The 115,611-nt window shown below is 45.2% G+C and overlaps 4 protein-coding genes, 1 long non-coding RNA gene and 7 other non-coding genes across 27 annotated transcripts; 6 read left to right on the forward strand and 6 right to left on the reverse strand.

Moving 5' to 3' along the window:
* Window positions 1-6,965: 6,965 nt before the first annotated feature.
* Window positions 6,966-7,099, reverse strand: LOC117309963 (U11 spliceosomal RNA). Its single transcript, XR_004524235.1, has one exon. It is a non-coding gene; the product is annotated as a U11 spliceosomal RNA (small nuclear RNA).
* A 3,520-nt stretch (window positions 7,100-10,619) lies between these two features.
* TAF12 (TATA-box binding protein associated factor 12) lies at window positions 10,620-33,507 on the forward strand. 3 transcript variants are annotated; one of them, XM_019938300.3, is made up of 6 exons: window positions 10,620-10,735; window positions 22,082-22,333; window positions 24,015-24,092; window positions 27,406-27,520; window positions 31,477-31,565; window positions 33,029-33,507. In XM_019938300.3, the coding sequence occupies exons 2-6, from the start codon at window positions 22,166-22,168 to the stop codon at window positions 33,062-33,064; spliced, it is 486 nt and encodes a 161-aa protein (XP_019793859.1). In that variant the 5' UTR covers window positions 10,620-10,735; window positions 22,082-22,165; the 3' UTR covers window positions 33,065-33,507. The 3 variants fall into 3 exon arrangements, with proteins under 3 accessions (XP_019793859.1, XP_019793860.1, XP_033695383.2); XM_019938301.3 differs by lacking the exon at window positions 10,620-10,735 and adding an exon at window positions 10,799-11,062; XM_033839492.2 differs by lacking the exon at window positions 10,620-10,735 and adding an exon at window positions 21,271-21,355.
* A 9,139-nt stretch (window positions 33,508-42,646) lies between these two features.
* RAB42 (RAB42, member RAS oncogene family) lies at window positions 42,647-44,267 on the reverse strand. Its single transcript, XM_004321261.4, has 2 exons — window positions 43,995-44,267; window positions 42,647-43,200 (listed from the first exon to the last, which is right to left on the reverse strand). Exons 1-2 carry the CDS (start codon window positions 44,231-44,233, stop codon window positions 42,777-42,779), a joined length of 663 nt encoding a protein of 220 aa, XP_004321309.2. The 5' UTR covers window positions 44,234-44,267; the 3' UTR covers window positions 42,647-42,776.
* A 5,627-nt stretch (window positions 44,268-49,894) lies between these two features.
* On the forward strand, window positions 49,895-52,679 carry LOC101332628 (uncharacterized). Of its 2 annotated transcripts, none has more exons than XR_012326524.1 (6): window positions 49,895-50,051; window positions 50,320-50,546; window positions 51,101-51,200; window positions 51,494-51,578; window positions 51,919-51,971; window positions 52,556-52,679. It is a non-coding gene; the product is annotated as an uncharacterized lncRNA (long non-coding RNA). The 2 variants fall into 2 exon arrangements; XR_002176953.3 differs by having other exon boundaries at window positions 50,491-50,546.
* Window positions 50,599-50,733, forward strand: LOC117309806 (small nucleolar RNA SNORA16B/SNORA16A family). Its single transcript, XR_004524104.1, has one exon. It is a non-coding gene; the product is annotated as a small nucleolar RNA SNORA16B/SNORA16A family (small nucleolar RNA).
* On the forward strand, window positions 51,250-51,377 carry LOC117309937 (small nucleolar RNA SNORA44). The gene has a single exon (XR_004524219.1). It is a non-coding gene; the product is annotated as a small nucleolar RNA SNORA44 (small nucleolar RNA).
* On the forward strand, window positions 51,606-51,732 carry LOC117309954 (small nucleolar RNA SNORA61). Its single transcript, XR_004524223.1, has one exon. It is a non-coding gene; the product is annotated as a small nucleolar RNA SNORA61 (small nucleolar RNA).
* On the forward strand, window positions 52,412-52,485 carry LOC117309985 (small nucleolar RNA SNORD99). The gene has a single exon (XR_004524264.1). It is a non-coding gene; the product is annotated as a small nucleolar RNA SNORD99 (small nucleolar RNA).
* A 903-nt stretch (window positions 52,680-53,582) lies between the features above and the next one.
* On the reverse strand, window positions 53,583-76,077 carry TRNAU1AP (tRNA selenocysteine 1 associated protein 1). 2 transcript variants are annotated; one of them, XM_004321260.4, is made up of 9 exons: window positions 75,925-76,077; window positions 75,296-75,393; window positions 70,473-70,572; window positions 69,816-69,868; window positions 67,615-67,746; window positions 66,168-66,287; window positions 61,960-62,122; window positions 61,706-61,739; window positions 53,583-53,870 (listed from the first exon to the last, which is right to left on the reverse strand). In XM_004321260.4, exons 1-9 carry the CDS (start codon window positions 75,949-75,951, stop codon window positions 53,734-53,736), a joined length of 864 nt encoding a protein of 287 aa, XP_004321308.1. In that variant the 5' UTR covers window positions 75,952-76,077; the 3' UTR covers window positions 53,583-53,733. The 2 variants fall into 2 exon arrangements, with proteins under 2 accessions (XP_004321308.1, XP_019793861.1); XM_019938302.3 differs by lacking the exon at window positions 67,615-67,746.
* A 3,074-nt stretch (window positions 76,078-79,151) lies between these two features.
* RCC1 (regulator of chromosome condensation 1) lies at window positions 79,152-110,622 on the reverse strand. 12 transcript variants are annotated; one of them, XM_073793320.1, is made up of 14 exons: window positions 110,501-110,608; window positions 109,464-109,497; window positions 108,271-108,334; window positions 107,709-107,785; window positions 86,872-86,953; window positions 86,213-86,320; window positions 85,213-85,400; window positions 84,852-85,031; window positions 83,930-84,026; window positions 83,693-83,815; window positions 83,032-83,187; window positions 82,667-82,786; window positions 82,168-82,320; window positions 79,152-81,220 (listed from the first exon to the last, which is right to left on the reverse strand). In XM_073793320.1, the coding sequence occupies exons 4-14, from the start codon at window positions 107,745-107,747 to the stop codon at window positions 81,045-81,047; spliced, it is 1,422 nt and encodes a 473-aa protein (XP_073649421.1). In that variant the 5' UTR covers window positions 107,748-107,785; window positions 108,271-108,334; window positions 109,464-109,497; window positions 110,501-110,608; the 3' UTR covers window positions 79,152-81,044. The 12 variants fall into 12 exon arrangements, with proteins under 12 accessions (XP_073649421.1, XP_019793867.2, XP_019793862.2 ...); XM_019938308.3 differs by lacking the exon at window positions 108,271-108,334 and having other exon boundaries at window positions 86,255-86,320; window positions 110,501-110,622; XM_019938303.3 differs by lacking the exon at window positions 108,271-108,334 and having other exon boundaries at window positions 110,501-110,622.
* Window positions 107,859-108,063, reverse strand: LOC117309775 (small nucleolar RNA SNORA73 family). The gene has a single exon (XR_004524072.1). It is a non-coding gene; the product is annotated as a small nucleolar RNA SNORA73 family (small nucleolar RNA).
* Window positions 109,608-109,811, reverse strand: LOC117309774 (small nucleolar RNA SNORA73 family). The gene has a single exon (XR_004524071.1). It is a non-coding gene; the product is annotated as a small nucleolar RNA SNORA73 family (small nucleolar RNA).
* Window positions 110,623-115,611: the final 4,989 nt, after the last annotated feature.

The raw sequence follows: 115,611 nt of genomic DNA on the forward strand, positions 1-115,611 counted from the left end.
TGGGGAGGAGGTGATTCACTTAACTGTATCTGGATTCATCCCCAATATATTTTTTTTGCACCCACGGGCGGAACTTCCTCCCTTCCAGATTCAGTCCCCATCTATTAGTGGCTTCTGGCTTCCGAGAATGTGATACAGAGGGTGGGGTGAGCTGCGAGGGGTGGGGAGGTAGACACAAAAGTGCAGGCAGTCTTTAGTAAACACAGATTTTTGAGTGCTCTCTATGTACCAGGCAATGTTCCAGGGGCTGGGAGTCCCGTGTGAATAAAATAGATTTTGTCTCTGTTCTCATAGACATTCTATTGCAGAGTGTATACATTGTGGGGGGTAGAAAAAGAGGGGAAGTGGGGGAGAGAGGAGGGAAGTGGATATAGACAAGGGACAGGATATGCCAGGTGTCAGTAAGGGCTATAAAGGAGACGTGAGAGAGACAGTGACTGGGGAGGGGATATAACTAGACACAGTGAGAACAGGAAAGGCCTGGCTCAGGAGCTAAGGCATGGAGGATGAGAAGGAGCCAGCTGAAGATCTGGAAGCAGAACATTCCAGGATTCTATGGGGAAACAGCACAGGCAAAGGCTGTGAAATCCATGTGTTGGAGGAACTTGGAGAAGCCCAGTCAGGCTGGAGCAGAGTGACAGAAAAAAAAGGAGTAAAAAGAAGATCCCACTGCCAGCTCATGCAGGGTCTTGTAGACCACGATGAGAAGCACAAGGTTAATTCTAAGGGAAAGGAAGGCCATTGGAGGAGTTAAGAATGAAGATGAGGGCTTCCCTGGTGGTGCAGTGGTTAAGAATCTGCCTGCCAATGAAGGGGACATGGGTTCGAACCCTGGTTCAGGAAGATTCCCACATGCCTCAGAGCAACTAAGCCCGTGCACCACAACTACTGAGCCTGAGCTCTAGACCCTGAGAGCCACAACTACTGAGCCCACGTGCCACAACTACTGAAGCCTGCTCGTCTAGAGCCCATGCTCCACAACAAGAGAAGCCACCTCAGTGAGAAGCCCGCGCACCGCAATGAAGAGTAACCCCGCTCGCCGCAACTAGAGAAAGCCCGCGCGCAGCAACGAAGACCCAACGTAGACAAAAATAAAAATAAATTTAAAAAAAAGAATGAAGACGAGAAGGCAGCATGACAGGGGACTTTCCCGGTGGTCCAGTGGGTAAGACTCTGCGCTCCCAACGCAGGGGGCCAGGGTTCGATCCCTGGTCAGGGAACTAGATCCCGCATGCATGCTGCAACTAGGAGTCTGAATGCCACAACTAAGAAAGCCCACATGCTGCAACTAAAAGACCCCACATGCTGCAACGAAGATCTCGCATGCCGCAACTAAGACCTGGCGCAGCCAAAATAAATAAATACTAAAAAAAAAAAAAAAGAAGAAGAAGGCAGCATGACAGGAAGTCAAAAGACCAATTAGGAGGTTCTGGCTGTAATATAACAGAACAGGTGATGACGGTGGGGATTCAGGAGGTGGTCTTAGAGTGGTCTTTTGGAGGTGACTAAGTGATGGAGGTGCCATTCACTGAGGTGGAGGAAACAAGAGGAGAAGCAGGTTTGATGGGGGGATGGGAATCTAAAGGGAAGTAGGGATAAAAATTATGAATTGAGTTGTGGACATGTTGAAATTGCAGAATTAGTAGCTGGCCAGGCAGCTGGAGACAGTGTCCCCAGCTGGAAGTAGATACCTGGGAATAGAGACCAGAGGCTGCCCACTCTGGGGACCCATAGGGCATAACTCTTCACAGATGGATAATGTAGAGTCCAGAGGATGCCTGAAGTTTTTTTTGTTTGTTTGTTTTTGTTTTTAATTGGTTATCAACATTTACAACTCCAGAGATATCAAACAAAAGGATTTCCTCCTCCTCTTCCAAATTCGCTGTTCTGGTCACACTGGGCCCTGGGCCCGCGTACTGGGAAGGCCACAGCAGGGTGGTAGGGGAGCCCACTGCTCCTCCAGCTCAGGCATGAATTCTTCAGCTGGTCCCACCACAGCAGGCCTGCTGCAGATTCCACTCAAGGCCTGGTCCTGACAGCCCTAGAGTTTCATCCTCTGGCACGGGCAGGAGGTGACACCATAGAAGAGGAAAAAGTTGGTCTGGGACAGAGAAAATAATTTCTCCCATTCTGTAGTGGTTATTGTTAGCGGTTATTGATACACAAAAGTTGTAAATTCTGATGAAGTCCAATTTACTTATGTTTTCTTTTGTTTCCTGTGCTTTTGGTGTCATATTTAAGAAATCATTACGAAACACAATGTCATAAAATTTTTCTCCTGTTTTCTTCTAAGCACCTTATAGTTTTAGCTCTTAAGTTTAGATCTTTGATCTGAGTTATTTTTTGTATGTGGTTTAAGGTAAAATTTCAACTTCATTCTTTTGCATGTGGATATCCAGTTTTCCTAACACTATTTGCTGAAAAAACTGTCCTTTCTCCATTGAATGGTCTTGGCACTTTTATCAAAAATCATTTGATGCCACAATTTATTTCTGGACTCTCTATTGTATTCCATTGGTCTATATGTCTGTTTTTATACCAATACCACAAAATTTTTACTTAGTTTTCTTTGTAGTAAGTTTTGAAATCGGGAAGTTTAGTCCTCCAACTTTGTTCTTTTTCAAGAGTGTTTTGGGTATTCAGGGTCCCTTGAGAATCCAAATGAATTTTAGGATGGGTTTTTCTAAATATTTCTGTAAAAAATGTCATTGGGATTTTTATAGGGATTGCATTGAATCCACAGTTTGTTTTGGCTAGTACTGGCATCTTAACAAGATTAAGTCTTTCAACCTGTGAACATGGAATGTCTTTCCATTTGTTTCTGCCTTCTTTAATTTCTTTCAGCAATGTTTTGTAGTTGTAATGTACAAGTTACACTCCTCCTTGGCTACATTTCACCTCCTTGGTTAAATTTATTCCTAAGTATTTTATTCTTTTTGATATTATTGTAAATGAAATTATTTTCTTAATTTCCTTTTCAGTTAGTGTATAGACTACAATTTTTGTGTGACCTTCATTTCTTATCAGTGGTCACTGATCCCAACATCCGAGATAGGGGATCTCAGGAACCAGATTTGGTTGGTTTCAAGAGAGGAGCTATGCTGGCATCTGCCCATCTGAAGGATGGAAACTTCCTCTTCTCTTCTGACAAATTGACACCCTCTTCTCTTCCATCCTTCAAAATACCAAAGCTTCCTAGCCTCTCAAAATCCATCTCCCTGAACCATCTCCTCTTCCCCCACCCGCCTGCAGTAAACCCATCCAGTTGGGAGTCTCTGATATTATTTGAAGTAATTCTATTTTAATTTCAGAAGGGTCTGCTACTTTCTTGAAAGTGGTGTAATCTTCATTACCTGTAAAATGAGAAGACTGTTTTGTCATACATAGGAGAGTACAGTCAACTCTCTAGAATGGACAGAAACATGCTATCTTGTTTACTCCTATATCCTAGGACATAGTAGGTGCTTAGTAAATAGTGGCCAATGTAATTGTATATACACAAGAACTTCATGGATTGTGAAATGCTCTACAAATGTATTGAATGTCTATTATGTGCCAGGTACTACACCAGAAACCATGGACACAAGTGGTCTATAAGACATAAATAAGTTCCCTGCCCTCACGTACGTGACATCTGGCTGGGGAATATAGATATTGAACAATTAACTTTGCAACTAATACATTAATAACAATCATGATAATGTTCTGCAGAGAAGTATATGGTGCCATGAAAGAGTGTAATAGAGTGTAGGGGAGCTAACCTAGTGAGGATTGGAGGGATCAAGGAAGCCCTCTCTGAGGAAGTGACATTTGAACTGACATATGAAGAACGAGGAGGAGTTAGCCACTTTGGGAGAAGGGGAGAGGAAGACAGGCCGTTGAGAAAGAGTATTTCCAGGTGGAGGAGAGAAATTTCTGGAGGTCCTAAGTTGAGGAGAGTAGTGGCTTCGGAGAAACCGAAAGAAGACCAGTGTGGCTTGAGCCCTGAGAACAAAGAAGGTGGTGGGTCACTCAAAATTTACAGGATGTTAACCCAAGCTAGTTAGGTGCCATTAAAGGGTTTTAATGAGTGAGTGAAAAGTTTTCAGCTAACACACAGAAGCTCAAAATACAAGAAATCTACTTAAGTCAAGTTTCTTAGGGACTTCCCTCATGGTGCAATGGTTAAGAATCCGCCTGCCAACACAGGGGACACTGGTTCGATCCCTGGTCTGGGAAGATCCCACATGCCACGGAGCAACTAAGCCCATGTGCCACAACTACTGAGCCCATGTACCCCAACTACTGAAGTTCGCACACCCTAGAGTCCGTGCTCCGCAACGAGAAGTCACCACAATAAGCCCGATCACTGCAAGGAAGAGTAGCCCCTGCTCGCCGCAACTAGAGAAAGCCCGCGCGCAGCAACGAAGACCAAACGCAGCCAAAAATAAATAAATTTATTTTTTTTAAAGTTTCTAAAGTAGGGAACTTATTCCATAAACTGATTATATATTCTCAGGCTCCTAGCTGAGTGAACTTTTCTCCTTTTAGCCCTTGATTTTTTTTACAGCTTTATTAAAATATAATTTACATATCATAAAACTTATCCATTTTAAGTGTACAATTCAATGATTTTAGTAAATTTATAAAGTTGTGCAACATAATTTACTTTTAGAACATTTCCTTCACCCCAAAAAGATCCCTCATGCCCATTTGTAGTCAGTCCCTGCTCTCAACTCCAGTCCCAGGCAATCTCTAACCTACTTTCTGTCTCTATAGATTTGCCTCTTCTGAACATCTTGTGTAAAAGGAATCATATAATATATGGTCTTCTGTGACTGGCTTCTTTGTGAGTCTGATTTTGTTTTTCATCATTTGTATTCCAGTGACTATGTGTCCTCATTATTTCTCTAATCTTTTCGTGTACTCCATATTTTCTTAGAAAACTGGAAAATACGGATAAGTAAAAAGAAAAAAGCTTCACTTTCCTAATAAATTTTCCTTCTCTAACAGATGTCACTCTAGTTGACATCCTCCTTGGGTATTCTGTGCTGTGAGAGCAAAGGATTCCTCTCAGAAGACCTGAGCTCACCTCTTGACTGCTACTTTCTAGCTCTGTGATCTGGGCCTCTCAGAGCTTCTGTTTTCTCATTTGTTAAGTGAGCAAAATAATACAGCCAGCCCTCTGTATCCCCAGGTTTTGCATCCACAGATTCAACCAACCATGGATTAAAAAAAAAAAAAAAAAAAAAAAAAATCCAGAAAGTTCCAAAATTCCAAAAAGCAAAACTTGAATCTGCCACCTCCCTGCAACTATTTTACATAGCATTTACATTGTATTAGGTATTATAAGTAATCTAGAGATGATTTAAAATATAACTGGAGGGTGTGCATAGGTTACATGCAAACACTAGGCCGTTTTTTGTTTTGTTTTGCTTTTGGCTGCATTGGGTCTTTCTTACTGTGTGCGGGCTTTTCTCTAGTTGCGGCGAGCAGTGGCTACTCTTTGTTGTGGCGTGCGGGATTCTCATTGCGGTGGCTTCTCTTGTTGCTGAGTACAGGCTGGGCGTGCAGGCTCAGTAGTTGTAGCACACGGGCTTACTTGCTCTGCGGCAATGTAGGATCTTCCTGGCCCAGGGCTTGAACCCGTGTCCTCAGCAGTGGCAGGCAAATTCTTAACCACTGCGCCATGAGGGAAGTCCGTAGGCCGCTTTATATAAAGCATTTGTATATGTACGGATTTTGGTATCCAACGGCAGATCCTGGAACCACCTTTCCCATCCTGCACGGATATGGAGGGACCACTACATATGAGTACACGATACATTTGTTAGAATTAATGAATCCTTGTAGCTAAATCTTTCTCTTTTCTTTTCGTCCCCATTGGGCGGCAGAATCTTAGTTTCCCGGCCAGGGATCTAACCTGCGCCAGCTGCAGTGGCAGCGAACCGTCGTAACCCTTGAACTGTGAGGGAATTCCCTAAATCTCATGGGAGAACGTATTCTTGAGACACGAATTTTTTTGAAGGTTTTAGATTTTTATGTCTCTTGCCCAATTGCTCTCCAGAAAGGTGGTTGCTATCAGCAGTAAGAAAGCGCTACTTCACTGGTGTTTTAAGGTATTGCCTCTACGTTTTTAAACGACAAAAGCTATATGAACATCAACACAGCTTTACAAAGCGATACGTACATCTGGTAAAAAAAAGGAGGGGATTTTTTTTTTTTGTACAGCAGGTTCTTATTAGTTACCTGTTCCATACATACTACTGTTTATGCATACATGTCAATCCCAATTTCTCAACGGGATAAATTTTTACAAAATACTTTTTGCATGATAATTCCATCGCTTTTGCAGACAAACAACTGCAAAGGGTACGAAAAGTCTTTTTCTCGGCTTAGAGCAGTGCACTCACGGACAAATATATCATCTTCGTTGCTTACGTTCCTAAGTTGTGAAAGGAGAAAAGTACCTGCTTCTGCTATTTAGAAAAAAAAAAAACAATTGTTTACTTGTGAAAGCAGTCTTCACAAACAGTTCACAACCCCGACACCTCCCCTAGATTTCTGAAAACTAAACATCGTACACCATAAAGAGAATTTATCACCAGATTTTTTTTTTTTTTTTTTTTTTTTTAAAAATTATTTATTTATTTTTGCCTGCTTGGGGTCTCTGTTACTGCGCTCGGGCTTGCGCTGCTGTGAAAAGCCAGGGCTACCTTTTGTTGCGGTGCGCGGACTTGGCGCTGCGCTGGTTTTAGCTGTTGCAAAACACAGGCTCTAGATGCATGGGCTTCAATAGTTTCGGCACGTGGGCTCACCAATCGCGGCGCACGGGATTCCTACTCCAGGACATACGGGACTTTCTCGGACCAGGGCTCCAGCCCGGCTCGGCTGAAAAAACAGTGGACCCCCACGCTCACGAAAAATACTTTCATATTACTTTAACTATTGAAAACAAAGTACTCTGTATTTTTATACTGGAAAAGTAGGGCGCCAGGACCAACGATCACTAGCTGCCCAGTTTTCAAAAAATTATGCTTCCGAAATCTCTTGATGTCGATTCCGCACGAAGAACAAACGAGCTGCCCCACGTGTGTCACTCACGACAGAAGCCCTTTTTACCGCATTAGCGATAGCAGCAGGGTGGCAGTGTCGGCAAATCCCTTTTATGATAAAGGTGAAAACAAAGTCGATGCAATTTTCTACTCAGAGTTCCCGAAATTGAGGGTGTAACTGCAGGAACTTCTGAGCCGGAGAGAAGGCTTCATAAAGAGATTCTATCGTTTATTTTTGGATTTTCATTTAAAAGTAAATCTAACACTTGAGTTATATGCAAATATGCGCAGTGCTTGCTGGGAAGATGCCGGCGGGTGCAGAGGGAGGGGCGGGGAGGAGGGGTTTGTGGGAGGGAACCGTGACGGCTTACAGCTGGTCTGGGGCTCTGCAAGACCTACTTCCCCGCAGCTGTGGGTGCCTATCTGGGGAAGGCACAAATCCCATCCTGTTAAAATTGAAAATGCACAAACTTGTGCCACTCCTAGCCGTCCACCCTGAAGCTGCCCCAGCACGTGAGCACTGGAGGCACCGGATCCCTGGAAGAGCAAAAAACTGGGAGCTAATTAATCTTCACCTACACAACAATGAAAGAGCAGAATGTGGTGGGTTCATAAAGTGGAATGCCATCTGCTGTACTTCTAAAGAGTGAATTAGACATCAAAAAAATTGACTGATAAAAGTTGCAGAATAAGTTACAGCACGACACCATTAACGGAAACAAAGTAATACTGCGCTTTATCAACAGGTATAAAAAAATTGAATGAAGAAGGTGTTGAATACGGTACTGCATGATACCGTAATAAAGAGCATACGTGTGCACACAAAACCTAGTGCTTTATTTTCAATGGCTACATGTTTCTATTATTAACACATATCAATTACCTCTGGAAAGGAGGGAGAGAGGGAATCTGGATGAGGGCAGAGACACACAAAACTTTAGATTTACCTGTAATGTTCTCATTTTTTAAAAGTATAGATTATTTTATTATTGTGCATTTTATTACTTGTGCAATTAAAATTATTTTAAAAATATAGTCCGTGCTTTCTATATTTTCTCTATTTCATTTCTTAAAGTCAGGTTTCTTGAGGTATAATTTGTATACAGTAAATTCACCTTTTTTTTTTTTTTTTGGCTGCGTTGAGTCTTCGTTGCTGCACGCGGGGTTTCTCCAGTTGCAGTGAGCAGGGGCTACTCTTCCTTGCGGTGTGCAGGCTTCTCATTGCGGTGGCTTCTCTTCTTGCGGAGCACAGGCTCTAGGCGCGTGGGCTTCAGTAGTTGTGGCACGTGGGCTCAGTAGTTGTGGCTCACGGGCTCTAGAGTGCAGGCTCAGTAGTTGTGGCGCATGGGCTTAGCTGCTCCGCGGCATGTGGGATCTTCCCAGACCAGGGCTGGAACCCGTGTCCCCTGCATTGGCAGGTGGATTCTTAACCACTGAGCCACCAGGGAAGCCCATAAGTTCACATTTTTTTATCATACAGTTCTGTGAGTTTTAACAAACTTGAACAGACATGTATCTGTTACCACAATCAATCAAAACATTTCTATCATCCCAAAAAATTCCTTTGTCCCCTTTTCTAGTCAACTCCTCCCCCCATTCCCAATCCTGGCAACCTCTTTTCTGGCCCTGTAGTTTTGCCTTTTCCAGAAAGGCATAAAAATGGAATCATTCATTTATACTTCATTTTTAATATAAAAACTTTGTGTTAATTGTAAAGAAATTGATACAGTACAGAAATGTGAGAATGCTTTTCCCAAACTACTATTAACAGTTTTGTGTTTATCTTGCCTCCCACCTGTAGTGGTGCACTGTGGAAAACGCTATGGAGGTTTCTCAAAAAACTAAAAACAGAACTATCATACGACCCAGCAATTCCATCCCTCGGTATACATCTGAAAAAAATAAGAATAATGTGAAAATATACATGCGCCACAATGTTCATAGCAGCATTATTTACAATTGCCAACATATGGAAGCAACTTAAGTGTCCATCAACAGATGAATGGATAAAAAAGAAATATATTTATATTTATATATAAAAGAATGAAATTTTGCCATTTGCAGCAACATGAATGAACTTGGAGGGCATTATGCTAAGTGAAATAAGTCAGACAAAGACAAATACTGTATGATGTCACTTATATGGGGAATCTAAAAAATACAACAAACTAGTGAATATAATGAAAAAGCAGATTCACAGATTTAGAGAACTAGTGGTTACCAGTGGGGAGTGGGGAGGGGCAATTTAGGGGTGGGGAAGTGGGACATACAAACTGTTGGGTGTAAGAGATAGGCTACAAGGATGTATTGTACAACATGGGAAATACATAGCCAATATTTTGTAATAACTGTAAATGGAGTGTAACTTTTAAAAATTGTATAAAAAATAAAAGCAAAAAAAGTAAACTGGGTCTTAAAAAGATGGAGTGCAAAAACAAAAATGGTATGCCAGACCCTTAGGATAATGAAGAGAGCAGTGGCAGAGAAATAAGACTAGGAAGATAACTTAGAGCTTAGTGGTGAAGGGGCCTGGAATCTGTGAATTTGGATCTGTGGCAGGGTTAAGAGTGGATTGGTAATTTGGTGGGATGAGGATGGCAAGATATAAAGACAGGGAGAGCAAGTTGCTACACCAATCCAGGTAGGAGGCAGCTTTTCCTGCTGACACTGCTGCTCACTCTTTGCTGTCCCAGCCCTTTGTACATTCCTTTATGTCTGTGGGTTCTTGGGTTCTTGTCCATCTTAGTGTGAGGACCCGGGCTCCAGAAGGGACTCAGGCTGGAATCGGGTCTTCTTTACAACCCTAGCATCTAGCACAGTTAGTAAACAGCAGTTCTCACCATTGACAGTCAAGCGAAAGCATCAGTTTAATGGTCAGAGTGAGAATTCTGAGTTCAAGTTGAGAGTTTTCACTTATTAGTTAGAACTTGCCTAATCTCTCACAGGTTTCATTTATTTATTTATTTATTTATTTACTGACTGCGCCGCGCGGCATGCAGGATCTTAATTCCCCGACCAGGGATTGAACCCGCGCCCCCCGCAGTGGAAGCGCGGGGTCTTAACCACTGGACGACCAGGGAAGTCCCTCTCACAGGTTTCCTTTAAATCATTAAATGACTGACTTATCGGAGGTAAGGTGTATAGGAAATTTCCTGGTAGACAGCAATTGCTCAATTATTATTAACTGCCAAATCACAACCACAACCGGGCTCTCTTGTCCCCAGGTTTTTCCTGTTGGGGTCCAATAGGATATCTATGGAATGTTGGTCCCAGGAGATATTACCGTCCTCATATCACGACAAAGACACTAACCAAAAATGGCTACCTCTAGGCCATCCGAGGGCGTGTTACCGGTCACGCTAGCAATATATACAACAGGCTATTTTGGGGAGAAATAGCTACCGCTGGGTTCGTAACGCCGGGTAGAAGGCGCAGAGCTTGCTCACACTACCAAACAGGAAAAAGCCCAACTGCCAGAGCTGACCGACAGCGATGAATACCGACCACGTGTCGGAGGGCGGTCCGCGCCTGTGCAAGCCAGGCGCGCGCCCGCCGGCCGGAAGAGCCGCGCGTTTCCGGGTTGGAGGCGGGGAGCGGTGCCGGAAGTACTCGGGGAGGGCCGAGCAGTCGGACCGGCTGCTGAGACGAGCGCTTCACTGGGGCAGTCTCCGCATATCATGGGGAGATAGACGCTGCTGCCTGTGAGTCTTGGGCCCTGGCAGTTAAGGAAGAAGAGTGGGAGGAGGGAGTCAGGACCCAGACCCACAGTGGTCAGTGTTTCAAGAGCCAGATTGTGGAGGAGACGGGGCTGTTAGGAATCGGGCTCTTGGGACGGGACTGAGGGGCTCGGGGCTCGGAGAAGACGCGGCTGTGGGGACCTGGGCTCCAGGCGGGACTTAGGGAAAGGGGACGGAGTTAGCCGGCACCCGAGGGAAAGTGGGCTGAGAGGGACAGGATTGTGAGGACCAGTGCTCCGAAGAGGAGAGGGTCGGAAGAGAACGGGGCGTGAAGCCACGGGCTCCTGAGAGGTAAAAGCGGAGCCGTGAGGACTTGGGCTGCTAAGCGGTAGGAGCGGGACAGTGAAGACCCAGGTTTCTAAGGATTCAGAAACAGGGCGGCGAAGACTTAGGTTCCTGAGAGGCAGGAGCAGTAAGAGAACACTTGGGTTTGGGAAGAACAGGAGCGGGCAGTGAAGACGGGCTTCTGTGGGGACGGGATCGGGGCTTGGAGACTCCGAAGTACCTGAGGGAACAGGGCTGTGAGGACACTGGCTCCTAAAAGCGGAGACTATAAGGGGCAATGGATGTGAGGAGATCAGCCTCCAAGGGAAAGGGAGAGAGTTCGGAAAAAATATAGTGATCCTTTTTTTTTTTTTTTTTCTCATATTGGGTGAACCGAGGGTGGTAAAGGATGTGTTCAGGGAAAGACGACTCCTTTGCGCTGCCTACTTGGCTTTTGGCAGGCTTATCTTGTGTCGGATACAATCTAGGAAGCCCACTTGGAAGCATCTTCGTTTTCTGCTTCGTTCTGGCGAAGCACTGCTGTAAAGTTGAAGCAGTTTGAACTCAGCTATATACTTGATAAGTGCTTTAAATCCCATTCCACCCAACTCCGAGCACAGATCTCTGCATCTCAAAAAACGAGGATGGCAGAGATGGAAGGACCCGGAAAGATAATCTTTTTTAAACTCGTATTTTACATATAAGGAGGCTAAAGTCCAAAGAAGGTTTAGGATTACAGTGAGGCAATGATTGATTAGATCATGATTTTGATACAGTACCCTGCTCTGCATAGTAGATAGGAGATGCTTGGTTAATATTCCTTGAAAACATGCTTCTAGAATCTTTGCTCTAACTTCAAACTCAAGAGGGAAGTTTTTACAAATTCTAGTATTTTATTTTGGGTCTTGTTAACTGTATTGACATTGATACAATGAATGTCACTTACGAGTTAGGAAACTTTTAAATGAAGCTCCTTCCCCCTTAACAATATAGTAAGTCATTTAGAAAGTCACAAATAAGTAAAATGTACCCTTTATTTTTAGCATAAGCATTTAGGGAAGATGGCTGCTTTTAGATAAGGATGGTGGAGAAACTTGGACCAGTCACTTTCATTCTTCAGTAATATCTTTTACTGAAACTTACTCAGACTATGGGGGGAGAGGGGAGAGGGAGGTCCAAGAGGGAGGGGATATAGGTATACAAATACTGATTCACTTCATTATACAGCAGAAACTAACACAACATTGTAAAGCAATTTTATTCCAATAAAAAAAAAAGACTAACCAGATATCATCATAAGCACTTTTCAAATATTAAATCATTTAATTATCACTTACAGCCGCACAAGTTAGATATTGTTAGTCCCATTGTACAGGTAAGGAAATCAGTGCAGAAGGGTTAAGTTCCTTGCCTGAAAGCCCATGCTACTAAGTGGCCCAGCCACAGTCAAACCCAGTTATGTGTTTGACTAAAACTTTTTTCTGTTTTTCTAAGTGGATTCCTCGCCATGTCTCAGCTTGCTCATCAGCAAAATAGAGGTAATAGTTATACAAAGCATGGCATTGAATGAAAGCACTCCCTCCTCCTAAAGACTCCTCTTACTATCAAGTACTATAACTTATTAGGGTATTTATGTAGTGTAGTATTTGAAGAGAACTGAATTCCTGTGTTTTAAAGAAGCATAGATATTCAAGATAGAAAAATGGGACCTGAATAGAACTTTCCCTCACATTGGAGTAAGACATATTTAATTTTAAATTTAGGAGGCCAAGAAAGACCAATTTGAAGAACAGGGGCTTAAATTGGATTAACTTTACAATTATTGTAACATGAACTAGATGATTGGGGAAACTGCAATAACTTTGTTCCCAGTGGGTTTGCCTAAACTGTTTGCAAGTGCCTATACTAAATGCAAGTGGTCAAAACTTACACCAAATTATGAGGTAAAGCATGGCCGTACCACCATTTCAAAATACTTGATGGTTTAATTAATAATAGTTTATTCCTGAGTTATCCTCATCTACATTTGCAAATTGTACTACTTATTTCACTCATTTGTGGCTCTAGCATCAATTGAATTATTAGAATAGGATTTCTAAGTAAGTACCTGATCAGAAGATCATTGTGTTAAAGTTGATGTGAACATAGAACATACTACTTTTGACCAAAGGTGTTTGTGGAAAGCCCCAAAGTGCTTTGGAGGTAGTACATCAGCAGTGTTTATAGCCTGCACTGTGACACAGGTGTTTTGGAGGCAGAAGACAAACTTTGAAATCTGTATATATGGACTTAATTTTATTTTATTTATTTATTTATTTATTTATTTTGCGGTACGCGGGCCTCTTACTGTTGTGGCCTCTCCCGTTGCGGAGCACAAGGCTCCGGACACGCAGGCTCAGCGGCCATGGCTCACGGGCCCAGCTGCTCCGCGGCATGTGGGATCTTCCCGGACCAGGGCGCGAACCCGTGTCCCCTGCATCGGCAGGTGGACTCTGAACTACTGCGCCACCAGGGAAGCCCTATATTATTTTTAATTTTAGTTATTTTAATAGGTACTTAGTGGTATCTCATTGTGGTTTTATTTTGCATTTCCCTAATGAATAATGATATTGGGCATCTTTTCATGTGTTTATTTTCCATCTGTAAATCTTTGCTGAAGGATCAGTTCAGATCTTTTACCCATTTTTTTAATTGAGTTGTTTTCTTATTGAATTTTGAGAGTCTTTTATATATATATCCTGGATACAAGTTGTCAGATGCGTGATTTGTAAATATTCTCTCTTAGTCTCAGACTTGTCTTTTGTTTTCATTTGCAGGGCAGAAGTTTTATTTTGTGATTAAGTCCACTTTATCAATTTCTTTCTTTTGTGGATTGTGCTTTTGGTGTTGTATCTAAAAACTCTGTCTGACCCAAAGTCAGGGAGATTTTCTCGTACGTTTTCTAAAAGTTTTATAGTTTTACATTTTCACATTTAAGTCTGTGATCAGTTTTTAATTTATTGATATTTTGTATAAGGTGTGAAATAAAGGTCAAGGTTTATTTTTGTTGCTACTGCTATATTTTTTGTTATATTTTAAAAACAGGGGTCAGTATTACCTATTTCTTCAGTGGAAACAAACCAGATAGTAGTTTATTTTAATTTTTTTCATAGGTTACATATGCACATATTACAGAATTTGGGGTATACAATGAAAGATAAGTCTCGCACCTTGGTCCCATGGACCACCCCAGGTACTACCATTCTCCTGTCCCCCTCAAGACAACCATTGTTTTCAGCTTCTTATGTATCTTTCCAGGAATAATTTATACATTTGTAATTATGTGTCTTTTTTTTTTTTTTTGCGGTACGTGGGCCTCTCACTGTTGTGGCCTCTCCCGTTGCGGAGCACAGGCTCCGGACGCACAGGCTCAGCGGTCATGGCTCATGGGCCCAGTGGCTCCGTGGCATGTGGGATCCTACCGGACCGGGGCACGAACCCGTGTCCCCTGCATCGGCAGGTGGACTCTCAACCACTGCGCCACCAGAGAAGCCCCAGGCAGATTCTTAACCACTGCGCCACCAGGGAAGTCCCTAGCCTCACTATTCTGAACCTTGCATTTTAAATGAACAGGGTATCTTGAAGGTCATTTCATGAGCTTCCTCATTTTTTAGAAACAGGTTTATTGAGACATTCACATACTATACAATTCATCATTTTAAAGTATACAGTTCAGTGGTTTTTTGCTACAAACAGGATTGTGCAACCATCACCACAATCTATTCTAGATTATTTTTGTCACTCCTAAAAGAAACTCCATAAACATTAGAAGTCAGTCCCTATTCCTCTCCCCCACTCCTCAGCCCTAGCAACCACTAATCTACTTTTTGTCTCTATAGATTTGTCTATTCTGGACATTTCATATAAATGGAATCCTACAATATGTAGTCTTTTGTGACTGGTTTCTTTCACTTAGCATAATATTTTCATGAGTCTCATTCTTTTTCAGTCTATTACATTATATAGTTATATTGTAGTTTATTTAACTATATCACTTTTGATGGACATTTAGGTTGAAATTCCTTGTATGTATAGTATTCTGTTCACATACAAGTTCAATTATAATATAAATTGCTAAAAATAGAACTATGGGATTAAAACAATATATGCTTTTCTTATTTTGGTAGATACAGCCAAGTAGCTCTTTATAGAGACCTGTAACTAATTTATATTCCCCCACTCCAGCAACTTATGAAATGATTATTGCTCCATAAAATTTTCAAACACAGTATGTATAAAACTATTTATTTTATTTTATTTTTTATTTTTTTATTTGGCTGTGCCAGGTCTTAGTTGCGGCATGCGGCATCTTTGTCGCAGCATGCAAACTCTTAGTTGCAACCACCATTGTAAAGCAATTATACTCCAACAAAGATAAAAAAAAAGAAAAAAAGAAAAAGAAAAACTTAAAAAAAAAGAAAAACTCTTAGTTGCAGCATGTGGGAGCTAGTTCCCTGACCAGGGATCGAACCCAGGCCCCCTGCATTGGGAGTGTGGAGGCTTAGCCACTGGACCACCAGGGAAGTCCCTATAAAACTTTTTCATCATTGCCAAATGGGGAATAAATAGTAGGTTGTAGTTTTAATTTGCATTTTTATTATGAATGAGAATAAGGATCACTTCATTATTTTAAGAACCATTTGAATTTCTTTTCTTTTTTTTTTTTTTTTTGCGGTACACGGGCCTCTCATTGTTGCGGCCTCTCCCGTTGCGGAGCACAGGCTCCAGACGCGCAGGCTCAGCGGCCATGGCTCACGGGCCCAGCCGCTCCGTGGCATGTGGGATCTTCCCAGACCGGGGCACGAACCCGTGTCCCCTGCATCGGCAGGCACACTCTCAACCACTGCGCCACCAGGGAAGCCCTTCACAATATTTCTATTGGGTAGTTGGTACTTAATGATTTGTAGTTATTTTTTATATATAAAAGAAATTAGTCCTTTGATATATCTTGCATATATTTTTGCTGGTTTGTCTTTTGTCCTTTAACTTTGTTTGTTATGTTTGTTGCCATGCAGACATTTTTATGTTTGTGTAATTAAACATATTAGTCTTTTCTTTTATGGCTCCTGAGCTTTGTAAAGTCATCCTTAGAAGGGTATTATTTATTCTTGAGAATATTGTTTTTCCAATTTTTAAAAATTGAGATAACTGTAGATTTATATGAATCTGTAAGAAATAATACAGGGCTTCCCTGGTGACGCAGTGGTTGAGAGTCCACCTGCCGATGCAGGGGACACGGGTTCGTGCCTCGTTCCAGGAAGATCCCACATGCTGCGGAGCGGCTAGTCCCGTGAGCCATTGCCGCTGAGGCTGTGCGTCTGGAGCCTGTGCTCTGCAACGGGAGAGGCCACAGCAGTGAGAGGCCCGCGTACCGCAAAAAAAAAAAGAAATAATACAGAGATCCCTTGCACTTTGCACCACCAGTTTCCCCCAACGGTAACATTTTGCAAAACTGTTGTATAATTTGAGAAGCAGGATATCAACATTGATACAACCCAACAATCTTATTCAGATTTCCCGTTTTACTTGCACTTGTTTGCTTATGTGTATGAGTACTAAGTCCTATACAATTTCATCACTTTTTATAGGTTCATTTATCCATCATCACTATCAAGATATTGAACAATTCCATCACAAGCGCCCCTCATATTGCCTTTTATAACCACACCTCCTTCCCTCCCACCCAGTCCCTGACAACCTCACTAATCTGTCTTCTGTTTGTAAAATTTGCCATTTTAAAAATGTTATATAGGGGACTTCCCTGGTGGTGCAGTGGATAAGACTTCACACTCCCAAAGCAGGGGGCCCGGGTTCGATCCCTGGTTAGGGAATTAGATCCCACATGCATGTTGCAACTAAGAGTTCGCATGCCACAACTAAGGAGCCTGCCTGCCACAACTATGGAGCCTACGTGCTGCAACTAAGGAGCCTGCCTGCCACAACTAAGACCTGGTGCAACCTAATTAATTAGTTAATTAATTTTTAAAAAAAGGAAAACAAAAATGTTACATAACTGGAGTCATACAATATGGACTCTTTTATTTATTTATTATTTTTGGCTGCGTTGGGTCTTCGTTGCTGCGCATGGGTTTTCTCTAGTTGCAGCGAGCGGGGGCTACTCTTTGTTGCAGTGCACGGGCTTCTAATTGCAGTGGCTTCTCTTGTTGCGGAGCACCAGCTCTAGACACGTGGGCTTCAGTAGTTGTGTCTTGCAGGCTCTAGAGCGCAGGCTCAGTAGTTGTGGCACACAGGCTTAGTTGCTCTGCGGCATGTGGGATCTTCCTGGACCAGGGCTCGAACCCCTGTCCCCTGCATTGGCAGGCGGATTCTTAACCACTGCACCACCAGGGAGGCCCCAATATGGACTCTTTTTGAATTGGCTTTTGCTCAGCATAATTCTCTGGAAGTTCATCCAAGTTGTGCATATCAGTAGTTCATTTCTTTTTCTTGCTGAGTAGTATTCCATGGTGTGGATATACCACAGTTTGTTTAATGATTTACCTATTAAGGGACATCTGAATTGATTACAGTTTTTGATTATTGCAAATAAAGCTATGAGCATTCGTGTACAGGCTTTTGTGTAAACATAAGTTTTCATTTCTCTAGGATAAATGCCTAGGATTGCAGTCGCTGGGTCATACAGTAGTTGCGTGTTTTTTCTTTTTTCCCAAATCCACTTTATTGAGGTATAATTTGCATACAATAAAATGTATACATTGTAAACATATAGTTCTGTGAGTTTTGATAAATATAGCAGCTGTGTAAGCATTCCCCCACTTAAGGTATAGAATGTTTATATCACCTCAGAAACTGCCAACCTGCCCCTGTGCAGTCAATCTCTGTCCCATCTGTCACTAGAGATTTGTTTTTAGATCATTAGATATTAAAATTTCATATAAATGGAATCATATAGTATGTATTCTTTTGAGACTGGCTTATTTTTCACCTAAATATTTTAAGATTCATTCCTGTTGTTTTGTGTATTCGTGATTTGGTCTTCTTTTTCCTTTTTTCATTTTTTTAAATAAACTCTTTCCTAGAGCAGTTTTTAAAATCCATTTATTTATTTATTTAACCTGCTGAGATAGCAGTGTTAGATTTACAGGAAATTTGGGAAGATAGTACAGGGTTTCCATATACCCTGCACCCAGTTTCTCCATTATTAACATCTTACATTAGTATAGTATGTTCATTACAACTAATTAACCACGTTTGATACATTATTATTATCATTATTATTTTTAATATTTATTTATTTATTTTATCTTTGGCTGCATCAGGTCTTAGTTGTGGCACGCGGGATCTTTTGTTGCGGCACGCAGGATCTTTCATTGTGCGCACAGACTTCTCTTTAGTTGTGGCACGCGAGCTCCAGAGCATGCAGACTCAGTAGTTGCGGTGCACGAGCTCTCTAGTTATGGTACACAGGCTCAGTAGTTGCGATGCGTGGGCTTAGTTGCCCTGCAGCATGTGGGATCCTACTTCCCTGATCACAGATCGAAACCCAGGGCCCCTGCATTGGAAGGTGGATTCTTAACCACTGGACCACCAGGGAAGTCCCTGATACATTACTATTAACTGAAGTCCATAGTTTATTCAGATCTTAGTTTTTCCATTTAGTCTTCATGTCTTTTTAGGCTCCTCTGTGACAGTACATGCTTAGATTTTTAAGAAACTGCAAACTGTTTTACAGAGTAGCTATACCATTTACATTCCCACTAGCAGTGTGTGAGTGATCCAATTTCTCTGCATCCTCGTGAGCATTTGGTGTTGTCACTATTTTTTATTTTAGCTATTCTGATAGTTGTGTAGTTATATCTCATTGTAGTTTTAATTTGCTTTTCTTTAATGACTAATTTTTTTGATTGAACGTCTTTCAATTTGCTTATTTGCTATCTGTGTATCCTCCTTGGTGAAATGTCTGGTGTGTCTTTTGTCCACTTTCTAATTGAATTAATTTTTTTTAACTATTGAGTTTTGAGAGTTCTTAATGCATTCTAGATACTAGTCTTTTGTTGGATATGTAGTTTGTCTTTTTTTGGGTATGTAGTTTCTTCTAGTCTGTAGCTTGTCTTTTCATCCTTTCTACATGGGCTTTCACAGAGAAAACTTTTAAAATTTGATGAGGGCCAATTTATCAGTTTTTCCTTTTATTGATCAGATCATGCTTTTGGTTTGCCTAGCTAGAGCCCAAAGATTTTCTCCTGTTTTTTCCTAAAAGTTTTATAGTTGTACATTTTACATTTAAGTCTGTGATCCATTTTGAGTTAATTTTTGTATAAAGTGTTAAGTTTAGGTTTCTGAATATTTTTTAAAGATATTCTAGGGACTTCCCTGGTGGTCCAGTGGTAAAGAATCCACCTTATGCTGCAGGGGACACGGGTTTGATCCCTGGGCAGGGAACGAAGATCCCACATGCTGCAGGACAACTAAGCCCGCATGCCACAACTACTGAGCTCATGCGCCTCAACTAGAGCCTGCATGCCACTAACTACAGAGCCCATGCGCCCTGGAGCCTGCGCACCACAACTAGAGAAGAGAAAACCCACACGCCACAGCTAGAGAGAAGCCCACACACCACAAGGAAAGATCCCACACGCCTCAACGAAGATCCCGTGTGCCACAACGAAGACCCAATGCAGCCAAAAATAAATTAAATAAATAAATACTAAATAAATCTTTAAAAAAATAGGGACTTCCCTGGTGGTGCAGTGCTTAAGAATGCACCTGCCAATGCAGGGGACATTGGTTTGATCCCTGGTCCAGGAAAATCCCACATGCCGCGGAGCAACTAAGCCCGTGCACCACAATGCTGAGCCTGTGCTCTAGAGCCCGTGAGCCACAACTACTGAGCCCACGTGCCACAAGTACTGAAGCCCGTGTGCCCTAGGGCCCATGCTCCACAACAGGAGAAAGCCTGCGTGCAGCAACGAAGACCCAACACAGCCAAAAATAAATTTAAAAAAAAATAAATAAAAAATAAAGATATTCTATATTTTATCTAGTAAATGATTTTATATTTAAAATTTAAATATCTGATCCATCTGGAATGGAGGAGTGTGTGAAAGGAGGAGTATATTACTCCCCCCATTCCAGATTGATCAACTGTTTAAATTTTATTTTATTTATTTTTTTATAAATTTATTTATGTATTTTTGGCTGCATTGGGTCTTCATTGGTGCGCACGGGCTTTCTCTAGTTGTGGCGAGCAGGGGCTACTCTTCATTGCAGTGCGTTGGTTTCTCATTGTGGTGGCTTATGTTCATACTGATAATCTTTTTTGTGTGTGTGTGTACGCGGGCCTCTCACTGTTGTGGCCTCTCCCGTTGCGGAGCACAGGCTCCGGACACGCAGGCTCAGCGGCCATGGCTCACGGGCCCAGCCGCTCCGCGGTATGTGGGATCTTCCCGGACCGGGACACGAACCCGTGTCCCCTGCATCGGCAGGCGGACTCTCAACCACTGCGCCACCAGGGAAGCCCAATACTGATAATCTTTAATAAGGCTTTTTCATAGGACTTGATCTGGGAAAATAGTTTGCTTTTATAACATTAGGGCAACTGTTACCATGTTAACAATCTTTTCCTTTCCCATTTCTTCCATTGGTAAGATTTGTGGGTAAGGGAAAAGGAGACGTGGACCACATATGGTTTTAAAAAAAAGTAATCCTGATGCTGTGCTGCCCCCCTCAGCGGGCTCTTGGCCAACAAGTTTCTCTTGATCATTTAACCAGTGCGTAGTTAGTTGCTTTTATTAAGGGTAAACCAGGAGAAGATGATTTCTTGTATTAGAGAGTTAGACAATTTGTTGGAGAGGAACTCAGCAGTAGGGGCAAGATACAGATACTCATTCAGGTTGCTAAGCTTTATCAAGTTCTGAAAACATTGCCATGATTCTTGCAGGTTCAAATTCCACAGTTTTGGCCAATAAAGTATTTCATATGCTGCTAGCTTATCTCTAACAATAGTACATTCATTTTATTGGAAGAGAGTCTTAATGTTACTATTGTCATCATTAATTAATTTTAAAAGTTGTATATGAAAGAAATGGAGATGTTTTTCTTGGTGCCCAGTTGGAATAAGGAAATGTTCTCCACAGTCAGTTTGCCTGCATTCTGGTCATTGAAGATGTGCAGGCCATGCAACTGAAATGGTTCTGTGGCAAGGGTGGTGCTTGATGCCAGTTGTTCATTTACAGGTAGTTTTTGAAAATGGCTGCCTCTCGTTTCACCGGGCTCACAGCCGTTGCTGATGTAATTAAAGATCTAGACACTCAGATAGCTGTAAGTAAGCTCCTTGAGGTCACTGTGGGTGGAACTTCCTGAATGTGCTTCTGATCTTGATGACACCAAAGCTGATGTCCACGGAGTCAGCCTCATGGCTCTAAAATTTAGAAGTCTTGGCTACTCCAGCCTAGGGACTCTGCATGTATTTAAAGATTGCTAACACTCAGAGAAAATTTGCCCTTGATGACAGTGAAGAGCTTACTTTTAACAATTGCTAAAAACTGTGTTTATTAGGCCCTGACATAGACTTAAGCATGTTTTGAAACACCAAAATGAACTAATCTGTTTTCTGAAGTTTTGTGACTAGGTTTCAAGTATGTGATTGTGCCATGATTTATTTGAGTTTAGCATTATTTGATGTTTAAAAATAATGCATGTAGTACTTAACCAAGTATTCTATTTTTACAATTAACCAAGTATTCTATTTTTACAAAGTCTTCAAAAATGTCTTGCTCATTCTAGTTTATTTTTGTACATAAGATTCCTCATTTCATTTACTTCTTTATTTCACTTGTGTGGACTATTTTATTTAGCTTTTGGAGAAGAGATGGTTTCTAAATATCAGGTGAGAGCAATGAACATTCTTCATTCCCTCCATTTTCAATGTGCAGGTATCAAATGAAGACCCTTCAAAGTCTGACAGGCCTCATAGAATTTTACTTTTAAAACTCATCCTTTATTACATGTACTTCCAGAGCTAATTCTCTTGTTTTTCTTCTACAGTTGATTGGCCTTGGTCCTCATAGCTCCAAAAAGAAACAAGATCTCGATAAGCTCTATGAGCTGAAGTCCAAAGCGCGGCAGATTATGAACCAGTTTGGCCCCTCAGCCCTAATCAACCTGTCCAATTTCTCATCAATAAAACCGGAACCAGCTAGCACCCCTCCACAAGGCTCCATGGCCAATAGCACTACAGTGGTAAAGATCCCAGGCACTCCTGGGACAGGAGGGCGTCTCAGCCCTGAAAACAATCAGGTATCATCCGCTTTTTGTTCTCTGTGGGCACCTCTTATCTGTTCTTTGAAGCAATAACACTCTGAGAGATGTCCATCTCAGCTGCTGCCTCTTCCGCTCAGACTTCTCAAGTTCTTTATCGAAATATCATGTACATTTATCAGTTTTTACTTTGTAGTATTTAAGTGTGTGTATGCATATACATATACATACATCCATATATACATGCACTGACACAACAGCTTGCCTGTGACAGGTTTTTATATATAAATATATATGCTATATACTTGTTAAATAAAATAAAATAGTTAAATAATTAATGGATTCATTATTCATTATTCCTGTAATAAAAGTACTCTTGCCTCCAGTCTTTTCTCCTAGTTCATCTAGCTGCTGCCTTTATTTTCTGCAGTGATTCTAAAATCTGACCCCCTCTTTCTACCCATGATCCTGATTCTGTCCTCCAGAGCCATAAGAAATAAGTATACTCTCTTGACTTGGACCTTGTAGGCTGGGTAGAATAGGATGAGGAGACAACAGTTCAAGAGAATGGGGGAGGAACTAGCAATGATGAATGGGAAGGGTTGGGCAGGTATTCAGGAGACCAACCCATGATGGGTGTGGTGTTGGAGAAGAGCAGGAGATAAAATTGTATAGGTAGGATTACGGCAGAACATACTAGGCCTATGCTAGTCAGTTTCCATTGGAACTTTTAGTCAATAAACAATCTTTGCAAATATTTAATAAGCTTGAAAGTAACATAATAAAAGTTGTATATCTTAGGAGGATTAACTTGACAGTAAGGGGACAAGAAAGGTAGGAAAGGGGGCAGACTGGGAGGAACAGCAAGTCTAAGACTTTTGCAGTAAATCAAGATATGTGGCAAAGGCTTGAATTAAGTGATGGTTGAATGGATAGATCCGAGACATTATTAACAAATATTTATTTTAAAAATTATTATTTTTTCCTTATTTCCAATGTCATGCAATGCTTATCGTGAAACTTTGGAAAAAGAGAAAGAATAATAGCCCCAAATTCTACCACCACCCCAAAATAACTATGGTTAGCATTTTAGTGTATGTCTTTTGATCCTTATTTAGTGGCATATATATGTGGTATAACATTTCCTTTATGAAAGAGGGATCATAGTTGTACATACTTTCACAAATATCGATATTTAGTTATACAGAGATGAACACGTGTTCCCTGCCCTCAAGGAGCCTTCAGCCTATTAAGTCAGAAACAGGCAAGTTTATAAATGTACACAATGATAGAAGGGTACACAGGGTACAGTGGAGGCCAAAGGAGGAAGTGGTTGCTTTCACCTGGGTGGGCTGGGAGAGCATCAGAAAGGAGGCACTGTGAGCTGAGCAGGTAGGAAGAAGGGTAGAAGAGCTTGTCCAAAGGCAGCAGGGGCACTGTACAACTTGTGGTGGTCAGAAAATTGCAAATTAATGTAGAGTTTACTAAAACTACCTGACAGATGTTGGCCTCTCTTCCATATTGCTCTTTCTGCCTTTCCCTAGGCTACTTCTGTCTTGAGACTATAGTCTTGTAGTAATAGCACCAAGTAAGCCAGACTGATAATTCTTTGGAAAGTAGAAACCAAACCCAACAAATTGATAGCCTTTCATTATAGGGTAATGAGGTGTTTGTTTCTTTGCTACTTGGCTGAAAAAAATGTTCTCCCAATTAACTTTAGGTATTGACCAAGAAGAAATTACAAGACTTAGTAAGAGAAGTGGATCCTAATGAGCAACTGGATGAAGATGTGGAGGAGGTAAGTTGGGATTGGGTACCCTAGACTGTGTCCCTGAGAAATAGTATAGAATAGCCATTAAGAGCACAGATTATAGAGGCAGACAAGTCTGAATTTGAGACTTGGCTCTGTCGGTGGGTCAGTTAACTTTTCTGAGACTCAGCTTCCTCCTGTGTTGGTAAGGTATGACATTATTTATCTACAGGGTTATTGTCAGGGTCCCATGAATAACTTATACAAATCACCTAGGAGAATGCCTAGCACTTTATACCTAACAGCATTGCTACTTTTGCCTGTCAAAAAGGGTATAGGCTGCTACTCACAGGCAGTCACTTTCAACAATTTTAATTGTTTCTAGAACATTCCTCTGTATTTCTAAGTAATATTCTTTTTTTTTTTAATTTTAATTTTTGGCTGCATTGGGTCTTTTTTTTTTTCGTGGTACGCGGGCCTCTCACTGCTGTGGCCTCTCCTGTTGCGGAGCACAGGCTCCGGACACACAGGCTCAGTGGCCATGGCTCACGGGCCCAGCCGCTCTGCGGCATGTGGGATCCTCCCGGACTGGGGCACGAACCCGTGTCCCCTGCATCGGCAGGCAGACTCTCAACCACTGCACCACCAGGGAAGCCCTGCATTGGGTCTTCATGCAGGCTTTTCTCTAGTTGCGGTGAGCGGGGGCTACTCTTCGTTGTGGTGTGCAGGCTTCTCATTGCGGAGCATGGGCTCTAGGCGCACAGGCTTCAGTAGTTGTGGCACGCAGGCTCAGTAGTTGTGGCTCGCGGGCTCTAGAGCGCAAGCTCAGTAGTTGTGGCACAGGGGCGTAGTTGCTTCATGGCATGTGGGATCTTACCGGACCAGGGCTCGAACTCGTGTCCCCTGCATTGGCAGGCAGATTCCTAACCACTGCACCACCAGGGAAGCCCCTCTTTCTTTTTCTTAATTCATGTACAAGTTTTTCTGTGGGCATGCATTTTCATTTCTCTTGGATATATATCTAGGACTGGAATTGGTGAGTCATATTGTAACTCTGTGTTTTTCCTTTGAGGAACTTCCTGTTTTTATAAAGCATTCCATCCTTTTACATTCCCACCAGCTGTGTATGAAGGTTCCATTTTTTTAATCTTAGTTTTTTGATAATTTCTTCTCTGCTTTTTTTCTTTCTGTGTGTAATGACGGTTGGATGTTGGATCTTCTGCATTGATCCTCTTAGGTTTTTTTATCTTTTCTCTTTTTTCATTTCTTTGTAATTCTAAATTCTACTTGCTGGGGAGATTTTCCTTAGTTTGTCTTCTAAATTTTAACTTTCTTTTATAATAAAAATTTTAATTTCCATGAACTTTTTCTTGTTGACTTTTTTTTTCCCTAAGCCATTCTGTTCTTATTTTACAGTTGTAGTATCTTATTTTTCTCTCTAAGGATATTAATTACGTTGTTTGACATTTTCTTCTTTTCCCTGCATTGTCTTTGTTTCCTCTGGGTCCCTTTTTTCCCCTTTGGTTTGTTTATTTTCCTTTTAGTGTTGGAGACTTTCTTCAAATGTCTGGTGATTCTGGCTATCCATTCTTAAAGAATGAGCCACTAAAAACCTGATTTGAAGCAGAACTTACTGACTGATGGTCTTCGCCCAGTCATGTATTGGTAAATGTTTAACAACCAGCTCTGTGGAGAAAAAGACTCTGGCTTTCAGCATTTCCTGATTTCTGTGGTGTAAATATTCTCACTATGCCCTATTTTAAGCTATCAACATGTTGTCACTGAATGCAGGATTGGGAAGAAATGCATGTAATTGGCCTTCATGACCTCATCTAATCTGGCTCCAGCATACTACTGGCTTCACTTCAGAATAATTTGTCCATAGTCAACCTTCTTAATGGGGCATTCCCTAATCAGTATCTGTAAGTCTTTCCTCTGGAATCATTTAGTATATGCAGAGAAAAATCCTTTAGTCTCCTATCTGGAGGGTTTATCTCTAGCTTCTAACATCCCGGAAGCAAGGCAAGAGAAAGGGACTGTGTCTTTCCCTTGTCTCTGCTGTGTCTGGTGTACTCTCATCCATAGCCACTCCTGTTCAGTTTTTCTGGGGAGTAAACCGACTGTGTTCTGGGTCAGGTACGTGTGGGAAGTCACTTGGCTGCTTTTGAAGTGTGGGGGTTGGGGGACTACTCTGTACAGACATGTAACAATTGTCCAGTTTTTAGTTCCATACCTCAGTCCAGTCTTCTGTGGTTAATGACACATTCAAATCCTGGATCTCTTAGGAGTTGCAAAGGGCAAATCAGTTCGTTCTCATTGGCGTCCCCTCTGCGTGCATTTGTGTTATACCTTCTGTCTGCTAGGTCAGTTCCCATTCTTCCTTTGTTACCTCTTTAACAAAAATTTACTTTAAAAGTTTATTGGAATATCTTGTCCATTAAGGTTTTCTCTCCTATCTTTTTGTCTTTGTGGATTTATATGTCTTTTGTTTTTTTCCTTTGTTGTTATTTTAATGGGTGTAGGGAAGGAGAGGAGGTCATTTTTAGAGTTGATCTGCCATGTTTAATTAGAAATCTTTCCTTTAGATGGTATCCATTTGGTTCTGTAGGAAAGATGACAATGCATTGATAGTCCAGCAGAACAAGGAATGTTTATAACTATGGTTGTACTTTTATTTTATTTTATTTTTCTGGTCAGCAGAGGAAGCCATGAGGAAGGTATTCACTGATCAAAATTTCCGTTTTTTTAATGTAGATTTTTAACTTCAGAATTCTGATTTTGCTCTTCACACAATCTAGGAATAATTGATAATAAACTGGAAAGAATCCAGGTTTTGGACTCAGAACCTTGAGGTTGAATCCTGGTTTTGCTGCTTAATAGTTACATGGCCATGAACAAGTTAATCTCCCTGAATCTTAGCATCCTCCTCTATGGAGTTAGGGTAAAATCTGTGCCCCATTTTTTTCACAGGATAATTATAAGGACTAGGTGAGATAATGGAAATAAAAATGCTTTAAGAGAATACGAGGGAGTGAGGATTTAATGATTCACATTTATTTTCCTACCTAATTCATAAGAAGATGCGGAGAGGGTAGGGGTTGGGCTGGTTGATCGCTGCTAGGTAGAAAGTACGGAAAGTACATCCTCAGAAGGGTGTGAGTTTCTCTCAACCTGGTTAATGAGCTAATGTGTTTCTCTTGTGGTCCTCACTCCTCTTCCCCACCTTCGCTCAAATGCTGATTCCAGGCCTTCTGTTAGAAAACCTGACTGAATATGTGATTCAAGCAGATACAGTTGTCCAAGCAACAGGAGCCTACCCTGCCAGTGTCGTGGTTACTCTCCCCCACTTTTTTTCCCCCAGATGCTGCTGCAGATTGCTGATGATTTTATCGAGAGCGTGGTGACAGCAGCGTGCCAGCTTGCCCGGCATCGCAAGTCCAGCACCCTGGAGGTGAAAGATGTCCAGCTGCATCTAGGTATGTGGTCTCGTTTCTCCCTGAGGTATCCACACTATTGCTCCTCCAGGAACCTTCATGCCAGGATCAGACTTCTGGGCTCTGGGATTTATGTATTCAGGCCATAGTAGCATTAAACAGGAAAGAGAAATCCATGCATGGTAGGGGGAATGAACCCTAGCATTGGGTGTGCCACTTTCTAACTGTACCACCTCATCCTTCCTACTTACTTTCTCTTAGAGCTGGTTTCCTTATTTCTATAGCGGGGATCATAATACCCTCCTTACAGGGTCGTTGTGAGGATTATGGGTTATGTTCGTAAAGTGACTGGCACAAAGTAAGAGCTTAGTAAATGTAGCTATTATATCTCTACCATACATATAATGGTATTTTCCTTCCAGTTTTTAGCTTATTGATGTATTTTTCTCAAGAACATTATATCCATAATGTACATATAATTTTGTATTCTGCTCTTCTACTTAATAGACACTAAATTTGAGCTTGGGTTTTTCTGGGAGATACTCATCTAACATTGATAATTGTAATCACTTGGAAATGAATAAGCTACCCCCCTACATTGGTTGCAGTGTGATCAAAAGAAAGGGGACAGTCTGTGACTACAAAGACAGTCAGGCCAAGGGAATGAGGCAGAAGATATTAAGGGATTGAGTGCAGATCAGCCCATGGCTGAAAGCTTCCTTCCCAGTGTCAGGGAGATACTGCTCCAGGAGGCGCTGGTAGTGGAGGTGGGATAAATAACACACTTCTGGTTAACATTGCTGATATTAATAGCAAAAGACAGCCATTTCAATTATTTATTATTGTGTAACAAACATGGCTTAAAACAGTAACAGTTGTTCATGGGCCTGGGGGTGGACTGGGCTTAGCTGGGCAGCTTTGCTAAGGATCTCTCATGTGATTGAAGTCAGGTGGTGGCTGGGGCTGAGAGTGTTTTTTTTTTTTGTGGTACGCAGGCCTCTCACTGTTGTGGCCTCTTCTGCTGTGGAGCACAGGCTCTGGACGCGCAGGCTCAGCGGCCATGGCTCACGGGCCCAGCCGCTCCGCGGCATGTGGGAGGCCCGGGATCAGGGTTTGGGGAATTAGGGAACCTGGTGTTAACCATCTAGGCCTGCTGCCCACAACTTCCCTGCCCCGCGCCCAGCAAGGATAAGCTTGCCAGCGAGGCTGTAAACTCTTGATGGCTCTCTTCTGGATGGGCTGGGATGGGCACTGCCAGTGTTTGCTTCTGACCCGGCTATTTTCTATACTTGAATAGTTGAATAACCTCCCCTTCTGATTGACATGGTCTTTCTTTATTTCTGTGTGTTTTTTTTACATTAAGCATATTTATTTGTAGAGTATATATTCATACTAGTTCATTATCTTTAGGTTTAATTGAATGTAAATGTTCAGGGTTACTAAACTGATTAACTTATGTATCTCCTAACCTATTTTACTTGAATATGTGTTCAATATGTGTATATATATATATATTTTTTGCATTTCCACAATATATATATATTTTTAATAACATTTCTTTCTTAAAAAATATTTATTTATTTATTTGTCTGTGCCGGGTCTTAGTTGCAGCATGCGGTATATTTTTGTTGCGGCATGCAGGCTCTGAGTTGTGGCATGTGGGATCTAGTTCCCCGACCAGGGATTGAACCCAGGCCCCCTGCATTGGGAGTGTGGAGTCTTAACCGCTGGACTACTAGGGAAGTCCCCACGATATATTTTAATCAGAATCTATTATAAACGTGTATATGTAAATACACACATATTACACATACACATATGTTACCATATATATTACCATAAATGCTATACAGTGCATGAATATTTATATTGTGATTACACCTGACATATGTTCCATTTGATTTGTCTGAAGTGAAGATCATTTGATTACTTTTCATGGTAATTACTTTTCAGAATTACTGAGTCAATTATGCACGTAATGTTTCCTTGCAAGAATGTATCTTCAGTATATTCAATATGTGTATTTTTGAGACAGGATCTTTCTTCATAAATATGAAAGTTAAATGAGATAATGAACATAGAATGCTTTGCACAATGCTGCTTTGTCCCAGCCATTTTATTACACATTTTATTCACTAAATGTTGTTGCTATTCTATTAATATTATATAAAATATAAATACAGTTAACCCTTGAACAACACGAGTTTGAACTGCACACGGTCCACTTATTGGTGATTTTTTTCAGTAGGAAATTCTGCAGTACTACCTAATCCACAGTTGGTTAAATCTGTGAATATGGAGGAACAGCATGGTTGGAGGGCTGACTATAAGTTATACGCAGATTTTCAAGTGCAGGGAGGGTTGGCGCCCCTGACCCCTGCCTTGTTCAAAGGTCAACTGTACACACTTATTTAAATATATAGTTACACGTACTTACATGTTTGCATTCATGCCTGGTAGCCACTCTCTTTAAAGTGACTTTGCATATCCATATCCTGATCCACTTTGTGTTGATTGTAAAGTGTAATTCCCAGAGAATAATCTTAGTGTAACTTTCAAGTACTGACAACAAATTATTAGCAGAAAGTTTCATTTTTATTTTCAAAGCAATATTGGAAGAGAGCTGTATATAAAATTATTCTAGAACCAACCATGAATCATTCATTCACACAATATTTGCTATGCATTAGACACAAAGTATAACTATAAAACCACTAATATTCAATTTGATTTTAAGTAAGTGCCTGTCTGGGGCAAATCAAATTTGCAAAACAAATGTTTTCAGTGCTCTAGGGGAGCATGATAAAGGAGTCCCCATTGTAACTCCTTTTGAGTAGAGATTTATTCCCTAAATAATCTTGTGTAAGTATAATTTTTTTTTTATATTGGATGTACTTAAAGTGCAGTACACTTTTTTTTTTGGGCTGTGTTGAATCTTCGTTGTTGTGTATGGGCATTCTCTAGTTGCGGCAAATGGGGGCTACTCTTCGTTGCGGTGCGCAGGCTTCTCATTGCGGTGGCTTCTCTTGTTGCTGAGCACGAGCTCTAGGCGTGCGGGCTTCAGTAGTTGTGGCATGTGGGCTCAGTAGTTGAGGCTCGTGGGCTCTAGAGCGCGGGCTCAGTAGTTGTGGCATGTGGGCTTAGTTGCTCTGCAGCATGTGGGATCTCCCCGGACCAGGGCTCGAACCCGTGTCCCCTGCATTGGCAGGTGGATTCTTAACCACTGTGCCACTAGGGAAGTCGAGTACACTTTTATATGTGGATTTAGGGGGCCATGTGGCTATGCCAGTTACTGAAAAAGTGGAAAAACCAAATCTCTGCCCTCTGATAACTTGTAGTGACAGTCTTACAGGGATGGTCATATCCAGTGGCACAAGGACATGGAGCTGTGGCGTGGACATACCTGTGTCTGTATCTGTCTCTCTATGTATTTATCCCAGGCTCTGGGATTGCATTATGCCATTGAAGCCTCTCAACCATCCTATCAGGTGGTTATTTCTGTTGTTACTACCATATAAAAGGTGAAGAAACTGAGACCAACGTCATATTGCTCCACAGTGAAGCAGCAGAACTGGGGCTTGGCTCTTAACTCCAGATTGCAAAGAATGCCTTTCTCTTCCTACTCCTCCTTTCAGTTTGAGAGGGGTTACCTTGAGCATAGGGGTAAGACAGAAGAAACAAATAACTTTTTATTGAAGAAACAAATAACTTTCCTTTCCTGAAGAGCTGCATGGAAACCTTAGGGCTCCACACTCAAAGTTTTGACGCATTTACCTCTTATTTCTTTGCCAGAAGGTCAAATAGTGTCCTTTAAAACCTTGGAGGTACCATATGTGATTCCCCCATTTGTGTCCCATAGAGCCCCTCTGCAGAGTTACTGTTAATTAGTACAGTTGATTGCCCAGATTAGTCCTCCCTGACCCTTGTCTGAGGGTCACACTGCACCTTGACACTGCCTTCCTGGTCCCCTTATCTCTGTGTGGGCTTCTTCCTTACAGAACGCCAGTGGAACATGTGGATCCCAGGGTTTGGCTCTGAAGAAATACGACCCTACAAAAAAGCTTGCACCACAGAAGCTCACAAACAGGTGAGAAGGCTTCAGAGTCTCGGGCCAGCCACAGCTGATCCCTTGAGCTGTGTCTCAGAGAGAATGCACACAGCTACCATCACTGTGGTTGTCATTTCCTCCAAATGTCAGAGCGGGCAAGAGGCAGCAGGGCTGTACGGGAGATCAGTCAGATTTTTCCTAGGTGCTTTTTTGTTCCCATATGGGGTCTCAGTTTTTTCTCTCAACTCTAATGGGTGCCACTTAGAGCTGTTGATTCTAGGTTTTTCTAAACTGTATGGAACTCGCCCCCTCCACATCTCTTTAAAGAAATCTTCCTTCATTGTTGCTGATTTGAACATCATCTAGGGCCCTCCGACTAGAGGGCAGTTTAAGCAAAGCAGAAATATGCTGTACTTGTGCTAGGAGGTAGCACCCAAGCTTCTCTGCCAGGCGTCTGGCCTCTACCCCAGCTTAACCTTTGTTCTCCGTCCCTCTTACTGCAGAACTGAGGGGTCAGTAAGAGAACCTGTCTCCACTTCTACTGGGGAACAAGCTGTCCCAGTCATTGGTCAGTCTCATAGAAATGTTGGCCTCCATTTGACAAGTCTTAGTTTAACTGGCTACTCTGATTTGAAAAGTGGGCTTTTTCCAAGCTTGATGTTCCACAGTCGGGCAGTTCTGGCTGAGTGTACCTCGCTTTTCCGTAGCCTGGGATCTCTGGAGTGGGTATGTTTACAGAGCTCACAGAGGAAGCCCTACAAGGAGACCGCCAATAGCCGGAATTGAAGGACTGCAGTGTTGTTCAGAAGGAAGTCCCTCCAGGCAGTAGATGGTCATTTGGCTCGGCTCTCAAATTATCCACTTTTCAGCCCTATTTATTTATTTATCAATCAACCAATATCATAATGTTCAAACAATCTCTTAGTCAAAAAGGGTGAGCAAAGCAAGTCATTAATTTGGCCAGTGGCTGGTAATAGTAAGATTTGAAACCCATGATCTGAATGTTTCCCTGATGGGTTATGGTGGAAATTGTTAGGGTCAGTTTCCTTCATTGCAGGCTATCAAGTGAGGAATGTCAGCTCCCTTTGCGTGTTGGCAACAGGCTCAAAACAGAGCCCTCTTCCTTGTTTTTTCCATCATCAGAGAAGGAGATTAGGGGAAGGGGGTAAGCCTAGAAAGCACATGTTTTGATGGCCTGTCCCTTAAATCCCCAAAAGGCGGGAGCTGTCACCTTCTGCTTTTAACTGTTTTTGCCATCCTGCTAGTATAGGGCTTTTGGGGTCTTTTGGTCAATGAAATGGGTCCGCTGGCCTGTGGAAACTTGTGTTAGGGCCCCGCAGACTGTGCTTGAGTTAGAAGGAACTGCTGAGCTTCCCTGTACCTGTAGGTTCCTGAGGAGTCCAGCCTGTGGTGTAGACCATGCTACCTGGTAGCCACACGTGGATGTCCTGGAAAGTTCCTGACTCTAACCTGTGTAATTGCTTATTTCTCTCTCCTTTCAGAGAATGGCATTGATCCGGAAAACAACCAAGAAATAACACACGGAAAGGTCAGGGAATGGACAACAATGTATTTGGAGATACTTGAGCTGAGACCTCAGCCATCTCATCCTTGGATTTTTTTTTTTTAATGCTTTACAGAGAAGCATATATTTTTTATTAACAGTGCAGCAATATCTATAATGACTGAGAGGATCTGCCAAAAGAATAAAGCCTCCTACCCCAACTTCCGGTCCCTTTTTCCTGCCATCTCAAAGAGGAGCAGTGTATCTTCCAGAGAAGATGTTATTTGTGGTTTATTATATAAGTGATTGAATTGGGGAAAAGCATTATGGTCTTGTTTGGTGAGAGAGTATTAGCAGGATTTGTAGAGGTTTTTGTTTCCTTCTCCCTCCCCCTTTTCCCTGTACTTTGTAATGTCAGTGTTTATATGAATATGACTTTCATTTGCTTTTCCAGAATAAAGAAGTTATTAATTGAAAGACACAGGGTGCATGGCTTACAGCCTTTGAAATGCCAGAGGAGGGTAAGCAAGGCTGGATATAGCTCTCTAGTCAGCAGATGGCAGCACCATTATTCATTTCTGTGATGGAGGAAAAAACCCAGGAACTTTTCCATTATTTTACTCCAAGGAAGGCCTTACCATCAGTAGGACTTTTAGTCCAGATTGTCTGCCATAAGAATCGAGCAGGGTGACCTTCTGTCATGAGCCCCATCCTGAAGAGGCTCCTGATTTGGGGAAATCCTTTCCTGACCTGCTCTTCCGGAACTTCTGGAGTTCATCCTTGACGCTAAGAAAGGATGGCAGTAGACTTGGGGAAAGGCCTTTCTGTGCAGGTTTCTCTCTGTTCTCAGCTGTTGGTGTCCCTGATCCTAGTATTTTTACCACCGTGCAGAGGAAACCAGGCCCCTTGAGACCTCAGGGTCATGACCTTCAGTGGCAGCTAGCATCATCCTGTTATGTTCCTGGCAGAGCCCTTGTGGATTGTGAGGGTTCCGTGGGCTTCAGGGAGTGTAGCTGTTCCACCCAGGGGCCACCAGCATGGATACATCCACCTTGCCGTGGTTCGGGCCTCTGCCTCCTGAGGCTTGGTCTGTGGTGGGACCCTGCTTTTCACTCCCTCCCACCCTGGGTTTGGCTCCATGACCCCTCTCTTCACAGCTCTTAGATCTCTTGAGTGAGCAGCTTGAAAGCTGTGCTGATGTCACCCTTGCTTTCGGTTGAGGTCTCAACGTAGTGAGCGCCCCAAGAGGCAGCCAGCTTCTCCCCTCCCCCTGGCATCACCTCTCCCTCAACCACCAGGTCACTCTTGTGGCCTACCACCAGAAAGAAGATACTGGAGGGTTTTGCTTTCTCCAGAACCTCCCGATGCCGCTGGGGGACGCTCTCAAAGGATGTTCTGTTGGTGATTACCAAGCCGCAAAAGGCCTTCTGCCAAGTTCCTGCAGTAGGAGCGAGTCATTGGCCTTGGCAGCCAGGAAGGAATCCAGAATTAGTTTTGAATCCTGCACTGAGGACAGAAGGGGACAGGGGAATCAGGGCAGTTTAATGCAAAGAGCTAGGTAGAGTCAAAAGACCTCAGTTCTTGATCAGCTGCATGACAGGTGAATGGCTTCATCCAGCTAGTCATCTTGTCCTGTATGTATACTGAGAGGCTTGTTCATTCAGCGAGTATTTATAAGCTCTGCCCCTGCCCATGCCAGGCATGGCCTGCAATGATGAATGAAAACAGGGAGCGACCTGCCACTGAGTGAAAGGAAAACTGCTTCCTAGACCAGGGCTGCAAAGAAGAGACTCCCAGGGCTGGGGAGGGCGTCTGAGCAGTAGAGCTGTAATTTGAGGAACCCAGGGGAAGGCGTGGGGATCACTTTCAAGGAGAGAGAGCTGCACGTATGCCAGCCCCAATGCCGTGTGATGAGGCAAGACGGGCCAGGTCCTGCAGTGTCTTTCGTAGGCCCCACCAAAGAGTGGCCTTTACCCAAAAGTAGCAGGAGCCATTGAAGGATTTTAAGCAGAAGCATGATCGTTCAGGTTGATGTTTTGAAAAGCTCACTCTGGCCAGACAGTGGAGGGGGAAGAGAGGGCATTTGTGGAAGCAGAGGTTCCTGAGAAGGTTGTTGCCTGGACTGAGGTATTTGTGACGAAATGGAGAGAAGGGGGAAATCCGACAGCTGTTTAAGTGGTTACTGGAGGTGGGGGTACTGGAGAGTGGGGTGTCACCCGGTGATTTGTGGGGAGTCTTCTGACTCGGTGCCTGGGGCAGCTCAGCCCCTCGCCCTGGGCACGACGCCCTCTATCTTGCTAAGTAACCAGGCCCACCTGATTCCCGGAGCCCAGCATAGTCTGAGCACACGTAGGACTTAATACATGCTGAGGAGCCCAAGGGGTGGCAGGGCTGGTGAATTCCTGTGCTCCAGTGTTGGGAGGGTCTTGGTAAGAGTCCGTATTAAGTGCCATGTTTTATGCTAAGCACCTTCTGTGGATAAGCTTGTTTTCCCAACAGACCTGAAGAAACAAGTGTTTGTCAAGCACTTTGTTTGCAATATCTCATTTAATCCCATTTTCCAATGAGGAAACTAAAATTTAGAGTTTAAGTAATTTACTCAAGATCACACAGGTAGGACTTCCCTGGTGGCGCAGTGGTTAAGAATCCGCCTGCCAACCAGGCAGGCGGATTCTTCCCTGTTCGAGCCCTGGTCCGGGAAGATCCCACATGCCGCAAAGCAACTAAGCCCGTGCGCCACAACTACTGAACCCACGTGCCACAACTATTGAAGCCTGCGCACCTAGAGCCCGTGCTCTGCAACAAGAGAGGCCACTGCAATGAGAAGCCCGCGCACCGCAACAAAGAGTAGGCCCCACTTGCCACAACTAGAGAAAGTCCGCACGCAGCAACGAAGACCCAACACAGCCAAAAATTAATTAATTAATTAATTTTAAAAAAAGATCACACAGGTAGTAGTGTTGGTGCTGAGATTTCAACCAAGTCCCTCTGACTCCAGAACCTGCACTCTTAACTGTGCTCTAAACTATCTCACCAGGTCCTGTGGGGACAGAGGTGGGAGTGACAGCGCATGCAAAGGTCCGGAGGTGTAAAGAAGTCACTGCATCACTGTGGCTAAAGCACAAGGTGCCACATGAGGAGAGAATGGCCGGAGATGAGCAGGGTAAGCTTGGGGGTGGACAGCCCTCAGGCCTAGTGATGGGGTCCAGTGCTCATGCTTTGGAGGCCGCCATGTGTGTGTCTTGCGGGGAGCGGGGGGAGGTGGTACATAGTGTGGGAGGCCCAGCAGGCTGGCTCTGGGCTTCCCACCTCTCTTCAGCCTGAGCAATCTCTCTTTTACTTGTGGAGGATTTCAGGGCTGTGAGAAAGATCCCATCTGACAAGATTCTGACACTAAAAACAGGCATATAAACAAAACGTTTGAAAACCACTGCACAGGTAATGGGGAGCCAGTAAAGTTTTAGACGGAGGATTGACGTGATTATATCTACATGTTAAAAACCTTGCTCTGGCTGCCAGTGGAATTGGAAGCAGGCAGGAGGGGGACCAGCCAAGAAGTTGGCTGCAGTTAATTTGGACTAAAGGTAAAGGAATAAGGCTTGAGGTTTTCCTGAGAAAGAATGAACCAAAAGGCAGGTGTAGGAGGTGGTCACAAAAACGGGCGTGAGTTTTGAGGACACAGAAGAAGCCATCTGGGATGAAGCCATCCTGGAGAGGGCCCCTCTTGCATGAGGTGAAGCAGGGAGGAGGAAGACAGAGCTGGACTAAGCTCTCACAGTTCCCTATAGTTAGGAAAGGCCCTCAGAGTCACCAGTGTAGCCTCTTATTTTACAGGTAAGGATATCGAGGTCTGGAGAGATCATGTGGCCTGCCCGTGGTCACAGGGTAGGCCAGGACTCAGACCTGTGCTCTTGGTCCAGAGTTCATCTTTGTCATGGCCACCAACGCCCCTTCTCTTCCTGATGGGTGGGCTCGCCCCCTCAGGCGTGGGTGGTGACCTTTCCTGGCCAGCTGGACCCCCAGGCTCTGCCTCCATGAAGGGCACTGAGAAGTCCACCGCCACTGCCTGGGCGACGCCCTCGACAAAGATGCCCTCCACGTAGTGTCTCAACAAGGATGGTTTGTCCACATTTGGGCCTCCTAGGAGGAGGATGTGGAACTGGTACTGCCAGAGAGGATCCACGTGGTGCAGGAGACCAGCCAGGAGGAGAAGCGAGCCCAGAACCGAAGCATAAACCACGTGGTCTGGGGCTGGCTCAGACTTGCAGTGAGAGACATAGAGCCAGAACCCAAAGGCAATCAGGGGCTTTTGGGTCTAGGCTCCCCAGGATATGCCCAGACCCAGGCTTAGTGAAGCCTCTGGGACAGAGTGCCATTTGAAACCACCATGCAGAACTGAGTCCCTTCAGGACAGAAGCAGGACTTCCACAAAATAGAGGCCCTGTACCGATCCTGAGAAGTCCCCAGGTGTAGCTTGAAAGACCGTGGGCGGCAGACCACAGCCCCCATATGCAAGGATGTCCTTCCTTCTCTCTGCTGGCCTGAGTCCCAGCCCTAGGTCTGTACCGACAGGAGGGAGGGCTGTGCAGTGTGAGGCTTGCCTCTCCCAACACTGGGACTTCCATGGGACATGTCCCAGCCAGGGGCCCTGGAGAAATCCTCCCACACCTGTCAACCACAGACCGAGCACTAGTTCCCCCTCCAGGGCCAGGATCCTAAGAATAACATTAATAAAGAGAAGGGAGAGTAAAACAAGACTGGCCATTCCTGCTGGTATTTGTTGAAGCTGAGTTATGAGTACAAGAAGTTCTTCAAACTACTTTATACTAGTTTTTTTTTTTATTGGAGTATAATTGCTTTACAATGTCATGTTAGTTTCTGCTGTACAGTGAAGTGAATCAGCTATATGTATACATAATATCTCCTTCCTCTTGGACCTCCCTCCCCTGCACATCCCACCCATCTAGGTCATCACAGAGCACCAAGCTGAGTTCCCTGTGCTATACAGCAGGTTCCCACTAGCTAGCTATTTTACACGTGGTAGCGTATTTATGTCAAGCCTAATCTCCCAGTTCATCCCACCCTCCCCTTCCCGCCCCACCCTCCCCCCCAACCCCGTGTCCACACGTCCGTTCTCTACATCTGCGTTAGTTTCTTTACTCTTGGTTATGTTTTAAATTTTCCCTAATGGTATTAAAAAGCCCCGCGTTCCCCTGCCAAAGGCAGCCTCCCCAAGGGAATCAGCCCTGGCCTTGAAGAGCTACCCTCTAGTGGGGCAAAAAGGTACAACAGTGCCTGAAATCTGCAAAGAGAGCCAACTTGTTAGTGCCCTGAAGGCTCAGAGAAGGAACTGGTATGTTAGGCTGGACTAAGCCTTGAAGGGTGAACAGAGTTTTGACAGATATGGAGGAAGGTCATTCCAGGCACGGGAAGGACACATGAAAGACACAGAGGGGGCTTGTTGGCAGAAGGAACTTAACATTTATTAGGCACTTAACACACGTCGTCATATTTACTCCTCTAACAAACCTGTGAGGTAGGACTCATTCTTATTTCACCATGAAGAGACTGAGGCTCAGAGGCAGAGGATAGATCTGGGTTCCCACCTAGATTGCTTCCGTTCCAGCCTGTGCAGTGTGGGTGGGATGGGTCTTCCCTCTTCATCCACTAGGTTTCAGTGGCTCCCAGAGCAGGCATTGTTGTCAGAAAGGGCCCCATGGGTGGCAGACTTTTGGCTCTGTTCCTTCTAAAGGGCAAAGGGGATGGATTCAAGCCTGGATTGCAAGGTTTTCAGGCTGAGGAAGCAGCTCATGGAAAGCCTTGGAGGCCAGGTAGCCTGACCTTGTCCATGCTGCTATGGTTGGAGGATTTGGCCAGGGTGCTGCCTTGGAGAGCTAGCTTTGCTTGCTCAGAATAACCTGGGGATAGACCTGAAGGGACGATTCTGGAACGCCACTCTTGGTAAGAAAGCAGAGCCCAGCCCGTATCTCTGGAAGGGGGTCCGGATCTTTTAAGAGCTTTGTTAGAGTCTGGAATCCTTGTTATTTCCCCAAAGTGTGTACTTTGGTAGTCTCTGTTCCCTAAAAGTGATTAATAGTAAAACCCTCAGGGGAAGAAGGGGACGTCCATCTTGTGAATTCCTGTGTGTGACAAGTACTGCCTTTGATTTGTCATCTAATCCTTTCTAAAACCTTTGAGTTAGGTATTATTATCCCCAACTTACAGATGAGTCCACTGAGGCTTACAGAGATGAAGTGGGTTCCCCAGGGTCCCACAGCTGTACATAGTAGAGCTGAGATTCAAAACCAGTTTTGACCACAAAGCTTGCCCTGTTTTTGGCAGCTGGGATAATGCGATGGTTAGGAGGTGATCTTTTTCTGAGTGGTGCAGGCAGATCAGATAATACAGGGAGAGGGGAAAGTGTTGGGGCCTTCCCTGCAAAGGAAACCGCATGTGCAAAGCCCAGGGCTGCAGGTGGTTGGGAACCTGGGCAAAGTGGGTGGAGATGCTGTAGGACCAGATCAGATTGGACGGGGGGGAAAGGGTTCGGATTTTACCCTGTAGGCAGGGGGAGCCAGGGAAGGATTCTAGGAGGGCGGCAGGCAGGTCAAATCTGTATTTTAAAAAGATCCCCTGGGGCAATGTGGATGCTAAATCACACCCTACAGGCCTGAGACCCTCAAGATGGGTGGCACAATCTACACTAAAGACCGCGGAGCCTGAACCATGACAGTGATGGCAAACGGGGTGCAGGGCCTGTTCCCAGGAGAGAGGGCGCCTACTTCTGAACAGTGGGCAGCCCTCAGGAGGGCATGCCCCTCTCGGCCACTTCCCCATTCTCCAGTCCTATTCTGTGCCTTTCCTCTAGTTAGTGGGCTGGGCAGGGCTGCTTCCTACTGCTGGGTCAGAATCACTCTCATTAAAGCCATTTACAGTCTCCAGAGGTTTTGCCACACTGATGGTGCTTGTGAGTGTGGGATCACAGCCTTAAAGCATAAGGTAGGACCTTCTGGGCCTGGCCTGAGGTGGTGGACAAGGCTGTTGGAACACTGAGCTGGCCTGGGGTTTACTGACTGAGCCACGTCAGTTTCCCCTCCTGGACTTTAGGTTCCTGTCTTTGAAATGTACAAGATCAGCCTGACCTTACAAGGTTGCTTCACGGTTAATAATAAGTCATAGAAATAATAGTAATAGTAATAATAATATAATAAGCAATAGAAATAGGTCACAGCGTGTGAGCCCATACATATTGTAGGAATTCACATAATACATTAATCTTCACAACAACCCTGTGAGACATAAACTATTATTATCCCCATTTTATAGATGGGAAACTGAGGCTGAGAGAGATGTGTGACTACAGTCTGCTGAACATTCCTCAAGGGAGACAGTTGGAAACAACGGGCAACATCTCGTCCTTGTTGGTGGACCTTGCCCTGGGTGGGCAGGGCCTTCAGGCTGGTTCTTCCACAGTCGGCCAGGATTCTGAGAGGGGAGAAGCTCAGTTTTTTCTTTCTTTCTCCAGGGACTTGGGGATTTTTTTTTTTTTTTTTTTTTGAGCACCTGACAGCCAAATCCCCACCACCATCCTCAGGACCAGCTGCTCATCTCCCAAACAAGCTTCAGTTTAGTAGACCTGTACTCCTGTCCGGGGAAGCTCTGGGAGATGAGAACACACAGACCAAGTTAAGGGTCAGTTCCTGCTTCTTCACTTCATTCTAGCACTCAGATCGCCAGTCAATTCCTAGAAAGAGCCCAGCTCTCCCTTGCCTCAGGGCTCCTCCCTCACTTACTGGTTTCATTTAACTTCTCTAGGCCTCAGTCTCAACATCAGTAAAATGGAATAATAATACTATAAGAAGTGCCCACTCAATGCTGGATACTGTTCCTTCTGCCTAGATCTCTACTCTTAGCTCAGCTCTTCCTCCTCCTCCTCCAGGTCTCAGATCAAAGGCCATCTCTTGAGAGAGGCCTTCCTTGACCACCTGCTCTAAAGTAGGCCCCCATCACCCTCAGGCCCATCTTCCAGATCTGTGGTCTTCCTAGCACTTACAACTGGAAATCATTTAGTTCCACTTACAGGTTTTTTCTCTTCCACTAGACCCTAGGACTGCTTTTCTGCCATGTTCACTGCTGTATTCCCAGAGCCCAGATCAGAGTAGATGCTCATTTTATTTATTTATTTTTTGGCCACACACGCAGCTTGCGGAATCTTAGTTTCCCGACCAGGGATTGAACTGGGGCCCGCGGCAGTGAAAGCCCAGAGTCCTAACCACTGGACCGCCAGGGAATTCCCGATGCTCATTTTAAAGCATTTTTTTTTTTTTTTTTTTTTTTTTTGCGGTACGCAGGCCTCTCACTGTTGTGGCCTCTCCCGTTGCGGAGCACAGGCTCCGGACGCGCAGGCTCAGCAGCCATGGCTCACGGGCCCAGCCGCTCCGCGGCATGTGGTATCTTCCCGGACCGGGTCACGAACCCGTGTCCCCTGCATCGGCAGGCGGACTCTCAACCACTGCGCCACCAGGAAAGCCCGGTTGTGCTCTTTTTGCTGTGGCAACTGCCCATGCCCTGCCCATGCCTGCTGGCACAATGACACCCCCAAGATACCCCCTCTACACCTGCTGAGATCCTTCCTTCCATAAAGCCTTCCTGCATTGCTGCTGGACATCTTGTGCCTAGCAGTTTCTGCTGCAGCCTAAGTTCCCCAGGAGGCAGATTCTGAGCGGGAACTCAGTGTGCAGACTTTTACAAGGGGATTCTTGAGGTCAATACTTGCTTGTGGGGAGGAAGGGAAGAAAGGATTGAGCATGAGAATTTAGCTGTGATGTTGTCGTAACAGTGGCCTCAAGTGACCCCATGGAGAGTGATGAAGCTGGGTTTTTCCTTCAGAGTTGTCTAGAGTTGAGACAAGAGGGCCAGGCCTTTGAATAGTGCCCCCACCCCACAATAGACCGAACAGATTGACGCTGGATTGTGGGCTGCCCCGGATGGGTGGGCAGTTCCCAGAGAGATTAAACTGAGCTCCACCACCAGGCAGCACTCCCAGCAGCTGGGAGGTGCAGTGGGGAGGAGGGGAGATCTTGGTGGCTAATCACAGTGTCCACCGTGTGCCCAACAGATGAGCTGTTCATATTCATCCCTGCCTCTCAGATCCAGATCCAGTTCCTGCCTTTGGAGTAGGGGCACTGGGCAGCAACCTGGGTTTGAGGGCACACTTTCTCATCCAAACCTGAGGACCTAAGGAGGCTCCAAGGCTGGCTCAGCCTGAAATTCCCTGCACCTGTCCTGGCCTGTGCAGCAGCGTCCAAACGCTGAGTGGTTCAGCATCTGAGCCCAGGGACGCTGCCAGAAATGGCCACATCCCGGCCAAGGGAGGAAAGAGCGGTGATGACAGTTCTTGCCATTCGAGTCTCATTGTGTGGGAGGCTCTGGCTGAGCGTAGCCCATTCATCATCTCATTCGTGCCCACAACCCCCTGTGAGGCGGGATCTTCTATGAGTTTCTCTGACCATGGAGGAAACAGGCTCAAGGACAGGAAGCTGCACACCTGGCCTCTTAGATCTTTCTAGTAGAAAGGGGCTGAGCTCTTGAGACCCCCAAATCCAGGAGACAAGACTGTACCAGGATACTGTTTATATTAACCCTCAGGATAGATTCTGCCATATGCCCTCCAGAGAGATACTGACACTCCCCATCTCACCAGCACTTATGAGGGCCACACTGCTTTAACCCTTTCCCTCCCAGAGTCAACACTTGCATGGGCCCGGGTGCTGTGTGCTGCTGGGGGGCCTGGGGATTTGGGTGTTCTGGATGAGCCGGACACCCCCCCAGTCCTCCTCCAGTTTGATGTCCCCCTGCTGCAGGGCCTGCTGGATGGCATCAGTGAGGGTGTTGAAGGCCAGGTCCACGTTGCAGTTATTTTTGGCGGAGGTCTCCATGAAGGCCATGCCCAGGGAAGCAGCCAGCTCCTCTGCCTCCTGGGCCGAGACACAACGGGTGCTCTGCAGGTCACTCTTGTGGCCAACCAGCAGGAAGATCGCCTTGTCGGGGCCCTGAGTGGCCATGACCTCCTGGTGCCAGTCTTGGATGTGTTCAAAGGACTTCCTGTTTGTCACATCAAAGACCAGCAGGACACCCACCACATTCCGGTAAAAGGACCTGGTGATGCACCTGACGGTGGGAGGGAGTAAGTTGGCAGGGGCTTATGCCTTCAAGACACCCGATGCAAGACCACGCCCTCTGTACACTGACTGCCTCACACCCCCAAAGCTCATTTCACACTGCCCTGTGCTTCTCTTTCCCCGTATCTGTCTCTCCCAAGTGACTGTGTGCTCCCCAGTTAGTCAGCAGTTTGATTCCCGTACACTCCTGACCATTCCTCCATTCCTAGAGGAAGCCTCATGTTTTCCTGATCTCAGGCCTTTTTTTCCCCACTCTCTGCCTGGCAAACTCCTACACATCCTTCATGGCCAACACGAATCTCTCTTCCTCTCACATCTCCTTTACACCTCCCTCTCTGACCTCTTGTGGGCTCTCTCAGCACCCAGGTCATTCATGCCTCCAAGTTTCAATATCGAACATCCCTCTGGTGAGGGCGCCAGGTCTTTATTTTTGTTTGTTTGTTTTTTGTGTTTTTGGTTTGTTTGGCCGCGCCAGGAGTCATGCGGGATCTTAGTTCCCCCACCAGGGATCGAACCCGTGCCCCCTGCGTTGGAAGGCGGTTTCTTAACTACTGGACCGCCAGGGAAGTCCCAACCTGCTGTTATGTGTAGGATGAAGGACTCAAGAGTGAAGGACCCAGGCCCAGGGCAGAGACCCCCAGCTCTCTACTTGGGCCACTGAGGCTGACCCCTCTGAGGGATCCCCATGCCCAGGTGGACCAGTACTGACCCCGCCCCAGCCAGAGGCCCCTCACGCCAGCCCCTTCTCGTCCCTCCCCGCCCCACCTCCCACCCACCGCGCACCTGAAGCGCTCTTGGCCCGCCGTGTCCCAGAGCTGCAGCTTCACGCGCGGCCCGGCCCGCAGCTGCAGAGTGCGGCTGTAGAACTCGACGCCCACCGTGGGCACCGACTCGAGCTCCGGTTCGGGTTCCGGGATCCCAGGCGCGCCCGCCATGTAGCGCCGCAGCAGCGATGTCTTGCCCACGGCCGCGTCCCCCAGCAGCGCGATCCGAAACTGGTAGCGGCAGCCCCCCGCCTCCATGTCGGACGTCTGGCCTCCCGGGGCCCAGCCACCAACTATGCGGCCCCGCCCCCGCCCAGTCGCAGGGCCCCGCCCCCGCCTCAGGGCGGCCGCTGAGCCACCCAGACCCGGGACTGGAGAACCTGGGGCGTCTTCAGCACCGGGGGTGGGCCCGGACCCCGAGGAAACCACCGGGCCCGGTGGAAACACCTGGACAAGTCACTTCCTTGCTCCGAGCCTCAGTTTCCTCCTCTGTAAAATGGAGATGATAGCCCTTACTTCACGGATGAAGAGATTAACCTAGATAATGTGGGGAGAAGGACTAGGGAGGACCGATAACCAAACGTGCACTGGCCTGGGACCAGCAGCACCAGAGCGTCCACTGTATTCATCCGTTGGGGTGGCTTCTCTCTGCAGCCCCACTCTCTATTAGTCCCCCAGTCGGGCCCCTGCTGCTGCTGGACCCGGAGACACCCCTGAAGAAAGTTGGTTTATAGGTGCTCTTTCCCCGCAAGGTGCCCCTTTCCTGGACCCCCACTGGCCCTGGCCTGGGGCCTCCCGTTCAGTGTTCAGGGTCAACGTTCAACAGCACCCACTGCTTCCTCCCCTCCTGCCTGCACAGGGCCCCAGGGCCCAGAGAGGGACTTGCACACAGGCAGCAGACCACTGCGATTCCAGAGGGAGTGCAGTTTGCTTGTGAACTGGACAGCTAACATTAATGAGGTGAGATGGTCAGTTCCTTATGCTCTGGGACAGCAACCCTTTGAGAAGGCCAGAGTGTGCCCATTTTAGAGCTGAGGAGACTGAAGCTCAGATGTGTGGCTCGTCTCGGGTCACAGTAGGGCTGGGCCTCACATCCAGATTTGTCTCACTCTTCATTACCCCTTGATGTCACAAAAGGGGACCGCAAAGCAAGTTCCCAAAGGACCAGGGCTAAGTGGTCAGGTCCCACTTGGATTAGGGGCAAGGGTAAAGCAGGTACATCTGCATTCAAGATGTACTCCACTCTTTCCAGTCTGGCCTTCTTGACACCCAGGACATAAAGGCTGGAGCTCCGGTCGGTCCCAAACAGCTTGCCTGTTGGCTTAATCCCACTATCCCACTGTGGGCGGGTGTTACCAGTTTAACTTGTTGTGGCAAATTGGGAAGCAGTTCTCACTAATGCAAACCATCATATCATCACATTTCCTCCTTACACAACCTTGTGAGTAGCTGTTAGTCTGCCCAGTGTTGCTGTTGTTGTTGTTTAATATTTATTTATTTGGCTGCATTGGGTCTTCGTTGTGGCACGCGGGCTTCTCTCTAGTTGCAGTGTGCCGGCTCTAGAGTGTGCAGGCTTAGTTGCCCGCGGCACGTGGGATCTTAATTCCCCGACCAGGGATTGAACCCATGTCCCCTGCATTGGAAGGCGGATTCTTAACTACTGGACCACCAGGGAAGTCCCTGCCCAGTGGGTTTTTTTTGTTTGTTTTTTTGTTTTTTGCGGTACGCGGGCCTCTCACTGTTGTGGCCTCTCCCGTTGCAGAGCACAGGCTCCGGATGCGCAGGCTCAGCGGCCATGGCTCACGGGCCCAGCCGCTCTGCGGCATGTGGGATCTTCCCAGACCGGGCCACGAACCCGTGTCCCCTGCATCGGCAGGCAGACTCTCAACCACTGCGCCACCAGGGAAGCCCCCCTGCCCAGTGTTTTTTACAGATGAGAAAACTGATGCTCAGAGAAGTTAAGTAACCAGCCCAAGATCACTCAGCACGAAGACAGACTAGCTGCAAGTCTGTTTCTGGCTGGACAGTTTGGGGACCTGGGAAGGCCCAGGTTTTCTTGTGGCTAACTCTAAGCAAATCTGTGAGAAGACATTCTGTTAGGTCTCCTAGTAATCCTGGCTTTTGGTCACCTGCACTAGCCTGAAGGATCCCAAGTCTCTGCTTGCCTCCACCTCCAGGGTGGCGGGGGGGCATCAGCTAGGGTATGTGTGTTGGGGAAGGAACCCGCCCGGCCAGCTCTGCCCAAACCAGGAAGGTCTGCCCCACTCCCACCTGCCCCACTATTCTTCCATCGGGATGTTCTTATCACCTTGCTCTGTTCAGCTGGAAAAACAGTTTTTGCGTCAGGGCTGTGCAGATCTTCCTCCGCCCATTCCACCCCCGCCTTTCTTTACCCACCACTGGTGCTCCAGCCATGCTGAACATCTTGCCTCTTCTCAGCCCTCTGCCAGGAACACTCCCCTTCTGCTCATCAAAGGGTAACTAACCCCTACTTCACTGGCCAGTGAGGTCACAGGCCCTTTTGTCCACTGTCTCCCTTCTAGGCTCAGGCCTCTTGAGAACAAGGACCAGTGGCTGTATCCTCAGTGCTTGGCACAAAGTAGAACTTGGTAAATATTTATGGTTGAATGAATGAATGAATAAAAGTGGATAAATGCTATTCGTTCATTCATTCACTCATTTATTCATTCAAACACCACAACAGAGCTGGACTGAGGGAGCTACGGGGTCAGAGAAGACCTCTTTGAGAAGGTGAAGCTGAAGTTGGGTCTCCAAGAACAAGTGGGAGCTGGGGAGGTCAGGGAGGAAGCGCACTCCATGCTGGGGCAGCTGGGCAAAGGCAGAGGCATGAAACAGCTTGAAAGGCAGTTTGAACCCAGACGTCCCAGAAGCCTTTGCAGTCAGCATGTGGGCAGAGTGCACTGTCAGCATCGGACTCCTTGAACTTCCTCTCCTAGACGTTCCTGCTGCGGGTTGGGGTCATGTGCCTGTCCCTGACTGCACCTGGTGCTGGAATCCAGATGTCAGCTGACTTTGCCATGGACTCCCTATGTGACGCAGGGGGCAAGTCATTTCCCTTCTCCAACCCTGCTTCCCCTTCTGCTAAGTGAGGCAAATCATGGCACCCACCTCACAGGATGGTTCTGGGGTTACTGTGTATCGTAGCAGGTGCACATTTGCATTAGACAGATCTTAGTTTTAGTTCCAAATGATGCTTACTAGCTATGTGGCCTTGGCCAAGTTTTATTCATTCATTAATTCATTCACTTAGTAATTATTTCAATAAATGCTGGCCATCTTTTACATACTTGGCACTTAAACAGCCGTGGGGAAAAAAGTCACAATTCCTTTTCTTGAAGAGCTCACTTGTAATGGGGAAGACAGAAAATAAACTCATATAAAATGTGATGACAGGGAGCAATAAGTGTTGTAAGTAACAAGCCATAGCTTGAAGGGTGGCAGGGTGCTATATCAAAATAGGGTGGTCCAGGGATTTCCCTGGTGGTCCAGTGGTTAAGATTTTGCCTTCCAATGTAGGGGGCGCAGGTTTGATCCCTGGTTGGGGAGATAAGATCCCACAGTCCTTGCAGAGAAAAAAACCCCAAATCGTAAAACAGAAGCAATATTGTAACCAGTTCAATCAAGACTTTAAAAATGGTCCACATCAAAATAAAAAAAAATCTTCCAAAAAAAAAAAAATAGGGTGGTCCGAGGAGGTGACATCTGAACAGAAAAACAGGGGAAGAGAGGGAGCGAGCAGCGCGGCTGTCTGTGATATACAGCGAGGACAGTTCCAGGCAGGAAGAACAGCAAGAGTGAAGGCCCTGAGGTTGGAGCAGGTAAGGGATATGCCAAGAGCAGAGGCCAGAGAGAGGGAGCTGAATGAAGGGGGAGCAAGTGGTGAGCAATGAGAGCAATCACCTGTGGCTTCAGAGGCCAATCATGGGGACTTCAACTTTTATTCCAAATGTGGGATCTTCCCTTACCGGGGCATGAACCCATGTCCCCCGCATTGGCAGGCGGACCCTCAACCACTGCACCACCAGGGAAGCCCATGGTCAACTGATTGCCAAAGCAATTAGATGGAAAAAGATGATCTTTTACAAAATTGAAGGTGGAACAATTGGATAGGCAATACGCAATAAATAAAAAACCAAACCTTGATTCCTACCTCACATGATACACAAAAATTAACTCAAAATGTATCATAGATCTAAATATAAGAGCTAAATGAGCCTTAGTCTCATTATTTTAGAGACTTACAGTTTCATTTTTTTCACATTTATTTATTTATGGCTGGGTTGGGTCTTCGTTGCTGTGCGCAAGCTTTCTCTAGTTGCAGTGAGCGGGGGCTACTCTTCATTGCAGTGCGCGGGCTTCTCATTTCAGTGGCTTCACTTGTTTCGGAGCTCGGGCTCTAGGCGCGCGGGCTTCAGTAGTTGTGGCACGCGGGCTCAGTAGTTGTGACTCACGGGCTTAGTTGCTCCGCGGCATGTGAGATCCTCCCAAATCGGTGTCCCCTGCATTGGCAGGCGGATTTTTAACCACTGGACGACCAGGGAAGTCCAGAAATAGTCAGATTCTTGACGCATCTTAAAGGTGAACACAGGATTTGCTGATGCATTGGAAGTGGCATATTAGAAGAAGAGGGGTCCTGGGTCACCCTAAGGACTTACTGAGATGGGGAAAAGCAGGTCTAGAGGAGGAAAGACTGTGTTCTGAGAAGCCTATTAATAAATAGGCATCCAAGTGTAGATGTCACGGAAGCAGCAGGATATCAAGTCTGGAGCTCAGAAGAAAAGCGGAAACACATTTGGAAGTCATCAGAAAGTTTCTTAACCCTCATACAGTCTGTCGCCTTCTCCACAAAATGGGAATAATAGTAACACTTCTTAAAGTGTAAGTAAGGATAAAAACGTTTTAAAGTGTATGTAAGGATGAAAACTGATGAATAGATTAAGCACAGAATAGGTGCTTAATTCTTGACAATTACTACGTTTTTATATTGACGCTTATTCATTCTATGGACAAAACGTGCACATGGCACAGTGATTATGAGTGTGCTGTTTGAGATGAACTTCCGCATTCCAGTCCTTACCTCACTTGCTAGCTGTGTGATCCATTCCTCAGTTTCCTTGTGTGAAAAAGGCATAATTGTAATACCCACACACAGGGTTAATGAAAACTAGCTGAGATAATGGAGCACAGTGTACTTAGCAAGCACTCAATAAAATTTATCTATCAGCGGAAGAGATGAGGCTTGAATAAATAATGCATTCATCTCATGAGTAATCAGTCGCCTCTTACTTTTGGGAAGGAAGCCCTCCCCAAGATCCCTCTCCGAGAAGACCTCACAGAGCTCCTCCCCGAAATCACTCAGTCGTTGCTCCTCCACGTGCCCACGGCGGTCTGAACGCAGCCCTTTCTCAGCTCACAGGGTTAACGGTTAACTTCTTGATGTTGAAAGTCTTCCCCGGACTGAACTCCAGATGGCACAGCGGTATCTGTGAGCCCAGTGCCCGGTATTGGACATTCACTGAATGCTGAAGGAAGGAGGAGGAACCTCTTCCGGTCCGGAAGAAACCACAAGGTATCTCCATCTGAGTGAAAAGGGTCTCGCCCCGCACGCGCTTGGGGCTGGGAGCCAGACACGCGGCCTGCGCTGGTGGCGAAAGAACTACAATTCCCAGCAGTCTGCGCGGCGCGCAGCTCCAACTGTCAGGCGCGGCCGCGAAGGGCGGGACCTATATAAACCCCTTCTCGGCGAGCAGCTACCCTTTTCTCCGGTTACCGCGTCCTTGTTCTCTTGGCCCTTCGCGTTCTCTGCTAAGGTTTACGCCCATCCTCCGCCGTACCCGGCCTTAGCCTCGGCGCCACCGCCGCCACACTCGCCGGACCTGCTTCCCGAGGTTGGGGGATGTTGAGCGCAGCACGGAGGACCCTGGCCTGCCGACCTGGTCGGATCAAGGTCCGGAAGGCCACATTGGCCGCATGCGCAGTGAAAGGAGCCGGAACCTGTGAGGGCCGCGCCCTGCTCCCCCCTCGGTCCGCAGGGCCTTGTGCTCCGGTGTGACGGGTGAGTAACGCGGGCAGGCCGCCGGGAGCACGGCAGTTCTGGGACTGAAGAGGCTTAATTTGGGGGGAGACCACGTGATGGAGTCAGCCAGACCTTGAATAGGCCTGTGACAGCTAGCTGCTCGGTGATCTTGGGCAGGTGCCTTCCGTGCGTTCATTTAAATTATCTGGCTGCACAGCACATGTTAAGGAAGTCACCTTGGTGGGTATAAGGACAAGGTTTTCCGGAGGATGGGCTTTAGTCATTCAGATACTATTTTGAATCCTAGGTTTGTCAGTTTTTCCATTGATAGACAACTTTCGGTAAGTAACTTAGTCTAAGTCTTATAAAAAATGGGGATGATAAAATTGTCCAGTGAAGATAAACGAGACACAACACTGGCATATAGTAAAACAAAGTGGTGATTGGGACCTATATGATGTTTGTTCTCTTTTTTTAGTCTCCAGAGTGTCCCAGTAGATGAATTGGTGATAAGTCCTGATGTACAGGATTTAGGTGAGTCTGAGGGCTACACAGTGTTGGGCCTGCCCTGTGACCTGGATTACCCTGTGGCCCTTGTCGAAGCTGCAGCTGCTTCCACATAGCTGCTGTGGTCAAAAAGGAGCCCAGAGTGACAGTTTTCCTTGACGGTCGCTGTTCTGTTTGCTGTAACTGATCTGCAACATTTCAGGAAAAGACAGCTCCCACTGTACCTGCCATTTCTCAGGTATAGCCAGAGACCTTTATTAGAGTTGACACGTTTCCAGAGGCCAGCAGAAATGTTCCACTGATGGGGTCATGCATACAGAGTTAACAGAATAAGGTTTTTGAGAAGTAGCTTGCAGAGACCAAGAAGCAGCATGGAGGGGTAGATGGGGGTGGGTTAGATATCTGTACTGGGAAAATCCCGTGGCAGGTGCTGCAGATCTTGGTCGTGCTTTGGGTCATTGCCCTGAAAAGCTTATGGCATCAGTACTTAGGACCAAAGGCTAGTCAAAAAACGGTAGTTCTGAAGACCAAATGAAGGGAACGATTAAGATCATTCAGGACAATTTGTGTTCTCCTTTTAGCTGTGCCAGATTGAAGATTCCAGGATGACTGAAGTTGACCTTTCTGGTGAGTGAAGACTGGGGTCATGACAGTGATGGAACACAGCAGCCTCAGGACCTGGTAGGTTTTCTGTAGGGACGTAATTTGGGAGCTACCTAGTGGGTCAGTACAGCATGTTCCCAAGGGCTATGGCTTGTGGCCATGGGCTCTCCAACTGCATGCAAGAGCAACTTGGAGAGACTTTGACAGCACGGGTCAGCATAATACCTGCAGCTGCCACTCGCCTTTCCTATAGTACCTCAGGACCTGGGCTGGAAGCCTTCCACCTGAGTCCATGTGTTTCCATCAAAAAAGTCAGCTTCTGTGTATGGATCAACTTTTTGGTTTAGAGCTTCCACACTTTTTTTCTGCAGGTTGCCCCCACGTTTTACTGGCAGTGCCTGATACTGAAGTATCTGAAAAGACCAGCTTGTTGCTGGAGCCATGCTTTAGAATAAGGTAAAGTTGGATGTTGAAGACAGCCTGACCCTCCAGTTCCCTTTCCCATCAGATCTGAACCTTGGTCTTGGTGGTCGTAAGAGGAGGAATAGTAGTACTGAAGCTATGCTCATGGTGTCTGTTTATATAGCATGTGGGCTAGTTTCAAACAAGGTTGAATTCTCTTGGAACTTTTTGCCTCCTCTCCTGTAAAATGGGATAATCTTAGGCTTAAAGGGAGGCTGTATGTGAAACTGGGCAGCTGGTATAGTGATTGCTGACTAATATTTCTGTATTTGGGAGGGGTTTATCCATAGCTTTCTTGACTCCTGATCGAGTGTTCTTTTTTTTCCCTCCTAAGATCTGTTACCAGTAAAGCTGCTGCCTTCTGCGATTGTGGATCTACAGAGTTGGGTGAGTTGAATGTCTGCCAGAAGCTTTCACACAACTTCCTTGCAGCTTCCATTAGTATTTCACTGGTATCACCCTAAGCAGTGTAGCCAGTAGATAATAAGGCTACTCAGGTCTGTGTGTAAAAGTCGTTTTTTTATATATCATTTACATCTGGCCTTGTGTGCTGTATTTGTTGGCTCTTCATAACCGTAGGACAAAAAATAAATGTTCACAGTGTGACTTGGTCTGCTGGATTTGCCTATGCTAAATGCCAAGAACACACCTGCAGAGTAGAATGTGGCAGAAGGGACAGCCCTGTGTCTTTACAGCGAGGGCTGACTACTGTGAATGCAGTAATGGCTTGAGCTCATGCTTATTGGTTTCGGTAACCTTGGAGTCTTACCCACCCCTCTCCTGGGAGAGTGGTTCTATTCTAGCTCAAGGTATTTTTTCAGGCTGTGACTGGTCCAGGATGAAACCTAATCTGAGTGGACATCTATGGATGATAAATGCGGATATGGGACTGAGACCAGCCCTTAGGAAAACCTGGGTGGCATTGATTAATTGGGGCATTATTAACACACTGGTGTACACTTCTTTTTCAGGAGAGAAACACTACAGGAAGAGGCAAATGAAGAGACAAGGGGCTCTTTGAGGTGGAAACACCTTTTTTTCTTTCTGATGCTGGTACCTGGCATACAAGTGACCAATAAAAGATTCCTGGATGTATGTTTGTGTCAGTTTTCTTGATGTCCCTCAGATTGTTGGTTATTCCCTATTTAAATACTCTGTAAGACTCAGAATGAATTATAGTCTCAATATCTGAAGAAAAGGTTGATCTCAGAAAGGAACAAATCGATCAGTTCTATAATTGCAATTGTATTACTCTTGCTGAGTGAGAATTCAGGCTGAGCGCAGGACTGGTACTTAACGTCCTGGGGCGGCATACTCCGCCGCCGGTGGGGGGGCCCCCCCCCCCCGTTTCCTAGCACGAAGCTATAGGTAAGGCTTTTCAGGAGGGTCCTTGTGGTAAGTTAAATGGGATCTCCTAATTTATTTGGAAAATAAATACAGAGATGTGTAAGGTTGGCATCAAAATATGGTTTGGTGATGGTTGACCTCATGGTCAGGTTATATTTCTGAATTACCGGTTCCTATATATAAATGGATTAATATCTACTAACAGGTGGGCTTGGCACAGATGGTACAGGCTTTACCTAAAACAATCCAGGACTTTTGGTCTAGATTAAGCTGGCCCCAACACGTCTCTCAATGGGCCACTTCCTCCCCAGTCTGAATGATGAACTCTGCCTAGCCACCAGACTGGAAGCAAGTTTGTTGGGGGAAGGGAATACCTGAAAGCAGATAATTGCCCACCATTTGGCACCATTCCTGCAGGCAGTCCATGCACTCTGACCTCAAGAGAACCTTAAGGAGTAATGTGCCTGTCACCTAAGAAGTTGGTTTTAGGAACTTAACTTTGGTGGTTAATCCTTAATCCCCAGGAGTGTAGACAACCCTACCTGGATAAATGATTATTGTTCAAAGATAAAATGGAACCTCATTCATCCCTCTCCTAACAGCTGGTCCCTTCATTTTCAAACTCAAATGGCTCAAATGAAGGCAGCAGTATCCCAGGAAGTATTCATAATTTCAGGAAACAGTTGATTACTAAAATCTTACAAATTTCAAAAAAGGTAAAAGTTCTTGAAGTAATCTTTTTTTAAAAAAGGAGTCTCTTAGCTCCCTCACAAAGCCCACTCTGGCTTGTGTCTTGTCCTGGCTACATCACGGCGGGGATCTCTGAAGACACTGTGTCCAGGGGCTGCCAGTGGCAGTCCATCAGCGCGTCGTACAGCTCCTCGCTCTGCTCCATGAACTCCTTGTTGGCCTCAGTCACATCCAGCTGTGGCATGGGGTCTGGAAGAGAAGCAAGGATGGGTTCAGGGGGCGCAGAGGGGAGAAGCACTCAGCAGCCACAAGAGACTCAGTACCCTCCTTCCTCGCGTGGGCTGACAGCACTGCCTTGCAGGCTTTGTATGAGGATGAAAACAGGGTAATGCACGGTTCACACTTGAACAGCATGAGTGTGAACCGCGTGGGTCCACTTGTATGAGGATTTTTTCAAGAGTAAATGCTACAGTACTACACTGTCCACAGTTGGTTGACTCTGAAGATGTGGAGTAACAGGATAGGGAGGGCTGACTCTAGGTTACATGTGCATTTTTGACTTGTGAGGTTGGTAGGCGCCCCTAACTGTTGAGCTGATCAAGGGTCACCTGTACTCAGAATGTAACACATGTAATTAGAACTCAAATAATGGCAGCTGTTACTCCACATTTATTAAACACTACACATGTCTCTAGCTGTCACATGCACCGGATTTTCTGGTGTGGTCCTGTTTTTCAATTGGGGTTTGGAAAGTGATCAACAAAATAATCAAGAACAATGAATGTCTAATGAAAGAGCTTATGGTCAAATACAGGAGCTGAAACACCAAGCCCTGTATTTTTAAACTCGTCTTTCTTGATTGCAATAGTGGCATTTGTTCACTAGAAATCATGACAAAATACATAATAGTTTTCTTTTTTTTTAAAACCCCTAACAAACTACCCTTAGGAGGGAACTGAAGATGAACCTCAGCTGCATCCAACTTGGATGAGTCTCACAAATAAAATGCTGAGTATTGAATGAAAGAACCAAGACAGTACAGACAGTACAATGGCACTGAAGTTCAAAAACAAGCAAAACCAAACCCTGCTACTTAGGGATGCATATCTATGTGAGAAAACTATAAAGAGTTTTGTCCCTACAAAACCCAATACAGTAAGTAGTTTTCCTTAGCGGGGTTGGGGGTTGTGACTGTGGGAATGTTGGCAATGTTTCCACTTGACCTGAATGAAGGTTTCATGGGCATTTCATCATTACATATCAAACTATACATGTTTTATCTACTTTTCCATGTACTTATATTTCACAATTCAAAAAGTTTAAAAGAATCCTCAGTTACTATGACTGATAACATTTTATATTTTCCTTTCAGTACTGTTGGTTTAAAATGCACACACCCAGGGCTTCCCTGGTGGTGCAGTGGTTGAGAGTCCGCCTGCCGATGCAGGGGACACGGGTTCGTGCCCCAGTCCAGGAAGATCCCACATGGTGCGGAGTGGCTGGGCCCGTGAGCCATGGCCGCTGAGCCTGCACGTCCGGAGCCTGTGCTCCACAGCGGGAGAGGCCACAACAGTGAGAGGCCCGCGTACCGCAAAAAACAAAAACAAAAACAAAAATGCACACACCCAGGCCTTCGCTGGTGGTTAAGACTCCGTGCTTCCAAAGCAGGGGGCATGGGTTCGATCCCTGGTTGGGGAAGTTCCGCATGCCTAGGGTGTGGCCATAAATTAATTAATTTAAAAAATAAAATGTACACACCCATTCATTAAAACATTTTAAAATTAACTGGAGAAATTAAAGACCTTAATAAAGAAATCCCACGTACTCTTACTGGAAGACAAATACAGATGGTCCTCGACTTAATGATGGTTTAACTCACGATTTTTCAACTTTACGATGGTAAAAAAGTGACACACATTCAGTAGAAACTGAATTTTGATCTTTTCCCGGGCTAGCGATATGTAGTACAATATTCTTGTGACGCTGGGCAGCAGCAGTCACATGATCACGAGGGTAAACAAGTAATACACTGAAACTGTTGTTTTTCACTAGGATTACAGTATTCAATAAATTGAGAAAATCAACAGTTTATCATAAAATGGGGTTTGTGTTAGATGATTTTGCCCAACTGTAGGTTAATGTTAAGTGTTCTGAGCCTGTTTAAGCTAGGCTAAACTATGACGTTCGGTAGGTTAGGTGTATTAAATGCATTTTTGACTTAACATTAAGTCGAGGAAGACCTGTATCGTTAAGATGGCAATACTCCCCAAAGTGATCTACAGATTCAATGCGATCCCTATCAAAATCGCAGCTGCCTTTTTTTGTTGTTGCAGAAATTGACAAGCTGATCATTAAATCTGTATGGAAATGCAAGGCACCCAAAACAGCCTAAACAATCTTCAAAGATAAAAGCTACTAGAAAAAAATAGAAAGAATTTTTACAACTCAACAAAAAGACAACCCAATTTAAAAATGGGCAAAAGACTTGAATAGACATTTCTCAAAAAAAGATATACACGTGGCCGATAAACACACGAAAGTATGCTCAACGTCATTAGCCGTCAGAGAAGTGCAACTCTAACCATAATGAGATACCACTTCAAAGCCACTAAGATAGCTAAAATGAAAAATAACGACTGTTGGTGAGGATGCAGGGAAACTGGAATTCTCTTACGCTACTGGGAATGGAAATGTTCCAAGCCCTTTTGGAAAAGTTTGGCCATTTCTCAAATGGTTAAAAAGAGTTTACTACATGATCCAGCAATGCACTCCTAGGTATATACCCAAGAGTACTGAAGACTTTTCTATATCCACACAAAAACTTATACACACATGTTCATAGCAGCATTATTCATGATACCAAAAGTGGAAACAACCCAAATGTCCATCAACAAAATGGATATCCATACAATGGAGTATTATTCAACCATAAAAAGAAATGAATGACATACTACAACATAGATGAATCTTGAAAACACTAAGTGAAAGAAGTGAAAGAAGCCATTCACAAAGGACCACACATCATACATGATTCCATTTATTTAAAATGTCCAGGATTGGTAAATCCAAAGTAGATGAGTGGTTGCCAGGGAAAGGATATTGGAGAGTGACTGCTAGGGGTTTCACAGGGTTTCTTCTGGAATTAGTGGTAATGGCTGCAAGACTTTGTGACTATTCTAAAAACTACTGAATTCTACACTTTAAAAGGGTGAATTTTATGTTATGTGAATTATATCCCCCAAAATAAAAAACAAAAATCCCTAACTGGGATCTTCCTGTATATCCTATTTCAGGACTTTTTTCATTGAGAACATTTTCCTATGTCAATATTATTAGAGAAAGACATGATTTAATAAAACAAACAAAAAATCTTAAGAAAAACCTTACCGGACTTCCCTGTTGGTGCAGTGGTTAAGAATCCACCTGCCAATGCAGGGGACACGGGTTCAAGCCCTGGTCCAGGAAGATCCCACATGCCGCGGAGCAACTAAGCCTGTGTGCCACAACTACTGAAGCCCGCGCACCTAGAGCCCGTGCTCCACAACGAGAAGCCACTGCAATGAGAAGCCCGCGCACCGCAATGAAGAGTAGCCCTCTCTCTGCAACTAGAGGAAGCCCGGGCGCAGCAACTAAGACCCAATGCAGCCAAAAATAAATAAATAATTTTATTAAAACAAACAAAAACCTTACTGTATTTGTTTAACAAATCCCCTATTATAGGTATTTATCTGTACTGATATCATTTTGGGATAAAATCTTTCAGGTAAAATTGATTCAATGGACATGAACATTATAAGAATTCTTTACAGAAAGATAGTATATTTTAATTTGTATTTGATTACTAGTATTAGCAATGTGATGGTTACGTTTTATGTGTCAACTTGGTTAGGTTACTGGTGCCCAGTTTGGTGAAACACCAGTCTAGATGAAGATATTTTGTAGATGTCGTTAACATCAACAAATCAACTGACTTTAAGTAAAGATTACTCTCAATAACATGGGTGGGCCTTAGCCAATCAATTAAAGGCCTTAAGGCCTTAAACTCAAGGTTTCCCAAAGGAATTCTACTTCTAGGCAGTAATACAGAAATTCTGCCTGAGTTTCCAGCTTGCTGGCCCACCTTACAGATTATAAATACGTATATCCTATTGGCTCTGTTTCTCTGGAGAACCTTGACTGACACAAATAATGTATGTTTAAATTCTTTTTTCTTGTGGTTTATAGGCCATTTGTGCTTCTTTTGTATATTTTTTCCCCTTTTTTATATATTTGTTTATTTTTGGCTGCATTGAGTCTTCATTGCTGCGAGCAGACTTTCTCTAGTTGAGGCGAGCGCACACTACTCATCGTTGCGGTGTGCGGGCTTCTCATTGCCGTGGCTTCTCTTGTTGCAGAGCACGTGCTCTAGGCACGCAGGCTCAGCAGTTGTGGCTCAAGGGCTTAGTTGCTCCGCAGCATGTGGGATCTTCCCGGACCAGGGCTCGAACCCGTGTCCCCTGCATTGGCAGGCGGATTCTTAACCACTGTGCCACCAGGGAAGTCCCTTCTGTAAATTGTTTCCAGTTTTCTTGGCTACTCTTTTTTTTTTTTTTTTGTGGTACGCGGGCCTCTCACTGCTGTGGCCTCTCCCGTTGCGGAGCACAGGCTCCGGACGCACAGGCTCAGCGGCCATGGCTCACGGGCCCAGACGCTCCATGGCATGTGGGATCCTCCCGGACTGGGGCATGAACCCGTGTCCCCCGCATCGGCAGGCGGACTCTCAACCACTGCACCACCAGGGAAGCCCTCAGCTACTCTTAAGAATCAACCAGTGAGTGCTGAATCAACCAGTCAGTGGTGAATCTTTTCACATAAGTACTGTGTCCGTTTCTGCCACCAGAGGGATATTTCTTTCTCTTGTAATTTTATTGATTTTGTGTGTGTGTGTGTGTGGTACGCGGGCCTCTCACTGCTGTGGCCTCTCCTGTTGCGGAGCACAGGCTCCAGACGCGCAGGCTCAGCGGCCATGGCTCACGGGCCCAGCCGCTCCACGGCATGTGGGAACTTCCCGGCCCAGGGCACGAACCCGTGTCCCCTGCATCGGCAGGCGGACTCTCAACCACTGCGCCACCAGGGAAGCCCTCTCTTGTAATTTTAATCTAAATTATGAGTTGAGGCTTTGAGCACGTACAGCATCTCCATATGGAAACTCTAGTCACTCCACTCAGTGGAGGTATCAGCATATGGGAACAGACTAGCAAAGGGATCCACCAAGGGCAGGCATTTGTTTTCTTGTTGTTTTTCATTTGTCTGTTTGTTTGGGGTTTTTTGGCCATGCCATGGTTTGCAGGATCTTAGTTCCCCGACCAGGGACAGAACCCAGGCCATGGCAGTGAAAGCCCCGAGTCCTAACCACTGGACCACCGGAGAATCCCCAAGGGCGGGCATTTGGGTGTGTGGAACTCTATGGACACATGTACAATAAAGCGCCCTTCCTCACTCTGGAGACTGGGCCTGGAGGATGGCCTGTTGAGCCAAGGGATAGATGAAGAAGGATGACAGTCCCTGCGGTGTCCCATCACTGGGTGGCTATTAGGTTGAAATGGGAGGTGTTAGGGAATTCCCTGGTGGTCCAGTGGTTAGGACTCCACGCTTTCACTGCCAAAGGTGCGGGTTCAACACCTGGTGGGGGAAGTAAGATCCCGCAAGCCATGCGAGGTGGCCAAGAAAAAAAAAAGGGAGAAATTATAACTCTGTGGTAAAGAGCATGAAGTCTGGGGCAAGACTGCAGGGGTTCCAAGACAGTCCACCTCTTGCAACTATGCTGACCTTGAACAAGTAATTTAACTTCTCTACCTGTTTTCGCCTCTGTAAAATCAAGATAATTGTGGTACTTACCTCAAAGCCGTAGTGAAGGTAAAATGAGTTAATACATGTAAAGTGCTTAGAACAATGCCCTGCATATAGTACAACCTGTTAGCTATTATTAACTACCTAAGCTTCAGTTTTTCTTTTCTGTAGAATGGGGTTTATAACAGTGCCTACTCATCAAAGTGTTGACAGGCAGCAGTGCCTGGCACAAAATATGTTGGCTATTATTATACTATTAATGGACGAGAAAGAAATAGAAAAATTCTAAGGCGTTATACACAAATATTATTACAATCAGGATAATTTCTTTAAAAAGGAGGCAATGCAATGCTTCCTGCAGGACACGGTGAGAGACTGAGGATAGAAAGACAGGGACCCCAGGTTCAACCTTGCTTCTAACTCACTGTGTGACCCTGAGAAGACAGCGAGGATCGCCAGCTCCCCATCCGCCAACTGGAGCTCAATGTCCTGCTCAGCCCACCCCTAGGGTCACTGCTGCCAGAATTAGATGACAGCACATAAGTGAGAGTGCTTTAAAATGCTATGAAGGGGCTTCCCTGGTGGCGCAGTGGTTGGGAGTCCGCCTGCCGATGCAGGAGACGCGGGTTCGTGCCCCGGTCCGGGAGGATCCCACGTGCCGCGGAGCGGCTGGGCCCGTGAGCCATGGCTGCTGGGCCTGCGCGTCCGGAGCCTGTGCTCCGCAACGGGAGAGGCCGCAACAGTGAGAGGCCCGCGTACAACAAAAAAAAAAAAAAAAAAAACAACAACAAAAACAAAACAAAACAAAACAAAACAAAACAAAACAAAAAAATGCTATGAAGTATATATAATATTCCTATAGGTATAGTTTTTTAAAACATTTTAATGAATTATATGGCATTTCTCCCAATAGATATTAATATGATAATAGCTGTCCCTCCCACTAACAGATTTGCTTTATCCAATAGAAGATGTTTCTTCTGCTGGTCAACAGTTTAATCATTTGTATGAATCCCTCTAAATACATAATTGCGCTCTTGTTCCTCTTAGCAATTTTCCCATTAATATTTAAATAAGCTTACCTCCCAATTTGAAAATAAAAATTAAATTTGAAAAAAAAAATGCTACAAAGTAGACAAGTTTGTTTTTTGCCTGCAGATGTTTCCGTTAAAGGATATTTTGCTTACAGATCACACTTTTCCTATGACCTTCTCTTTCCTTTTTTTTTTTTAAAATGAATTTATTTATTTCATTTATTTATTATTTTTGGCTGTGTTGGGTCTTTGTTGCTGTGCGCAGGCCTTCTCTAGTTGTGGCGAGCGGGGGCTACTCTGCAGTGCGTGGGCTTCTCACTGCAGTGGCTTCTCTTGCTGTGGAGCACGGGCTCTAGGCACACAGGCTTCTGTAGTTGTGGCACGCAGGCTTCAGTAGTTGTGGCTCACGGGCTCTAGAGCGCAGGCTCAGTAGTTGTGGCGCACGGGCTTAGTTACTCCGTGGCATGTGGGTATTCCTGGACTAGGGCTCGAATCCGTGTCCCCTGCATTGGCAGGTGGATTCTTAACCATTGCGCCACCAGGGAAGCCCCTGACCTTCTCTTAAAGAATAATTCTTAAAACAGACTTAGAAAAAGACTCAAAGTTTAAAATCTATCTGACATAAAGTTTTATTTACTTAGAAATCAATGTCTGATTTTATGACAACTGTTATTTTACTTCTTTAAACCTTAAACCTAACATCTGTTCAGAAACATGTTGAAAAAAATCTTGTTTTTTATAATTTTGCAAACTTTAGAGACTCCTTTAAGAAGTACGAATATCTCATTTGAAAAAAACATTTGTCTGAAGGTTAGCAATTCCTCTGGTTTTCCTTTCTTTTTCTTCTGTTAAATTCAGTAAAAATCATAATAAACTTTTAATTTAAAAAAGTAATAACGGCTATTACTATGTAGAAAAATCAGGGGTGATTTTCAGTTTCTTCATAATACTTTACTGTATTTTTCAAACTTTCAATAACTATTACTTGAGTGAGAAAAACATGTAATTTAAAGATATATGGGAAAAAATTAAAACATGAAATGAAAAAAATGAATTTTACAAACTGAAACAAATATAAGGCAATGGTGTCTTTGCTACAGACCTATATCCTGTCAGGGCTCCCTCCCCTGTCAGTTGCTCCCCAGGGTGCTTTGAGATCTGCACTACCCCCTCGGGTGACACTCACATTTTACGCACTGAGTGAAGGGACTCCTTTCTTACCTTCCAATGCATCATCTCCAACTTCTTCATATGTCTGCCAAGAGACCAGAGAGGTGGGTGAGAAGCATGGTGAAATCCTGGCCCATGACTAGGATTGTTTATTTTTAATAAGAGGAATTAAGCTGCTTCATCTTTCCTTCTGTTTTTTTCTGAAGCCCAAGCTCCCATCCTTACCCATCCCATCCTGGAGAATCACCCAGGTCTCTACAGGATGATGTAACCCAAGAGGGCCAGACCGGCCAAATCACGGTTACCTGCATGGTGCTCTGGGTATAGCCATACTGGGGATAACTGTAGCTGTAGCTGCCTGTGTTCTGGTCATAGCCCCACTGGGCATAGTAGTTCTGGTACTGCTGGTAATACTGGTTGTAGCTGTAACTGTACATTTGACTATATTCCACTGGCTTCACACGGCTCCTTAAAAGAAGAAAGAAATAAACAAATAAGCAAACATTTCCATAACACTATATGATCAGGGACTGTTCTGAGTGTTTTACGCAGATTAACTCATTTAATCCCTACAATGGTGCTATGCAGTAAATATACCATTATTCCTATTTTACAGATGAGAAAACTGAGGTACAGAGAGGTTACATCATTTGTCCAAAGTCACACAGCGAATAATAGATTCAAACCCACGCAGTCTGGTCCCAGAGCCCAGCTTTAACGATAGGAACTTTCGGGAATTCCCTGGTGGTCGAGTGGTTGGGACTGCACACTTTCACTGCCAAGGGCCTGGGTTCGATCCCTGGTCGGGGAACTGGGATCCTGTGGGCTATGCAGCACGGCCAAAAACAAAAAAAAAAGATGGGAGTTTTCAATGGTTAGGTTTGTCTCTCTTGTCAAACCTTGTTAGTACTGACTTTTCCCCTTCTCAAGATCTTAGAGGGCTGTTTTTCTGCCAGCCACAAAGGCTCAGGTGAACATAGCCTGGAGGATCTGGATTTATAATGATCCAAGAAGCATTTTAAATTACAAAATATCTTATCACCTTTTCCCTGCAAAAACATAAGAGAAGCGTTTTAGTAGCCTGTAACTGTAGTCAAAGCTACCGTTTGTGGAGTAGGTACTTGAGATTTGTGCCCATTATTTTTTTTTTTAAAGATTTATTTATTTTTGGCTGCTTTGGGTCTTAGTTGCGGCACGCAGGATCTTCGCTGAGGCATGCAGGATCTTCCGTTGCGGTGCGCGGGCTTCTCTCTAGTTGTGGTGTGTGGGTTTTCTCTTCTCTAGTTGTGGCGCACAGGTTCCAGGGCACGTGGGCTCTGCAGTTGTGGTGCGCAGGTTCCAGAGTGCGTGCACTCTGTAGTTTGGTGCACGCGGGCTCTGGTTGCTGCACGTGAGCTCAGTAGTTGTGGCGCACGGGCTTAGTTGCCCCGTGGCATGTGGTATCTTATTTCCCTGACCAGGGATCGAACCTGTGTCCCCTGCATTGTAAGGGGGATTCTTTACCATTGGACCACCAGAGAAGTCCCCATGCCCATTATTTTTCATACATAGTTTCCTATTTTAAGTCCTGCAAAGCTCTGTGATACAGCTATTATTTATTATTCCCATTTTACAGACGAGAACACTGAGCCTCTGAAAAGTTAAGTGATTTACCCAAGACTACACAGAGGAATGAAGCCAAATTTAACTCCAAGGCTCACACTCCTACCACCACACCACTACATACAGCTCCTGCCCTGACAGACTCAAGACCCCTTGCCTGTCCCCCACTTCCTGCATTCACCAATCAAGGCTGAGGCCTAGGGTCAGCAGAAAGCTTTCTTCTCTGATTGCATGGCTATCCCAGCCACTGCTAACCAAAGACAGAATGTCAAACCTGCAAAGGATCCACTGCTTTCAAAAACGTAAAAAACCACGTGTGATGAGCTCTTCCCAAGTTCCTTGTGAGTTTAATGTCTGCCTGGTGAGCAGGACTCAGCCAGAGCAGTTAGACAGACCATATCTGATTTCCTTAGCATCACCTCCTGACGGGGTGGCTTGATGAAGTTTGACGGCACAGATTCCCTCTCCCCGCCCACTGCCAGGCTGGAAACTGCTAACATTCGCCTCCATGCTAACCCCCCACCCCGGCCATGTGTCCAAGGAGTCCACCTCCCTCCTGACATGTTCAGGTCACTGGAGGTACAGTCTCTCTGGCCTGCGTCTGCACACTTCTCTTCTGTTTCTCCACACTCAGCTCTTACAGGCTAACTCTCGAAGGGAACTCTTATCACCTTCAATTCCCAGTGCTTGAGGACCACTCCCCACAGGCAGGCATCAAATACTGACAATGTTCAGTGAAGAAATAGATGTAACAGAACATAAGCTCCCTGCAGAAGGGACTTTGTTTCTCTCGTTTATAGCTACAACTTCAAAGTCTAGGGTGGGGCTGCAGTTGTAGGGACTCATTATGGTTGACTGAATAAATGGTGACACAGCAGAAACAACCAAAATAGTGAACATCAGAGGAACTGCTAGACAGAATATACAATCAAAACAATATCTTGCAGCTATTAAAAATATTACAATGACGACGACTGTGCAACTCAATGGCAAAGTGTGTATAATGAGTAAACTGGGGAAGAAAAAGAGTGAGCACTGTTATTGTAATTTAAAAATGAATAAAGAGGGACTTCCCTGGTGGTCCAGTGGTTAAGGATCCACCATCCAATGGTCCAGTGGTTAAGGATCCACCATCCAATGCTGGGGACACGGGTTTGATCCCTGGTCGGGGAACTAAGATCCCACATGCCACAGGCAACTAAGCCCTCGTGCTCTAGAGCCTGTGTGCTGCAACTACTGAGCCCGCATGCTCGGGAGCCTGAGGGCCACAACTAGAGTGAAGCCTGCGTGCTGCAATGAAGAGCCCATGAGCTGCAACTAAGATTCGATGAAGCCAAATGAATGAATGAATAAATAAATAAAATATTTTTTATTAATGAATAAAGAAATGAATCTACCACATGTAAATTGACCCAAATATATGTAGTGTGTGTGTTTTTACATCTACATCTATATCTATATTTATACATCACAGAAGCTTATGGAGAAGCCTGGAAAGGAACCGAGAAATTATAAGCAGTCATTTTAGAGTAATGAGAACATTCCTTTCTTTTAAATATTTTCTTTAATGCTTTTATATACACAATAGAGCTCAGGGACTTCCCTGGTGGTCCACTGGTTAAGAACTGGTCTTGCAATGCAGGGGAGGCCAGTTCAATCCCTGGTTGGGGCACTAGGATCCCACATGCCACACAGCAACTAAGCCCACGCACCACAACTACTGAGCCTGTGTGCCATAAATACAGAGCTCACACGCCGCAACTACTGAGCCTGCAGGCCACAACTAGAGATCCCGTGCGCCGCAACTAAGACCTGATGCAGTCAATAAATAAATAAATAAATATTTTAAAAAATATGGCTCAAAACAAATAATATTTGAAGGAGGGGAGTCACTCAAGCTGATCTTCCATGTATTAAACATTGTTAAACCGCAAAGAGCCTCCAAATCTTTTGCTGCTTTAAAAAACATGGCCATTTGGAAGTTCTGCCCTAAGAGTGCAGCCACTTTTCTACTTTTAACACGGAGTTTCTCAGCCTTGGCAAAACTGACATTTGGATGGCGGGGGCAGATTGCTCTCTGTCACAGGGGCTGTCCTGTGCACTGCAGGAGGTTTAGTAGCATCCCTGGCCTGTGCTCATTAGATGCCAGCAGCACCTCTCCCCCAGCTGTGATAACCAAATTTGTCTTCAGCTGTTCCAATGACCCCTAGTTCAGAACCATTGCTTGAGCCAAAGGATGGAAGATTATATGTAGAGAAAAACTGTCTTACATCTGAGTAAAAAACCTGCTTGGAGTTGTAAGGAAAGAAGGGTTTTCTGCACAGAGTGACAGGTACAATAGTGATGTACGTATACTCTTGTGTTTGTATCATTAATTTTTTTGGCCGCACCACGCAGCTTGTGGGAATTCCCTATATCATGTTCCCTATATCATGAATTCTTAGCCACTCCCATAGCAAGGGACGCTCATAAGAGGTCTGTAGGTTTCATTGATATAAAAAAGGCTAAAATTGGCTAAAAAGTGTAACTTTCTTCTTTCTGCTCAATTCTTATTAACTGTATGGATAAATTTTTAACAGCAGCACTACTGGGCAAAGAGCAGGGACATTAAGTTTGCAGACCCAAACTGCTCTTCCAGCATTGCTACCAGCGACGTCTGAATGCATCTGCCTCCCCCAGTCATAGCTCTCTCCCCAGCTACGAGCTTCTGGAGGGGCAGGGTTATGCTAGCTCATCTCTAGCACCCAGCCTGGCAAATATCAGGCACTCATTATTTGTGGCCTGAACTGAATCTCCTGGCAGCCTCCCATTCAGCACGTGGACGCCCTGATTATCAACAACAGACGAGGCGTGTGTGGGTGGGGATCAGTCCAGAAGCCCTCCCTGGCCCCCACGCCAGCGCAGAACTCACGCTTTAGGGATCGCCACGCTCAGACGCACTGGTTTAGACCCCAGTCCAACTGCTCCCTGGCACTCTGTCAGGGCTCGCTTCTGTTCCAGCTCATCTGTGAATTTCACAAAACCATAGCCCCTGCAGAAGAAAAACACACACTATTTGGATCACAAATGTGATGGAGGTAAAGCCTAAGAATGGAAAAGGGGCTGAGAAGGGAGAGAGTCCATCAAACCACATGGGCAGGGCTGAGAGCCCCATGAGCAGAGGGGTGCCACAGAGCCACGTGAGATTCAAGCACTGGAGGATCCCAAGATCTGCAGAATTCCCACTTTCAGTTCACCAGTCTCTTCCATACTGTCCTGATAGGGCTTCTTCCCAAATAGTAGCTCACCTCCCAATCTACTTGAAAGTATTATTATTATCATTATGGTAGTAGCAGCAGTAGTAACAGTCATAGGAAGTCATTCAGCAAATATTTACCGAGTATGCTCGGTATTACACGAGGCCCTGGGACCCAGCAGTCACAAGCAGGTGAGGTTCCTGCTCTCCTGAACGCATATTCCACTTGGGGGGTAAATGAATGATAACTAACATTTAATGACCATTTATTACTTCCCAGGCACTGTGCTGAGCATTTTCCCAGGATTATCTCATTAAACTGTCCAACAACTTGATGAAGGGAGTATCCACATCCTCCTGAAGACAGAACCAAAGTTCAGAGAGGTTTAATAGCTTGCCCAAAGTCGTAGTAGAAGCAGGATTCAAATTCAAAGCCCAAGCTCATAACTAGTACTCAGATCAAGAAAGAACTTTTCCTGACAAATATTGTATGATCTCACTTATATGTGGAATCTAAAATATGATACAGATGAGCTTATTTACAAAACAGAAACAGACTCACAAACATAGAAAACAAACTTATGGTTACCAAAGGTGAAAGAGGGTGGGGGAGGGATAAATTGGAAGTTTGAGATTAGCAGATACAAACTACTATATATAAAATAGATAAACAAGGTCCTACTGTACAGCACAGGAAACTATATAAATATCCTATAATAAACCATAATGGAAAAGAATATGAAAAAGAATATATATACATATAAACCTTTCCTGAGGTCTTTCCACTTTTAAAGTAACAATAATAAATAAAAGAAGAAACACCTATAAAGCATTTCCTATTGATTCATTTATATTACATCATTCAATCCTTAAACCACCCCACGAGAGATGCAGAAACTATTAATCAGTCCCGTTTCACAGATGAGGAAACAAGGTCAGAGGTTCAGTAACTTGTCTGCTGCATAATCCCTGGGCAGTACTGAGGCTGGGATTCATACCAGGCAGTTTAGCTCCAGAGCCTGTGCTCTTAACCACAATGCAACAGGGCCTCGTTACCACACCTCCATCTATGAGATAAATGCTGCAACCAACAGGGTAGGCATCAATAAAACGAAGGCCTTACTTAGACACTCCTGTCTGGTCCAAAACCACCTTGCCTCCCCGACAGGAAGGGTAGACTTTGACGAAGAATTCATACAGCATGCCATCATCCACATCTGGGGTCAGGTCCCCCACAAAGAGGGAGTACTCGGGGCTGAGAAGAGAGAACAAAATTCAGAGACAAAGACCAAAACTTTTGTTCTGATGAGCTCTTTTGGCCCATTCTAGGTAAATCTTTTCTGGGCCGCCTTAGGCAACAACACATCTGATGGGTCCTTGACCAGGTCCTAATCTGTTTCATTTGGCAGTCCCGGCAGAAGAGTTACGGAAGGAGTCCCCCGCCCCAAGTCGCTCACCCACTGTATAACGCCTGTCTGGCTTCAAGCATTACATGAGTGCAGACAGGGGCACACGTCAGAGGTGCTCAAAACATAAAACTAGAGATTCTGTATTCACCGCATATTTTCAATTCAAATGGTGAAAGGCAGAGGGAAAATGAGAACTGAACCTTCTCTCCTCAAGATGTGCTCACATGAAATGCCTCAACTTTTAGGACAGGCGTCAGCAAACTTTTTCTATGAAGGCCATATAGTAAATATTTCAGGCTCTTTGGGGACACCTCTGGTCTCTATTGCTCTTTCTTTGTCTGTTTTCACAATCCTTTAAAAATGTAAAGAGGGGACTTCCCTGGTGGTCCAGTGCTTAAGACTCCACGCTTCCACCACAGAGGGGCATGGGTTCGATCCCTGTCAGGGAACTAAGATCCCGCATGCCACGTGGCATGGCATGGCATGGTATGCATGCATACATACATATATAAGTAAATATGTAAAGGGAATTCCCTGGCGGTCCAGTGGTTAGGACTCCACACTCTCACTGCCAAGGGCCCAGGTTCAATCCCTGGTTGGGGAACTAGGATCCCACAAGCCGCACGGCACCGCCAAAAAAAAAAAAAAAAAAAAAGTAAAAACCATCTTTAGCTTGCAGGTGATAACAAAATTAGGCCACAGTTTGCCAACCCCTGTTCTAGAACAATTCTTTAAGAAAAAAAAAAACAAACATTATTATTTTATTTCAAGTTAAAGTCAGAATACACAAAAGGAAAAAGAAAACTAAAATTACCAATAATCCAACCACTCAAGGGTAATCACTAAGAACACTTTGATATATACTTTTGTCTTTTTTCTTTGGCTTCTTCTTTTGAATTTACAAAAATTGGATACGACTCGTTTTGTTTCTAGCATTTTTTTCACTTTTCGCATCTCACCAACGTCTTAACATATGAGTATTCTGCTATGGTACATTAACAGATACACAGCATTCCAAATAATGAACATATTGTAATTTAAACCCCTTCCCTATTATTAGATTACTTGGGTTTTCCCCCAATTTTGCCCATTATATGTAACACTTCAATGAATACTTTCTTTTAAAATTTTTAATGGAGTATAGTTGATTTACAATGTTGTGCTAGTTTCTGGTGTACAGTGAAGTGACTCAGTTATACATATACATATATCCACTCTTTTTTTAGATTCTTTCCCTATATAGGCCATTACAGAGTACTGAGTAGAGTTCCCTGTGCTACACAGTAGGTTTTTATTAGTTATCTATTTATAAATAGTAGTGTGTATACGTCAATCCCAATCTCCCAATTTATCCCTCCCTCCCCTTATCCCCTAGGAATCATAAGTTAGTTTTCTAAGTCTATGGCTCTACTTCTGTTTTGTAAATAAGTTCATCTGTATCCTTTTTTGAGATTCCACTGTGATATCATATGATATCAATGAACACTTTCAAGGCTAACCTTTACACACATCAATGAATAAACTCTGAAAAGCAGAATTACAGGTTCAAAGGGTACAACTCTATCTAAAGCTTTTGATACATTGTTTTCAAGCTTTCAGACAGCAGTTTGGAATGCTCAATCAATTTATGTTGCTACAACAGGTTGATTCTTACTGAATAAAATGTCAATACTGTGAGCAGTCATGGGACTAGGGGAGGGACCAAATATAGAGAAGACATGGGCCCTGACTGGAAGCAAACTGGAAGCGTCCACCAATAGGGATGGGAGGGGGTCGACCTGAGGAGGGAGGCAAAGCAGGGCCAAACTCAGCTCCCCATTCTCCTCTTTGGGAGTGACCAGCACAGTGACGCATCTTGTCTCTATCTAGACATTTCCTGGGACTTGAAGCTACCTTGTGGCTACTCTGTACTTACCTGTTATCTGGCTGTTTCCCATAAGTGGCATAGTTCAGTTTAAAACGTTTTGCCTGGAAATTCAAAAACAAACAAACTAAAACAGAGAAAGGTGTTTTAAGAGTCAAACAATATTTGAAAAAAACTGAAATAAATTACCTTGGCCAAAATATCTCCCCCTCTCTAAGCCTCAGCTTTTTCTCCTGTATAAAAGGAGGGGGTTGCACGGATGACCGCTAAGAGCACTGCCAGCTCCATGGTTCTATGAGCCCAGGTGTGCCAGCGTGGTGCAGCTGTAAGCTAAGTAACTGTGGGAAGAGCAGAATGTAACTCTCTTGAAAAGTGTCCTCACTGCTGCCAGCCTGTTCTGCTTTCTCAAGCAAGAGGTCTAGAGTTTCAAGTCTTCCGTTATGGAGGCAGCAGTGCAGAGTGAAAAGGGAATGGATTTTAGAGGCAACCAATCTTCAGTTTGCATCCTGGCTCTGCTACTTACTACCTGTGTTGCCTTGGGTAAGTTATTCCGTTTCCCTGTGATTCAGTTTCCTGGTCTGTCAAAGATAACAACGCCTACTGTTTAGGGTTGTTACAGGATTAAATAAAATATACAGTTGGGATTCAATAAATGAGTTATCAATAACGATAAAAATGGTGACATCATCATTATCTCAGTGTCCTTACAGGTGTGGCTCCTGGAAGGGGTTTCCCGTTGATTTTATGCAAACACTTCTCAGCTGTGGCCAAATCTGCGAATTCTACAAAGCAGTAGCCAGCTGGGATCCTGGAAAGAAAACAGAAAAAGAGAATGGTTAAAGATGTGATACCCAGATGAGAGACTGAGTCTGGGCCTGAAGGGAGGAAAAAATCCTTTTCTAATCAGAGCCCATACTATTAATGTTTACTATGCAATCCAATCAAACCTTTAGATCTAATGTCCAGTTTATAGGAAATATTAGGAACAGAACAAGTAAAACACCACCACAAGGAAACAAACAAATCCAGAATGCAGGACCAGAATCCAGAATGTAGAACCTTATGTAAGGCAATCCTACGTCTTTAAAAAGTCAGTGCTCTGAGAAAAGAAAGAAGTGGGCTTTTCTACATTAAAAAGAGACAAAAGAACTAAATGCAATACAGGATCTGATCTCTGACTGGATCCTAATTCATTAAAAAAAAAGCAAAAAAAAAAACAAAAAAAAAGCTATAAAAGGTATTCTGGGGACAATCCTAAAAATTTAAATGTAGACTGACCATTATGTGGTATTAGGGAATCATTAATTTTGTTAATGTGATATGAGCATTGTTGGTATGTAACAGAATGTCCAGTTATTGGCAATGTATATTCAAATATTTAGCAGTGAAATGTCATAATGCCTGTAATTTACTTTCATATGGTTCAGCAAAAAAAAAAATCTACCTATCTAAATCTATCTTTATAGACAGGTAGATAAGAAAAATATGGCAACATATTAACAATTTTTGAAATTAGGTGTTGAGGGACTTCCCTGCACAGTGGTTAAGAATCTGCCTGCCAGTGCAGGGGATATGGGTTCGAGCCCTGGTCCGGGAAGATCCCACATGCCACGGAGTGAGTAAGCCCATGCACCACAACTATGGAGCCCACATGCCACAGCTACTGAAGCCCGCACGCCTACAGCCCGTGCTCTGCAACAAGAGAAGCCACCGCAATGAGAAGCCCGCGCACCACAACGAAGAGTAGCCCCTGCTCGCCACAACCAGAGAAAGCCCGCGGCAGCAAGGAAGACCCAAGGCAGCCAAAAATAAAGTAAATAAATAAATTTACAAAAAAAAGAAAAAGAAATTTGGGGGTGGCTGTATGAGAGTTCATTGTACTCTTCTTTCTACATTTGTTTTAAACTTTTCATAATTTAAAAGGTTTTTTGGATCACCTACCACCGGCCAGGCTGATACAGAGTTGAAGAACATGGTTCCTATTTAGAAACTTGAAATCTATTTGGACAACGTAAATCTATGGACCTTACCTAATTGGGGGATGTCCGTGAGATTCCTAGTGTTCTATTTTTTAAAGCATCACTAAGAGACATATGTAGGAGGATGTGGCTAGATCCTCTGACATCCCTTCCTCCTAAGAGATTTATACTGAAAACAGTTAATTTTCCTCAACTGCCTCCTTAAAGCTATCACCAGTGAAATAAACCAGACTTCTCTGGAACTATGATACTCAGTTCAAATAACCTTCCGGACACCAAGCCAAAAGGTATGGGCAAGGGCAGTACCTGAGCCCAAGGATCTCAGAACACAGTCTATGAGCTCCATAAATGTTGACGCTTAGAGGAATGGTGGGCCAACTCTGTGCCTTCTGTCTTGTGTGTGCTAGAATTTTAAGGCTCACAGATATAATAAAGACCACCAACAGTAAGAGCTGAGCATCACTGAGCACCCACTGCGGTCCAAGCACTGTGCTAGCCACTTCACATGCACCATCTCACCTAATCCTCACATAACTCTATGAGGGAATGAAACCATTGCTCCTATTTCGATGTGGAGACTGAGATTTAGGATTATACAATATGCCTTAAACCACACAGCTGGTATGTGCCAAAGGCTGGATTTGAATTCAGGACAGTCTGAACATTTTATTTTGAAGAATTCCAAATATAAAAATTGAAAGAATTGCATAGCAAACACCATATATATATATACCCACCACCTACAATGAACACTTTATTATACTTACTTTATCACATAACTATCCATCCATCCATGCCCCTACCCATTTATCGTCCTTATTTTCTGATATATTTCGAAGTAAGTTGCAGATATTGGTATACTTCCCTCAATTACTTTAACATGCTTATTATTAACTAGAGTTCAATGATTTAGTTTTTTCCTTTTAAGGTTAAATTTACATGCAATGAAATGCACAAATTCTTCAAGATGCTGAGTTCTTTCCACCAGATTAATTTTGTATATTTTAGAACTTTATGTAAATGCAGTAAGGCTTCTTTAATTTAGCATAATGTGTTTAAGATTCATTCATGTTGTCACTATATTAGTAGTCTGTCCCTTTTTATTGCTAAGTGGTATTTTATTGTATGAATATACCAGTATTTATTTATCTATTTACCTATTCATGGATACTTGGACTGCAGTTTGGGGCCACTGTCCAATGTGCCACGCACATCCTTTTTCAAGTCCTTTTTCTGGTAGATGCATGTTTTCATTTCTCTTGGGTAAACACCTAGGACTAGGGACTTCCCCAGTGGGCCAGTGGTTAAGATTCCCCACTCCCAACGCAGGGGGCCCAAGTTCAATCCCTGGTCAGGGAAATGAAAGAAAAAAAAAAAAGAGCCCACATGCCACGATGAAGATCTCACACATGGCAACTAAGACAGCCAAATAAATAAATAGATGTTTTAAATATATATATATATATATATATATATATATATATATATATATATATATATAAAAAATACCTAGGACTAGACTTGTTGTGCCATATGGTGGTAGGTGTATTTAAGAAACTGCCAGGGAATTCCCTGGTGGTCCAGTGGTTAGGACTCGATGTTTTCGCTGACAGGGCCCAGGTTCAATCCCCGGTTGGGGAACTAAGATCCTGCAAGCCGTGCGGCATGGTCAAAAAAAAAAAAAAGAAAAAAGAAAACTGCCAGACACTTGTCCCCAGGGGTCATACCATTTTATAGTCCCACCAGCGATGAGAGAAGTGGCTGCTCCACATATGACTGCATTCTTTTTTTTCTTTGTTGAATTTTAAAAATTGTTGTTGAGTACACAAAACATAAAATGTACCATTTTAACCACTTTTAAGTATACAGTTCTGTGGTATTAAGTACATTCACACTGTTTTGCAACCAATCACTATATCCTTCCTTTTTTATTTAAGCTTTAATTTTATTTATTCTTGGCTGCATTGGGTCTTCGTTGTTGCACACCGGCTTTCTCTAGTTGCATCAAGCCGGGGCTTGTCTTGTTGCGGAACACGGGCTCTAGGCATGCGGGCTCAGTAGTTGTGGTGCACAAGCTTAGCTGCTCCGCGCCATGTGGGATCTTCCCAGACCAGGGATCCAACCCACGTCCCCTGCATTGGCAGGCGGATTCTTATCCACTGCGCCACCAGGGAAGTCCCCAATCACTATATTCTTAAGCACTATGCTCTGCTGCATATTATTTTTTCCTGGGTCTTATATTTTCCCGTATTTTCTCAGTTCCTGGTTTTTAATTTACGTTTATTTATTTTACAGTATTCTTATACGCCACTTCAAAGTCTTTGTCATATGACACAGAATGCACATGTAATGTGTCTGTAAATGCCACCATAAAAAATCAGCTAGAGTTTAGTAATCAATGGTATGAAAGGATAATTCCAATTCTTAATAAAGATTAAAATGTGAGAACCTATATCACTGTTTCAAAAAGAATAAAGTATCACAGAATGTATTTTCATGCCAGTAGCTGATTATCGGGGTTTTCTGTCTGCAGGGACAAGAAGAAAAACATTTAGGCCAGCATGCTCTACCAGTCAGAAAATCCGTCCCTGGGTACCGGGGTTCTGAATACACAAAGTACCTGTTCACCAAACAGCCAAAAACCTGGTCACATTTCGTATCTCTCACCTGTATTTTTCAACTATTTGACATTTTAGCAAGCTGCTTTAGTACTTGGCACAGAGTAGATGCTCAATAAACACTGTCAAATTGATAAAGGAATCCTGTTATTTCTAACTAGAACCCTAAGGAAACCTAAGCTCCTAAGAGAGAAAGAAGAAACTGGAGGCAATAGAGCACTTCTATCTGAAAGTATTCTCTGCATTTCGTTTTGTATACTTATTTATTACCTCATTCCCCCATTAGCATGTAGTAAACTCCATGAGAGGAGGGACTACGTCTGGCTAGTTTCAGCCATGTATCCAGGGAATCTAGAACAGCAGCACATAGGTAGCATCTTATTCACATAAGAGTTAAGGGCACTCATGAGCTTTGAGAACAGAGCTGAGTTACAGTCCTGGCTTCTCATTTAAAAGCTGTGTAACTTTAAGACAGTTGTTAAGGTTCTCTAATAACAGTACTTAGCTCAGAGGTTTTTGTGATTTTAAAGTGCTTATTACCTAGCAGATCATAATCTGTTTATATTTACCAAGCATATACCATATGCCAAACATCGTTCTAAACGCTGAATGTGAATTAGTGGCACTTAATCCTCACCAGAACTCTATGAGGTGAGTGCTTTTATTATCTCCATTTTTATAGGCAAGGTGAAGAGGAAGAGGTTAAATAACTTGATCAAGGTCACACAGCAGACAGAGCTTTCAAAACCAGTTTGGCTCGAGTCAGCAATACGCTATACGTCCTCTTAACAAGCCCCCAAATGCTTATATCATTACAATAACATTATTAGGGGTGAGAAGCCCCGACTCTTGCGATGTTTACCTTCTCCTGAATGACACTTGCAGCGCGATCTACTGAGGAGACCTGAGGCTGAGACGGAAGGAGAGAACGTACCCAGTGAGGCGGTTTCGGATAATTTTGACGCTCATCACGGTCTCCCCCATGGTGGCAAAGGCTCTGGAGATGAAGTTCTCATCCATGTAGGGTTCCAGCTGCGTAAACACAAGAGCAGAGCGGCTCAGGCCAGCATCCAGGCTCCTCATTCCCGCATCCGGAGCCCCTCCCCCTCTGCCCGGGGTTTGCTGCACGCTGCTGGCGGGAGTGGGGTGGGGTGAAGAAGCTTCCGTCTGCGGTGTGATCTGAAGCCTGCGTTCCCAGTCCCCTGCCTTCCTTCCCTTCAAATTTACTCCTTTGAGGAAGTCTCCCCTTTGGATTTAGGAACCCCATCCCTCCAGTCCTACAACCACGGGCGCTCTTCAATCCTTGGGATTCCTCTCATTCTATCCGCCCAAAGACCCACCCTCTTTCCCTGGCGTGAACCCAGGCGGGGCGCCAGGGCCCCTCCCACTCCAAATCAGCCCCTTCACCTAGATGCTGGGACCCGCTTTGGAGTCACCTAAGAGAACTCCCCCGCCCATTCACTTCCACCCTTTTGGGATCCGAGGACCCTCCTCCTCAGTCCCTTTCTCCCTCGTGACACTAAGATTCCTGCTCCGCAGACCCGGGCGGCCGCCCTCACTCACGTCGCCCATCCACAGGCTTGCCGCCATGCCCGAGGCCCCGCCAGGACTTCGCTGGCCACAGAGGCTAGCGCGGACGCCGGGCCGCCGAGCCGGAACCTCCACAGAGCATGCGCCTCCGACGCCTTCTGCGCACGCTCCGCAACTCGGCGCCCAGGGCCGCGCCCACGTGCCGCTCGGGGTCTTGCGGGATCCCTGTGGGCGGGTCTCAAGACTGGAGCCTGCAGGATGGGGCGGGGCAGACACTGCCTGGCGTTGGATGGTGAGTGGCGCGGGTGAGGGGCTTTCTCGGGTTTCTTTCTGATTTTATTTAAACACACACGTACATATAAAATTACAGAAGTAATTTTACGCTCGTTGTAAAAAATTGCAAGTATAAGCACATTTTTTTTTAACAAGTGAAAGATCCCCTTTGGGAACCTGGACGATTCAGTCCCACTAACTCTGTGTGACGTCAGGCAAATTACCGACTGGCCCGCCCCAGCCACCCCTTCACCCCGCATTTCCCAGTTTGCAAGACATTTCTGTTGACGCTGCAATGGGATTCTTTCACCATTCCCGTGTATAGCCCCGGGGTGCGGGGAGGGTAGAGTTAAAGTGAGTGTAAATTGGGGTAACCCTGTCTTCTCAACCAGTCAAATCAATCCCCAAGTCTTGTCACTTTCTTGCGTCCACATCCCCTACACTAATCCAAACTGCCAGTTCTAACCTGTCCCAGAACAGTGACCTGATATAGAAGGCACTCAAGTAAACACGGATAATCCTGACAATTCGACTCCTAATCTGGGAGTGTCCCAGGCTTTAGCCTCAGTTTGATACCCATTTCTCAGAATGTGAAGCTTCTGTAGGTGGTAATTGTCATCTCCCACAGTGAAGGTCATCGCAAGTGCCTGAGGATCCATTTCTGGGGCTCCCTCTGGGTTGGTATAGGCCACCTCGGCCCTTCCTTACCAGCTTATACACCCCAAACTTGGGATGTTGGGCCCCAAAGTCAGGCACTCATGAGTCTAAAGTCTTGGATCCAACCACAAGTTGCCAAATTCCAGCTTTATCCTATTCACTGCCATAGTAGTGTAATGGTTGGGTGCTTTGGCTATAGATTTGAACAAACGGAGCCCAAATCCCAGTCCCCTCTCACTAATTATTTTGGCAGGTTATTTAAACTCTGAGACTAACGTGGATAATAACAGTGCTTACCTCATACCATGTTTGTTGTGAGGATAAAATGAGAAGTAGGGAAAAACACTTGCCCTAATGCCTGGCTTCCAGTAAGTTCTCCAACATGGCAGTTGGAGGCCTTCAAATTGTAACTGGTAACTCTTTTATTTAGTACTATTTGCCAGCCCCTGTGCTGTGCTCTTTGCTTACCATTTTTAAAATTTATTTTACTGGGCTTCCCTGGTGGTGCAGTGGTTGAGAGTCCGCTTGCCGATGCAGGGGACACGGGTTCGTGCTTCGGTCTGGGAGGATCCCACATGCCGCGGAGCGGCTGGGCCCGTGAGCCATAGCCACTGAGCCTGCGTGTCCGGAGCCTGTGCTCCGCAACGGGAGAGGCCACAGCAGTGAGAGGCCCGCGTACCACAAAAAAAAAAAAATTATTTTACTTATGGAAGATTTTTAAATGTTTATTTTTAATTTAGAATGTAAGCTTTATCAGACAGGATTCCTTGTTCACGCTTTCTAATCAAATTCCCACAACCATGTCTGGGATATGGTAGGCACTGAAAAAAAAATTTTGAATTTATGTCAAACGATAAACAGTTGTCCCTTACCCCATCTATCCCTATTCCCAACTTCCAGTCCCTTGAGGCAACCACTTCCAAATCTTTTCCCTAAAGTCTGTGTATTTCTAAATAGTATACTTTCTTTTTCTTTTTCGGTATGCGGGCCTCTCACTGCTGTGGCCTCTCCCGCTGCAGAGCACAGGCTCCAGACGCGCAGGCTCAGCGGCCATGGCTCACGGGCCCAGCCGCTCCGCGGCACGTGGGATCTTCCCGGACCGGGGCACGAACCCGTGTCCCCTGCATCGGCAGGCGGACTCTCAACCACTGCACCACCAGGGAAGCCCTAAATAGTATACTTTCTATTCATTTGTAGTTTCAGATATTTTATTTATTTATTTATTTTTAAGAAGATGTTGTGGGTAGGAGTTTATTAATTATTTTTGGTGTGTTGCGTCTTCATTTCTGTGCAAGGGCTTCCTCTAGTTGTGGCAAGCGGGGGCCACTCTTAATTGTGGTGCGCGGGCCTCTCACTATCGCGGCCTCTCGTTGCGGAGCACAGGCTCCAGACGCGCAGGCTCAGTAGTTGTGGCGCACGGGCCTAGTTGCTCCGCGGCATGTGGGATCTTCCCGGACGAGGGCTTGAACCCGTGTCCCCTGCATTAGCAGGCGGATTCTCAACCACTGCGCCACCAGGGAAGCCCCAGATATTTTAGGGACTGCCCCCATACATACACACTTCTCCATCTTCTGACTATAATTTGTCAAAACACTTAACGTTTACATTATTACGACTTTGCAAATATTATTTATAGCTGAGCCATATGGGGTGATTACATTTGTTTTGGGGTAACCAATTCAGGTTGGAGGAGGATGGGAGAAAAGGTAAAATTGAGAATACCTGATGTGTTTGAACACAGAAAAGGGGATTTACACTTCTGATAGCGATATGAACACCGAATAAATGATACTTACGCCAAAAAATTAAGCATGTGAAAAACAAGGCAATTATTAACTACAGGGAACTTTAAAATGTTCAACGGTCATAACAGCAGAGGCTTGTGGGGCCTTTGCTATGTGCCTGAAACTGTTCTAACATATGTAAAGCACCTACAGAGAGCTTTATAACTCTTATGTTCAATACAAGGAAAAGAAACTGAGGTTCTGGGCTCGGGTGGAGGCTGATTTAAATGTGCCACTTGGTAGCTTGGCCTCAAGCTAGACACTTGAACTCTCAGGGACTTTTTCCTGAGGGACAGCAATTCCCACTTCACAAGGCGATCAAATGAGCTATTATTGTATGCAAAGTGCTCGGGCACAACGCCTGGCCCCTTTAAGTCCCAATCCACAAGAGCTGTTATTAAGGATAGGGCACTTTCAACCTGCTATATTGTCAAAAGGGAAAACTTCAGTAAATCTAATCCAACTGGACTTTTTTGGGCGGAGTGGGCGTGGGAAGAGCAGACACACAGGTGCTTCTTCACAAAGAAAATACTAAAATCAAAAGTGTGATTTTTCCCTTCTAAGAAGTCAATTTCTAATCAGGATAGTACATGCATCAAAACTAAAAGTTCAAGGAAAAAAAACAATCACAGAATACATTTTAAGTTATTTTACATCATATTCATTTTTCCAAGAGTCACTGATATGGAAGAATCCTCCTGGTGCTAGTAAAACTTTCCTGCTCTAATATACAAACCTCCTATATCAGCACTGTTCACTGTAACTTTCTGCAGTTATGGAAATGTTCTATAAATTTCTGTATTTGCATAGCCCAGAACCATAGGCGCTAGACACTTCTGACTACTGAGGACTTGAAATGTGGCTAGTGCAGCCGAGGAAGTCCATTTTACATTTTTACAAATTTAAATTAAATGTAAACAGCCACATGTAGGTACTGACCACCATACTGGACAGGTCAGCTCTATATGATTTGGTTGCTCAAATGCCTGTGAAAATCTACATCATTATGCATTAAGTTGTTACTGTGCAGTTAATCATGTTTAATTAGTTATACTAGCTTTTGAAATGATACAGTACATCATTAAACTTAGCATAAGTATTTCTAGAGATGTACTGTACTCAAAAATCTTGGTTTGGGATTAGGATATTAAAAGATCCATCCCATGTCTCACACAATATACAGTATAATTTTTTTAAAAATCCAGTGATTCCTGAAACATAAATACCTAACAAAAATCAATCAACTTTTTTTTATTTGTCTAGAACAGCCACTGTTCCATACAAAAAAAAAAAAAAAACAAAATAAAAAACCCAGCTGACTGGCACACACCAGGACCTCTTGACATCACTGAAGCCCTAGTCTTCACCAGGGCTACAGGCATGGGGTTATTCTGCCCATCCCAACACAGCAGGTGCTCCCTTAAAAAAGCAGGGAGCATGTAGAAAACAAGTGGCCTGTTTTATAAAACTCTAAATTTATTCAAAGTGTTAAAAGATTTCACTCTCCCCTCCAAAATACTTTACATTTAAAAAAAAATCAATATTCTCTTCTATTTTTTCAGCCTCTGTACAAGCTACTGCTTCCCTTTCTGGGGACCAGTCTCTGCCCCTCCAAGCCTCTTCCCTGCCCTCCCTTCACTCTCAATATTGCTGTAAGTTTGCTTATAAAGCCCTCCTTCCCCTCTCCCCGAGGTCCCGCCCTGCAGGCATAGCTTCCTTTCTGGATTTCAGGCCCTTGGCTTGCAGGTGAGGCAGGTTGGATGGGTGGGCAGACAAGGCCTGAAGGGCAGAATGCTTTGTGCTTCTGGGAGAAAGGCTGACTGGCTTTTTTCTTGATCAAGCGGAGGATCACTGTTTTTCTTTTTGCCCCATGGGCACCTGTTCAGGGCCAAATATTTGGCTTGGGGTTGCCCATGGCTGGGTAGCCCTGCCCCTTCTCCAGTTTCCCCAGGCGTAGGTCCATGACAGCTGGGTCTCAGGACGGTACCATTTGTCTGTCTGTGGGTTGTGAAGGACAGGAAGAGTGGCACGTGACTAGAGCAGGGCTTGGCAGAGCCCCGACTTCTCAGAGTATGGGCACCAAACACGCAGGAGAGGAAGTTTTGGTTTTTGATAGGCAAAACCAGGGTCAGCCAGGACCATGGGAAATAGGGATGAGGGGGAAAGGTCTAACCACATAGCTGTGGGGTCAGCAATGTTCCTTCTGATTAAACCCCCCTCCCCTCTTCCATCTATCCCACCCTCATCCTGTAGGTCCCAGGATGATTCCGGGAAAGGAGGGAAAAAAAAGAGAAGCATTCTGTTCTGCTGATGGGAAAAAGGCAGGAGATGACAGAGTACTTGGAGCTAGAAGAGGCCTGCTGGAATATGTAGACATCATGGCTTCCTTGTTCCAGGAGGGAGGTGGGGGGGCCGGAAACCAGGCCCTCAGACGCTTCATCAACTCTGTTCCTTGTCCTTGACTAGTAAGACTGTGTGCTGGCCCCCGCTGGACACAGATAAGACCACACGGTTCTCCAACTGTTTGCCTGTCATCTCCACGGGGCTCCAGACATCCTCTTCCTGTCCTGTGCCCAGCTGGTAGTTGGTGCCCATGCCCCAGGCAAAAACACGACCTACAAAGGACAGAAATACGGGCAGCTGTATCTCCAGGGTCCCAAGCCCCACCTTTCTGTAGTGTGAGAAGCCTGGCACACGAGGGTGGATTTTGGCCTGGGCCTGTGGCAGCCTGGCAACGTCCCAGCCTCCGGGCGTTAAGGGAAGATGGGAGGAAGCAAGGAGATGATGGACAAAGAAGAGCTCTGTCAACCAGAGACCGCAGTCCTTACACACTGCCAAAAACTTCTGCCTGCTCCTAGGCGTGGCATTCAAGGCCCGTCAATCACTGGCCATTTCCCAAACCCCCATATCACCTCCATTCCCAGGACCACCTGCCTTTGAGACTGCTCTGGATGCCCTCCTTTGCTTATCATAAAGGACTGAACCTTCACGGTGCAGTACAAGCCCCACTTCCTCAGGAACTCTTCCCAGATAATCCCAGGTCAAGCACCTCTGCCAGCCGGATTTCTCAAGGCCTCCATGGCTGTTCCACTCAGGCTTTGGTGACCACTTGTCCACACCCTCCTCTGCTGTACTTGCCAGGACCCCAACTACTAACCCCTCTTTCTCTAATAAAATTCTAAGTACAACCCCCTGGGAAGCCGGCACCTACCAGGTTGTAAATAAAAAGGGTCACCATGGTATAAAATGTAAACAGAAGCCTGAGTTAGGAGTCTGGAGACATGGGTTCAAGTCCTACTGCTTGTCTGGGCCTCAGTGATATATCTCCCTTTGCTGTTTTTCTCCTCTACAGAACAAATCACTTCTATTAAAATAACGTGTTTACCCATTTTGTCATCAAAGCCAGAGCTTCTGACAATCAGGCCAAAAGCAACATCACCACAAACAGTGTTCTCCACACCTCAGCTCCATCTGATGGTGGACATCAGAGGCTACTGGGCACTTCGGTAAGAACCACGACCACCAGACTCCAACCAGACCGACTGTGGGCAGCCCCACTCACCATCCTTGGTCACAGCATATCCCACAGAGGCCCCACAAGCCACCGAGGAGACGGCGGGCAGCCTGGAGATGAGGGTGGGTACGCTCTTCTCCTCGGCACCTTCCCCAAGGCCCAGCCGCCCATACTCAGCCCGGCCCAGGCTGTATGCTCTTCCTGTGGAGGAGGCAGAGAGACGAGGAGTAGCAGAGGGCATGCTCCGGGTAGGCCATTTAGCACTTATATCTGTGGGAGCTGGTCCCCCATTCATAGGGTGGTGAGGTCTGAAGTGTCCTTTTCAGTTTTGGGGGAGGCCTGGGAGAACCCCCCCCAGGCCCTCATTGAACTCACACGTGGAAGAACACCAGGACGCTGGGGGACGGGGGCGACCCTCGTGGACCCACAGCCAGCCCAGTCCATGGAGCAGGCCCAGGTTCCGAGCACCGCGATCTCCAGTGTGTGGCCAGGCCTGTGCCCAGGGAACACTCCACCTCCAACCCAGAGATGGACCAGGAGGCCCTACCTTCTGAATCCATGCAGACTGTATGGTGCTGGCCACCAGAGAAGCCCACCCAGGACTTCGTGGAGTTCTTGAAGGATGTCAGGTTCTGAGGTACAAAGCAAGATTCTGTGCCTGGGGTTCCTGGGGGAAGAGGCCAGGACAGAGCTGTCAGGCGTGAGGGTGTCCAAGGAGCTGCCTTCTTCTTCCCCTCCCAGTGTGGCCCCCACCCCACACCAGGGTATTTATATTCTCATTTTACAGATGAGAAAACTGAGGCTCTGAGGGGTTAGGTGACCCCACCAAGGGTGCACAATGAATGAGGGGTGGAGGCAGGACTGGAGCCCAGGTCACTCTGGGAGACCCTGGACGATGGGCTTGGGACTCACCTAGCTGATGGTAGTTGGAGAGGCCAAAGCCATATACATGGCCCTCAGAGGAGATGGCAAAGGTGAAGTAGGCACCACAGAAGGCATCCTGGAATCTGACATGGCCCCGGCTTCCCCTGGATTTCAGCATCACACACCTGGGGACCAGGAGTCGTTCTGCAGGCAGAGAGCAGGCCAGGGTCAGTGGCAGACACACACAGCCTCTCCTCTCTGCCCCATCTGTTTCTCCTTCACTGCTAAAGCCCTCGCAGGGAGGCTAGGCAGGGACTCTTGTCCCTATTATACAGAAGAGGAAACTGAGGCCAGGAGAGTCCAAGTGCCTCACTCAGACTCTCACAGCCACAGGGGTAACATTTACCTGGAACTTACCATGTGCCAGACAGTCTTTTATGCAAACTCATTTAACTTCACAACAAACCAGTGAGGTAGGTTTAGAGGTAGGTGGGTTTAGAGATGAGGAAACTATGTCCAGGGGCCCACAGCCAGTAGCTGGTAGAGCCACGATTCAAACCTGGGGTAGTCTGGCTCTAGAATCTGAGTCCTTAACTACCACCGCACGTCCACCTGATACAAGCCTGAACACAGAGAATCCCTTCTACCTCTGACCTTCACCGGGGGTGGCTTGCCAACTTGCCCCGCCAGAGGGACCTAAGCCACCTACCGAGGCCCTGCCGGCCACCACGATTAGCAAATAATTCAGGCACGCGGCCCAGTTGGCCCTGCTCCCCGCAGCCCAAAGTACAGAGGTCGCCATCAACTGTCAGCATCACCAAGTGGTCGTTTCCTGAGGGTGAGAGGAAGGCAAGGGATGCAGGGCTTGTCTGTAAGGGCCAAGGCTGGGCCAGCCCCCCAAAAAGGTTCTCCAACTCCTGCCCAGAGTGAGTACCTGCAGACTCACCTGAGGCCACCTTCACCACGGGCGTACTCAGCTGCACCTGCACAGGCACCATGCTCTTTTTCATGGGCTCCAAGAGCCCGATCACACCATTATTGTCCTGGAAGGGAGGGGCGGAAGAGTTTTCAGCCAGTTCTTCCTGCCTCATACCAGCCAGATCCAGCTTTGCAGTCAGCCACGGAGCTGTCTGGTGAAGGGCACTGGTGCCAGATGGAGATGGAGAAGTGGGCAGGAGCCAGGCCACATAGTGCAATACTTACGAATGAAATCATACATGGTCTGTGAATTGCATTAAAATAACAAAGGAGTTGGGGAACGGAAGGGAGTAAAGATGAAACAAGTTTGGTCATAAGCTGATAATTGTTGGGGCAAGCAGATAGAGTTCAATATAGTATTCTGCTTACTTTTATGTGTTTGAAATTATCAATAAAAAAATTTAAAACCAGCCCCAATGAGGAAACATCAGATTCCTTTATTTTTGACATTTCAAAATAAATTGAATACTAAAGTACCAAAAACAATTTTAACGCTGTATCTGCTTTTTAAACCACACTCTCCTGTCCTGGAAGTTCTGAGATGTGCCCCCAAACCCCTGAGAAGTGTGGAAGAAGGCTGGGAAGGCGGGGGGGAGGTTGAAGGCAGGGAGATGGGTTAGTAGGCTTCCTGGCTTAGCCTCAGCCCAAAGGCATCCTTGACCCACCCCTTTCCCAAGACGCACACATCATAACATCAGAGTCCAGGGAACAGCAGTGGTGTGGACAGGCCTGGATGAAGAAGCCAGAAACCTGGGTCTGGGCCCAAGCTCAGCCCAGGGCCTTGATTTCCCCAGTAAGTAAAACAGGGGTCTCATGATGGGTTATCTTTGGGGCCCCACCAGTTAATTCTGCCCACCAGCCCCCATGACGTCTTCCAGACCCAGTCTTACCCGGAAGGAGCCCCAAAGGAAGACACGGCCATCCTCGGTGAGGGCCGCTGTGTGACTGTCTCCTGCTGACACCTGTACCACCTTCTCTTGCAGTTCCACTTTCCCAGGGACCATCTCTGAGCCCTCCACTGATGTGTCCCTTCCCAGGGCACCCTCATCATTGCAGCCGAAGGAGTAGACCTGTGCCCAGGATGCCCCCATTAGTGCAAGGCCTGGCCTCTCCGTCCGTTCTTGTTTAGGCCAATCCCTGCTTGTCTAGCCAGCTCCATCTCCACAGAGTAATGCGTGTGGTTCAAAGCTCCTTCCCCAAGCCCCCTACTAACCCCAGGCCCTGTCCCATCCTGTGCCACGCCCAACCTACCTGGCCACTTTTGCTTAGACACACAGTGTGCATGCCCCCAGCCTCAGCTTGCACGATGTCCTCTAGAATGGGCACCAGGGCTGGCTTCTTCCTCTCCATCACATTCTCGCCCAGCCCCAGCTGGCCCACGTCGCCCTGGCCCAGCGTCAGCACCAAACCCGGTTCTGTGTTGTGGGACCTATGTGAGACTGAGGGGTGAAGGAGACAGCCCCTGAGTGTGTAGGATGATGGGAGAGAGAAGAGGTCACTGCACAGGCTCTGTGATCACACAGACCTGGGTTCAAGCCCCTGCCCTGCCACAGACCATCTGACCTCTCCAAGCCTAAGTTTCCTCATCTGTGAAACGAGGATAACAAAAGTACTTATCTCATAGGGTTTTTGTGCAGATTAAAAACTGATCACATTATTAATGTGAGTGGAAGGAAATGGAAACGAGACACTCAATATCGGCAAATGAATCTTGGTGGAGAGGGCTAAAGAACAGTGGGGACACAAGCTAGTTTTCCTGATAGGTTGTTCTTGGTCGGGAACCATACTATCAGGGCATAATAACGTCTACCCCTTTACCGACTGCTTACTAGTGTTAGACTGCCTTGCAGCCCCTCACATTATGCTAGAGACCTTCCATTCTTAGGATCCCACTTTACAGAAAAGGGAACAGAGTCTCAGAGAAGGTCACAGAATAATTAGTAGAGTTTGCAGTGCATCCTCAGGCTGTGACTTAACCCCTGGACATAGGTACACTGACCCGCACTCCGCTCCTATGTGGGAGCGGACAGGCAGCTGAAAAGGAAGGGGTAGGAGTTAAGAGCCCGCACAGGCTTTTGCAGAGAGGAACACGCCAACCAGTGTGCGGCACAGGGCCATCTGGTGGCCAACAGCGACCGCCCGTAGCCCCGGACAGCCAATGGCGTCCAGCCCCTCCCCCTGGGGGTGTGGCCAGGCTGCCAGGTCTGCTGCGGCTGCGCAGAGGGTGTGGGTGCGCTGGGCAAGCAGCCACCTGGTCGGGCTTTCTGGTCAGGAGGGCTCGGCCCGCAGGCACCTTGGCAGGAGCGGGCGCCTGGAACGCGGCGGGAGGCAACGACCCTCACTGCCTGGTTACCAGGGTCTGCAAAAGACAGACAGTGTCTGAGTGTGGGTCCATATTCCCCCCTCCCAGATTGGGGGTGGCTCTCTCTCCTCCCTGACTCTCTCCAGGGTCTAAGGAGAGAGGAGACCACAGCCACCTCCCTCCAGTGCTACCAGGACATGATCTCATTTTCCTCAGGACAGCCCAGTGAGGTTGCCCATTTTATGAATGGGGTAGTAGTCCAAGCTCAGTGAGGTTAGTGATTTGCTCAAAGCTATATGTAGCTAGAAAGTGGCAGAGCCAGGACTTGAACCCAGTCTGGAGGTCAATGGTCTTAACCATGATGCATTACTGCCTGGGGCAAAGCCCTAGGGTCTAGTTTTTTGCCAGTATCTGAGTGCTTTTAGGCAAGTCTCTGCCCCTTTAAGATTCCCAGAGGGTGGGATTCAGTGAGCTACAGGAGACTCTCCAGCTGGGTGGAGTTCCTGGACTTCCAGGCCCCTCAGCTTCAAATCTCAGGGAGCCCAGTTCCAGATTCTGGGGGTGCCAAGAGGCCACCCATACTGAAGTAGAGGCCAAGGCCAACTTACCCTTCACCTTCTTGCTTTTGGGGAGGGCATCTTCGGGGGGTGACCTTCTCTTAGTTATACGCTTGGGTGGCATCTTCCTGTCCTGAAAAACCCAGGCAAATACTCCATGTCAGAAATGGCAATCATTTTCCTGCTCTAATTAGGCAATATTCATCAAAAACTCTAAAAAAAAAAGTGAGAAGAAATGCCCAGCAATTCCACTTCTCAGAATTTATCTGAGAAGAACCAAATAATAAATACACCCAAAGATTAGGATCCACAAATATTCTCTACTGTATTCTTCATAACATTAAAAAAACAACAAAAAATGGAGCAACCCATACACTCAGGAGTAGGGGACTGGCTAGATAATATGTGGTATACTGATGATAAAACAGGACGAAGCCATTAAAAGTGATGCTTTCCGAGATTTATTTACTGAATCATTGCCAAGTAATATAAACAGATTGAAAAACAGCCCATCATCCTATTTGTGGAAAAGAAAAAGCATACACATATAAAAATGTGTGGAAGGAAATACATTCAATATTGGTAATGGTAACCTCTGGAAAATGGGATTATGGACAACTTCTACTTCTTTCTTTGTAGTTTACCTATATTATCGAAGCTACAAGAAACATTACATGTATTTTTAAAATTTTATTATAAAAAATTAAAACATTGAAGAACATTAAGTGAAGTATCCCTCACAACTCCTCCCAACCCCAACATAACCACTAGTAACTTTGGTTATACATAAGTGCCATAATCAGACCACACACACACAAAGCTGTTCTCATTAAATAAAAGCACACCAAACCATCTGCGCCCTTTGATCCAAAATGCCACCACTCCTGGGAGGAACTGGGCTTTCCTCTAAGCAGTCCAACAAGAGACAAACACTGTATACACACTCACACAAACAGACGGTGTTACAAAAGGGGGAAAGGAAATCACCTATGGGTGACAAGAAGGGCTGTTGCACCTAGCACGATCCCGGGCAGCTGAAAGCCTCAGCCCTGAGCCCTTCACTCCTTAAACTAACTGCTGCTGCCTTGTCTCCTCAAGACCTCTGAGAACTGACTTTCTCCGCGGCTATCTCAATTCCAATCCAGCCCAAATTGTGTCGAAAGCCTTTTCTCCCCCACATAAGCAGCTTTGGAAATAAATCTTTATTGAGCCCTGGTCTTTAAGGTTGTGAAAGACAGTTCAGTTGTCTAAGCCTCAGGCTCCCAAACTCTAATGAGGGCAATTCGCAGCTACCCAGATGCAAAAGTGGTAGAGCAAGTGGTGGTTAAGAGGAGCCAGAATATGTGCTCAGCTGCTTTCTGGCTGTTTGACCTTGGACAAAGTTATTTAATCTCTTCATGATTCAGTTTCCTCCTCAGTAAAACGGGGATAATAATAGTACTCACACCCTGTTGTGATGTCTATGACTAATTGAGCTAATACTGTAAAAGTAATAACATAGTAAGTGCTCAATAAATCAATGCTGGTGTTATAACACCTAGGGTCTGTCCCAGGTGCTGCTCAGGCACAGCTCTAATCTAATCTAACCCACCTCTCCTCCATTCTACGGAAAAGGGATGCAGACTCTACCCAAGGCTACAAATGGAAAGAGAACTCCAAGAGACCTTCTCAGGCTCCTCTGTGGGCCTAAACAGCACCCCATTCTTCCTCCCTCCCTCCCTTCCTTTCTTCCAGTAGGTCCTAGAGCCTCAGCCTCTCCAGCTCCGCATTCCATGGTATATGAACACAAAGGGAGTGGCCTGGAATTTCCAGGCCATTTCTGCTGACTATCCTGGGGGAAGAGAACAAAGTACCGAAGATGGCGAAATAGCCAAAGGCCTACAATCCGTCAAGGCTGTGTAGGTTGAGCCTCTGCAGGCTGAGCTTCTACAGGTTGTGACTGGCCCAGTTTTGACTCTGTTGAGGCAGTTCTGTGTTTCACCCAACTTCTATTCTCCCGGGGTTGAACTCCTCCCCTCCAAGTAGCCTCTTTGAAACCCCTTTTCCCACATTAGAAATGCACATTCCTTAGGATAAAGGGAATTGGATTCATCTGCCAGAGCTGTGGTTTGTTCAACCCTGCTTCTGTGACCATGGTTGACCTCTATGGAAGCTTTTTTTTTTTTAAATTTATTTATTTTATTTATTTACTTTTTTCTGCGTTGGGTCTTCGTTGCTGCGCGCGGGCTTTCTCTAGTTGCGGCGAGCGGGGGCTACTCTTTGTTGCGGTGCGCGGGCTTCTCATTGCAGTGGCTTCTCTTGTTGCAGAGCATGGGCTCTAGGCGCACGGGCTTCAGTAGTTGTGGTACGCGGGCTTAGTTGCTCCGCGGCATGTGGGATCTTCCCAGACCAGGGTTCGAACCTGTGTCCCCTGCATTGGCAGGCAGATTCTCAACCACTGCGCCACCAGGGAAGTCCCTCTCTAGCAGCTTTAACCTCTCTGAGCTGTACCCTCATCTGTAAAAAGGGAGGCAATGACCACTTCCAGGGCTGTTGTCAAGACTAAATGAAGCACTTCCCTGCTGGTGCAGTGATTAAGAATCCGCCTGCCAATGCAGGGGACACGGCTTCGATCCCTGGTCCGGGAAGATCCCACATGCCGCGGAGCAACTAAGCCCGTGCGCCACAACTACTGAGCCTGTGCTCTAAAGCCTGCAAGCCGCAGCTACTGAGCCCACGTGCCACAACTACTGAAGCCCGTGTGCTTAGAGCCCGTGCTCCGTAACAAGAGAAGCCACCGCAATGAAAAGCCCACACACCACAACAAAGACTAACCCCCGCTTGCCGCGATCAGAGAAAGCCCGCGCCCAGCAACGAAGACCCAGCACAACCAAAAAAAAAAAAAAAAAAAAAAAGACTGAATGAAATGTTTGTAAAGGACTTTGGAGTGCCAAGCACACAGTAAGTACTCAATACGTGGCAGCATGTACTCATTCATTCCATGAATGCCTATTACCACTGCCAGGTGTAGCAAGGAAAAAGAAAACTAACCCTCTCCCTGTTCTCATGGAGCTTAATTCTAGTGGGAAAGACACACACACACACACACACACACACACACACACACACACACAGAGTATTATTACAGATGGTGTTGTGTGAAGGATAGGCAAGGCACAACACTGTAAACGTACTTAATGCCACTGAACTATATACAATTAAAAATGGTTAAAATGGTCAATTTTATGTTATGTGTATTTTACCTCAGTAAAAAAAAAAAAGCGAGAAAAACTGGGACGGGGGAGGAGATATAGGTCAGATAGGTAACATTTGGGCTAAGGCTTGAAATACTAGCAAGAGAAAGCTAGCAGGGGAAGACCCGGACAAAAGCATGTGATGTGCTCAGGAACCTGGGGAGGCCAGCAGGGCTGTAGGTGGACAGCGATGGATCACATGGCACAAGGGGAGCAGGCGACGGATCGTACAAGGCCTAGTAGGGAAAACAGAAGAGTTTTAAGAAAAATGTCTTAACGATTGTTCTGGCTACTGTAGAGAAAATGCAGTGGTTTGGAAGAGGAGGAGATTGCAGGCATCCAAATGAGAGAAGTCACCGACTTGATTTGGTCTGAGGCAAGAGAGAAAAGTAGACAAAACAGATCAATTTAGGAGACAGGCTTGCTTTGCTGGCGGATTAGATGTGGGGAATGAGGGTGAGGGAGGAAGCCAGAATGACTTTTTCATCCTAAAATACCCAGCCTCCCTGATCCCCCATGAACTTGGCCAAACACAAGGACCCCCAGGCTTTGGCTTAAGTGAATAAGTAGATGGTCGACTTCCAGTTACTGAGAACACTGTGGGACAAACAGGAGAGGAGAGACTGAGAGGTCCACCTCACCAGGCGTTTTTGTTAAGTGTGAAGTGCGTGGGAGCAGACCAAGAAGGGATGTTAGGTAGGCAGAGCTGGATGGGTTAAGGAGTGTGGGACGTAACAGGTATCCACTGTTTCTTGTACCCCTGGCCAGGTTGCCAGCCAGTTCACTGTGTCCAGGGCCCTGTCCCGCCAAGGGCATATTTCCCGTCAGTTCATCAGAATGACCTGTACCAGTTAGCTGTGCTGGGGAGGGAGACTGTGTAGTAGCATGGAAAAGTACTTACAGCCAGAAGTGAGAAAAAAGGGAACAGAATAATATCAGCACATTGCTGCTGATGTTGGGTTGACCTGTGGGCAAGGCCTGGGGTGGAGAAAAATAAAGGCTATATGAGGTATTTGGTGTCATGGGTCATTAACCAAAAAAAAAAAAAAGTGTTAGTGTGGGTTGGAACAGACCCAGGCAATATCTCCTTAGCCACCTGTGTTTTGGGCTAATATTCTGGGGCATCTCACTGCAAGCTAACCACACTGATCCCACTTTACAGATGAGGAAACTGAGGCTCAAAAAGGTAAAGTGTCTTACCCAAGACTGGACGAGGAAATCAAGATCCGTACCAAGTACCTAGTCACTCAGACCCCAGGGCTGGTGCCCCTACCTACTTCCTCCCCACACTCCCCAGTCCCTCAGCCTGTCTGAGAACTCTCCCTCATACTCTCTCCCCCAGAAAAGACAGAAGCTTGTCTCTCATCTCCCTACTGCCCACCCCCATCGCCATCCCGCTCTACAAGCCATTCATGATCTTTTTAAACCTCAAACCTGAAACAAGCTGCTTCCTTGCTCAGACTCCTCAGTGGCGCCCTCTGCCCACATTTCTTAACCTGGTACTAAAGACCCCCAGGGTCTAATACTAACACTTCTGGCCTCCTACCTTATCTGTCACATCGTCCCTTCTCTTCTCACACAATCTTAGACTGCCTACTATTCTCTCCATACCACGTGCATCTCTGTACCATCCCATCCCTATCCGACTAGAAGAAGTTCTGCTCAAAGTCACCTCCATTGGTAAGCCACCTCTGATCCCTCTCTCAATCCTAAAGGAATCATTCTCACAGAGAAATTAGGGCAGACTTTTAGATCACGATTATTTAAATTTACCTGTCTATCCACCATATCAATCTGCTCCTTAAAATGAGTCTCTCTGGGACACTGGTCTCGCCTACTTTCCACATGCCAACAACCTTTAACTTCTCACAACAAGCTGAAGAAGGCACTGTCACTCCTATTTCACAGTTGAGGGAACTGAGGCTCAGAGAAGTCAATTTACTTGCTTAAGTTCATACCATCAGAAAGGAGAGCCAGGAATAGAATCCAGGTATACCTGATAATTAAAAACAAAAACAAAACAAGAATGGTTGGCTAAAGGCAGGCCGTGATCCAGGCAGGGGTCAAGGCAGCCTGGACAGGCCTCCCCAGGATCCTCTATGAGCTTGGCCAAAGGCAAGGAGCAGAGGGCAGCAGCCTGCTGAGGGGGACAGGATAGCGAGAGCAGAGAGGAGCTCGGAGGCAGCTAGGGCCTGGGAGGGTGGGCCACGTAGGTGACAAATCTGCTGAAAGATGTATGGAAGGACGACGGGTACAACTCCATGCTGTGGTGAAGAGAGCACTGGCTTTCAAGTCCAACACACCTGAGTTCCCTTTGAGCCTGACAGTCTTCATCTCTCAAACAGAGGACTCCAGGCACTGCAGGGTGCTGCTGTGAGCAATCGCCGAGGCAGGGTGGAAGATGAGAGGGCACCTTCTAAAAGGTGGAGCCCTGTACCCATGACCCACCTGCATATCCTCTACCGTACACATCAGTCCTTTGACAGACTCCCTCTCTAACCGCTCTGGGTGTATTTTCTTAGCCAGACACTGAGTACCTGGGCTAAGAATAAGTAGTAGTCTTTTGTCCCTACCCTGCACTCCCCAACAGACAAACACAGCTTCCATCTTCAAGGAGTTTACAGTCTGGGAGAAGAGTGAGATACAATCCAGTAAGTCAGATACAGAGACAACTTCCACCAATAGGCACCTAAGGTGTGCCAGCCTCTCCTAGAACATTCACACCTGCCCTTGGAGGTGTGATCATCCTGGCTTTACAGATAAGAAAGTAGAGGCTCAGAGGAAGGTGCCCCAGGCCACATAGAGGTGGGATGACAGCCCAGGTCTCCCAACCACTCACCACTAGGACGAGAGCATCCCCCCTCCCCACTTCTCTCTGGGCCTCAGTTTCCTCATTTGGTGAATGAAGGCACAGCAGACTAGACAGTCTACCAGGGCCGTGGTGTTCCTGCAGTGACCTGCTGTGACCTCATCTCTGCAAAGGGAGACAGAGCCCTCTCTGACCACAGCAGCTGTCCTCACCCACCCCGACATCAGGAGACAGACACTTGCCCACCAGACGCAATGGCTAAAGAATCTCTTTGTGAGAAAAGTCCCCAGGAGGGATGGAAAAAGATATTCCATGCAAATGGAAAGCAAATAAATCTGGAGCAGCAATACTCATATCAGATAAAATAGACTTTAAAATAAAGAATGTTACAAGAGACAAGGAAGGACACTACATAATGATCAAGGAATCAATCCCAGAAGAAGATATAACAATTATAAATATATATGCACCCGACAGAGGAGCACCTCAATACATAAGGCAACTGCTAACATCTATAAAAAAGGAAATCGACAGTAACACAATAATAGTTGGGGACTTTAACACCTCACACCAATGGACAGATCATCCAAACACAAAATTAATAAGGAAACACAAGCTTTAAATGACACCATAGACCAGATAGATTTAATTGATATTTATAGGACATTCCATTCAAAAACAGCAGATTACACTTTCTTCTCAAGTGCACATGGAACATTCTTCAGGATAGATCCCACCTTGCATCACAAATCAAGCCTCGGTAAATTTAAGAAAACTGAAATCATATCAAGCATCTTTTTGGACCACAATGCTATGAGATTAGAAATTAATTACAGGGAAAAAAACACAAACACATGGAGGCTAAACAATACGTTACTAAATAACCAAAAGATCACTGAAGAAATCAAAGAGGAAATCAAAAAATATCTAGAGACAAATTACAACGAAAACACGATGATCCAAAACCAATGGGATGCAGCAAAAGCAGTTCTAAGAGGGAAGTTTATAGCAATACAAGCCTACCTCAAGAAACAAGAAAAATCTCAAATGAACAATCTAACCTTACAGCTAAAGGAACTAGAGAAAGAAGAATAAACAAAACCCAAAGTTAGTAGAAGGAAAGAAATCATAAAGATCAGAGCAGAGGGCTTCCCTGGTGGCGTAGTGGTTGAGAGTCCGCCTGCCGATGCAGGGGACACGGGTTCATGCCCCGGTCTGGGAAGATCCCACATGCCGTGGAGTGGCTAGGCCCGTGAGCCATGGCCACTGAGCCTGCGCGTCTGGAGCCTGTGCTCCGCAACGGGAGATGCCACAACAGTGAGAGGCCCGCGTACCGCAAAAAAAAAAAAAAAAAAAAAAAAAAAAAAAAAGATCAGAGCAGAAATAAATGAAATAGAAACGAAGAAAACAACAGCAAAATGAATAAAACTAAAGGCTGGTTCGTTGAGAAGATAAACAAAATTGATAAACCTTTAGCCAGATTCATCAAGAAAAACAGGGAGAGGACTCAAGTCAATAAAATTAGAAATGAAAAAGGAGAAGTTACAACAGACACCGCAGAAATACAAAGCATCCTAAGAGACTACTACAAGCAACTCTATGCCAATAGAATGGACAACCTGGAAGAAATGGACAAATTCTTAGAAAGGTATAACTTTCCAAGACTGAACCAGGAAGAAACAGAAAATATGAACAGACCAATCACAAGTAATGAAATTGAAACTGTGATTAAAAATCTTCCAACAAACAAAAGTCCAGGACCAGATGGCTTCACAGCTGAATTCTATCAAACATTTAGAGAAGAGCTAACACTCATCCTTCTCAAACTCTTCCAAAAAATTGCAGAGGAAGGAACACTCCCAAACTCATTCTATGAGGCCGCCATCACCCTGATACCAAAACCAGACAAAGATACTACAAAAAAAGAAAATTACAGACCAATATCACTGATGAGTATAGACGCAAAAATCCTCAGCAAAATACTAGCAAACAGAATCCAACAACACATTAAAAGGATCATACACCATGATCAAGTGGGATTTATCCCAGGGATGCAAGGATTCTTCAATATACACAAATCAATCAATGTGATACACCATATTAACAAATTGAACAAGAAAAACCATATAATCATCTCAGTAGATGCAAAAAAACCGTCTGACAAAATTCAACTCCCATTTATGATAAAAACTCTCCAGAAAGTGGGCATAGGGGAAACCTACCTCAACATAATAAAGGCCATATACGACAAACCCACAGCAAACATCATTCTCAATGGTGAAAAACTGAAAGCACTTCCTCTAAGATCAGGAACAAGACAAGGATGTCCACTCTCACCACTATTATTCAGCATAGTTTTGGAAGTCCCAGCCACGGCAATCAGAGAAGAAAAAGAAATAAAAGGAATACAAATTGGAAAAGAAGAAGTCAAACTGTCACTGTTTGCAGATGACATGATATTATACATAGAGAATCCTAAAGATGCCACCAGAAAACTACTAATCAATGAATTTGTAAAGTTGCAGGATACAAAATTAATGCACAGAAATCTCTTGCATTCCTATATACTCACAACAAAAGATCAAAAAGAGAAATTAAGGAAACAATCCCATTCACCATTGCAACAAAAAGAATAAAATACCTAGGAATAAACCTACCTAAGGAGGTGAAAGACCTGTACTCAGAAAACTATAAGACACTGATGAAAGAAATCAAAGATGATACAAACAGATGGAAAGATATACCATGTTCTTGGATTGGAAGAATCAATATTGTGAAAATGACTATACTACCCAGAGCAATCTACAGATTCAATGCAATCCCTATCAAATTACCAGTGGCATTTTTTACAGAACTAGAACAAAAAATCTTAAAATTTGTATGGAGACACAAAGACCCCAAATAGCCCAAGCAGTCTTGAGGGAAAAAAACGGAGCTGGAGGAATCAGACTCCCTGACTTCAGACTATACTACAAAGCTACAGTAATCAAGACAATATGGTACTGGCACAAAAACAGAAATATAGATCAACGGAACAGGATAGAAAGCCCAGAGATTAACCCACACACCTATGATCAACTAATCTATGACAAAGGAGGCAAGGATATACAATGGAGAAAAGACAATCTCTTCAATAAGTGGTGCTGGGAAAACTGCACAGCTACATGTAAAAGAATGAAACTAGAACACTCCCTAACACCATACACAAAAATAAGCTCAAAATGGATTAGAGGGCTTCCCTGGTGGCACAGTGGTTGACAGTCCACCTGCCGAGGCAGGGGACACGGGTTCATGCCCCGGTCCGGGAAGATCCCACATGCTGCGGAGCGGCTGCACTTGTGAGCCATGGCCGCTGAGCCTGTGCGTCCGGAGCCTGTGCTCCGCAACGGGAGAGGCCACAACAGTGAGAGGCCCGGGTATCGCAAAAAAAAAAAAAAAAAAAAAATGGACTAGAGACCTAAACATAAGACTGGACATTATAAAACTCTTAGAGGAAAACATAGGAAGAACACTCTTTGACATAAATCACAGCAAGATCTTTTTTGATCCACCTCCTAGAGTTACGGAAATAAAACCAAAAATAAACAAATGGGACCTAATGAAATTTAAAAGCTTTTGCAAAGCAAACTACAAACAAGACGAAAAGACAACCCTCAGAATGGGAGAAAATATTTGCAAACGAATCAATGGACAAAGGATTAATCTCCAAAATATATAAACAGCTCATGCAGCTCAATGTTAAAAAAACAAACAGCCGAATCAGAAAATGGGCAGAAGACCTAAATAGACATTTCTCCAAAGAAGACATACAGATGGCCAAGAAGCACATGAAAAGCTGCTCAACATCACTAATCATTAGAGAAATGCAAATCAAAACTACAATGAGGTATCACCTCACACCAGTTAGAATGGGTATCATCAGAAAATCTACAAACAACAAATGCTGGAGACGGTGTGGAGAAAAGGGAACCCTCTTGCACTGTTGGTGGGAATGTAAATTGATACCGCCACTATGGAGAAAGGTATGGAGGTTCCTTAAAAAACTAAACATAGAATTACCATATGACCCAGCAATCCCACTACTGGGCATATACCCTGAGAAAACCATAATTCAAAAAGACACATGCACCCCAATGTTCACTGCAGCACTATTTACAATAGCCAGGTCATGGAAGCAACCTAAATTCCCATCGACAGATGAATGGATAAAGATGTGGTACATATACGCTATGGAATATTACTCAGCCATAAAAAGGAAGGAAATTGGGTCATTTGCAGACACGTGGATGGATCTAGAGACTGTCATACAGAATGCAGTAAGTCACAAAGAGAAAAACAAGTATCAGATATTAACGCATATATGTGGAACCTAGAAAAATGGTACAGATGAACCGGTTTGCAGGGCAGATATAGAGACACAGATGTAGAGAACAAACTATGGACACCAAGGGGGGAAAGTGGTGGGCGGAGTGGTGGTGGGGGGATGAATTGGGAGGTTGGGATTGACATGTATACACTAATATGTATAAAATACAGAATAAGACCCTGCTGTATAACAAAATAAATAAAATAAAATTCAAAAAAAAAAAAGAAAGTCCCCAGGAGGGAAGGGAGGAGAGAGGCTCATCTGTCAACAAACATTTGCTGAGCTCCTGCCTCATGTCAGGCACAGAGCTGGTAGACTTCACCCAGGAACTCCTTACTGGAGGATCCCCCTTACATAGGGAGCTGAGCCTCGGCTTAAGTGCGTTCATTTTTCCCAGGGGAAAGGGGCCACATCTTCCACCAGATGTTACAACCACAGCTTTATGGAAATAATAGGGTATTAGTAATCCTCACCACAAGCCTCTTATCTTCACCTTACAGGTAAGGGAAACAAGGCCCATGGGGATTGGGTGGGTGGCCCAAGGGTACCCAACTAGGAAGTTGCCAAGCTGAACACTATTCCTGCTCTTGGGATGTTTTCGCCAACAGGAGCATGTAGAACTCCTAGTTCATCTTTCCAGACTCCATTCTGATGCCCTTTTTGGGTGAAACCATCGCTGCCTTCTCCACCCCACCCAGTGCTCCTTGGTCTTGCACTCCAGACCTTTTGAGACCCAGCCCCTGCAGGAATATCTTGCTCTTCCCCTCCTTGTACCCTGTGCTCCAACCAAACACCGTGGTACCCCTGATGATAACACTCAACTACACCTTCATGCTTTTGCATGTGCTGTGTTCCCTGCCAGGATCACCCTAACCCCGCCCATCCTCAGTCTGCCTGGATAACTCCATTGTTCCTTCAAAACCCGGGCCAAGAGTAACCTCGGCTGGAAAGCCATACCTAACCCTCCTGCGCAGCCTTGGGTGAACCTCCGAGTTCCCCTCCACACTCCGTACACTCAGCTTCTGCTGGGGCACCCAAGTCACACTTGGTTGGCGCACCTCTGTTAATATCCGCCAGCAGCGCCCCGGATCCACGGGCACACTTCAGGGATCGCCCTGGATCGTAAGTGTGGCCCCACATGGGCCTCCCCAGGGAGACCGCGAGCTCCGCCAAGGCCACACGGGGCCCTCTCACCATGTTCCCCAGCCTTGCACACGCGGCACGGAGTGGACAGCCAGTAAATAATCTGTTGACAGACGAGTTGGTGCGGAGTTCCCGGCACACCTCTCCAACCGGTCAACAGTCATCGTGACGGTGCCTGTTGACGCTGAGATTTCGCTCTCCGCGTAGACCCTCAGCAGCCTACCCTCCTAAAAGCAGACCCTCGCCGGACAGGGTTCCGCCCCACTCTGCAAACCGCATTCTCCAAACCAGTGCTAGACTTAATCACTTTCCCGCTCCGGAAACGCGGCCCCGCCGGAGCTGCCGCCTCGGCCCGGGAGGCGCGCTGGTCGGCGCACCGCTGGCGGGAGGTCACCGCGGCCGCGCGCAACCTGGCCGGCCGCGCTAGGGCCGTTTGAATCTCCCGCCCCCGCGGGCGGCGCGGGCCAGGCGTGCGAGGCGCGGCTGCAGAGGGGCCGCGCGGCCCTCGCTCGGGCGAGGCGGGGCCCGGCAGGCTCCGGGGGGCCCCGCGGGGCCGGAGACTCGCGCGCCCGCACCTCTCAGCCACTCGGCTTCACGTGGCGCCGGCGCCGCGCGACACGGGCGCGCGCAAGCAACGGGCCCGACCCGCCGCCGACCGCCGGTGCCCGCGCGCCGCCCTCCGCCCCGACCCTCCGCGCGTGACGGGCGCGACCTACCTCGCTGCAGGTCGGCCACAAGGAACTCCTCCGCTCCCCGGCCCGGCCGCGAACTGCCCCAGAGCATGCGCTCTACAGGCCTCCGGCCCCGACCCCGGGCCAGAAAAGAAAACAAAGAGCCCGGCGGCCCCTGGCGGCCGCCCCGGGAAGTGCGAGTGGCGCGCTCTGGCTAAGGCGCTCCTAACCAGGCTCTCTCCGCCCTGGCAAGGGTACAGTGGGTGTGTATTTTGAAGACCCCAAATTGGGACAAGAGGACTGACAACCAGAAAGACTACTTGAAATCAAGGTTTGTTTGGGAGAATCTAGTGTGGAAGGGACTGTACGGACAAAAGAGATTCGGATCCTCCCTGCTCTCAAGAGGCTCTCCATCAGAGAAAGATGAGAAATAGGACTATCAGCAACTACTCAGGGTGTGACAACGGTACGCACAAGGTTATCTGGCTCAGCCGGGGCTTAACAAAGGCTTTCCAGGTTAAGCCTAAAACGGCCGGGCATCCTAGGAGAAGCATCCCGTGCACTGACAGGGAGCGATGGGAGCCTGTGGTGGTTGTGGGAAACTGCCAAGGTCTGACTGGGGCAGAGGGTGCCATGCGGAGGAACTGGAGAGGGAGAGACAGACCATGGATTCAGGGTATTGTCTAAGGAGGCAGCCTCTTCCCTGGGGAAATGGGGAACTATGGAACGGATTTAAGCACGTGAGTGACAGAAGCAGAGTTTTGTTTTAGAACAAAATGGAGAATGCAGAGAATGGACTTGGGGGAAGGGGAAACCAAGGGTGGGGGAGGGAGGCCAGACAAAAAAGATGAGGGTGTGAACTGAGGTTGGGAGCTAGTGATGGAAAACAGGCGCCAAGCCGACTACCCTGTCTTGTTAACACACTCCACTCCTTCTTCAGGACAGGATACAAACAGTTCTTCAGGATTTCAAGTTCCCTGTGGTGACCTTTCAGGGCTTTTGATTGTGTCTGGGGGTTTCCCAGGTCAAAGGCGTGACCTCTGCAGAAGGATATTTTCTCCATTTCATGTTGATTCTGACTCTGAAGGTCATTCTATCATACCTGAACTCTAGATAGACACTTTTTTTTTTTTTTTTTTTTTTGCGGTACGCGGGCCTCTCACTGTTGTGGCCTCTCCCGTTGCAGAGCACAGGCTCCGGCCGCTCCGCGGCATGTGGGATCTCCCCGGACCGCGGCACGAACCCGTGTCCCCTGCATCGGCAGGCGGACTCTCAACCACTGCGCCACCAGGGAAGCCCTAGATAGACACTTTTGATGAGTGTTTACCAACTGAGTTTCTTCTACACAGAGCCCACCCCAAAGCACTCCCCATCTTTAAGGTTTCTCACCTCCTCAAGTTTACTTCTGCCTCCATCAGGGACTCCTCTTTTGGATGTTACACTGTGAAATTCCTCCAAGTTTTAACCCTGGGATCTCTGATCTGTCTCTGCTGTCTTCCTCCAAGATCTTACTCATTCACATGGCTTGATGTAATTATAAAAATAACTATCATCACGTATTTTGTAAAACCTCTTACTTCAACTACAGAAACACATCCGTCCATTACTTCATTGGTTCCTCACAAAACCCTTGACAGTTGGAAAATGAAAAAAAATGAGGTTCAAAGAGGTTAAGCAAGTTTTCTCTGGGGTCATCATACAAGTGGTAGAAGGAGATCAGAAATCTTCTTTAGGGCCGAGCCATCGCCTTTTAACTGAGAGGGCAGCCCACCTGGTCTGGTTCTGACCTCTACCCTAAGTTTTAGTCCTACGGCTCTACCCAGAAGACTCAATATTCCAAATAAAACTCATTTTCCTTGGATCTAGACCCCCCCCCCACCACCACCCCCTTCATCCTTCAAGCCAAGGTTAAGGTTCTCCGAGAAGTACAGATTCAAACTTTCACATCTTTTCTGATTCTTCCCTCTCCTCTCCATCTTTTATTTCTGCCCCTCTGGTCTAAAGCACCACCCACCTGGCCTCTGCTCCCACCCCTCATCCTTTCCCCCTTCATTTCATTCCACCAAGATCCCAAGGTTAATCTCCCTAAATCATGGCTGTGAGACTTTGCCCTGCTTAAAAATCTTTAAAGACTCAGATATTTCTTCAGTGCTGTGCTAGGAGCACCAGGTGGCAAATGCCCCAAGCTGTTGGTTTCCTATTTCCCCTTTGGCGTCTGCACTGAACTCTGAGCATGCCCATGCTCATTCCTCCTTTCTTACCTTTCTCACCTCTCTTACCAGGTGCCTTCTCTCCTGCCTAGCTGAATTCTTGATATGTATATTTTAAGGATCAATTCAGTTGCCATCTCCATGAAGCCTTCCTAAGCCCTAATTATCTTTTCCTTCTTTGAATGCAAATATTCATTTTTTTCACACTCTATTATTGTTGTATTTTATTTATTGAACACAAACCATAGTAAGGAGAACAATCAATTGAATCCAACCCAGAAATGACACAGATGATAGAACTAGAAGTAAACGATATTAAAAGTTATTATTACTGTGTGGCAGGGCTTTCCTGGTGGTGCAGTGGTTAAGAATCCGCCTGCCAATGCAGGGAACGTGGGTTCGATCCCTGGTCCGGGAAGATCCCACATGCCGCAGAGCAACTAAGCCCATGAGCCACAACTACTGAGCCCACATGCCACAACTACTGAAGCCTGGGAGCCTAGAGCCCGTGCTCCGCAAAAAGAGAAGCCACTGCAATGAGAATCCCGCGCACTGCAACGAAGAGTAGCCCCCGCTGGCCGCAACTAGAGAAAGCCTGTGCACAGCAACGAAGACCCAACGCAGCCAAAAATAAATAAATAAATAAAAGAACTAAAAACATTAAAAAAAAAAGACTTACATTAAAAAAAAAAAAAACTGTATGGCATATGTCCAAAAGCTAAGTGGAGACATGGAAGATATAAAAAGACCCAAAGTGAGTTTCTCTCTCGACAATATCTAAGATTATAAATACACTGGATAGCATTAACAATAGATTAGATACTGGAAAAGCAATGATTAGTGAACTTGATGCACAGCAAAAGAAACTATCCAAAATGAAACATAGAAAAAAAATTTTTAAGTGAAAATAGTATTAGTGAACTATGGAATAACTTTAATAAGTAGCCTACTCTACAGGTAATTGGAGACCCTGAAAATAAGGAGGAACTGGGGACATAAAATACATGAAGAAATAATGGCTAAAAAATGTTCAAACTATAAACCTATAAACTATAAACCTACAGATCTGTGATTAAAAATAAATGTGGTCTTGGGACTCCCCTGGTGGTCCAGTGGCTAAGACTCCACACTTCCAATGTAGGGGGCCCGGGCTCGATCCCCAGATAGGGAAATAGACCCACATGCGTGCCGCAACTAAGAGTTTGCACGCTGCAGCTAAAGATCCCACATGCCACAGCTAAGACCCGATGTAGCCAAATAAATAAACACACCAAAAAAAGCTTTAAAAAAAGTAAAATAAATGTGGTCTGAACGCTCCAAATGAAAGGCAGAGATTGTCATAATAAATAGAAAAAGGAAGATCCAACCACACACTGCCTACAAGATATACACGTTAAACATAAATACAGTTGACCCTTGAACAACTCAGGTTTGAACTATGCAGGTCCACTTATACTCAGATTTTTTTCAATAAATACGTACTATGTACTACAGTCCTACACGATCTAAGGTTGGTTAAATCCATGGTTGCAGAATCACAGATACGGAGGGCCAACTGTGAAGTTATAGGGGATTTTCAGTAGCACTCCCATGTTGTTCAAGATTAAAAGTAAAAAGATAGAAAAAATAGATTAAAAGTAAAAAGACAGAAAAAGACATACTCTGGTAACACTAGTCAAAAGAAAGCTGGAGCAGCTATATTAATAGCAAAGTAGATTTCAGAGCAAAGAGTATTATTGAAATAAAGAAGGTAATTTCACAATGGTAAAGGAGTCAATCAAAATGCACAATCCTCAGTATATGCAACGAATAACAGAGCTTCAAAATACGTGAAGTAGGGCTTCCCTGGTGGCGCAGTGGTTGAGAGTCCGCCTGCCGATGTAGGGGACACGGGTTCGTACCCTGGTCCGGGAAAATCCCACATGCCGCGGAGCGGCTGGGCCCGTGAGCCATGGCCGCTGAGCCTGTGCTCCGCAACGGGAGAAGCCACAACAGTGAGAGGCCCGCGTACCGCAAAAAAAAAAAAAAAAAAAAAAAAAAAAAAAAATACGTGAAGTAAAAACTGATAGAACTTCTAGAAGAAACAGACAAATCGACAACTATAGCTGGAGATTTCAATTACCCACTCTCAATATTACTGATAGGACAGGTAGGAAGAAAACCAGCAAGGATCGAATAGACTTGAACAACACTTTCAATCAATTTGAACTGATTGACATTTATGGAACACTTAACCATTCTTCACACTCCACCTTGATTTTTTCGGACAACAGTAACATACTCATGCCTTTTTTTTTTTTTTTTTTTTGCGGTACGCGGGCCTCTCACTGCCGTGGCCTCTCCCGTTGCGGAGCACAGGCTCCGGACGCGCAGGCCCAGGGGCCATGGCTCACGGGCCCAGCCGCTCCATGGCATGTGGGATCCTCCCAGACCGGGGCATGAACCCGTGTCCCCAGCATCGGCAGGCGGACTCTCAACCACTGCGCCACCAGGGAAGCCCCATACTCGTGCCTTTTAAGTGCACATGAAACATTTCCCAAGATAGGCTATACTAGGTTATAGAAAAAGTCTTGTTAAATTTAAGATGATTCAATCATACAAACTAAACATATACTTAGGCCACAATGGAATGAAAGTAGAAACAAATAACAGAAAGATCTTTGGAAAACTCCCAAATATTTAAAAACACACTTTTGGGAATTCCCTGGCAGTCCACTGGTTAGGACTCAGCACTTTCACTGCTGTGGCCTGGGTTCAATACCTGGTCGGGGAACTAAGATCCTGCAAGTCGCCTGGCGTGGCCTAAATAAATAAATATAAAAACAATAAAAACACACTTTTACATAGTCCACAGGTCAAAGAAGAAATCAAAAGGTAATTTCAAAGTATTTTGAACTGAATTAAAATGAAAACATAACATAGCAGAACTTCTGGAATATTTTTGTTTGTTTGTTTTGTTTTTTACTTGTGGAATATTGTTAGAGGAGTATTTGGGAGAAACTAATAGCACTAAATGCCTAAACTAGAAATGAAGAAAATGTCTCAAATTAATCAGCTTCTGCCTTAGGGAACTAGGAAAAAAAGAGCAAACTAAACCCCAAATAAACAAAAGAACATAATAAAGATCAAAACAGAAATCAATGAAATAGAACACAGAAGAATAATAAAGTCATCAACCAGCATTTGCTATGTGCCAGGCCAGTACTAGGTCCTGAGCATACATATATGGTTCCATTCTTTAAGGATAACTCAACTAGTAGGTTAGATGGACATCAACTAAAAAATAAGCACATCAGAATGCTAATAACGTTACCATGATGGAATGCTCAAGGTGCCCACCTTACCTCTGAGAGAAGCCATTATGGGTGCTTAGGGAAGGGGAGGTGAGAATGGTGGCTGAGTTCAGGCTCTAAAGGTACAGACCTTCATCTAAAGATGTGTGACCTTGGGCAAATAATCTAACCTTGATTGTCTTCCTTTTCTATAACATGGATATAAAAAATGTCCCTGCCCTGCATAGGGCTGTTGTAAGGATTAAAGAATGCCTAGCACATAGTAAATCCTCATCAAATGTCAGATACCATCATAAAGACACAGGTTCTGTGACTTCCCTGGCTGTCTAGTGGTTAAGACTCCACTGCAGGGGCCCAGATTTGATTCCTGGTTGGTTGGGGAACTAAGATCCCATCCATCAGAGGGAAAGACATGCATAAAGACAGAAAATGGTGAAAGACAGAAGCAACAGCCAGGAAGGGCTCCCGCTCCCCAAGAAACTGCACTCATGTCTTAGTATTATCCAGAGCCAAGCAGACATAGGCACATAGTAGGTTTATAATTTGTTACAACTGAAACCGAGTTTTTATGGTGTAGTGGGTACTAATTAGCTGAATACAAAGTGTAAATAGCTAATTTTCTCAAGGCATGGTATGATGTGGGTTGAGCACAGGCTCTGCAGTCAATTGCCTTGCTCAGATGCACGTTCTGCCACTTACTGGCTATATAACTCGTGCAAGTTCCTCAACTCCAACTTCAGTCTCCTCTGCAAAATGGGCACAAAGGGTACCTACTTTACAGGGGTACATAGAATATTAGATGAAATAATGTACGTATCTTACCACGCTGCCTTGTTCAAAGGTAACAGTATATCATGATACGGTTTTGGGGTTCAAATCCTGGTTCTATTACTAGTTCGGTGATCTTGGGCAATACTAATCCCTCCATCTTCTCCCCTTTTCTCTCCCAAATAGGTAGGGTTCTGAGTGAGATAAGCCTGGTTTAGTAGATCATTTATCTGTGGTGGCAGACTTTATCAAACAAAACTTTAATGGATACTATATCCCTAGTTGTTTGCTTTTAAGTCAGAGAATTTTCTCACAAGCTCACTGTACTTATAAGACTGTAAGTTTTTTTTTTTTTTTTTTTTGCGGTACGCAGGCCTCTCACTGTTGTGGCCTCTCCCGCTGCGGAGCACAGGCTCCGGACGTGCAGGCTCAGCGGCCATGGGTCACGGGCCCAGCCACTCTGCAGCATGTGGGATCTTCCCAGACCGGGGCACGGAGACGTGTCCCCTGCATCGGCAGGCGGACTCTCAACCACTGTGCCACCAGGGAAGCCCGAGACTGTAAGCTTTTTTACAAATATTAACTCTAAATTCTCACTGCAACTCCAAGAGGTACTTTTATTGTCCCCATTCTATGCATAAGGAAACTGAGGCAGAGAGGTTAAGTAGCTTGCCCAAGGTCACAGGGACAGGTGGTATCAGGATTCAAACCCAGGCAGTCTCACTTTAGCAACTACTGCTATGACTATTGAGGCCTACATGTAGAAAAAAGCCAGAATAACCTGTTCGTAAAGTCTACAGGTACGTATGTTGCAACCTGAAGTTCGGCAAAGGGTGTGACCTAGAATACTTGCTGACAGCTTTGCTTCAGCTACACTTGGGACACCAGAAATGGATGTATGCCCCACCTAGCACCCAGTCCTACCCTGAGAATTTACACCAAAAACATTGTTCAGACTTTACTGTGCATCTACCATCCAAAGACTGTTTATGTGGGAATGCCAAGATGTGCGCTGGACACAGGGCTAACCCTGGGGATACAGGACCAGTCCACTTCCTAGTTGTAGATTTGGGCAATTATTTAGCCTTTCTCCTCCTGGGTTTTCCTATCAAAGCAGACAGATTAATACCCACTTCAGGGCTGTGATTAACACATGCCAAGTGCTTAGAAGAGCCCGGCACAGGTAAGCACTAAAAGTGTTGCTACTTGCTCAGGTAAAGCAACTGAGGTTCTCCAATAATCATAGCCACAAACTAGCTCCTATTCTTTACCCTCTCGTCCCTTAACGCTGTAAAACCGCACATCTGGATATTCCATGTGTTCGGGCCACAACCCACCAAACCCCCAAATCCCCCCCTTAAACCTGACCCCAATGGATTCTAAATGGGTTATTTTACCTCCCCATCTTGTAAAATTCACTTAATAGCCCCACCCAAGATCTAAGACTCTACCTTCTAGATGGTTCCCCGCTAGTCCCCAACCTTCAGTCTTATGACTTCCCTATAATGCTGGCAGCCTGTACACAGGCTTGACAAAGTCCTACTGTGACTCAAGCATAGCTCTTTGACACAGAAGCAGAGGATTAACTACCCCAACAGCTGCTTTTAACTTTTTAACATCTGCACCAAATCCTGTACAATGGTTAGGTCTCATCAGCATGAAGACCTCTCATTCAACACCCATGTCCTAATGTATAAGTCTCTAAGACCATACCTTAAGTTACCTATTTACAATTGGTTAGGATACATGCATTTTCCCAAGTAGTAGTACACAAATGCCAGGGCCTTTAATTAGTGCAGAATCAATCAGGTATTAACTGCTTGAACAAGCAGCTTCATTTATAGAATACTCATTTAGCAGTCATATTTGCATAGAAAAAACCACATAGGGAATTCCCTGGTGTTTTCACTGAAGGGGGACCAGGTCTGATCCCTGGTTGGGGGACTTAAGATCCTGCAAGCCACATGGTGCGGCCAAAAAAAGGAACCACACAATTATGTATATAGTCACCTTTATTGTAATTCACCCGAGTACATTAGAAACTGACATGGATCTCTTTATTAAGACATGTAGATTCTCATGGGCATCTGCTTTCCACTTTTAAGAAAATCCAGTTTACTTGAGAATGGCCAAGATCTTAGTATCAGTACATCACGTTTCCACCTCACAGGAAACCTGCAAGGGTCTCTTGGGACTCCCAGGTCACTATACTGTCCACAGACCTGCCCACACAAGTGTCTTCTGGAATTCCTTCTAAATTTCAAAAGGCACCTGGTTAACAGAACACTATTACTCTGCTGGTTTTTAAGGTGCAATTCCAGGGTTAAACATTGTGCTGAAACTTAACATTTTCAAATTGCCCAGGCTGATCTTCCAAAAATAGTGTATTACTCACTTTACTAATCTCCCTGCCAAATAAAGGCCCCCAAAGCATTGTTAACTGCACAAGTCAGGTAAGGCTCCTCTTCTCTCCTGAATGAAAGGACAAAAAAAGAATTAGATTCATACATAACAATCTTATTTCACTTTTAAATTTTGGTATACTAGATGTCTCTCTGCATGGTTTGTCTCCTCAGTCATCGTCCATAGGACTCTGAGAAGCTGTAGGAATATGCAGGCGCAGACTCAAGGCCCAGCTTCATCTCCAACGTTGTGGAAAGGGACTGTACATCATGGGGCAGAGCCCTATGCTCCCATAGGCCACCAGGACAGAGCCCGGGGAGAGTGACCTCCCGGGGTGTCCACATTGGAATGTCTGACTGAACAGTTACTGTAAGTTCCCATACGGACAAGTTTCGTTCTGAGAGCGGACAAAGTACAACAAAGTTAGCCTAGGTACCCAATTAACAGGATCGACTATATAGTACTGTACTGTAATAGGTTTATAATACTTTTCACACAAATACATAAAAAACAAACACAAAGAAATAAAGTAAACATTTTAAATCTTACAGTACCTTGAAAAGTACAACAGCTAGCATACAGGGGCTGGCCTCGAGTGAACAGGCCATGAGTTACTGACTGGAGGGAGAGGAGGTGGGAGATGGCAGAGCTGAAGGATCATTAGCAACAGGAGATGGAGGGCAAGCTGCAATTTCACTCATGCCTGACACTGATGGCACAGGTTCTGGTTCCTTGCTGGATTCAACTCTATCTACCCTCCTGAAAAAATGATCCAGTGATATCTGGGTACTAGCTCTTCTTCTCATCAGATGACACAGTAGCACTGCATTGCATTCTGAATGGTTGCTGCAACTTTCGTGTACCATTCTATGTCCGGGTCCTCTGCCTCAAAAACCAACAGTGCCTCCTCAAATAAAGAAAACCCCCTTACCACTTCCTGCATCATGAATCTCTTTCATTCTTCAGCAGTACCACCTATGTCACTGCTGCTTTTATGCTTGTTTCCAGACATCCTGGGCTTAAAATACAGATACTGTCCTACTGTACTCCATACAGTACTGTAAAGTATACTAAAACACAACCACTTGTAGAGGACGCACGTGTGTGACAATGTACACCAGACACCTGAATTAACTTACGTGATTGGACATGTTCGCATCTTAAGGTTTATATGTAAAGGACTTACTGTACCCCTGTTTTCAAGACATTTCATTTCCCCTCAATCCCATACTACATGTACACCTGAGGGAAGTTCAAGTCCACCAGGATTAGCAACTGTTTCTAATAACTTCAAAAAGTTATGCTTTATCTATCGTAGTTACTGTCATTGTAGACATATGCTGGCGCAACTTAACCCCCCACATCACAGAAAGGAACTGTACAAGAGACCAAACCCTTAGTTCCCCTGGAAAGATCAAGAGGGTACACACATTACATGGCTCACGTGACAGCTTTGCTGTCTTTGGATAAGTCATTCAAAATTGTTCCATTTGCAAAACAGAAATCTCTCCTCTATCGTGAGTATTAAAGATGTGAAGATAAACTTTAAAAAGCCATCTTCCTGGAATATGAGCATACATCTAAGAAACTGTCAACATGCCTACAAAAAAAAGTAGCAAAATCTCTAGATGCATTGAACGGCAGCATCTTCATGAAATGGAACTGAGCTCAAAATGATCAAATGTCTTATGCAAAATGTTGGCAGGCAAACACTGATAAGCCAAAAGGAATTCGTAGATTTACTTACCCCGAATCAAATTATTTGGAATCCCAAACAAATGCTGCAAAACAAAGCAGGTAAGAGCTTTAATCCAGCAGTACACCGAAACTGATTAAAACCAATTTTTCATTCACTTCGGATCAACCTAGATTCAGATATGCTGCTCTAGAGAGCTGTTTCCTGCATGGTTTGTCTCCTCAGTCATTGTCCACAGGACTCTGAGAAGCTGTAGGAATATGCAGGCGCAGACTCAAGGCCCAGCTTCATCTCCAACGTTGTGGAAAGGGACTGTACATCATGGGGCAGAGCCCTATGCTCCCATACGCCACCAGGACAGAGCCCGGGGAGAGTGACCTCCCGGGGTATCCACGTTGGTCACTATACTTTAGAAATTAACTTCACCAAGTTGACAGCTACTTCGCAGGAGTATCTATAAGGGAGTAGATCCCAATCACCCCAGAGTGTCAACAAGAGTTGAGCGCAAGACTAACGAGCAGACACATCAATAATCTGAATTTTCAACCAGGTACTCCAAAGACATCTAGGAACCCCAACAGGCGATTAGCTTGCTGCCGAAGAACAGCAAATAACAGCCGTTATGACGCCAGTAAAGGCTCCTACCTTTAACCTGATCGCCTGAAATAAAAAAATTGCCCCAAAAGAAAAAATAAATGGCACCAGAGTTAAGAATAACCCGAATCGGGAACAAAATGGCCTGCATTCAACTCCACTGAAGACGCTAACGCGCCTCCTAGGAAGCAGCATAATGGCCCAACAGGAAATGAGGGCGGGCGCTGCGCACTTAGCTTGTGGGCGCGGAGGGTCGCGCCCTGCAGGCCCGGGAATTCCCGCGCTAGCGACCCTTGGTTACGGCCAAGACCCGCGGCCGGCGAGGCCTCCCCCGCCCACACCCGACCCGGCCCTATTTTTGCGAGTAAGGGTAGTCAGCATGGACGCCGAAGATTCGGAATCATTCTAAATAGTATGATCCCCAAAGAAAAGGCTGAGTGGCAGACCCAGTACCAGACAAAACGCTGAAGAAGCAGGCATCTAATCACACTCACCTATCACTCAACGAGAATGACAACAGCCTTCCCCGAAAAGAACAAACGGTTCCAAGGCGTCGGTATTTATACCTTCTGAAGCCCTCGGAAGTCAAGAAATCTCTACTGCGCCTGCGCCGCGTCATGCGCAGTTAGGGAGTTAGAAATTCGCTAAGGGTGCTGGGACTCCACCGCAGGTTAAGCCCCACCCCTACCTGGCGTAGAGGCATCTCGCGATACTAGAGACTTCGCGCGGGACCTTGAAAGTGCAAGTTACAGAAAGAGAGGTTTTGAAGTATTTAGGCTGATGGGTAAGTGCTGGATCGGGTATTTACGGCTCTACGATCAGTTCACCAATCTGGAGGATAAGCCGTTAAATAAAGTAAAAAAACCTTTGGATTAATAAGTGTTCTGAATAGAAAAGGCATTTAAGCCTTGTCTGAAAAAAAAAACAGAAAAAGAAAAAGGCATCTAGAGAAATGCAGTCTCAAAAGGAATTGAATCTACCCTGTTACGTGTGAAATAAACATTTGATAAATGGCGTTGGTAAATAAGTCGGAAGTACTAAACTGTACACTTAAAAATGGTTAAACTGGTAGATTTTATGTTACGTGTATTTTAACACATATAGACACCTAATATAAAGAAGGCAAGCAAAGAATCCTGAAGATAAATGTTACATGTGAAATATTGCAAATGCGATAGAATTCCGAATAAATGTTAGATAAATTGACGTAGAGCCATCACAGCTCTGCTATAACGAGTAGAAACATTTATGGTGTTCTTCCTATAAGATTTTGTGCTGGGTGCTTTAAATACATTATTTACCATCACAGCAATTCTAAGACATTGGTATTATTACCCAGTTAAAAAAATGTTTTTTAAATAGCATGCATTTTCTTTCTTTCTTGCACTTATTTTTGGCTGTGTTGGGTCTTCCTTGCTGCGCGCAGGCTTTCTCTAGTTGTGGCGAGTGGGGGCTACTCTTCATTGCGGTGCACGGGGTTCTCACTGCGGTGGCTTCTCTTGTTGTGGAGCACGGGCTCTAGGTTCACGGGCTTCAGTAGTTGTGGCTCGTGGGCTCTAGAGCGCAGGCTTAGTAGTTTCGGTGCACAGGCTTAGTTGCTCTGCGGCATGTGGGATCTTCCCGAACCAGGACTCGAACCTGTGTCCCCTGAATTGGCAGGCAGATTCTTAACCACTGCGCAACCAGGGAAGCCCTATTACCCAGGTTTTAAGATGCGAAACAGGCCCAGAGCAGTGGTTCTCTAAGTGTAGTTGGCCAACTGTGGGGTCCCTGAGGTCAAAACTATTTCATAATAATACTTAGACTTTTTCTGCCTCCTTCACTATGTTGAGTCTACACTGATGTAAAATGAAAATGTGGGTTAAACTGCTGGTGTCTTAGTTTGCTTCAAAGCCCTGTCACCAAACTGTACTGGTGGTCACTGTATTCTTCATCAACACAAATTTAAAATTAAAAAAAACGTCAGTTTCACCGAAGGACGTCCTTGATGAAGAAGTAAAAATCATTAATTTTACTAATTCTTGCCTTTTGAGTATCTGTCTTTTATTATTTATTTGGCTGTGTTGGGTCTTCGTTGCTATGCACGGGCTTTCTCTAGTTGTGGTGAGCAGGGGCTACTCTTCGTTGTGGTGTGCGGGCTTCTCATTGCGGTGGCTTCTCTTGTTGCGGAGCACAGGCTCTAGGCGTGTGGGCTCAGTAGCTGTGGCTCACAGGCTCTAGAGCGCAGGCTCAGTAGTTGTGGCACACGGGCTTAGTTGCTCCACGGCATGTGGGATCTTCCCGGACCGGGGCTCGAACCCGTGTCCCCTGCATTGGTAGGCACATTCTTAACCACTGCGCCACCAGAGAAGTCCTGAGTATCTGTGTTTTTAATATTCTATGTGACAAAGTGAGAAGTACACATAGAGCATTTATGCTGCATGTGAAAAGCTGATCTGCAGGAAAAGCACTTCTGACATTGTTTGAGTTGTGAGCTGAAAAAGCCACGTTTTTCATGGAATACTGTTTTATTTGAAAGAATGGCTGACATCTTTACCAACTATATATCTTGTGTGGGACTGGATTTTCTTCATTTACTTAAACCAAAACACCGTATAGTAACAGGTTGAATGCAAGAGCAGATATGAGAACTGAGTTGCCTTCAATTAAACCAGACAGTAAAGAGATTTGCAAAAAATGTAAAACAATGCCACTCTTCTCTATTTTTGGAAAATAGTTATTTTTCATACAAACATATTGTTAATTAACCTGTAATGGATTATTATTTTGAAATGTATCATAAATATTTTAAACATTTCTCAGTTTTAATCTTAGTACAGTAAGTATCAATAGATATCACCAACAGATAGAAAGTTTTTTGGGGTTCTGAGTAATTTTTTAAATTATGAAGGGGTCACGAAACAAAAATGTTTGAGAACCAGTAGTTTAGAGGAAGAGAGACAAATAATTCTGCTCCTTTTCTGGTGATATTGCGAGTATTCAGTTGCCTTTCACTCACTCATTCAACATTTACTTGGTGAATATGACTTAATTTGCTAGGCATTGTGCTAGACACTGGGGATTGAGATGAACCACTTTTTCTGTCCTTGAGCACTCACAGTGGGGGAAATAGACATGACAGCAAATTATACTACTACTTGATAAGCTCTGTGTGGCATGAATAATGTATTCTGAGGACAGAGCAACTGAACAATTGGCTAAAGGCTGAGAGGGTTTTCCTGGGGAGTTAAAATCTGAGCTAAAACTTGAAGGAATAGTAAAAGGGTGGAGTGTGGATGATGACAGCGTTCCAAGTGAGGAAACTAGCAGGCCTGTGGTCTCCTGGGAAGGGTGAGAGGTCAGCTTGATTAGGAACATCAAAGGGAGAACTGCCTGGGCTTTTCATGAGCCTGAGAAATAGGCAAGAGCTGAATACAAAGTATCTTGTGGTCCAGACAAAGTTTAGTTTTGAAGTAAAGGATTGCTCTATCTTTGCATTTTATCTTTTTTTGGCTGTGCCACAGGGCATGTGGGATCTTAGTTCCCAGACCAGGGATTGAACCTGTGCCCCTGCTGTGGAAGTGCGGAGTCTTAACTACTGGACCGCCAGGGAAGTCCCTATCTCTGCCTTTTAGAAAGGTAACTCTAGTGGCAAAGTCGGAGGATAAATTGGAGAGACTGGAGGTTATAAAGTCCCGTTAAATTATGTTGGCTTTTTTTTTTTTTTTTTTTTCTTCGGTACGCGGGCGTCTCACTGTTGTGGCCTCTCCCGTTGCGGAGCACAGGCTCCGGACGCGCAGGCCCAGCGGCCACGGCTCACCGGCCCAGCCGCTCCGCGGCACGTGGGATCATCCCGGACCGGGGCACGAACCCGTGTCCCCTGCATCGGCAGGCGGACTCTCAACCACTGCCCACTGCCAGGGAAGCCCAAATTATGTTGGCTTTGAACTTGAATGGTAAACAAGGCAAGAGGAGATAAAGGAATTGAGAGACATTTCTGAGGTAGAGAATGTACAGACTTTATTGTCCTACTGGACCTGCGAGGTAAGAGAGAAACTTGCAGATAATATCAAAGTTTCAGATTTGGGATGCTGAACATATTGTGGTCTCTGACTCTGATAACTGAGAAAGTAGGTGGTAGGGGTGGTGAGTAATGTCAGCATAGGAGGTGAATATAAGTTATTTTGTTGTTGTTAACCTCACTGTTTATTGAATTGTGAACTGCTGCAAACGCTGCTGAAGTCTCACTCATTGCGACCCCTCTCTCAGCACCCCCTTGAAAAGGAAGCCTGGAGGTGCGTACCTTGGGAACATGTGGGTGTATATATGTCTACAGGGTAATTGGATATAGGGTTGGACTCCAAGCAAGAAATCCGAGTTGTAAATAAAGATGTAGAAGTTGTCAGAATAAGAGTGGTGACTGAAGTCATGTTGGAAGAGCAGGGAGAGTGATGAGAGGACATGAAAACCCAACATTTAAATGGTGGTCAGGGAAGAAGCCGGGGGACAGAGGAAGCATGATCAGAGGAGAACCAGGAGAGTGAGTGGTGTCTGACAAGTCAAAGAAGTTTTGAGGATTAGAACATGGTCCAGAGCATCACATGCTGCAGAGTAGTCGGATACGTTTTGAGCTGAAAACAGGCCTTGGATGTGGCAGTTAACTAAGAAGACACTGGTAACCTCAGGGAAAGCCATTTTATTTTGGTTTTACTTTATATTTTAATGAGTTTAGTGAACATGGCTTTAGAAATGGAAAACAGCATGTATAGACCAGAGGTCCTACACGAATGTCAATGTCAGTGTCAATCAATGCAATGTTTACATCTGCATTGCTTCTTTTTCCTCTGTCACTCATTTAGTTCAACTGCTTGGACTGTACAGGAATTTAAGTTGTTTAACGTTAGAATAGATTATGTGAAGGGAGTATGGGAAAAGTAGGTGATAGAGCAACAGGGGAAGGTTGTTTTTCTTGGTGGGGCAGGAAGGAGATAAACGCTGATCAAATAATTGAATTAATGGTGTGTGTGTGTCTCCTCAGTACCAGATGCAGAGAAGTTGAGGGTGTTTGTTCCTTTCATATGACCTCTATGCTTTATGAAGGAGGCAAAAATTCTTGGGGGAAGAAATTAATGGTACCCACAGAGGAGAAAGATGGAGCAAGCGGTCCAGGCTGCTGGTGTTTCCGTCTCTTCCCTTCACGCCTCTTACAGATGGAATTGAAACAGTGGTTTAGGCTGTGTTTTGGTTTCAGCACCTGGCTTTTGTTGTACATTCTCAACTTTTATAAGTAGACTTCCTATCCCACCCCCTCCCATTCAATATCCACTGGACTTGCCCTTTCTGATGGTGGTTTTCCAAACCCCTTCTCTGCAATTGTAGTCCTCTCTCTCCTGGGGTACAGTAATCAAAATCCTTACGGACGCTAAATTCATTGTTTCAGCAAACACTGGGCAATGTGTACCTTCAAAATACCCTTCTAGAGACAATGCGTGACCTCAAAAGGGTAATGGCAGTTTGAGGCCTCTTTGGAGGGCTAGTAGAAGGAAAATATGGGAGCAGGTGGAGGCCAATGGCATGAGCAGTTCTGACTCATGGTTTCTCTTAACCCTTGGTAAAGGGTGGTACA

This window comes from Tursiops truncatus, chromosome 1 (genome assembly GCF_011762595.2).
Source record: "Tursiops truncatus isolate mTurTru1 chromosome 1, mTurTru1.mat.Y, whole genome shotgun sequence".
In the NCBI taxonomy this organism is placed as follows: domain Eukaryota; kingdom Metazoa; phylum Chordata; class Mammalia; order Artiodactyla; family Delphinidae; genus Tursiops; species Tursiops truncatus.

What these genes read in the sequence shown, in the direction of transcription:
- RCC1 (XM_019938303.3), bottom strand. Translation starts at nt 107,747, where the DNA reads ATGCTTTGGGGGCCTTTATTTGGCAGGGAGATTAGTAAA. An exon ending in TGACCAGAAAGCCCGACCAG is followed by an intron (nt 85,401 to 86,212) that starts GTGGCTGCTTGC and finishes TTCACCCCTCAG; the next exon opens with TCTCACATAGGTCCCACAAC. An exon ending in TGGTGGCCGGCAGGGCCTCG is followed by an intron (nt 83,188 to 83,692) that starts GTAGGTGGCTTA and finishes CTCTGCCTGCAG; the next exon opens with AACGACTCCTGGTCCCCAGG.
- RAB42 (XM_004321261.4), bottom strand. Translation starts at nt 44,233, where the DNA reads ATGGAGGCGGGGGGCTGCCGCTACCAGTTTCGGATCGCGCTGCTGGGG. An exon ending in GCGGGCCAAGAGCGCTTCAG is followed by an intron (nt 43,201 to 43,994) that starts GTGCGCGGTGGG and finishes TCCCACCGTCAG; the next exon opens with GTGCATCACCAGGTCCTTTT.
- TRNAU1AP (XM_004321260.4), bottom strand. Translation starts at nt 75,951, where the DNA reads ATGGCGGCAAGCCTGTGGATGGGCGAC. An exon ending in ATCCGAAACCGCCTCACTGG is followed by an intron (nt 70,573 to 75,295) that starts GTACGTTCTCTC and finishes TTTTCTTTCCAG; the next exon opens with GATCCCAGCTGGCTACTGCT. An exon ending in CCCTTCCAGGAGCCACACCT is followed by an intron (nt 69,869 to 70,472) that starts GTAAGGACACTG and finishes TTGAATTTCCAG; the next exon opens with GCAAAACGTTTTAAACTGAA.
- TAF12 (XM_033839492.2), top strand. Translation starts at nt 21,284, where the DNA reads ATGGCTGCCTCTCGTTTCACCGGGCTCACAGCCGTTGCTGATGTAATT. An exon ending in TGGATGAAGATGTGGAGGAG is followed by an intron (nt 24,093 to 27,405) that starts GTAAGTTGGGAT and finishes TTTTTCCCCCAG; the next exon opens with ATGCTGCTGCAGATTGCTGA. An exon ending in CCACAGAAGCTCACAAACAG is followed by an intron (nt 31,566 to 33,028) that starts GTGAGAAGGCTT and finishes CTCTCCTTTCAG; the next exon opens with AGAATGGCATTGATCCGGAA.